Source organism: Tiliqua scincoides, chromosome 1 (assembly GCF_035046505.1).
Source record: "Tiliqua scincoides isolate rTilSci1 chromosome 1, rTilSci1.hap2, whole genome shotgun sequence".
Lineage (NCBI taxonomy): Eukaryota > Metazoa > Chordata > Lepidosauria > Squamata > Scincidae > Tiliqua > Tiliqua scincoides.
Window position 1 is genome coordinate 180743946 of NC_089821.1, and position 144179 is coordinate 180888124.

Genomic DNA, 144179 nt, shown 5'->3' on the forward strand with positions numbered 1-144179 from the left:
GCCCATCTAGTCCAGCTTCCTGTATCTCACAGCGGCCCACCAAATGCCCCAGCGAGCACACCAGATAACAAGAGACCTCATCCTGGTGCCCTCCCCTACATCTGGCATTCTGACTTAACCCATTCCTAAAATCAGGAGGTTGCGCATACTCATCATGGCTTGTACCCCATAATGGATTTTTCCTCCAAAAACTCGTCCAATCCCCTTTTAAAGGCGTCTAGGCTAGACGCCAGCACCACATCCTGTGGCAAGGAGTTCCACAGACCGACCACACGCTGAGTAAAGAAATATTTTCTTTTGTCTGTCCTAACCCGCCCAACACTCAATTTTAGTGGATGTCCCCTGGTTCTGGTATTATGTGAGAGTGTAAAGATCATCTCCCTATCCACTCTGTCCATCCCCTGCATAATTTTGTATGTCTCAATCATGTCCCCCCTCAAGCGTCTCTTTTCTAGGCTGAAGAGGCCCAAACGCCGTAGCCTTTCCTCATAAGGAAGGTGCCCCAGCCCCGTAATCATCTTAGTCGCTCTCTTTTGCACCTTTTCCATTTCCACTATGTCTTTTTTGAGATGCGGCGACCAGAACTGGACACAATACTCCAGGTGCGGCCTTACCATCGATTTGTACAACGGCATTATAATACTAGCCATTTTGTTCTCAATACCCTTCCTAATGATCCCAAGCATAGAATTGGCCTTCTTCACTGCCGCCGCACATTGGGTCGACACTTTCATCGACCTGTCCACCACCACCCCAAGATCTCTCTCCTGATCTGTCACAGACAGCTCAGAACCCATCAGCCTATATCTAAAGTTTTGATTTTTTGCCCCAATGTGCATGACTTTACACTTACTGACATTGAAGCGCATCTGCCATTTTGCTGCCCATTCTGCCAGTCTGGAGAGATCCTTCTGGAGCTCCTCACAATCACTTCTGGTCTTTACCACTCGGAAAAGTTTGGTGTCGTCTGCAAACTTAGCCACTTCACTGCTCAACCCTGTCTCCAGGTCATTTATGAAGAGGTTGAAAAGCACCGGTCCCAGGACAGATCCTTGGGGCACACCGCTTTTCACCTCTCTCCATTGTGAAAATTGCCCATTGACACCCACTCTCTGCTTCCTGGCCTCCAACCAGTTCTCAATCCATGAGAGGACCTGTCCTCTAATTCCCTGACTGTGGAGTTTTTTCAGTAGCCTTTGGTGAGGGACTGTGTCAAACGCCTTCTGAAAGTCCAGATATATAATGTCCACGGGTTCTCCCACATCCACATGCCTGTTGACCTTTTCAAAGAATTCTATAAGGTTTGTGAGGCAAGACTTACCCTTACAGAAGCCATGCTGACTCTCCCTTAGCAAGGCCTGTTCCTCTATGTGTTTTGAGATCCTATCTTTGATGAGGCATTCCACCATCTTACCCGGTATGGATGTTAGGCTGACCGGCCTATAGTTTCCCGGGTCCCCCCTCTTTCCCTTTTTAAAAATAGGCGTGACATTTGCTATCCTCCAATCTTCTGGCACCATGGCCGTTTTGAAGGGTGGAGCCTGAGAGGCACCTACTCCAGGCACTACAAGGGATGGGGCACAATTTTTTTTTAAAAAAGGAAAGAAAAAGTCAGGTGCTTTTCCCTCCCATCTGTGTAGTGGAGACTCTAGGTTGGGTGGCCGATGGTCTGAAGAGCCGTGAGTGGTAGTTTTTCCTGCACACCTCCAGTGTGGCGGCTGTTTTGTTGGGCCTGGTGGAAGCGCAGATGGAAGCAGAAGTGACACCATCATATGATGTCATCGCCCTGGGCGCTGCAGCCCCTGGGTATGCTTCTGTGTGTGAATTTTTATGTAGGAGTGAGCTTCTAAGTTCAATCAGTGGCATTTCTGTTTGAAAGAAGGTTGCAGTTGATGAGAACTTGGGATCTGCCTGGGATCCAGAAGAGCTGGTGACAGCTTGAATAGCTGTCCTTGAATACTGAACTACACAGACCAATATTCTGAACTGTAGCCTGATATGGTCACATATGAAGTAGTAGTAGAGCCAGTGAGTAGAGCCAAATTGGCCAGTAGAGCCAATTTGATAATCAAGGCAGGCTCACTCTGATCTCAGTGTTCTGGGCTTTATGTTAATGCCACCACTTTAAAATGTTGCCAGACAAATCCCAGTTAGTACTCTGTCTTCTGTAGTGTGAACAAGTTTGAGTTTTTGAACATCCTTCAAAGGCAGCCCTACATGCAGTACTTTACATTAATCTAACTTGGATGTTACCTGAGCCTGATAACTACTGCAAGGCCATCTGTATCCAAGAGGGACTGCAGCTGCTGTCAAAGGTTAAGTTGGTGAAATTTGCTTTATATCAAACATGGCACTTGAGCATCCAACATTAAAGCTGGATATATAACAGCACCCCCATGCTGCAAACCTGGTCTTTATTTATTTATTTGTTTTATGAATTTGTACCTAGTGGCGTAGCTAGCGGGGGCAGGGGACAGTCCGCCCTGGGTTCCACCCTTGGTGGAGTGACACACCATAAACGCCCCAACATTGCTAACATTGTGAAGGTTAGGAGCAACCCCATCACGCCATATACCGTTGGATGCAGAATTTCCAGCGGAATGCAATGCAAAAACCCGGATTGAAATATCTCCTTTCCATCAAATGTTATGGCCAAAAAACCGGAAACAAAAAATGCATGGAACCCTATGGAAAATGAAACTGAACCATATCGCATGTTTACTTGCGAGTAGGCGAACTTGCCATAGTTCGTCGGAAAGGGCAGGCTGAGAGGAATCCAGTGATACCAGAATGGTTCCTATCCAATGAAAGCAGCCCCCAAATAACACCCAAAAAGGAAGTTCCTCCCTCTAAGCAGACGAAAGTACTGAGCCCTATGGAAAGAGAAAGTAAGCCACAAGGTTGCATTTACTTGCAAGTGAGCAAACGTGCCTTGGTTCTTGGTCGAGTCAGGCAAAGGGGAATGCAAGGCTAGCTGCATGGTCCCAATCTGATGAAAGTGGAGCTCAACAAATGCTCCAGAAGGAAGCACCCTCCCCCCCCTCCCCAAGAATAAAACAGAGGCTTAAGCTGGCAAGGTCAATTTTATTTGTTTTTAGACTTGTAAAGCCAGGTGAGTCCTAATAGTGACATGCTTGAAATATGAGAATTTACAGTGAACTGGGCACTGGGGGGGGGGGGGGGCTGAAAATCTCACTGATATTTTTGTGTGTGTGTTTATGGGGGGGGTGTTCTTGCAGGCAGGCTACAGAGAAAATTCACTTGGTGGAACAGTGCTGGCTTCCCCTTATTTAATTATCTGTTTTCTTTAATTATTTAAAATTATTTTATTTTGCTTGATGATGTCACTTCCAGCCATGACATCACTTCCAGTGGGTCCTGGATAGACTGTCATTCTATAAAGTGGGTCCCAGTGTTAAAAGTTTGAGAACCACTGCCTTAACTCAAAACCTGGGGGGGATAACACCCTAGTCACCAAAATTCTGGAAATCATGGCTTTTAGGAATAATACCATCATGTTATATACCATTTGATGCAGAATTTAATTCATTGCTTGTGGGGAAATATTCATTGCATTTATTTTCTGGTCATTATTATTATTAATTTCATATCATGACTATTACTATCTCTCAGTCTCACCTACCTCACAGGGTTGTTGTGAGGACAAAATAAGGGAAGGAACCATGTACACCACCCTGAGCTGCTTAGAGGAAGGGTGGCATAAAAATGTGAATTAATAAATAATTAATTGATATATAATTAATAATTAATTAAATATGTTGTATGGGGTGACAAAAATTTATGGGCCCCAGGTGTCAAATGACCTAGCTACGCCTTTGTTTGTACCCTGCCTTTCTAGTCAAAAATGGCAGAGTTAAAAACTTAAAAACTTTTAAGGGGAGTGTAACCCCATCTAGAGGTTGAGGCCCAAATCCTAAGCAACTTTCCAGCTCTGACATAACTGTCCCAATGGGACACGTGCTGCATCCTGCAGTTGGGCGGCAATCATGGAGTCCTCCTCAAAGTAAGGAAATGTTTGTTTCCTTACCTCAGAGCTCCACTGCCCTTATCTTGCTGCTGGAAAGTTAGTTAGAATTGTGCCTTGAATAACGTATCCTTAATTCAATGAGCCAACAGTACTTTCCTCTTATCTTTATTGAGCTGCAAGACATTATTTCCAGCATCCAGTTAATTACCAACTTCAGGTACTTATTTAGCACTGGGGAAGTAGAGCTGAGAGTCATTAGCATATCTATAAAATATGAGTCCTTTTTTGGCCTTTCCCTATGTTTCTTATAGATATTGCCACAGGGACCATAGAATAAATGCCACAAGGCCCAACTATAGTTCTCCAGCACCATCTTCTGGAACTTGCCTATGAGGTAGGAGTAGAATCCGCATAGCACATTGCCTTCCACCTCCACACTGGATAAGTGGTGCAAGCTCACAGATGATACCATTGTTGATGTTATCAAAAGCTTGATGAGAAGTCTCAGACAGTCAATAAGTCTGTACTCTTCGTGTCCTTCTCCAGTCACAGTTCAATCAAGTCTTGCAAATCTGTACCAACTATCTGTTTGATCCAGGATTACGTGTGCAGAGGAGATTGGGATATTAGCCATTTGGGTCATGAAACCTGGCCATAAACATGGTATACTTTTCCTGAGAACAGCTGGTTTTTTTTTGAACAGTGTAGGAGGACATGTTCTGATGTCTTTCTTTAATCACAACTGTGGCCAGTGCTGATTATTACTGGGATTGCCCATCAATTGCTATTGCATAAATCTATTATCAACAAAACATCAAAGACTTCATTGTACACTGACCTGCTGTGCATCTCTAAGACTGGGCTGGATGAATCATTTGCAGTCTAGATGGGGCTAGTTGTTGACCACTTGGTGATTTCAGAAGAAGGTCAAGTAGGAAGGTTGCCACTATTTGTAGAAATTCCCTTTAACATAAGAACATAAGAAGTATCCCACTGGATCAGGTCAAAGGCCCATCTAGTCCAGCTTCCTGTATCTCACAGTGACCTACCAGATGCCTCAGGGAGCACACAAGACAAGAGACCTGCATCCTGGTGTCTTTACACCTGGCATTCAGAGGTAACCCACTTCTGAAATCAGGAGGTTGCACATACACATCATCGCTTATAACCTGTGACGGATCTCCAAAAATTTCTTTACAATTTTCTTTCTCTACAGTTTTTAAAATTTGGTTTTATAAGCATACAAAAGGAACAAATCGTAAGTGAAAGCAAGCAACACAAAAGCTCAGCAGAGTCAAACATATATTTGAAGACAATTTCCAGGAATCATTTCATTTACATTAATGCAAGAAATAATTCCATTTAAAGTACATGTCCAAAAAGACCTACGTTGAATAACCAGAAGATGAACAGAAGGACATCTATATTGCATAAATCTGATATCAACAAAACATCAAGGACTATTGTACACTGACCTGCTGTGTTTCTGTAAGACTGGGCTGGATGTATCATTTGCAGTCTAGATGGATAAAATAAAAGTTGTTGGATAAAATAAAAGGATGCCAGGTGGCATAAATTACTGTGCTCTTTAGATAAAACAAACCTCAGCTAATGCTGATCTCTATACAGTTGGAGTCTGTTTATCTGTGAATTTTACTTCTGCAGATCTGACTCAACGCAGGTCTCCCAGACCCACGTTCAGCCAGACTTGGACCCCACCTGAACCCTCCAAAGGCATTTAAACCCTTAAAAGGCATTTAAAAAACCTCTGGGAAACCAGAAGTCATGTTTTGTTTTGTTTTGTTTTTGCCTGAAACAGCCATTCTGAATCCTGCAGAGACTGCAGGCTGATGTCCTCTGAAGGGAACAGGAGCACAGCTCCGGGTTCCCTTTGGAGGACAAGGGGTTGAAAATTGTGGATTTGGTTATTGGCAATTTTCGGTTTCCGCAGGAAGTCCGAGAACTGATCCCCTGTGGATACCAAGGCCCCACCTGTACTTGCTCATACCATTTGTCAGTACCAAAGATTAGCCCAGCCTTTCATGCAAGGTGAATTCAAGTTTAGCGGCAACTAATAAAAACAAAATTAGGTCTTTACAAATGCAAGACATTTGTATAAACAGCATAAAAGATAAATAAGTTCATTCAGGATCTGGTGTCTCAAACCTGTCAACAATAGCAGCATTTAAAAGCAACAGCAACAGCAACAGAACCCTTGGTCTAGAACAGGGGTACCCAATCCTTGGCCCGTGAACCATTCGTGACCCTCAGGGACCCCCAATTCATCCTACTGTAAGCCTCCAGTCTCCAATGATATTCTGGCACTCCTAAATGTTTGATAGATGAGATAGTCTCTGCTGTTTCTAATTAGTCTAGGTCTTGCTCACTTGTAGGATTAACAAGAAATGCCAGATACCTAGATTAGTTGTAATTAATCTGGAATCTTACCACCTGATAATCCTCTTAAACTACTGACATTACCAAAGAAATCTCAGATAGTACATTATGGAGAAAAAGTGTGTTGTTGGCAAATAAACTGATGAAATGTGATTTTTCATTTATTTTAATTTCTTCAGTGTCTGGTATGAACACAAGAAGATAAGAAGACCTTCACTGGGTAAGAATCTAAAAGCACTGATGGATCAAGTCAATGGTCCATCTAGCCAAGCTTCCTGTCTCTCACAGTGGTACCAGATACACCAGATGCCTCTGGGTGCACACAAGACAAGAAGATACTTATATCCTGTTGCTACTCTCTTGCATCTGGCATTCTGAGATATAGCATACCATTCTGAGGTAGCCCACTTCTAAAACCAGGAGGCTGCATATACCCATCATGGCTTGTAACCTGTGATGGACTTTTCCTCCATAAATCTGTCCAAATCACATTTTAAAGGCATCTAGGCCAGGTGCCATAACAATGTCATGTGGCAATGAGTTTCACAGATGAAACTGTGCTGGGTAAAGAAATATTTCCTTTTGTCTGTTCTAATTCTCCTGCTAGTCAATTTTAGTGGCCTAACAGACCAATCCTAAAGGCAGCACAGCCACCGGGTGCAGTGGCTCTAAAGTGGCTACTGCTGCATATTGCTCGGTGCCGACTGGTGGGAGGCCGCTGCTGGTGCTGACTCAGAGCAGGGTGTTGTGAGCATACCTTACAGCACATTTGTGACACTCAGTGCTATAAAACTCAGGATTCAGCTATAAATTGTCCCCTCATTCTGGTATTGTGCATGAGGAAAAACTTTCCTCTATCCACTGTATAAATCCAATGCATAATTTTATATGTCTCAATCATGTCCTGCCTCAGGCACCTTCTTTCTAGACTGAAGAACTTCTTTCCTCATAAGGGAGGTGATCCAGCCCACAAACAATTTTCTGCACCTTTTCCAGTTCCACTCTGTCCTTTTGGAGATGTAGCAACCAGAACTGGACACAATACTCCAGGCATGACCTTACCATCAATTTGTACAATGGCATAATAGTATTGGCCATTTTTATTCTTAATCCCCTTTTAAAATATCCCAATCATGGCACAAGCAGCGAAGGTAGACGTGAGGGGGTGTTTCTGGGTGGGGGGAGGGCGGGCAATGGGCGGCCCTGGGGGCGGGAATGCGGGGAGCCAGGGTCGGGGCTGGGACCCGGCAGTTATGCTGGATCCCAGCCTCCGTCCCTGGAGAAAATGGAGCGGCTTCCAGTCACTCCACTCTCCATGGACTTGCGCCACCTCCAGAGGTGGCACAGGTCCGAGGAGACCCATTTGGGGCGTGCAGCCCTTACCCAGGGGTAAGGGGAAGAGCTTCCCCTTGCCCCTGGCTGAGCTGCTGCAGCCAACAAACCTGCGTTGGATGCAGCGCAAGCCTCCTGGCTTGGCTGCTCCAGCACAGGTTTGGATTGCGCCCTAAATGTCACCTGCAGGTTTGCCAAAAAACCAGAGGTGACGTTCTAAAATATCCTAGAGGTTTTAGAAGTCATTCTGAAGACTGGGAGAACGCAATTGGCCTCTCTGGCCCTTAGAACAACCTCTGCACATGACCAGAGCTCTGCTCCGGTTCTGTTCAGAGGATATAGATCGGGCCATATCTGGGTCAAAGCAGGTTGGGAGACCTGTGTTGAATCGGATCAGTGGATAAAAAATGCAGCTAAGAAGGTTCTACTTGTATATGTGAAGTTTTGATTTCTTGCCCCAATGTGTATCACTTTACATTTACTTGCATTGAAGTGCACCTGCGCTGTGGAGTGAAGCAGGGCCACCAAAGGTCCCAAAGACAGGAAAAAAAAATAAAGGAGCGAGAGGAAAATGGAAGTTTATGTCCTGATATCAACTGATTGTTTTGGAATGAAAGGAATTGATGTTAAGAATTGATTTTGATGCCTCAAACAATTGTGCCACTGTCTGCAAGAAACTGATCTTCCATGTTCACCTTATGAAGAACTTGGAACAAAAACTCCCATTCAAGACTATCAAAGACTAAGGGCTCAATCCTATCTAAGTGGTGCACCAGCGAAGTGTGCACTTCACTGGCGTGTTAGGCCTTCGTGCTGTTGCAAAAGTGCCATAAAGCGCTTTGTGACAGCGAGAAGGCCATGCATACTGGTGGGAAGGCCAGAACATTCCCACCAGTGCTACCATGTAGAGCAATGTCTGCCAGAGCTAGAAAGACCACTGTAGGGGCAGGGGAATGGGAGGGAGGGGTGGAAAGGGGCAGAGGCAGGGTGGCAACAAGAGTGAGGGGGGTGAGAAATAAGGCTCAGGTGGGAGGCAGGATCAGTGACACTGGCAAGTGCTGTATCCTATCCTCCTTTCCAGGCCTGATTTGCTGACACAGATAAATGCAGACTTGCGCTAGCGATACCACTCGCATAGGACAAGTTGACTCGCTGCAGCTGCTGGGGCTTATCCCAGTATCAAATGTCCTGTTACCCCAGGGGCATTTGGGTAACAGCAGCTAAAATTCCCCTGCAGGATGCAGTGTAGCCCATGCCGGCACCGCTGCATTGCTGCACAGGGATTTAGGGCCTGATTCTATTCCTGGGCAATGCCGGTGATCGCCATACTGCCTGGGCAACTGCTGTTGCAAAAGTGCAGTAAGGAACTTCTGCACTGGCAGTGAGGACACGGTGCCAGGGCTGAGGCCCAAACCAGTTGGCGCTGGGCCTCAGCACCGAGAAGACGACCCTGCAGAACGGCCGGCAGGAAGTGATCCCATGATTTTTGGGGGTGGGGGGAGGACAGGAGGGGGCAGAACTGGGAGGTGGGAGGACAGACTGGAGGAAGGATCAGGCCCAGGACAGGTGCAGAGATGGTGACAGACTGACACCGAATCCTATGACCCCTCCTGGCCTACAGAGACCTGCACAGGGCTGGTACAGCTCCAAGGAGACAGATTGGGGGCCATTGGGGCTTTATCCATGGTAAGGGAACAAACATTACTTAACCTGAGGAGACTCGGGTCACTGCCTTGCCTGGCCCCACAGGATGCAGCAGCTGCCATTTCAGAGCTGCTGCTCCTTGTGGCGGCCCTGGAGCACAGGATTGGGCTGTTTTTGGATTGGGCTATTAGTAAGCCTATAAAGAAAAAAAAGGTAGCTTTCCTAGATTTTTGGGCAAAATAAACTCTGTTCAGCATGCAGCAGATAGAAGCAGCTCACACCAGCAACTAGGCATGCAACACAATTGATTCAGGAGGCATTTAGAATGCTATAACTAAATTCCACCTGGGCGCCATAGCCTTTCTGTCCTGATTGAGGAGTGATCAGTAAGGGGCAGGTCTTCCAGGTCTTCTCTAGGCTTAGACAGTACCATCTGAGCCATATACCAAGATTTAGATGTCATGTTTCTCTCCACTATACCATTTCAAAGAGAAAGCAGTGTCTTTGCACACAGTGGTTCTCACACATTTAACACTGGGACCCACTTTTTAGAATGAGAATCTGTCAGGACTCACCAGAAGTGATGTCGTGACCAGAAGTGACATCATCAAGCAGGACTATTTTTAACAATCCTACTCTGCAATCCTACCCACACTTACCCAGGAGTAAGTCCCATTGACTATCATTGTTCAAAGAATATACATATTAGCTTGTTAAAAGTACAGATCACAGTCATATACCATGGTAGCATCAAGTGTAATATATTAAAAATAAATATTGAAATGAATGGGGACCCACCTGAAATTGGCTCATGACCCACCTAGTGGGTCCCGACCCACAGTTTGAGAAACACTGTTTGCACATGTTTTATGTGCAAACATATATGCAGAATTCACTGGAGAATCTATCAGCACCAAAAGCCTCATGATTTTTTTTTTTTTTTTTGCAGTTTAGCCAGCACTGTTTTGATCTCATCCCTTGTAAGGATGATCAAATACACCTTGATGTCCTAGGGTCAGTGACTGTATCCTCCTACCCTTCCCTATGTCTATTGTATATTGTTCGCAGGGGTATTGCTAGGGGGGTGTGGGCCACGCCAGGTGACACACATGAGGGGGTGACACCACTACTGTTCAAAATTTTTTAAATTTTGGAACTTTTGAATAATACCATCATGTTATATATAATTCGATGGATAATGCCATGCATAATGCAATGAAACAAACCATGTTGAAATATCTCTATTCTATCAAAAGTTATAGCCAGAAAACCACCATCCCCACAGCCCAGGGCATTGCCCCACCCACTGCATCAGAGGAGGACCATCATGGGGGTGACATACTGACCTCCTGCACCAGGTAACGCAAAGCCTGATGATTGTGTGAAAGGTAAAGAACTTTCCTGTATCCACCTTATCAATCATGTCCTGCATCAGGCACCTTCTTTCTAGACCGGGGTGCCCAAACCCCGGCCCAGGGGACACTTGCAGCCCTCAGGGAGTCCCAATCTGGCCTGCAGGGAGCCCCCAGTCTCCAATGAGCCTCTGGCCCTCCAGAGACTTGCTGGAGCTTGTGCTGGCCCAACACAGCTGCTCTCAGTGTGAGGGTGACTGTTTGACCTCTTGCGTGAGCTGTGGTCTGAGGGCTCCTTCCACTGCTTGCTGTTACATGTCTGTGATGCAGCAGCAGTAGTGAAGGAAAGGCCGGCCTTGCTTTGTGCAATGCCATTTATAGGCCTTGAGCTATTACAAGACCTTCATTCCTTCATATAAGTTCCATTTCTAACATATTCATTCATGTAAATTTATTCAAATTTGAAATGTAAATTAAGTATTTTTCCCCCATCCCCCGACACTGTCAGAGAGATGATGTGGCCCTCCTGCCAAAAAGTTTGGACACCCCTGTTCTAGACTGAAGAATCCCTTTCCTTACAAGGGAGGTGACCCAGCCCACTAATAATTTTGGTTGCTCTCTTCTGCATCTTTTCCATTTCCACTCTATCATCCTCCTCAAGTAAAGGACAGAGTAAAATTGCTGAAAGTGATCATTGATTTCATATGATGACTGTTCGTTCTGTTTTCTGGAAGGGCTTTGGCATGGAACCTTTTGTAATTCCATGTTTTTTTACAAACTTGATTAGCCAATAACCTGGCATTTTTATTTCTAAGTTAATAGTATTATTGGCACACCTAAGATAAATCTTATTGTTTTAGAATTTCAGATATTGCCAATGAGTGTAATTCACAGTGTTTACCTACCATTTTAGATTAAACGAAATTGCTTGACAATTTATTGGGTGCTTAGAGATCCTTGGCTGTTTTATATAATATGGCATGTATTGTGATTGATTGAGTTTTAATAGTAGTGAGTTCAATAATGCAGTATCTGCATATCACCATGTTTATGACCCTGTAAACTACAGCAGGTGGAGCAGAATGTGGCTTTATCTCTCGAATTTCAGTGTCAGTTCCATAATATATACTCAGTAGGGTGAGGTTAAAGACTCATCACTGTAATTTTTATTGTTTTTATGAAAAAGTGCTTGAAAGTTAACCCAACAGAAGGGAAGACTTGACAACATCTCCCATTGACTGACCAGATTATGATATTATTCAGTTATTGCAGGAATCAGGCACCATTCAGAGGCTTTTGGTCTAAGTTTCCACACACTCCCCTCTCCCCATTTTTGATAACTCTGCTGCCACCTACCAGGCTCCAAAATGTTGTCAGGCCTTCAAAATGATCCATTCAGGTTCAGTGGAAGGAAGAGGGGGGCTCTTATTTTCTCCCATTATTGTGACTTGCTGGCCATCTCTTCTGCCACTTCTCTTGATAAATCAGCTGTCATGATTAAGGCCCAGAAATCTTGTCTTGACAAGGACTTTTGAAGATTAGAAGGTTGCAGTTCTTATTTGGGTGGAAAATGAGGAACACTAAGGAACTCTTCTCTTTTTCCACTTCCATATCTATGAACTCCAGGAATGGCCAATGATTGGGTTGGCAGATAGCAGAAGAGGCAGGCAACAGCATCAGGAAGGGATTGATAGATCTGAGTGAAAGGAGAGGTCAAGGGTGTGTGTGCAGTCTGATGGCCTAATGCTCTCCCATGTTGAAAAAAGAATTGGGGGGGGGGAGGGAGAACAACAAAGGAGATAGGAGCAGAGCAGGAGTGCTACCTTATAAATTGCGAGAAGAGGGTGGGCTGAAGTGTCTTTCACAGGGATGGGAAAACTCAGTGTAGTGTGACTTGAGTTGAGTCTAGAATCTCCACCCCACATAATGACAACGAGTCATAACAGGGGCATGTTCCAAGTTGCTGAGTTACTCTTTCAAGACTCAACAAGACTCAAGTCAAGTCGCCCCCCCCTTTAAAAAGCCTGCCGCGACTCCGTGGAGGGAAATGGGGCTGCTGCCGGGGTATGTGCATATATCAGAATTCACTTTAAACACTCCCCTGAAGTCCCTGCCCATCTGTAAACAGAGAGGGAGGGATGGGAGGGACTGTGAGAGATCCAGGACAGAAGCTGCAAGAGGGAGGAGGATCACAAGCATTAGCTGTGAGGCTTACCAGGACGACCCGATCCTTGGCAGCTCTACTCAGAGGTAGTCCCACTGTAGCTGGTCATTCAATGAGGCTTCCTCTGCCCAAGTAACAATGGAGCACCTCACAGCAGCCATGGGTTGAAAAGCGTGATCACTATGAACTGCCTCCCTCCCTACTTCACTGCCTTCTCCCCCTCCCTTGGGGTTCTGCAGCCAATTGTAAGGCAAGAATGCCCTTGGCTTCTCCTTCTACCCTCTGTCAGCCAAAGAAAATAACAGACTATCCATCCTTCATCCAGTAATCATCAAGGGAAAAGAGAGCCTGCTCCCACCCTCTGCAAAGCAAACATTAACCTTTCTCTGCCTCCTGGCTAGAATCTCCCTGCTGCTCACCCAGTTGGAATGATGGTCCCACAAGGTTTTTCATGCCACGAAAACAGTAAGAAAACACACCCAGACACAGGTAGACTCGAGTCTGCACACGTGGGGACAAGTGCTGAGTCAGGGGGGCCCTAACTTGAGTGTTTTTCCAAGTCTTCCATGTGTGTGACTCACGAGTCGCAAAGTCACCAAAAAACATGCATTTTTGCAACTCAAGTCTGAGTCATCTGAGATGAGTTCACAACTCTGGTCTTTCATTTGTTCTTCTGATGTGGAGGGGAGCAATCCACATTTAGGACACTTCCCTTGAGGTCCAAATGAAGTACCAGAGAGATATGGGGTAGTGCTTAACTTTAGTGATTTCTCTGTTCACTCTCAGAGAAAGGTGTCACCTGCCTGAGAATCCTTGCTCTTCAATCTGCTATGAGGGGACAGATCCCCCCAGCTGAAGGAAAGGCGCTCTGCACATGCTTTGAGAATATTTTTAATGATTACTATATGTGCCTAAAAAGGAATTTCAGGGCTCTGGGCATCTCCACAAATATTCAGCCAACTCATCCTTTCTCATGGCACTGATTTTGGGGTGTGGGATTTGGTGGAGCAGATTTACTGATCAGACATCTTGGTAGTTGAGATTTTTTCCCCTAATTATCCAGTTTCAGTTGTAGTTCCATTTTTATTGTAATCACCAATCACCAAGTAATCACCAAGTAATCACCAATGTCTACAGGAACCATAACTGCTGTTCTACCTTGTGTCATTTTTATGATGATTTGGAAATAAGTTTTAAAACATTAATGTTTAAAATATGAATTTCAGATTTGCAGGTGCTTGTGAACCTAAAATGCTGGCAAGGCGACATATGAAAGCTCATTCAGAAAATCTTCCATGAGAAAGTGGGTTTAAAGTAGATTCTTCTCTGGCAATAAAGACGGTATTGCAATTGAGGTCAGGGCCAAGCCAAGACTTCCTGGCACTTGAGGCGGCATGTCAAATGCTGCCTCTCCTTATTCAATTATGTGCCAGCCGCTGCTTCTCACACTCTCCAATATCTTAGTTTAGCACTCTTCTCTTCCGCCACATGTTCTCTCCCTCTGTTCCCCACTCTTCCTTTTCTAGTCCAGGGAGTGGGAGAAGCAGGAGTAGTGAGGCAAGGAAGGGGATAAACAAAAGCAACCACCAATTTGCTGCCTGATGTGACAGATTCTGTTGGCCTCATGGAGTGAGTCTGTGAAGTGAGTTTGTGAAAACCATGAGGTAGACCACAACCCAATCCTAATCCCACCACTGCCATTGGAACGAGCTCTCTGATGGTGGGAAGTACTTTACAGCCATCGCAAACAGTGTGCTGTTAGTGCACAGAGCTGCACGTAAACAGGCTACCAACAAATAGCCTGCTGGCCCTGGTGGCTTCTCTTATCTGTTACCCTGAGTGCTGCCATCTTGGGTCTTGTGAAATCTCATGAGATCCAAGATGGGGGTGCCCAGTTGAACCACTGCGTTACTCATATATTTCCATATTTGTCTTTTTTAACTTTTTTCAGAGAAATTTTTATGCTGTTTTATAATTAATGAACATATGTCATTCAAGTAAAGTAAAAAATTCAAAATATAAACAGTATAAACAGACACTACTGACATTTTATGAATTCAGGAAAAAATCAAAATGGTTGCCGTTCTCTATAAAAAACTGTAGTATTGTGTTAGGTGTCCATTGCAATGTGGTGTGTGTATTTGACAAGACTAGAGTAGATTACCCTAGCATGGGGGGCCCTTAGGCACAGGGAGCAAGTGGTCCAACTGGCTTAAAGCTGTTCCTGGCTCATCTTTAGCTTTAAACATTGAAATTACTGGGGTATCGACCCCAGCAATGGACCCCATCAGAGAGTCTATTTTCACCTGCATTGCAGAGACCAAAATATAGCCCAGCAGCAAGTAGGAGGTGAATCTTGAGGAACAAGAAGAGAAATCACCAATTCCTGGAGCTGGTTCAAGACATTTGGCTGTCTGAGGCAAAGGACAAGGTCCTCCCCCTCCACTTTTTCACAATCTTTTGGCAATAATTTCCTGGACTGCAATATTTACATTACCCCATCCTATATGCTACATGGAGATTGGAGGAAGATGAAAATCCAAGCGTGTAACCCTCCCCCAGCCTGACAGGGATGCAATCCAGAACAAGCTTCAGGGGCCCTAATGCTGCTGATTTGGTGGGCCTCTGCCAGCTTGCAGAATACTGCATCAGTAGTGTTTTCATTATTGCTAGGTAGAAATTACCAGTGCACATCTTCAAGGACGTCTACATTTAGAGGCTCAGGATCCATCAATAAGTATGAATATGTTTCTAGAGCAGTATTTCCCAACTGGAAACATTATAGGGGGGTGGTGACTGGTGGTGATGGTGGGACAGTGGTGCTAGCACTTCCGGGTTCATGCCACCACTGCACTGAAGAAGAAAAAGGGGGTTTTCTGACTTACCCAGCAGCAGTGGCTGGAAGCGCCACAAAACCCAGGTTCCTGACACCATTGGGTAAGTCTGAAATCCCCCCTTTTTTACTTTGGCAGCAGTGGTGTGAACCCAGAAGTATTGTTGCTGCTGAATTGCCACTGCCAAAACAGCCCCACAAGGACTTTGTGTTCCCCAGCCTTTGAGTAAAGTTTGGGAACCACTTTTCTAGCGCCAGGATGGTGTAGTGTTTTGGGAGTTGAACTTAGATCTGGAAGGGCGAGTTTCAAATCCCTGTTTTGCCATGAAGCTTCCTGGGTGACCACTATCTCACAGCCTCACCTACCTCACAGGCTTGTTGTGAGGACAAAGGGAGGTGAGGAATCATGTATAGTACCCTGAGCTCCTTGGAGGAAGGGTGGTATAAAAATGTGAAAAATAAAATAGTTTTAACCCTCCCCCTTTTATAAAAAATACAGACACAGTTCCAGATTCAATTCCTGGCAGCATCTCCAGGGAGAACTGCGAAAGACCCATGTCTGAAACCCTGGAGGACACTGCCAGTCAGTGTACACAATGCTGAGCTGGATGGACCAATCCTCTGATTCAGTTGAAGGCAGCTTACAATGTTCAGCCATATAGAGTGAACATGAAAATCAGGTCTAGGATGAAGCTACACAGGGCGAGGCTCCTGTGCAAAATTAGGCAATTTTGTAACAGGTTCTACAATGCTGATTGTAGTTCTAAAGATTCTAGATAAGGTGACAATGAGGTCATGCTGAGATTACAATACTTCTTAATTGTAACTCCCTCCTTTTTATTAAAGATGTTGACATTTTATTCTGTGTAGTGCCATAGGAAGGGAAGGTGTACAAACACATCTTCTAGCATTATGTTTTGCAAGCATATGGTTTGTGCGCAGTGGCATAGGAAATCTAATACCACAAGCAGACTGTAATAGCCTCTAGAGGGGTCATGACATAAGGGTGCAATCCTAATCCACTTTCTAGCACTGGCATAGCTGTGCTGGAGGGATGTGTGCTGCATCCTTCAGTTGGGTGGCACTCACGGAGGCCTCCTCAAAGTAAGGGAATGTTTGTTCCATTACCTCGGAGCTGCATTGCCCTTATCTCAGTGCTGGAAAATGGGTTAGGATTGCAGCCTTAGGGCCCAATCCTATTCAATTTTACAGTGCTGGTGCTGCTCTGCCTATGGGGTATGGTGTTGGGGAGGCAGTCTTGGAGGCCTCCTCAAGGTAAGGGAACTTTTGTTCCCTTACCTTGGAGCTGCCTTGCAGCTGCCCCAGTGCTGGAAAGTTGGATAGGATTGGGCCCTTAGGACGCAGTCCTAACCCCTTATGTTGGTGCTTTCTAGCACTGACATAAGGACAATACAGCTCTGAGGTAAGGGAACAAACATTCCCTTACTTGGAGGAGGCCTCTGTGAGTGACACCCAACTGCAGGATGCAGCACACGTCCCACTGGCACAGCTATGCCAGTGCTGGAGCACTGACATAAGGCGTTAGGATTGCACCCTTAGTCTCTTACTGTGAAAACAAACAGCAAGAAAATAAATGGATTCCTCCTTAAGATGCCACAAAAGTCACTGTTGGCCCAATCCTATCTTGGATTGGGTGGGCAAGCAGAGTTCCACTGTCATAAAATGGCTTTCAGTGATCACTGGAGGCCTGCTGCCACTCCAAAAAAAGTAGGTGCAGCAGTTATGGGGGCGGAATGAGGCAGGGAAAGGGTGCACCAGGAGCAACACTCTCAAAACACAAACACAATAAGGCAAACCTAATGATATTATCTCTGAACAGGAGATTGTTCCTGTTTCAGAGTGTTCCAGAGTGATTGGTATAATCAGTGGGGAAACTGATGGCCCGATCATGGATTGGGTTGCTGTGTGGATGGCTTTATGACGGTGGATCACAGAGGTTCACCACTGACCTGGTACAAGGGTGGAACAAGGCACGGAGAGATTGGAACAGGAGAGTGGAGGGGGTGGAATGGGAGGGGAAGGGAAGTGAACCAGGGGAGGTATCTGTGACAGTTGCATGCACCAATAACCTAACCCCATCTGTCACCCTTACCACTGCCATTACACACTTCAGAATTACACCTGCTAAACAGAAGGTATAGATCTGAGGACTCCTATGGCAGCAGTAGAGGCTTTCCCCAGAGTAAGAGAGCAAATGTTCACATACCTTGAGGAGACCTTTCCAATCACCCTCACTCCTGTAGATACAGCGCATGCCCCGCTGGCATAGTTGCATTGGCAGGGAGAGATTTGGGTAGGACTGGTATCCCCAGGTACTTTAGGGGAAAAGAAGAAATAAAAATGAGGGGTCTGGAATTTAGAGAGAAAGGTTGGGGAGGACTCAGGTTTGGACTTAGGAAGGAAGGGAGAAAGAAAGACAAGGGGTTGAAATTTAGAAAGAAACTTCAGGAAAGATATACAAAGGTTTAGGAGAGAATAGACAAAAGAAAGGAGGCCAATGCTTGTAGTTATGTTACCTGCCAAAGTACTTTTCCCCTTAAAACCCTGTAACATACTAACTTTAGGTTTCCATGTCTAGGGGGGTGGCACTACCCCAGTCATGCTGCCCCCCCCCCACCGATTGTGCCCACTGCCTCCTGTCCGGAGGCCTTTAGAGAGCCATAGAGGCCATGGACAGCTTCCCAGACCTTCAGAAGGCCTTGTAAGGCTTTCAGAGGGCCAAAAAATGGCACTTCTGGTGTTGAGCCAAAAACTGGAAGTGTCATTTTTAGGGCTCCTGGACCTTTGTGTTGAAGAGGAAAATTCAGCAGGTGCAGCTGAAATTCCCTCTTCTACACAATTGTTAAAGGTCTAGGAGCCCTGAATTTGCACGTTTGGGCACCCTGACCTATGCAAACCCCACTAAAATGAACCAGGCCGATGCAAGAGCACAGAAATTGTATAATGAGTACCAAAAGTATATGGAGAGGCTTGGGCAGAGCCAGCCCAGCCATGAAGTGAGCTGATGTGGCTTGTGTCAGTGGAGGGGGGCTAGAGTGTGGCAGATTCAGGGTACCCTTCATCCTGAATCTGCCACCACCTTCTCCCTCCTGCCCACTACCAAGAGGAGCTGCTGTGACCTGTTCCTGGCTTGCTAAAAGCAAGTAGGAATCAGATAGTCTACTTCCCTTGGTTCTCGTGTGGGATACCTCCCTTTAAAACTAAGCCCTGCATGAAGAAGGAGCACTTTGTTATCCCCCATGCTTGGTCTGCCCTTGCATGGCATTGGAGTTTAAAGGAATGTGTTCCCCTTCAACGTTAAACCCTCTGCAAGGGCAGAGCAGAGTAAGGAGGTAAGGCCACAGCAGCAGTCAGGAGCAAAGTTGGGCAGTGGACCCAGCTGGCCTATCCTTGGATTCAGGATCTGGATCTAGATTCAGGATCAGTGTCCAAACTTTGGCCAGGATGGCCACATCATCTCTCTGTGTCAGGGGCCGGGGGAGGGGGGAGAATTAATTTACATTTCAAATTTGAATAAATTTACATAAATGAATATATTAGAGATGGAACTTATATGAATGAATGATGGCCTTGCAATAGCTTATGGCCTATAAAAGGCCTTGCACAAAGCAAGGCCAGCCTTTCCTTCACTGCTGTTGCTGCATCACAGACGTGAAACAACAAGCAGTGGAGGGAGCCGTCATCTCACAGCTCATGCAAGAGATTGAACAGTCACCCTCATGCTGACAGGAGTTGCATCAGGCCAGTGTGGGCTCCAGCAAGTCTTCAGAGGGCCAGAGGCTCATTGAAGACTGGGGGCTCCTAATGGGCTGGATTGGGAGTCCCCGAGGGCTGCAAGTGGCCCCCGGGCCAGGGTTTGTAAACTCCTGATCTAGAGAAAACCTGTGTGGGAAGGCCACAGAGCTTTGGGGCAAGAAGTCTCAGGGCTGTGTCAATCCTTCCCTGCAGCCGAAGGGAGGAGAGGCTAAGTGCAGAGCCACAGGTGCCTGCAGGCCAGCACAGGCCTTTCTTCCAGTGCCTTGAACCGCTGTAGTGATGTACGTTCCAAAAGCCAGCACCAGTGAAGTGCGCACAGTAGGATAGTGCCCACAATAAAGTTGAATTTGAACAAAATTCATATTTCATTCATGACATCCATAATGTTACATACCATGCAGCATCCTGACATGTTAACAACAGGGTTGCTGCATCATGAGATGCTTGCAAGCTTGCAAGCTTTTAGTGTGGGACCCTTGCAAATGCAAGACCTGTACCATATGCTACTTATGCTACTAGGCAACGGCGTAGCTAATGAATGTGTAGCCCAGTGAGGAGCTCAAAATGATGCCCCAGAAGTGATGTCACAACCGGAAGTTGTGACATCACTCCCGGGCTTTTTAAAAAGTGCAAATTGTGGGGAAACCTGCCTCCTCCCTCCAGCAGCTCACCACCCACTTGCTCTGCCACCTCCCTGCATCCAGTGGTGTAGCTAAGGCATCTATCTGCTGCCTGGGATTAAAGAAGATTTTGTAGCCCCCCCCCCACGACAAAAATCAAATTTAATTAAATAAATAAAAAGTGTGCCCCTTATTGGTTAGAGACACTGTGCTGGGGTGAAGAGGGACGATATTTTCTCCCTGCTAAATATAAGAGGAGCACCACTTGAAAAAGTGCCTCTTCCCAGTTAGCAGGAGTTGCTGTATTATAATACATGGAAATAGGAGCTGACTCATATTAACACCTTATTGGTTCCACGCAGTACCATAGTAACATCTCATTGGCTCTCAGAACAATCAGTCTCATTGAGTTAAAGTAATCCACTTTTTGTTCCTTAAGGCATTGTTTTTTGTTTTCTCTTTAATTGGCCATAACTCTTCACAGAATACAGATATTCTAATGTGGTTTATTTCATTGCATTCAACATTAAATTCATCTTTCCAATGATGTATAACATGATGGTATTATTTGTACATACCACGATTTTCACAATTTTGGCCACTGGTGTCAAGCTCAGCTTGTTGCCCCCCTAAAGCTTGTTGCCTGGTGCCACCACTACCCCCTGCACCCCCTTAGCTACACCACTGCTACTAGGTTAATCTGACCCTGGAGCTACGAACATTGGTATTAATAGTCAGAAACAGTTGCCCAATGGGACTTGAAAAGTATAAGAACTCCATCTCACAATGGAGGATTTGGAAAACTACATTTCTCTTTGGAATGTAGAAACATTCCATAGCATTGTAGGGATAGAGTAAGGCAATAATATTATTGGGTTTTTTAATACATTGGACTGAAGAAGTGCTTCCTGTCTTTGATCTTAAGGAAGATAATAGGGAAAGCCTACACAGAGAACTAGCACCAATGCTGCCAAAATCAAACCCCCGAGGGACATAGAACTGCAGTTGGTTGGTTTCCATTAAAGGAGAAGTTTCTGAAGGAAATATATGAAACTCAGGCTGCAATCCTAACCACACTTTCCTGAGAGTAAGCCCCATTGAACAAAATAGAACTTACTTCTGAATAGACCCAGTTAGGACTGTGCCCTTAATCATTACAATCCAAGGGAGTCCCAGTTCTAATAATGCAGTATCAGGTACACTGGACCAAATGAAGAAAGATGTTCCAGGCACATATGGGAAAACTGAGAGAATCTGGCATACCCTGTTTTTGGGGGTGCCTTTAAACTAACCGTGCATAGGGAGGGAATTCCCTAGTGGCCATAAATGTGAAAGAGGTGCAAAACCTCTTTATTCTGCTTGATATTACTCCCCACTGTTATTGGCTGACTTGAGAGGGAAAAACAAGAAGGCGTGAGCTCAATGCTGCAAGAGTGGAGATGGGGTTTCTCAACTCTGATATAGAAAGAAAAGAAAGCAGAAAAGCCCTTCTTCTCATACTTACAGGCCAGCCTTTTGTCCAAAAGGCACAGGAATCAGAATATCTTCTGCTTTTGCCATATTTGAAGTATGCGGCTACAGAACTCTGCTATAGCAGCTTTTATGTCTGAACAGCCCACACTTTTTCTGTTTTACAGAGCTGGTTATATGAGGACAGTGACAGTGACTTATAATTTGTGGCCTTTGTTGCATTTTCAAAGTAGTGGGCATGCTTCCTATTATGCTTTTGTTGTGTTTCATTTTCACCCGCTGCTCTTTCTTCCGTTTTGAACGCGATGGTGCTGCCGCAGTTAGGAAAGTGTTTGGCAATTATCTCCATCATGCAATCCACTGGTGTAGGTGGCTCTTTGAGCCAGGCTGTGGGAGGGCTCCTACTCGCTTTCCCTATTTGGGCTTCTTGTTTTGCTTTTTATGATTTAAATTCTGTATTCTTGCAAGCACTGTCAAGGAGCTCCACAGAAGCGTGATATTCACCCCCTGAAGAGATATACATTTATTGTAGAATCTGGTGTAAGCATGCTTCTACATTTGCTCATTTAATTTGTCCCAAATAAATATGTTTTTCTTAATTGAACGTTAAGAGGTTGGATTCTGTCATTAAAAGATACATGGTCCTGACACAATTGGAATTTTCCAGAAGTACAGTTTAAGACTGCAGGGAAGCTTCAGAACGCTTCCCTGGTCGGTCTGAGAGTTGCACATGGCTCCATCATGCTTGGTGAGTGTGAGGGGGTGGCATCGTGTGTGTGTGGGGTGCCATCATAGACCTTTGTCCTAGGTGTGGAGCAAGCTGAATCCATTACTGGGACAAATGGTGACATTATGGACAATGTATTATATTGTAAGAACGATGATCTCCCTGCTCCACTGCTTTCCAGCATAGCTCCTTCTCCCCCTTTCTCCCCTTCTCTCTGCATCTGCTCTCCACAGTGCTGCTGCCAGAAAGACTTTCTCGCTGTATGAGTGAGCACCCACTCACTGTTCAGATCAGTATGATTATGGCCACAGACACTGCCCTGCTGGCACATGTGTGCTGTAGATTCTGCATGCATATGTGTGTAGCTAAGCGGCAGTGTGATAAGAATGCCTGCTAACTGCTGCTGGGACTAGTGTGTGCTGCTCCTGCTGCTCGCCCTGGTTGTGGGACTCACATTACTCTCTCTGCACTTTTCCTTCTTTGTAGCTGGGTGGAGTGTCATCTCCTCTCCCTTCACATAGCGCAATCATTGTGCCCAATGGCACTGGCAACAGCCTGAGGTACTGTAGTGAGTGACTGTTGTCCTGACGTGTGTCAGATGTCAACCAGCTGGCAATTTTCCACTTCAGGGACAGTTGAGAAGCAACAATCTTTTGGGAAAAGGAATTCCTCTCATTTACTATTTCGTTAATCTCACGAAGATGTTCTCAGATAAAAAACACAAGAAACCCCCCCCCCATGCAACTGTTCTCTCCAATGGTGGTGAAACTTGTGTGTGTTCCAAACTCAGTCCACATGAAGGGGGGGAGAGGAAATCCTTGATGCATGCAGGTACCTCAGCTCTCCCATCTTCTGCAGCACCCACCAGTTTGATCAAGTTTTAAAGTAATGACCTTGGTCCTTTTTTAGCTGGCATAAAGAGGAATGGAGTATTGCTTCCAGTTCTGGTTGCCACATCTCAAAAAGGACATAAGAGGAAATGGAAAAGGTGCAAAAAGAGCGACTAAGATGATTACGGGGCTGGGGCACCTTCCTTATGAGGAAAGGCTACGGCATTTGGGCCTCTTCAGCCTAGAAAAGAGACGCCTGAGGGGGGACATGATTGAGACATACAAATTTATGCATGGGAAGGATAAAGTGGATAGAGAGATGCTCTTTACCTTCTCACACAACACCAGAACCAGGGGACATCCACTAAAATTGAGTGTTGGGAGAGTTAGGACAGACAAAAGAAAATATTTCTTCACTCAGCGTGTGGTCCATCTGTGGAACTCCTTGCCACAGGATGTGGTGACGGCATCTGGCCTGGATGCCTTTAAAAGGGGATTGGACAAATTTCTGGAGGAAAAATCCATTATGGATTACAAGCCATGATATGTATGTGCAACCTCCTGATTTTAGAAATGAGCTGTCAGAATGCCAGATGCAGGGGAGGACCTGCACCAGGATGCAGGTCTCTTGTTATCTGGTGTGCTCCCTGGGGCATTTGGTGGGCTGCTGTGAGATACAGGAAGCTGAACTAGATGGGCCTATGGCCTGATCCAGTTGGGCTGTTCTTAAGTTGTTAGGTTCTTATTGTGCATAGGAGGAATGCATTGTATTGTAAAGATGCAGACTAGAACATTTTAGACAAAGTCTTGCTCGATCTTCCAACCAATAACCAAGCAGTAATGGTTGTTTCCAAATGGAGCAAGCAATCCACCTTCCCCAGACACCCACTCCCTTTCAAATCATTCTCTGTTTTCTAAGCTTGGAGATGGTAGAAATGTTTTCTAGAGTTCAGCAAAACAGTAGCTGTGGAATCATGCACTCTGAAAGGACACAATCTGCTGGGACATTCTCCTGCAGAAGCCTCATTACCTCATTATCAAGCCCTTGCGGACATGAAATTGGAGGCATGATATTTAGTTGTGTTTCGCTCAGCTTTGTTTGTTTTATTACCTTTTTCAGTTACGTCAAAAAAGAAAACTTTGGGCCTGATGGCTTCTAACCACCCCTTAATCAAACCTTGTTTCACCCAATACAGTGCAGCCCTGCACATTTGTACTCAGACACAAGTCTCGCTGTAAAGGGGCCTTCCAAGTAATTGTAAATAGGAGTGTAGCTTCAGTTTCCTGTTACATCATTTTATACAGCTTGTAGAAACAAATATTGCAGAGAATTCAGGTGGCAAGATTGGAAGCTACCATAAATTTCACAAACCCATTTGAGCTAACCCAGGGTTGTCCAACACGTGGCCCACAGGCTGCACAAGGCCTCCTTTGGCAGCCCTTAAGAAATTTACCGCACCCACCTCTTCCTCCTACTTCAGTAGCTTTTTTATCTCCCTGCCGTGCTGCCCCGGTTTCTCCTTTGGAGAAAGAGAAGCCAGAACATCGCAGCAAGGAGGTAGCTCAGAACCCGGAAATAATTGGTGGTGATATCATCACATCACTGCCAATTACTTCTACATTTGCAGCCAGCAGAGGTAGGGGCAGCGTACTGCAGCCTCCTTACCAGTAAAAGTTGGACCACCCTGAGCTAACCAGTCACTGCAGAAGGTGGGAGGAGAGGCAAACTCTGGGCTGTACTGCAGGCAGGACCACTAAGTAAAGAGGGTGAAAATAAAATGGGTATCATTAGTAGTGGGACCAAGCTTTGCTTCTTCTTTCCCTCTTCATGACTTCGGCAGTTCTAAAACAGGGGTCTCCAAACTTTTTGGCCAGAGGGCCACATCAAATATCTGGCACAGTGTAGAGGGCCAGAAAAAAAATGAAATATAAAATTTATATAAATAAATTAGAGATGGAACTTAGATGAGTGAATAAGGGGACTTCCGGTGTGATGGCGGACTGACCGGTGCACTTAGTGTGTATCTCCTGTTGGAATTGCTAATACAGTGATGCCTCGCAAGACGAAATTAATTCGTTCCGCGAGTCGTTTCGTATTGCGAAAATTCGTCTTGCGAAGCGCGATTTAAAACAAACCAGAACAAACAAAAAAAATGCAAAGAATTCATCTTGCGAAGCATGGCCATAGAAAAATTCATCTTTCGAGTCACCCAAAAAATTGCAAAACGCTTTCGTCTTGCGAGTTTTTCGTTGCGCGAGGCATTCGTCTTGCGAGGAATCACTGTATGTATTGAAGAGGACTTCTTGTTTGGTCTTACTATCTTGCTCAGTGCCTCTTAATGACTATTGGTTCATTTTTTACTCATTTTCCTGACTTTTGTGCCAAAGTTGCCCTAGAAAATGCCTTTGAAAAAAGATAAGCTCGCCTCCGTTTCTTCAGCTTCTCCCCCCCCACTACCAGACAGACGTCTGCTGCCGCTTCTACAGTTTCACTTCCAGCAACAACACTGGCCGAGGATGTCAACAAGTTAGATAAACTTTTGGAACTTATGAAAAACTCCCAGGAGCAAACTCGAAACTATCAAGATCAGATATCGAATCAGCTTAATTTGCAAATGCAGGAGCTGAAAAAACTCACTGGAGCTGTTCAGGAGGTGCGGGACAATCTTTCTGCTCTTCAGACTAACGTAAACACAATGGAAACTAAAATTAATGTTTTAGAGCAGGGGTGCCCAAACCCTGGTCCTGGGGCCACTTACGTTCCTCAATGCCTCGCAATGCGTCCCTCAGGGAGCCCCCAGTCTCCAATGAGCCTCTGGCCCTCCAGAGCCCACACTGGCCCAATACAACTGCTCTCAGTGTGAGGGTGACTGTTTGACCTCTCGCATGAGATGTGGGATGAGGGCTCCCTCCACTGCTTGTTGTTTCACATATGTGATGCAGCAGCGGCAGCAAAAGAAAGGCCAGCCTTGCTTTGTGCAAGACCTTTTATAGGTCTTGAGCTATTGCAAGACCTTCATTCATTCATATAAGTTCATCTTTAATATATTCATTTATGTAAACTTATGTAAAATTTTATTACTTTATTCAAATTTTAAATGTAAATTAATTATTTTCTTCCCTGGCCCCTGACACAGTGTCAGAGAGACGATGTGGCCCTCCTGCCAAAAACTTTGGACACCCCTGTTTTAGAGGACCAAGTTAATCATCAGGGAGCTGCTATGCATGCATCTCATTCTCTCATAAACGCCCGTGTGTCCATGCTGCAAACTAATGCTAGGGCAGGCAATATTTGTGTGCTGGGTGTTCCAGACTCTCAGATCTCTGTCGGAGGAGGCTAGAGTCTCAGTGGAGAAACTCCTTTGTCCATTGTTGAAAATACCAGATGACCTTGAGCTCTTCGTAGAGAGAGTCTATTCAATTCCACGTCGGGCAACCAAGGCTATGGCAACTCAGTCTTCTACTAAGATATGGATTGTGCAATTTCTGCGACCATCCATGCACAACCGTATTCTATCTGTTGCAAGGCAAATGGGCAACCTGGAACGACAACAAAGTCGTATTATGCTCTTCCCTGATCTGCCGTCTGAAGTTGCTCAGCAAAGATACAAATTCAGGAAAGCCTGTCTCATGGCAAGAGACCTCAAGATAAAATATTTCACAAAACACCCTGCAACTCTCTGCATTGAAACCGAAGAAGGCATCAAACAGTTCAGAATTCCAGAATCAGCTGAATCCTTTCTTGCTGGTCTACGTCAGGATATGCAAAAAGATAACTGAGTCTCTTCCATGTTGAGCCACTGAGGAAGTTTTTTTTCCTTTCCCCCCCATTATTTGGAACTTAACACTACTGTCATATTAATTTTATCTCTTTTTATGCTGTGTCAATAATATTCTGGGCATTTTGCCAAGAAGACACTTCAGGAAATCTGAAGGCCACAGACCTTTTTTTCCCTTTCTTTTCTTTTTCTCCCTTTACTCATCCTTGATTTTAAATGTTCTTATTTTTTTATACTGATAGATGACCATTTAAGGTAGTTGGTTTAGAGTATAACAAAACACACAGCAAGTAACAACCTATTTTTTTTTTTTTAGATTATATTATTAGCAGTTTTTACTTTTTATTCTTGATAAGTAGTCCTCATATTTCCCCCTTTTTGATCTTGTCTGATCTTGGAAGCTAAGCAGGGTCAGGCCTGGTTAATACTTGGATGGGAGACCGCCTGGGAATACCGGGTGCTGTAGGCTTATACCATAGTCTTTCGAGACTGAAGGTTGCCAATCACTAATATCTGTCCAACAGAGATGACGCCACCTGTGCATGCCTGTACAGACACCTCACACAGAAGACTTCCATATTAGTTTTTTCTTTTCTTCTTCTTTTTTTTCCATATTGGGTTTTATTTTGGGATTTGTTTTTTTTTCTTCTTTTTTTGTACACACATGGGTTTTTTTCTTTTTGTTACATTTTTAATATGAAGTTTATTATAGCGATCAGAGTAATTTGCAGGTTCTTTTTCTTTGGAATAGTATATTTTCATGCAGGCCTAGATATTAACTTTGTATGTTCCAACATGAATGAGGGCAATTTTTTAAAGTTATTATTATACAATAATACGTCGACCCAATGTGCAGCAGCAGTAAAGAAGGCCAATTCTATGCTGGGGATCATTAGAAAAGGTATTGAGAACAACCCGGCTAATATTATAATGCCGTTGAACAAATCGATGGCAAGGCCACACCTGGAGTATTGTGTCCAGTTCTGGTCACCGCATCTCAAAAAGGACATATTGGAAATGGAAAAGGTGCAAAAGAGAGCAACTAAGATGATTGCTGGGCTGGGGCACCTTCCTTATGAGGAAAGGCTACGGCGTTTGGGCCTCTTCAGCCTAGAAAAGAGACGCCTGAGGGGGGATATGATTGAGACATACAAAATTATGCATGGGAAGGATAAAGTGGATAGAGAGATGCTCTTTACACTCTCACATAACACCAGATCCAGGGGACATCCACTAAAATTGAGTGTTGAGAGAGTTAGAACAGACAAAAGAAAATATTTCTTTACTCAGCGTGTGGTCGGTCTGTGGAACTCTGTGCCGCAGGATGTGGTGACGGCATCTGGCCTGGATGCCTTTAAAAGGGGATTGGACAAGTTTCTGGAGGAAAAATCCATTACGGGGTACAAGCCATGATGTGTATGTGCAACCTCCTGATTTTAGAAATGGGCTATGTCAGAATGCCAGATGCAAGGGAGGGCACCAGGATGAGGTCTCTTTGTTATCTGGTGTGCTCCCTGGGGCATTTGGTGGGCTGCTGTGAGATACAGGAAGCTGGACTAGATGGGCCTATGGCCTGATCCAGAGGGGCTGTTCTTATGTTCTTAACGGCAAGATAGATAATATCAATGATATTGTAATACTTAGGTATGTTTAAAATGATCTAATGGAATGTGAAGGGCATTAGAGATATACATGAATGTCGGAAAGTACTTTCCAGGCTTGGGGAAATGAAACCAGGAATTGTGTTACTCCAAGAGACACATCTTTTGCCTGGAGAGGAAGACCTCTTAACTCACAAATGGGTGGGTGAGGCTTATCTTGCAGGTGACTCTATAAGCTCATCTGTCCTTTCCCAGTTTGAAGAGACACTTGGCCAACAGTCTGAGGCTAAGAGGCAAAGAAGGAAGGCCCATAGCCAGGGAGACAGACCAAGGACAGACTGCACTTGCTCCCAGTGTGGAAGGGATTGTCACTCCTGAATTGGCCTTTTCAGCCACACTAGACGCTGTTCCAGAACAACCTTTAAGAGCGCGATACCATAGTCTTTCGAGACTGAAGGTTGCCAACAGGTTAGGTTATAAGCTCAAGAGGTGTGGCTATCTTGAGTCATTGATGTGTAACACTTCAAGTCTCTCAGGTCATAGCAGATGCAGAAGATAGATATATAGTATTAGTGGTCAGGTGGCAAGGTTTAAAATTCACGATTATCAATGTATATGTTTTTAATCAAGATAATGCGCATGTGTTTCATAATTGTTTTAGTCACCTGATCAATATAGATTATCATCATGTGATATGTGCTGGAGATTTTAATGAAGTCACAGATCCTTATCTTGACAGAAGCTCTGCCTCTTTTAGAATAAATACTAAAGTTAGGTCAACACTTAAAATATATATGCAAGATTTAGGTTTGATTGACCCATGGTGTGCACTGCATCCTTTAGATAGAGACTATACATTTGTTTCCCTGGTCCATCATACCTGTTCTAGAATAGATTATTTTTTGGTATCCAAGTCCTTTCTATCTAAGATTACGCAAACTGATATTGACCTTGCGGTTTTATCAGACCACTCCCCAGTTTTGATATCATTCACAATTTCGGGTGAAACTAAGGTATTTAAACCATGGCGTTTAGATATATCCTCCTTAAATGATGAAAGCTTCAAATGTATGATAAATAATGAAACTAAAGAATTTTTTGAATTTAATGAAGGAAGTGTTTCATCACAAGTTTCTTTGTGGGAGGCATATAAGGTAACATTGAGAGGTAAAATTATTTCCTATTCTTCCTATAAGGAAAAATTAAAGACAATGCGAGAGGAGACATTAAAAAGCAAATTCCAATATCTAATTCGCCAGTTGGCTACACTGCCTTCACCTGATACTTATGCTCAATTACAAAAAGTGAAAATTGAATTGGAGGAGATAATTTCCGAGACAGTGGAACGTGCAATGATTTGTTTATGTCAGACGTATTGGGAGAGTGGTGAGAGATCTGAAGATTTTATCTCATCGACTGAAGCAGCAGGGTCTTAACAAACATATTCCTATTATAAAGGATGAGGATGGTAATCTTTGTTCTAATCCTAAAGCAGTGACCTTTTTCATCTTGTGGCACACTGGCAAGGCACTAAAAGGGTCAAGGCACACCATCAGCTTTTTGACAATAGACAAGGCACACTGTGCTGTCAATGGGGGCTCACATTCCCCCAATGGTCCTATTGATAAATGACCCTCTCCCAAATTCCCACGGCACACCTGGGGACCATTCGCAGTACACCAGTGTGCCATGGCACAGTGGTTGAAAATGGCTGTCCTAAAGGAATAAATGAACAATTTTTCAAATTCTATTCTAAGTTATATGGATGTGACAGGGAACCTTTGAATGAGGATATAGAATCCTTTTTTTTAGATGTGAAGCTGCCTGGGTTAAGTGTGGACCAACAACAAATCTTGGCTGAACCAATTAAATTGGAGGAAATTAAAAGTGCGATTTTTAAGTTGTCATTAGGAAAAATGCCAGGGCCTGACAGATTCCCTGTGGAATGGTACAGGATGTTTTCTGATATTTTAGTCCCACGGTTATTTTTATTTTATAATGAGATTTTTGCATCTCATTATAAGTATATTATGGCCTTCTATCACAGAAGCCTATATTACACTCATTCTCTCAGATAAGGATCACACTGACTGTGCTAATTACCGTCCTATATTGTTAATGAATGTGGATGCCAAAATTCTATCTAAGGTGTTGGTTAATAGATTGCAGCATATTATCAAAACACTTGTACATCCTGATAAGGTTGGATTTATACATGGTTGACAAGAGGCTGATAACCTAAGATTAGTAGTAGATCTGATTACTTGGGAATAAAAAAAAACCCATCAGTCTGCTATTATCTCATTGGACGCTGAGAAGGCTTTTGACCGGGTTCAATGGCAATTTATTCTATCTAGCCTCACAAAATTTGGAATACCTCAAGAGTTTTTGCAGTGGGTTCAGATTTTATACTCTCGGCCCACATCACAAATAATAATAAATGGTTGTATGTCTCCCAAAATATATTTGGGTAAAGGAACCAGGCAGGGTTGTCCACTCTCTCCTCTAATTTTTAATCTCTGTTTAGAGCCTCTTGCCTGTGCAATTAGGCAAAACTCCAGAATTCAAGGAGTTAAATATAATAATAGTGAATTTGAGATTGTTTTGTATGCTGATGATATATTGTTATTTATTGCAGACCCCCTCGTGTCTATACCAGAATTACTGAAACTCATTAACATTTTTGGTAATATTTCTGGTTACACTATTAATTGGAGCAAATCCGAAGTATTGCCTCTTGGAGACAGAATTTTGCAAGATATATTTAGTGTATGGAATTTTAGGTGGTGTCCTGAGTTTATTAGGTATTTGGGAATTCTTATTCCCAGAGATATCAAGCAGATGATTAAATTGAATTTTGATAAGCTGATACTTGATATCTCATTGGATCTTGATAAATGGGTATCCCTAAATCTGTCTCTATGGGGAAAAGTGAATACTTTAAAAATGAATATTATTCTTCATATTATATATGTACTACATGCAATTTTCTTATGTATACCACAAAGTTATTTTAATAAGTTCTATACTTTGTTTCGGAAGTTTTTATGGGGTTCTGCAACACTAAGGATTTCATTAAAATGGATGCAATTGTCACATAAGGAGGGAGTACCCATTGTGTAAATGGGTAGCATTGGGGTCTAAACATGTTAATAATCGACAAGTACCTGTGACAGCAATCTCAGCTAGGTATATTTGGAATATGATGGCACTGATCCCTATTCCCATTGTAGATCAATGTTATGGATGAATCCAACTTTAGAGATTAATAGGGAATCTTTTTTATGGAGGAGCTGGACTAATAGGGCAATTTTTACATTAGATCAACTTATTGATCAGGACCAGGAATTCTTTTTCATTTGATAGACTTAGGGTGCAATCCTAACTTACCCCAAAGGCAGTGGCCTAGGTGTGCTGGCATAGTGTAGGCCATATCCAGAGGCTACAGTTGTGCTGCATCCAAAGGTGCTGGAGCAGTTGGCTGGCATAAGCACCAAAGGAGATGGAGGGAAAAGGCCCACAGGGAATGGGGTGGCACCGGCGCAGAATGTGGGACGCGCTGGTGCAGCGCCTGCCAGGCAACCAGGTCTGAGCATCCCTCGCAACCGGGGCACGCCTGCGCAGCACCTGCCAGTTGACCAGGTCTGAGCGTCCCTCACAACCGGCCATGTCACAGCCAGGAGGAGGGCAGGAGAGTGGCATAGACAGCAGCAGGCCCACCGTCCATTCCCACCACACCCCCCCGAGGGGTGGCTTGTGCCGCCAGGCATCTGAAGGGGCTGGGGATGGCAGTAGATCCCCAGGGCCGCTGTCACTGCTGCCCCCATGTCCGAACCCGTGTGGGGGCAGGCAGCTGGCATGGCGTGTCACACACTCCCATCACAGGGCCGGTGGGAACGCAGTACCAGGTTGCTGGTGCAGGCACATGCAGGCTGCTGCCATGGAGCATCCTCAGGCTGCTGCTGCTCCTGGGCAGGTTCACTCTGGTGCCCACGGGGACAGCGTGGTGGGGTGGCAGCTGGCCAGGCAGCCCGTGCAGCCATCCCCTTGTGGATCATGAGGAGGAGGTGATTGTTCTCCCGCACAGCCTCCAGCAGGTGCACCATGTGCCTGGACATGGTATTCACCCCCTGGACCAGCCGCTCCAGGGAGCTCCAGGGAGCCGCTCCAGGGAGCAGGCTGATGTGGAGCAGGCTGATGTGCCCCTCACGGCTGGCATCCATAGTAGTCTGCCACATGTGTCTGGCCTCCAGACGCGCCTGCTCCACCTGGCCTCACATACCCATGACCATCCGGGGCACAGGCCAGGCTGGCTGGGGTCCCCTGGCCCGGGGATGGATGGCATGCTCCCCAGGGGGGTGGGCAGGATCTGCAGCTGCGCCCTCTGATGCCCTGTCGGCAGGATCCCAGGTAGCATTGCCCTCCTCTGCCTGGGCGACGACGCCCTCCACCTCTGCCCAGGCCACAGTGCCCACCTCCACCTGGGTGACAGCCCCCTCCTCCGCTTGGGTGACGGGGCCTGCCTTGGCTGCGTCCATGGGGGCAACCAGCAGCCATGGGCAGTCAATCTCCATGAGGGCAGGGGCCTCCACATGCCCCTGGGGGGAGGATGCATCTGCAGGTCAGGAATGGACAAGGAGGGGTCAGGCCCTGCATGCCCTGGCACCACCCTCTGCACCCATACAGTGCTGCCCCAGAGCCCCCGGTGATACCTGATGATGGGGATGAAGGGGTGCATTGTGGCTCGGTAGCAGAGGTGCCCATTACACTGGTGCCAGGCAGGGGGGAGGCTGCATGACCGGATGGTCCTGGTGCTGAGGTGGGCCGGTTGGGCACAGGTGGCCGCTGCGGCTGACCTGTAAAGGAAGGATGGACACACGGGGAATAGGTTGGGGGGAAGGGCCGAGGCTGCCAGCTCTCCCTGGGAGGCCCCACACCTGAGGACCCACCTGCAGCAGTGTCAGTGACATGTCCTTTCAACAGTTCCTTGCGCAGGAGGGGACGGAAAAGCTGCCAATGGGGTTCCTTTCCCAGGGACGCTGTCACGGCCACCGCCACATCAGCACCGGTGCTAACTGCATTCCTGATAGCTGCACTGGACCCATGGAGGGACTGGTTCATTGGCAGTGCGGTCGTCCACGCCCAGGGCTTTGACAGAGTCTGCCACATCCTCCAAGAAGTGCTTCCGCATTTCCGTGGCTCGGGTCCCCTTGCCCCAACCCATTGCTACCTCGGCATTAACATAAGAACAGCCCCACTGGATCAGGCATAGGCCCATCTAGTCCAGCTTCCTGTATCTCACAGCGGCCCACCAAATGCCCCAGGGAGCACACCAGATAACAAGAGACCTCATCCTGGTGCCCTCCCTTGCATCTGGCATTCTGACATAACCCATTTCTAAAAATCAGGAGGTTGCGCATACACATCATGGCTTGTACCCTGTAATGGATTTTTCCTCCAGAAACTTGTCCAATCCCCTTTTAAAGGCATCCAGGCTAGACGCCATCACCACATCCTGTGGCAAGGAGTTCCACAGACCAACCACACGCTGAGTAAAGAAATATTTTCTTTTGTCTCTCCTAACCCTCCCAACACTCAATTTTAGTGGATGTCCCCTGGATCTGGTGTTATGTGAGAGTGTAAAGAACATCTCCCTATCCACTCTGTCCATCCCCTGCATAATTTTGTCATATGTCTCAATCATGTCCCCCCTCAGGTGTCTCTTTTCTAGGCTGAAGAGGCCCAAATGCCGTAGCCTTTCCTCATATGGAAGGTGCCCCAGTCCTGTAATTCGCATTCGCTGCTCCCAGCCCATGCAGCAGCCTAAGCTCTGCATTTGTCCAATTGGCAGCTTGGTGGCCCTCCCCATCCCATTCTGAGGAGCCCCGCTGGCGACTGGGTGGGGGCTGGGCCCCCCCCCCGGCTGCCCTGGGAGGCCATGCAGTCCAGGCCAGTGAGGCCCCTGTGCAGGCCTGCTGGCCAGACAGCAAGGAGGGCATGCAGCAGGACACACCATCCACCCCGCACAGAGGGGCAGCGGCCCCCTGGAATGCCAGGAATGTGCCCTTGCCAATCACCACGGGGCCTGTGCCACCATCGTGTCTGCTGTCAGCAGGGGAAGCACAAGCAGTGGGGAGGCATCCGGTGGTGAGTGTGCACACCCAGGCATGTGGAGGGCGGTGACATCTGGCACAGGGTGCGCGCGCCCCTGACATACTGTGGGTGCCACGGTGGGGGTCCTCGGGTCCGGTGCAGGGCACGCACCTTGGCTACCCATTTCCTCTCCATTTTGGCCTGACCAGCACTCGGGGTGGCCATGGAGCACGGAGGTGGGCAGCCACAGTAGGTCCACGGTCAGCAGCACCCTCCAGACCAGGCAGCAGCTCGTGGTTGGTGCTGGGACAAGGGGGCGGGGGGGGGGCCATGGGCAGTCCAGGCCTGGCGGTGTGGGTGCAGACTGGGCACAGGTGCCTGGGTGGTGGCTGCTGATAGATGGGGGGGTGGGTTGCATGATCCCATGGCCTGGCACCTGACCTCTTGCCCCCTCCCCAGGTCAGTGGCGTGATCCTCTGCCTGGCGTTGCCATCCTCCCATGGGCAGCCCCACCTCCGTTCCTGCACGACCCCCTCATGTACCTGCCCCTCCTGGTCATGTATGTGATGGACCAGGAGGAGAGGGAGCGACACCCCCATGCCTGGATCTGGCAGCCCCGAATCCATGCGCTGCCACTGGTCGATGTGGCATGCATTGCAGCCTACCGCCTGGACAGGGGAGCAGTGGAGAAGTTGTGACCACTCCTGAGGCCCCGGCTGCAGTCCCGTGTCCGCTCTCAGAGGAGCATCCCTGTTCCCCAGAAGGTCCTTATGGCCTTGCACTACCTGGGAATAGGGAGCTTCCAGGGGGATGTCGCCCACCGTCACAGCACGTCGCAGTCCTCTGCCAGCCACTGCGTGGATGCCTTCCTGGATGCCCTGCTCCTGCACATCCCCTGATTCAGCTCCTTCCCCAGCACCTAGGCAGAGCTGCGTAGGTTGCGGGAGGGATTCTATGCAGTGGCTGGGTTTCCCAATGTCATCTCTGCAGTGGATGCCACCCACATCGGGATCCTCACACCCTCAGAGGCACCTGGCATGTACAGGAATCGCCACCACCAGCACTCCCTGAACATCCAGGCGACCTGTGACACACAGGGCCTCTTCACCAGCGTGATGGCGAAGTACCCAGGCAGCGTCCACGATGCGCAGGTCTTTGAGGGTTCCACAGTCCAGGCTATCATGGCCACGTGGCCTGAGGGGACGGGCTGGCTGCTGGGTAGGGAGGGGCAGCGCATTATCTGCATTATCTGCTTCACAAACTCCCCCACTTCTAGATGTACTTATGCAGTCTGTTGATATGAAGAAGCCAGTAATATTTTTTTTATAAATATCTAATGTCGTGTACTAAGTTTGATACACATTTACTTCGAATTAAATGGAACTCTGAATTGGAATGTCCTATCCTGTGTGAGCAATGGGCTGTGGCACTTAAGAATATACAGGCAATATCTAGAGATCTTTAATTATGCCTAATACAGCAAAAAATACTTTTTAGAATATATTGGACACCACAGAGGCTACTTCTTAAAGGACTTAGTAAGGAACCTAGATGTTGGAGATGTTTGAATGCTACACTTACACATACGTTGTGGTCATGTCCTGTTATTGTAAGCTTTTGGGATGAAATAATTAATATTATAAAGATAGTGCTACAGCAACCTTTAATTTTTACAGATATGTATGTAATTCCTAATTACTCGTTATCTGGAGACTCATACCTGGACAATTGAAGTGGATTCTCTGTGCCCTCACGGTAGCAAAAAGACTTATATTACTTCATTGGAAGGAGAGATGCCCACCTACATATGCCCAATGGACGAATGATATTTTACATTTATCAGTATTCGAGCTAATGGCCTATCGACATCAACTGCGTATGGATTTATATGAGGATATCTGGAAGCCATTCCTTGACATAATAACATAAACCGCATGAAGTGTTGATATGTAGATACTCTGGTCATGTATATGTATAAATATTTCTCCTCCCCCCTTTTATTAAAGCAATTCATAACCACGTATCGATGGTTATATTCTTTTGTTCTTGTTTTGTTTGTTTTTGTTCTGTTTATGCAAAACAATAAAATTTAAGAGAAAAAAAAAGATGAGTGAATAAATGAACGAATGAATGGGCTCATTCATTCAACTTCTCTGGCCCTTAGAACACCCTTCAGATGCAACCAGAGCACAGCTCCAATCATGTTCAGTCAAGTGGGCCAGAGGCTTTCGGGGGACAAGAGGCTGACTGCAGGCCAGATAGAGGCTCACAGCTGGCTGCATCTGGCCCCCGGGCCGGGTTTTGGAGATCCCTGTTCTAAAAGGTATAATAGCTACCACTATTGATGAGTGATACAATGAACATTTCAGGTATTCCCTCTCTCCATCAGAACTATAGTTCACAGATGGCCCACAATTACAACTAATGGTAACTAATGATTGTCCAATGCTGCAGAGCAACTGAATGATTGATACATCCACGTGGATAAGTGTATTTCAAAAGTCAACTCTAATTTGTACTTTGCAATTATATACAGTGCACTAAATTAAAATTCCACAAAGTATTGGTTGAAATATGCTTATGGTTATCACAGCATCTAATAGGTGCAATTTCTAGGGTTTTGCAAATATGTATGTTTATATACTGGAGTAAGGATATGCCAAACTGATATTTGGGTAGAACTGTGATGAAATTATTGTTAATAAGTACAGTCAAATCTAAAGCATTCTTCTACCTAACAAGGCCCACACTTTTCTGCCTCTCACATTGCAAGTGACTATTGTTACAAAAGTCTCTTAAATAGGTGTGTCACATATCTAAAGGTGTGTACTTGCTTGCAAGGATGATTGTGCACCCTAATTTCTGTATCTAATATTAATCTAATGTAGGACATCTTTCTCTAAAGGAGTTGCTTGTGACAACATAAGTAAGGGAATGTGTATTGATTGTGCAAGTTGTGTTTTTGATTTTGAAATTATCAAAATGGTGAATTAACTCTTTGCAGGATGTAATGAGAGCCAACTTGGAGCGTCAGAGTAATTGATGAGCTATAAATTAGGAGTTTGTAACCTGGGTGACTTGATTGCACTTAACCTTTGGTTTCATCCAAGTGTGACCCCCAAGGAAAAGGATGTCCCCCTAGGATTCTCTGTCACTAGAGATATTTGAAAATTGTTATTTATTTTACACAGAAGTAAGCCCATTGTGTTCAGTAAGACTTACAGCCCAATCCAGTGCTGCCTGGTGTGCAGGGCTGCCATGGTACCAAAATGGCTGCTGTAGCATCCTGAGTGCAACCAGGCAGTTGGCCGGTGTTGGCTCCTCAGAGGAAGGGGACATTGGTTCCCTTCCCCCAAGTAAGAGAAGCAGCCTCACAATGGGGCTACTTGATTCTGCATCAGCTATGTAGCCAGCGCAGAGAAGGATGCCTCATGTTGGGCCACAAGGCCTGACACAGGGCTCTGGAAGCAGTGAAGCTCACACCCCCTCCTGCCCCACTCCTTCCCCACCATGCCTTCCTCCCGCCCTCCACCCACCCTAGAACACCTTCTTCCTGCCTCTCTCCACCCCAACTTACCTCCCCACCGCCCGGCACTCTGAGCAAGCGCTGAGCAGCAGACTGCCAGCCTCCAACTGTCACTGTTCCAGCGTGGGCTCACACTGAGCCAGCTTCAGTGCTGGGCTGGCACTACTGCCTGCAAACGTGCCTTATGGTAGAAAGACAAAAAGTAGAGTCAGTCTTGTATAGAAGGAAGTGATTCTACAGATACCGTCATTCTAGGTGAAGATTTTGAATGTCAAATAAGACAGAGTACTCATTTGAAACTTATGGTATTATCATTATGTCATTATCATCAAGAATGGTGACATCATCAAGCAGGAAAAATTTTTAAAATCCTAGGCTGCAATCCTAACCACACTTACCCAAGAGTAAGTTCCATTGACTATCATTGTTAAAAGAATATACATAGTAGCTTGTTAAAAGTACAGGTCTGTCACATTTCCCCAGATGCAGTCATGTACCATGGTAGCATCAAGTGTAATATATTAAAAATAAAATATTGAAATGAATGGGGACCCACCTGAAACTGGCTTGTGATCCCCGACCCACAGTTTGAGAAACTCTGCTCTACAGGACAATTTCCCCTAAATAATACAGGCAACTTGCCATGCACATTTAAAAGACTGAAATCTATAGGGGCAGGAAATCTATAAGGGCCTTGATATCCCTGCCATTTGTCAGTTACTGCCATGGCTCCTGTTGGCCCAGTCTGAATGGGGCATCAGCCATTTGAGAGTTTCTTCTGAGTTTTGAACTCAACTTCTGAGTTTTGAAAATATGTCAAAACTTTGCTGTGATTGTTGTTCTTGTTCATATATACAGGACTGCTTTTAAACAGTTCACAAAGTGGTTTACATAAAAACAAATGAATAAATGGCTCCCTTTTCCCAAAGGGCTCTGCGTACTGTAGTTTCCCATTTGTCAAAGGAATCAAAGGAGCATCATCTCATGCATTCTTCACAGTTCAGACTTGACTGTGCCAGGTTATTCATGCCAAGTTATTCATAGGATCATTGGCTGGAGGGCCGACTGATGTCCTTGTACCCCAAATCCGCTAGCCGTTCCATTAATATGTTCAGAATAAAGCTTAATATCTCTAGAGGATGAAAGAGTCAGGAGCACTATAGAAATCAAAGCCTCCTCGGTAATAGTAGATGTAGGAATCAGTAGTAACGATATAGTGATACTTGTTGAAACACATATTGATGAAACACTAGGAGCACATTCCTATGTATATCTACTCAGAAGTAAGACCCATTGAACTAGGTCCTATTTTTCTATTATGGCCTCACTGGTTCTTGAAAAAAAAAATCTGAAAACAAACCCTTGCAATCATCCTTGTTGCTATTTTTGAGCTTTTGGAAATTCTTATTGATATAGACAAAATGTCTTAAATGTCGAACAAAAATTCCAGAGGGTTGAATTTCTCTTGATCAATGGTAACCAGGCACATTTTTCCTATGGGTTGGATCCAAACTTGCACAAATGAAATGACTGTTTGCTTGCGAAAGAAACCTGTTGGAGGGATCTCCCTCCCCCTGCAGTACCCCCATGCCACATTCTGCACCATTCCCAATGCCCCCAGACTCTTTGCGGTAAGCCTCTACAGAGATAAATCATGAACTAAAGTTGTTCACAGGTGAATTATGATTACTCCACCAATGAGGAAGCATATGATTGATGTAAACATGCTTAATGAGTGTAATAATACAGATTTGGCTTTATTACATTTGTTAAACAGTCAATAATGAGTCAGGGTGACCAACTACCCAGCAATGTGGTTTAAAACAGATTAGAAAAAGGGAAAATCAAGCATGCTTCCTCATGGCTTTTTGGCAAGGGCTCAAATTGTTTTTTGTTTTGTTGGGAGTTTGGGTGATGGGTTGGTGACTGCCCCCGATATGTGGTGATTTGTTTGGTCCCCCAACTGCTTTTTATTGCTTTTATTGATTATTTTGGTTATTGTTTATTATAATTTTTTTTATTGAGCTTTGTGAGCTGCCTTGGGCATGTTCTTCAGCATGGGAAAGGTGGGGTGTGCATTTTTAAAATAAATAATAAATACAAAACACTTAGCAATAAGTCTTGAATGTCAATATATTAACAGTTCATCCGTTAACTTAAAACATTGCATCACTTTCCCCCTTGTTTCATGTGTCAATTTGGGATGAACTGAAGTAGAATTGCGAAACGGTGGGGCTGGGGTGCAGCCTGAGGCAACAGGGACCCACCTCCTCCAGAGCACAGTTTGGGCATGGTCAACAGGACAAAAAGGAAAAAAGGAAAAAGAGGACTTCACGGGCGTCCATCTATGGCCTCAGAGTCCCAGAAGAGAGGAGGTTACGGCCGTATCCTGGTCCTCCTCCTTCAAGCTGCCTGGAACTGCGTTGTTGGGGACTGTCTTCCATTTCCTCACAAAAGGGGGCAGCTGGCAGGCCAGAACATTCACCAGTCCAACTAAAGTCATCACTTCAGGCAGCAGATTGGTGAGGGAAGTCTTTATCTCTCCTCTACTTGTCTCTACTGCTTCTGTTCCCCTTTCCACTAACCAGTTTGGAAAATGAAGCGGGGGAGAGAAAGGAAGAGAAAATGTGGGTGGAAGGAGAATGCTGAGCTAGAACGCTGGAGAGTGGGAGGAGCAGAGGCTGGCACATCATCATTTAAGGGGGGGGGCTGTTCTTGCCACCTCCCAATGAACCTAGAAGTAGCACCTCAGAGGTGGCAGCAACCAAAGAGTGTTCTCTATTGTCTGGGGAGTGTGCAGGTTGTCCCCGTGTGACCCCCCAGTGATGTCTTCTTGTGGCACTGGCTGGAGTGTTTGCAAGCCTATCGCAGGGAAGGAGGTCAGTTTGGTGGTAATGTCTGTGAAACCCAGACAAGGATACACACTATAACAAAATAACATCCTAATACAACAGTAACAACTTTATATTAGCAACTCTATAGTTTGCTAGTCAACAATATGTAGCAGAAACCCTGCTGTTTGGACTTCACCATCTGTAGCCAGCCATATTAGACAGCTGTGGCTCTATAAATATCTGTTTCTGTCATGTAGGTACTGGCTTTGGAGTTCTTTCTGTCAGAGCCTCTTCTATATATCCTCTGCACAACGTTCTCTGCACAATCTTTCTTGAATAAATTCTATCATGATTCCTCTCAAACAGGCTCTTCCAGCTATGTCAGGGCTTGAAAATCCAGCCTATCTCATCCGCTATGGCTGCATTCAGACATATTACCAAAACTGCACATGTTCTCCTCCGACATGTGAAAGAATTGGGAACAGAAGCTTCTGAGCATAGTTTGCAGGCGAATTATTGTTTTTGCAGACTAGAGAAAGGGCATTGAAAGTTTCTTATCTCCTCCAGCTGGGTGTGGAGGAACTGAAGGAGTACTGTGATACACAAACTTGACTTGGCTTGTGCCTTCTCATTCTATCTTTATGGTCCCTTTCTCTCATTGTTTCGTGAGGAGTTTGGATAACTCTGCCTGGAACAAGTTGAAACCTTCTTCCACAGTCCTTACTCTCCCCATGCCCAGAAGGCCACTGATAGCTGCTGCGTCAACTTGTTGAGGAGCAACTTTGTGGGAAGTGGAATGGAATCTTCAGGAGCAAGTTGCAACGTGCTTTATTACTAGACATACTAATAATAATAATAATAATAATAATAATAATAATAATAATAATAATAATAATAATAATACAGGTATTTCTATAGCACCTTTCTTGGTCCTCAGATTTCTCCTCGGGCTTTATTCAAGGCGGTTTACATAGGCAGGCAAATTTAAATCCCCGTAGGGATTTTTACAATTTGAAAGGTTCTATCTTTCAAGAAACCACAGCATTCAGATGTTTCTTTCTTGATCTGGTCACACATTCTGGCGTCCATCCTCCCACGCTCAGAGCAGATGGAATAACTCGGCTCAGCTTGTCAAGGTCACATGGTGCTGGTAGCCTCGAACTGGCGACCTTCGGATGTTCTCTTCAGGCAAATGGAGGCTCAACCCTCTAGACCAGACCTCCTGTGGTCTACATTGTGGAGGGGAAGAGGGGACTGAGATGCATGGCAAGAATTTTTGGTGGTAGACACATCAAACTTCTGTATACGATTGATTCCCCCCCCACCCCACAAAATGTTTTCTATAATCTTGAAGAACAATTTATATTCATAGCTTGTAGGGATGGTCTTTGATTGTTCTAAGCAAAAAAATCTTGGTCAGTTCACTACTCAAATTGCTGTCAAATATTTATAATATTAATTATTAAACAATAACATCCAAACTCCAGTCTATCCCAGAAGTTTTAGCAATTATGGTGTCAGACTACATGTTTCATTTCTACTGAGGGGCCCAATTTATCACCACCAAGAAATAGGGGCAGGTAGCAACAGCTACTGCCAAGACCATGAAGCTGTTGGACACTGCTAACCCTGGATGCTGGCAATTTGCTATGCGTGTGTGTGTGTGTTTGTTCCTCTGTCTTACAAGAATGGGGATTAAGGGTCCTCACTTCTTCCATTAGCACAATCATGTGACTCCATAATGCAGAATAGGTGGTTAGATTGCTACTCACACAAGGGCATGCTTGATTTCATTGAATACTTGGCCATGTTCAAATAATAGGCAGTCAGCTAAGAAATATCTCAACAATGAATTACTTAAACTTCTAATTGGTTTTCTACATACTAAGCCATTTCTGCCCAACATAGCATATATGCAACAGGGATCAAATGCATACACCTGTGGGCTGGGCAGAAATGGGTTAAGTGCAATTCTAGACTTAGGTTAAGCCACTCGCCTAGTATCATTGTCTTAATTATAGTCTGCATTCTGTACTATTCCTTCACAAGAGGGGAGGGGAGGAATAAAGAAGAGTTTCAGTAACCTCAGAGAGCTTAAGTCATGTCAACCGCTCCCCTAGCATGTCAAGTAATACCTCCAGCTTTGGGATGCAACATTCTCATATAGGCACAGCATGGCATGAGTCAATTAATTATGTGCGGCAAAGAGGAGCTGCCCCATATACCAGCATACCACATACACACCCCATCTGACATAATGGCACCTTCTGTTGCCATGTCATGGCACCTTCTGTTCTAGCAGTTATTGTAGCACAAGCAGCTAAAGGATAAAATGCAGCCAGGAATACCAGCACTAAGTGTTCATGTCCCCTTATGACACTAAGGGTGCAATCCTAATTTGTGCTGGAATGCAAGATAGGTGCAAACTGGGGCACAACTCATAATTAGGGGATTTTGTTCCCCTTATGCTGTGTTGTGCACCAGCCCACCTATTGGGCTACTCAGATCCCCCTCCCGATTTTGCAGGCCCATGTATTATTATTATTATTATTATTAATAATAATTGGATTTGTAGTTCACCTTTCTTCCTGAAAGGCACCCAAAGTGGCTAACAATACTTAAAAGTTATAAAATACATAAATTACAATGTAACATTGGTCAGGCCAGGGAGGGGGTTAGGCTCTGGCCTATATTGCCATGGCCAATCCCACTGCTCTCCCAGGCCCAATCCACCTCCCGGGCCATCCCCCCTCGCCCCCCGCAAAACCCACTCCCTCCCTCCGTTCCACCCTTCTGCCACTCTCTCCAGCCCCCTGTGCTGGTGTGCCTGGGGCCGGCACAAACCTTCTCCAGGTGCAGGTCACTGAGCTGCTAAGCCAGCACATGTCCTTGCGCTGGCCTAGCCTGCTCCTGAGTAACTGCAAATGTGCTTTATGGCACATTTACGACTCTCAGGAGCTAGCACAAGGGACTTGCACTGGCTTGGGGGGAGGGGTTTGGATTGCTCTGCCCCAGAAACACACACAAGGAATACTTTTTAACTACGACAGACCAGAGAAAAGAAGAACATCAGGAACACAGAGCTTGGCTACAGAAACTGGAATAGAAGCAGTACAGGTTTGTGCAAGGAAGGTTCAGTTTCAAATCTGCAACATGCTTTCTCACTAAAATGGGCTTGGAAGAACCACAAAACCAGTATACCTGGCTCATTCATCATGGCAGCAGTGGCCAGACTGCTAGAGAGCCTTAAGGAGTCTCCTTCCTCTTCCTCCCGCTAGAGCCTGAGGTGCAAGGGAGCAGAGAAAATGCAAATCCTGAGTGCTGGTAGAAGGCAGGCCACACCTCTCTGCCCTGCAGGGTCCCATCCTGGGGCCAGTTGAGGTAAAAAAGAAGAAAAAAACCTAGGGTAGAGAGTGTTAGCCGATAGGGTATCCCCATCAGCTAACAAACTAACCATTGTGACAAAGTAAAAGCTTTTACTGGAAAGCATCAGAGATAGAGCAGCATTTGAAAGTGAAACAGACAAGTGGGTTTGCCAATCATCTCATTCTAGAAGGGCTTTTGTGTCTTTACAAGCTATATGAGAGACAGATTAGCTGGTGTCAGTAAGGTCTGGCTGCACCAGGTACATCACTGTCTGTCACTGAGTTTGCAAACTAACACAGGCTGTGTGGAACAAGTAGGGCAGCAACCCTACACAGGAACAGCTGAAATTACACTGTTCAGTGCTGCAAGGTATAGTATGGGCTTCCTCTGTGGTCTGCACTGCTGGATGTGTGGAAGATCCTGTGCCCACATCTGTTGTTGGACAGCTGCAAATGGAAAGACAAACATTGAGAGAGTCACAAGGAACAGACACGAGCAGCAGTAACATGTGGTCTTAAGTTCAGAACGCAAATGTTCACGGTCTGGTCAGGGCCAGGTCAGCTGTAGGCTGAACAGCAGGCTGTAGGAAATGGCAAACTGAAGAGGGGTGTACTCAGGCCTGTAGCCAGGATTCTAGAGGTGGGGGGATGACTATTTTTTCAGGGGGGGCAATTATGTTGGGTATCTATACTGGTGTGCAAAATGAAGGGATAAGCACGGAGAAACATCAAAGACTTGTAACTCCCCCAAACTTCATGAAGAGAAAATATTTTGGGGGGGGGGGTTATTGAAACATACATTATCTGTAAAGCAATGTAACAGTAATTTGCATAGAATAAATGCATCTTTGTATGCAATGTAAAACGTATTAGTCTACATAGAAATAACATGCAACATATCTTTTCATTTTACACACCAGCACAATACACAGGCTTGTATCCCTGCAAAAGTAAAACATATCACTGCGATGCAGTTAGTATTTGCTTGTATTGAAAGCCTTTCATTAGCCAATGACACATTGCTGATGCATTGATATGTACTAAACTAAAATTTATTTCCTTTACATAAAAGCAAGAGGAAAGATATGCAAGTCAGATACAGTAGTGCCATTGGATCATTAGTTTTTTACAATATTCATTACTTTGAAAAGCAAAGTACAGAAGATTTGAATGATTGAATCTACCTAGTAGAGCTGAATTCTCCTATCTTTCTGAGAGTTGAATCTCCTTAGAATCAGGGGTGGATTCAGTGTCTGTATAGGGGGAGACCATGAACACTACCTTTAGAGCTCAGGTCAACTAGGCAGGTAGATCTGGGCTCCTGTCTGGACTTGGAGTCCAGGTCTACCAGTCAGGACTCCTGATTGAGCTTATAGCCTCTGTGGCTATTTGCTGGGTGGGTAGACCTCGGCTCCCACCTGGACTTGGAGCGCAGGTCTTCTTGCTGGGTATACCTGGGTTCCTGATTGAGCTTATAGCCTCTGTGGGTATTTGCTGCTCAGGTAGAGTTGGGTTCCCGCTTAGACTTGGAGTCCAGGTCTACTTGCTTAGGTAGACCTGGGCTCCCAATTGAGCTTATAGCCTACATAAGAACATAGGAAGAGCCCTGCTGGATCAAGCCACTGGCCCATTCAGTCCAGCTTCCTGTATCTCGCAGTGGCCCATCAAATGCTTCAGGGAGCACAAAAGACAGCAAGACAAAACCTGCATCCTGGTGCCCTCCCCTGCATCTGGCATTCTGAGATAGTCTACTTCAAAAACCAGGAGCTTGCACATACCTATCATGACTCGTAATCCATGATGGACTTTTCCTCCAGAAATTTGTCCAATCCTCCAGAAATTTGTCCAATCTTAAAGGCATCGAGGTAAGTTGCTATCACCACTTCCTATGGCACAGAGTTCCACAGACTAATTACACAATGAGTAAAGAAATATTTTCTTTTATCTGTCCTAACTCTCTCAACACTCAATTTTAGTGGATGTCCACTGGTTCTGGTGTTAAGTGACAGGGAAAAGTGTATCTCCCTCTATCCACTCCATCCATACCCTGCATAATTTTGTATGTCTCAATCATGTCCTCCCTCAGGCCTCTGTGTCTATTTGCTGAACTTGAAGACCTGGACTCCAGATTGAGTTTATAGCCTCTGTGACTATTTGCTTGGTGGGTAGACCCGGGCTCCCATTCCAACAAATTACTCTGGTACCCACCCAGTAGGTGTTTTCCTGACACCCGATTTTGCTCTCCATCCCAGTGGGTGCCCTTCCCTGCTGGCAGGACAGGTGGGGGGGGGGGATAAGCACCCATGGCCTCCCCGGGATCCGCCCCTGCTTAGAACCTTTTCCACACTTAAGTTCTTGGTTCTCTTTAGCTCAAATGCTTTCCGTGCTTTCTTCACCAGAAAAAGGGTCTCCCCAGTCCCCAAGCAGCAGCCATTAATTTTAAAAATATATATGAAAGGCAAAAACCAAACCATGATTTCTCTAAACAGAAACGTTTCTTCCTGACCCTCCACAGCAATACCTTGTAGTAATTAGCATGTTCCACAGAAGAAGAAATAGCACCCTCCCCACCCCCGCCAGTACTAGAAATCTCTCCCTCTCTCCAAGTGCTCTGGATAGGGGCAGGGTGACCAGAGGTCATAACTTCCAAAGAGCCCTCCAGGACCCTGTTTTACTCAATCTACACATATGCACTCTCTCTCTCTAGCTCTCTCTCTCTCCCCCCATCCCTGCCAGAAGCACCAAGCCCTCTTTCCTGCTGTGCACAAAAAAAGTTGCAAAAAGGGCTTCAAATCATCCCCAACTGATGCCAGATTAGACAAAAAGAGGTTTGGAAAAAATTCTAGGGGGGGCAAACTGCTGGCTGGGGGGGGCGAACCCCCCCCCCCCGCCTTGGGTGTACTGCACTCTGCGCCTGCCTGCCATCTCCTGTGCCTGCAATCCACCTGGTAGCTTCACTGTGTGCTCCAATCTTCTTCCTGCTTGCATAGATCAAGCAAGAGGAAGATCAAAGCAGTGGCCAAAAACCACCTCTTCCTCCACTGCTGTTGCTCCAAATGCTCGCTGTAGTGGTGCTGGAAAAAGCAGTAGGACTGCGGTAATTGTGATTTGATCTCTCCCTTTCCAAGAGAGCGATCAAAACATGATGCCTGAATGGGCATGAAAGAGGCAGAGAAACTTCCCACCTCCCTATCGTTAGATTCACCACCTGCTTCTCCCTGCTGGACAAAATCTTTAAACAAACAGGCTAGTTAGGTGAAATATACTAGGTGTAGAACTCTGCTTCCAGCATGCTCTGCTCAGCCTGTTTGTTTGAAAATATGGCCTGGTGGAAACAAGCAGTCAGGTGACCTAAAGGTGAAGGGGTAGGGCTCTCCAGGAGCAGTGCATTGCTCTCCCTTTGTCCACACAGCTGCAACAGACTGGGCAGTGACATGGGGGGGGGGTGACCTTGGGCCAGTCACTTTCTCTCAGCCTCACCTACCTGACAGGGTTGTTGTGAGGACAAAAGGAGGGGAGCAGTTGTGTACACCGCCCTGAGCTCTTTGGAGGAAGGGCGGTATAAAAATGTAATAAATAAATAAATATCCTGGATACCAGGAGCTGGAGGGGGCAGCACCACAACCCACTCCCCCCGCTACCAGTTCTTCTGTGTGGTCCAGAATTGCATCAACAGTGGCTGCAGGAGCGTGGTTCCGCACATATCCGAGAGCTGCCCTCTTCTCCCCTTTAAAGAAAGGGGACGAGAGAAAGGTGGCCCTCAGATCAGTGGGGAACTGCATTGATAGCGGCTGTGTTCCTATAGCCACTCTAGGCGTGGTTCCTGACTGCATCTGAGGGCCACCCTCCTCTGGGAGGAGAGGATATGTAAATGATATGTAATAGTTTTAAATTTAATAATTAAATTAACCACATGAAATCCATATATGAGTGTTTTTCCGCTTTTATTTTGTCACATCCTACATTTTTCTTGGATGTCCTACATTTTGGGGTGCCTTCTGCCGGTATGACATCTGGTCACCCTGAATAATAATAAATCAATAATTTTTGTTGAAAAGCGGTATCTAAATACTGTTACTATAAATACTAAACATAAATAATAACAAAAACAATATTAACAAAAAAGAAGATTCAGCTTAAGTAATGCCTGGCTTCCAGCACTTAAATACAGTAGAATAAAAAACTTTGAAGAAAAACCTGCATAGCAATGATGAACAGGTGAAGAGAGTTAGGGCCCAATCCTAGCCAACTTTCCAAATCCGATGCAGGCACAATGCAGCCCTGAGGTAAGGAAACAAGTTCCCATCCCTTGAGGAGACCTCTGAGACTACTTCCCCACCACAGGATGCAGTGCATGCCCCATTGGCGCAGCTGCACCAGCACTGGAAAATTGGATAGGATTGGGTCCTTAGTACACCTTTAATAATTCAAGCAGGAATGGGCAGTTAAGTTGGTGGCCAACTAACAGTTGTGAGGATACAAATACTTTGTAACTCTGACGAAGCTTTCCACAGCTAAAAGCGAAACGTTAGGAACAGATCCTACAACGTGCTTTAATCTGTGCCTTTAAGACTCGAGAAACATTTCAAATTATGTTTGGAACTCATCCAGCCACAAAAGCCCTGGTAGGTTTGTCATATAAATATTTGGAATATATTTTATTTGGAATATAAATACTGTTAATAATAATTGCAGCATCAAAAGAATTGGCTTGCATCCCCAAATCTTTTTTCCTTTTCTTTTTCACAAGTAGCACATTATTTGCACGGCTGAGTGATCTATTTTGGTCTGTCATTGAGAACCCTCAAAATCTACTGCTGTGATTGAGCCATATTCAGTCGGTTATCAGTGTGCAGCGAGGAACATAGTCCTCTCCAAGTACTGCCCGGCTGTGTCTGGGACCCTGCATGTTACACAGGGTCACAGCCCAAACCCATCCGCACTTTCCTGGGAGTAAGCCCCACTGACTCTAATGGGACTTCCTTCCCATTAGAGTAGACCCAGTCAGGATTGTGCCCTCGCAGCACAACCCTTGCGCACAGAAGTCAGTCCCACTCAGTTCAATGGGAGGCAGTGCTCCCTGGTAAGTGTGTGCAGCGGGGCGTCAGGCTGAGGCAGTCAGAGCCCTGCCTGCTGCATCAGCGGCTGCCCTGCACCTCTCCAGGGATTCTTCAGGAGGCGGGGTCTCAAGTCGAACGCCCAATCCGAGCCTCAGAACCCTCACAACCCCTCGGAGCACTGCCATTGGCTGGGTTTTCGTGAGTCATTAAAGCGGGCGCTCCCTCAGCATGAAGCTTTGGGCTGTTAACGTGCCCAAACGACGTGCCCGGCGTCGTCCCTTCCTCTTGACGTCATGCAGGAGGCGAAGAATCAGCAGCCCTGACTCTCCGAGGAAAAGGGCGGGTCTTACTGGCGGTTGTCAATCAAATAGTTATTCTCCAATGGTGATGAAGGGGTGTCTGTGGGCGTTGCCGGGCTGGCCCAATCAGAAGCCGGTTATGTCTTGGCGACGAAATTCAAACGCAACGTATCTTGTGGTGCGTGTGTCACGGCCCGGAGGTTGTTATCGTGGCCTTGCTCGGCTCCCCACCGCTGTCCGTTGCCTGTCAACCCCTCACGGCTTAGCGTATCCTGGAGACGAAGAGCTAGTGCTGCCCCCGCTTCCACGGAGCGCTCCAGGAGGGAGCAGGAAAGAGGCGGTGAGTGTGCTCCTCGCCCCTCTTTGAGAAAGGCCCGGCTGTGCAGGCTGCGGGGGAAGAAGCGGCCGGGAGCCCAATCCTGTGCCTGACTGCTCGGGAGTAAGTCCCATTAGAGTCAGCGGGGCTTACTCCCAGGAAAGTGTTGACAGGATGGCTGTCTCAGAGCCCACCCTATGCCTGTCTACTCAGAAGTCAGTCCCATGATAGGCAATGGGGCTTACTCCCAGGAAAGTGTTGACAGGATGGCAGCCTCAGAGCCCACCCTATGCCTATGCCTCAGAAGTCAGTCCCATTACAGTCAGTGGGGCTTACTCCCAGGTGCAAGTTTGGATAGGATTGCAGCCTAAGCCCAATCCTATGCATGTCTACTCAGAGGTAAGTCCCATTAGAGTCAATGGGGCTTACTCCCAGGTAAGTGTGGAGAGGATGGCAGCTTAGGTCTGTGATGCCTTGCAAGCCCATTCCTGAAACTTACACAAACCAAAACAGCACAACAAGTCATCCCTTTGGAATCCTATACAGAAATTATAAGGCTAATGTTGATTAGGAAGGGGTGTGTGTGTGGGGGGGGGGATGGTTCCACAGTTTCCAAGGTAAGCCCCTCTGCTCATGATTTACAGTACAATCTATTCAGAAGCAACTTATGCTATGATCAGTGAAGCACAGGTAAGAAGGCACACAAATGCAGTGTTGTCTATATGTTCTTTTTTTGGCTGTGACATACTATGTAGAATGTTATGCCATGTTAACCACAGTTTATTTACAGAGTGTATCCCATTTAGGGGGACTTGCAATACTTCCTAGTAAAGGTGCCATTTAATGATTGGTAGCAAAACGCAACTTGCAGAACATATTTGAGTCACTGTTGTAGAAGTTGCATGTATTTATTTTAGGATTTTTTTATCCCACCTTTTCAAGCAGAGAGTGCCCAGCAGCTGACAACTGGAATATTCTGCTGTACTTCTTTTCTTGTTTAACTGTATTTCTATATAGACCTCCTCCTAACCCTTGTTGGTTGTCCTTGCCCAGCTACAGTGGAGCAGGGGCTGGAAGCAAAAAGTCTCTTCTGCTTTGCTGTTCTCTTGGCTGCTTGTGTTTCCTGCAGAACAGTTCAGGGAAGCAGGATCAGGCCTAGTGTTATCCTACAGTCCTAGAAATTGCCATGCTTTGTTAAATAGTCAGCTTTGCTAACTAGTTTGACCTTATTGCAGTTGGAAGCCATGAAGAAACAGCAGACCTGTCACACGTAGTGTTGTAGTGTCACACAATCTTGGATTTGTATAGTATAGATAGGTAAGATTTGATCTAATCTAAACAGTCTGCTTTGTATATGATGCTCAACTTCCATTATATTAATTTACATAACGTGTGTACATTATGTAAATTTTGTACATTATGTGTTCCAGCAGCTGCCATGTTCTGATGATAGCAAAGAGATAAAGAAAAGTCATCTTATTTGAATGTCTGAAGAGAAGATTTAGTCTAACTTTTCTTGGAATGCAGAGTTGCTTATTATTGGCAATGGAACTGTTTGACTGTGTCTCACATGTTGTGTCTTTGTTTCAATAGTCTAGTAGAGACAAAGTCTGTGCCCCTGCTATGCCATTTAGTATGAAAATAGAAGTGCTAGGGGCATAACTCTCTCTCTCTCTCTCTTCCTTTTTCCTGGTCTGGATAGGACCCTTTGCATTGTCTTCTGTCAATGAGCATTCTTCCTCCTTAACCAAAGCTTACGGTAGTTTTGGTTGGGGAGATGTTAAGTGTGGCCTCATAGTCAACTGAAGAACTCCAAATATCGGAAGTTTCACTTCCAAAGCAGTTGAAAGAAATTTGGAGCAGGCTGCTCAAGGAGGGTTGCAGCACAACACTACAGTGCCAGATTTCTTACTGTTCCCACAAACTTTCATCAGGGGGCTGGCTAAGCTTGTGAGGCTGGTCTAGCAATGCTAAACTGTTACCATTAAGTATGATGATCTTATGCATGTTTGTTCAGAAGGAAGTCCCTGTGATTTTGGTGGTATTGACTCCCGCAAAAGGATGTATGGGATTGTGGCCTGAGTTAGGATGGTACACTGGCTGACTTTCCTAAGCATAGCTCTCACTGGAATTGGACTTTGGGAAAACATGTTTAGGATCAGACTAATAAGTCTCTTTCTTTAAAACAGGGGTGTCCAAACATTTTGGCAGGAGAGCCACATCATCAATCTGACACTGTGTCAAGGGCCAGGAAAAAAATAATTAATTTACATTTAAAATTTGAATAAATTTGCATAAATGAATATATTAGAGATGGAACTTATATGAATGAATGAAGGTCTTGCAGTAGCTCAAGGCCTATAAAAGTCCTTGCACAAAGCAAGGCCAGCCTTTCCTTAGCTGCCACTGCTGCATCACAGATGTGAAACAGCAAGTAGTGGAGGGAGCCCTCATCCTACAGCTCAGGTGAGAGGTCAAACATGCTGAGAGAAGTTGCGTCGGGCCAGTACAGGCTCCAGCAAGTCTCTGGAGGGCCAGAGATTCTTTGGAGACTGGGGACTCCCTGGGGGGCCAGATTTGGAGCCCCCAAGGGCCACATGCCCCCCGGACCAGGTTTTGGGCACCCCTGCTTTCAGAGCTGGATTTGTTTGATTTTGTTCAGTACAAAATCTAGGATGTTGAAAAAAGAGGTGCAATTTGACACTTATCTATGGATAGTTGCAAGTGAGGCAAAGAGGGGTGGGGACCTATCCCTTCTCACAGTAGTGCTTTTTTTTTTTCTGGAACCAAACTTGCAACTTGGGCTTTCAAAGCCGAGTTGCTTGCTACTCAAGGAAATTTCCAACTCCAGAGCAAAAAAAAAAATCATTGTAATATCTCAATTGCTTTCTCTGACCCATAAAAGCCTATAGAGTTAACTGAGCCCCTCTTACTTGGGAAGGGAAAGGTGGAATATAAATAATAATTGGGATTGCTCTGTAGTGGTACAGGGAACATCTTGTCACTTCTTTTGCTATGTAAACAGTTTTGGATATTTTTATTGTTGAAAAGTGATGTGTATACCACACATGCTACCCAGGCTGATTTAGCTAATCCTGTACATCAGGGGTGCTCAATAGGTGGATTGCGATCTACCGGTAGATCGTGAGGCAAAATGAGTAGACCGCGGAGTGCCGACCCCCCCTTCAGGTGCCTCTGGGAGGAAACGCCGGGAGTAAGGCCCATTGTATTCAATGGGGCTTACTCCCAGGTAAGTGTGGCTAGGATTGCAGCCTCACATACTAATCCTAGGCATGTCTACTCAGGAGTAAGTCCATTGACTACATTGACTACAATGACTACATTTGACTACCCATTGACTACAATGGGTCTTACTTCTGAGTTGAAACGCATAGGACTGGACTCTTAAAAACTCAGCATCCCACCTGTGAAAGGAGAAGGAGGGGGAGGCAAAGGAGTGGATCGGAGGGGCTTGATAACAGCTGCCTTAGTTTCCTTCCATCTGGAAGTGGCAGGTATTTGCATAACTCTATGGAATTTAGCACAACACGTTTTTTGTTAATCGCACTAGGTCATGGAACGGAACTAACGTGAATAAATAGGCTCCACCTGTATTGACTTTTCCAGGCATGGGTGGTTGGAATTTTTTCAGGGGCCAAATTGTGGGTCCAGATGATCTCTGCGTATCACAGGTAGACAGTTAGATGGAAGAACTGAGGAAGGGTTATTATAGATAGGCTATGAATGTATACTGAGAAGCACCTATTAATGTGAAGATACTACTGTACTTGTTTCCAATTCTGAAATACTTTTGTCATCCACAATTGACAGATTTGTTCATCAGATGTGCTGGAGTATTACTGAGGATACTCTGATGGTTTGCTGTCCATCTTTGTGTGGGAAATTAATCTTTCCATCCATCATTTGTCAGGATGGTACTCTTTGAGAAATTAATGAATTACAGTTTGCATAGAAAATGAATAGTATTGCATACTACAGTGTTGGCAAGACTACTGGTAGCATAAGGAATCAGCTCATAATACTAATGACTGAAACAATGGTTTGCCTGGACTGAGCTTTTTGGGATGTAGATACAAGATCTGTGATCGAGGCTTTTGGGGTGTGTCAGTGCATATTTGTTCCTCCTGATCTCTGTAGGAATTCTTCATCTGATTTGTTTATTTTTTTCTGACGTTCATTGGAATGGGAGGATGGTAGCTCAGTGTAGTGTTGGAGAACGGCTTCTCAGCAAATGAAGTTCAGCTTGTTCATGGGGCTGACAGTTCATCCTTTGTCAGCCGGATTATATTTACCAAATTGTGTTTGTGCCTAGAGATCATAGCTGCATTTTGCATGGCCGAGACCATACTGATAATCTCAACCTTTGCTTGGTGACAGAAACGCTCTAGGTAAAAACTTGTTCTGCTATTCTGTCTGCTAGGAGAGATCCCTGCACGATTCCTCTTAGATGTAGCACTCAGTGGGTGGTGACAGTATACTGTTCACTAGTGAGATAGAAATGTATGTTTGAATGGTAGCTGGCAAAAATAATCTCTAGATCAGTGGTGCTCAATAGGTGGATCGCGATCTATCGGTAGATCGCGAGGCAAAATGAGTAGATCGCGGAGTGCCGACCCCCCCCTTCAGGTGCCTCTGGGAGGAAACGCCGGGAGAAAGGCCCACTGTACTCAATGGGGCTTACTCCCAGGTAAGTGTGGCTAGGATTGCAGCCTCACAGCCTAATCCTAGGCATGTCTACTCAGGAGTAAGTCCTGTTATACTCAGTGGGGCTCAAGGTACACCAACATACATTGTACACATAAATGTTATATGTTATGATGGCGCGAACATTGTAAAAAAAAACTCTGGTAGATCTCCGGGCCTTGCTGGGTTTCAAAGTAGCTCTTGAGCCAAAAAAGTGTGAGCACCCCTGCTCTAGATCAACAGAGGCAATTACCTCATATTACATCTCTTACATTTTAAGATGTTCTGACCACACAGTGTTTGCACCTCTTGAATTATGTATTCATATACAAATAGATCTGTCAACTGAGAATGTAAACTCTCAGCACCAACTTCAAGCACTTGACAGAGTGGGCACAGGTCCATAAAAGCTTCTGTCACAATAACTTGGTTAGTCTTTAGGGCATCTTACAGGAGTATTTCTTGTTTTTGTTGCAACAGACCTGTGTGGCTATCCTTCTGGAACAAAAGGTTAGGTATCATCCTGGGATGTGCCAATTGGGATTCTGAAAGCGCTTGCTTGCTTCCAAACTCCTGCATGTCTGTATTTGCTCAAGGTAGTAGGATCAGCACAGAAACAGTTTGTCTTAGATGGATATCTAGCTTAGTGAAATATACTGAGCACATTTCTTCATTACCGATGGGAAAAGTTGTTGTATAACTTTGTGGTATTGTAATTGCAAATTATTGCATCTCCCCTCATGACTGAGTCTCGGAATACTCTCTGTAGGTGTTGGTGTAACACATCATATGTTCCTTAATTCTCCGCTTTAAGTGACAGTGTGGGAAATCCTTGGCTGTGAAGGCATGTCTGTCACTTGTCATCTGTAATCTTGCTTTTTAGGGATTACAGTAGTTTCAAAGCATTATTAAAGACCTTTTCCCCACAAAGTCATTCATACCCTTTTGCATTTGTGCTGCAAAGTGAGTGTTGCAAACTACTGACACTTTGTTTGATTTCAAGTAGCAACAGATATATACTTGTTAGGTTTGTGTCATTGTTCCCAAGCCTGACCTGAATGTAGCTGAGCACAAGTATATATGAAAAGCCCTGCTGGATTAGGTCAAAGACTCATCTACTCCAGTATTGTGTTTCCAGAGATAGTGGGTTAGCCACTGTGTGAAAAGCTCACAAAAAGGACAAAAAGGTGTACTTCTCTCATACCACCTCCCCCCCCCCCCCAGTATTCAGAGACATGATACCACAGAAAGCAGAGGCGGTGCATAGCCATCATTATATCTGCCATGAGTTTGCCCTAACCCCTTTTAAAGCCATCCACACTAGTGGCTATCACCCCATCCTGTCACAATGAATTTCACAGACTAATTATGTGCTAAGTGAAATCCCACTCCTTTCGTCTGTCCTAAATCTCCCACCAATTGGTTTTATTGATTGACCCCTGGTTCTGGTGTCTAGGGAAGGAAAGGAAAGAATACTTTCTAAGTCAACATGCTAAGCTCCTTTGTTCTGTGGAATCTGCCTTCAACAACAACATATCTAGGTTGAATGCCAGAGTTCATAAATTTAATCTGCAATCTCTCAACCGGTTTTTGAATACAGCAATATCTTGACTTTCTTCCACTTGACTTGCATTGCTTTGCTCTTTCAGCCATTTTCAATTATAATTACATATCATATTTTGTCCACATGCTTTCCTCTTTTCTCCAGTCTCATCCAACCTTCCACAACATTCATCTGTGTTATGTTTATTTTTCTTTTATTTCTGTTTATTTAGGTTTTGCACACATTTGCATGTGTTATATAGTTTATTTTTTTCCACTGGCTGAAATAAGTTTGCAAGCGAAATAAGGCTATACATTGTCATTCATCCATTTTTGAGTTTCATCCATGCTCTAGTCCCTAACCAGAAAAAAAAATTGGACCTGAACTGATTGCCTGTATAATTTAAAATCGGAGGTGTCTTGCAGACCATGCTTCTTGAGCTTGCTTCCCTTAGCTTTGCACCATGTCCCAGGTTCATCCATCTGGTCTGAGGTGAACACGCAGAGAACTTTGCTCACAACTGTGTATGAGCAGTTCACTGATGAATTGGGACTGACATTTGCAGTATGACACTCCTCTAGAATAATGCGTAATGAAACACCCATAGAATAAAGCAGCAGCCTTTCCCAAATCAGACTGGGTGATGAAACAGGCATGAGAGCAGTCCAGTGTAAACCGATGAGGTTTCTTTGTTAGGAAACTTGTTAGGAAGCACCAAGCTGGTGATGGGGGAAGTTTTGTCAGTCTTGGCAGGCTAGTCTTGGAAATCTTACTGTGTCTCTCGCCCAGGCTTGAGAACTATGGATTTATATAAAAAGTCACACTGTGTTGTTGCTAATTAATGTCTTGACAAATTAAAGTGGATACACCATCTTTTTAATCAAAAGCTCATAGTGGTAAATGGCAGGTTCCCAGATGGTCTCCTATCTGAACACTGTCCAGTAAATCTTACACAGGTTCAGCATAGCTGTATGTACCTTGAGCTCATGCTCTGTAATATTTACTTCATTTGTTTGTTCAATAGGGGAAAAAAGAAGGGGAGGGGTATATAGAATTCACAGTTAGTAAAGAGCACAGTTAGTAAAGAGAAAAAGAGAAAAAGAGAAAAAGGGCACAGTTAGTAAAGAGAAAATAGATTTAGCAATAACATGATAGGAACCTGTTGCAAAGTAATAGAAATGTGCTATCATTTGTCCAGAGACATTTTTAATGTGTCTTATTATTAACCAGTTTTAAAGGTTTTAAATCACCACAGTATCCAGCTTTATTTTAGGGAGATCAATATTACTCTTGTGCTAACAGTGTCTTCTAGTTCTACAATATGGAAGTCTCCCTTCTCTTAAAAAAAATTACCCTAGTCCTCTTCAGACCTTTAATAAATTTCCTTTAAAAAGGGATGTCTTTTCAGGTGTGCTGTGAATGAAGCAACTTTTTGCTTTGCCTTCCTTTAATGTAAACTAAAAAGCTGATTGACACCTGCCCTTAAGGATATGTCTGCCCCTAGTTCACAGGTGTTTCCCTAATGAGATCCCAGTTACCTGCAGGGTTCATTACAGAAGCTCAAATCTTTGCTTGTATTAAGGAGTTAAGCACTTCTGGTCATTTTCCTGCCAGATTAGAATCCAGAACTGATACACCCTTTGCCGGTGAAAGTCTGTTACCTTGGAAGTTTAGCTTCCTGAAAAGCTTCTTGAAGATTTATGCCTTTCTGTCAAGTGATTCCTAAGGTGTGGATTACAAGAGATGGAGACACACCAACAGCCCTTAATTCTCTGGCTGATACCAGAATGTGCTTCCCTGAAATCCCAAGCTGGAGCAGTTCTCTTTATGGCAGGAGGGAGTGGAAGAAGCTCCATCTCTGAATGAAGGATAAAACTTGGCTCTTCTTCTTGCCATGGTGTTTTTTCCAGAGAGGTCGTGAGTATTTCAAGATGCCCTAGACTGAGGACCTCAGCCTCTGGTCCCTTAAGGGGGTGGGGGTAGGTAGTAATGTGATCTCCAGGATAGCACTGCTGCTGGGGACATGGACTGTCTTCAACCTTACCTTTGTCCCTGCTGGCCTCCCTGGGGTGTGGGGAGCCCCACATTGCCCTCTAGAGGTAAAAAGTGCCTGCATTCCACTATTTTTAGTTTTGACAAGCTGTGACAGCCCTGCAGAGGTCTCCACAAGGGCTCCACACACCCCTAGGAGGCCAGCTGGGATACAGGTAAGGTTGAAAAGGCAGAGACACAGGTAAGGCAACAAGTTCCTGGGAATTGCATCACCGCCATTCCCCACACCCACAAACACTTAGAGTGGTTCTTGAACTCTGGGAGAGTTTGAGAACTGCTGTCTTAGGGCCCAATCCTATCCAACTCCGGTGTAGCCACAATGCAACCTCATGGTAAGGGAACACTGCCCCTCCACCACAGTATACAGTGCACAGCCCACTGGCACAACTACACCAGCACTGGAAAATTGGATAGGATTGGGGCCTCAGGCTCTTACCATAATTTTGGATTTTTGGTGTGTTTTTTTTCCTTGTCACAAGGTATTTAAAGGTGGATCTCAGTATCATGGTAAGTCAAATAATGGATACCAAGATCCCAACTATACTGCTGTTCACCCAAGAAGTTCAAAAAGGGGTTTGCATTGCAAAATAAATACCACTTGTTCTGCCCCAAATCTAGATAAATTGAACTTCAGTAAGTTGTTCCAGAAGTATAGCATTTACTATAGTATGTTTCAAGCAATTTGACCATGCCTCTGTGGATTGTTGCAGTCTTATTCTGATAACTGCTGAACGATACCAACTTTCTGACATTGGGAAGCTACTAATTAAGCTAACAATTTAGCTCCCAGTCTTGAAGTGCTTTCTCAAAGACTTACTTTAGCTCCCAGTCTTGCTCCCAGTCTAGCTCCCAGTCTTGAAGTGTTTTCTCAAGAAGTTTTGCAAGCAACTTCTTGCAAAGCTTCTAATTACTGTCTAGTTACTGTCCCACAGATAGCCATTGACTGGCCATGATGTTAGAGTTTACTAACATCCATCACCCACATAATGCCACCCTCCCAGGCAGCTAAAACATTTTTGCAGTTGTTTGGGCTATTTTTAATTTGCTTATTTCCATTTGTACCCTCTTATTTGCATTTGTGCCTTTCCTGTTTGTTGTCTTGACAGTGTTGCATCACTATAAAGGAGCTCAGGGCATATAGTCCATCATTTGGATTATAGTGCATCAATGGCATTTATGTAGAGTGAAAAAGATCCCATAAGTCATGGAGAATATTGGAGAAAAGGGAAAAGTCAGGGAAAAATGGATGCAGAGAGAGACTAGGGAAGAACAATACAATTATTTTATGCACGTTAGCAGCCCGATTCTACCTAACTCCCATGGTACCAATGGGGCACGTGCTGTATCTGTGGAGGGTTCTTTACAGGGTCATCTCATTCTTCAGCGGCCTTGAATGCAAGAGAGTGACTTCTCTGAGACCTCCTGCTGCCAAACAAAGTAGAATGTACACATTGCTTTGTCTACCAGCATTGCCTTGTCTACAAGCAAGAGGTATCAACCTGTACCCAGGTTTTCATCTTAATCCCTTTCATTTGTATGCCTCCTTTCATTCTCTGTAAAATACAAAAATGGAAGACTGACAACAGAGAAGATTTTGGGGGCGTATTGAGATTGGAGTTCAATTACAAATTAGGATAAGCTACAGTTTTTGTTTTTGCTTCAGCTGAACCCTTCAAATAAGTGAAAATGTGGGCAAAAGGATTGAAACAGATGAAGGATGGCAATCCTACAGATATCCATTACCACATTTTAACAATCTTTTACCTCATTGTGTGCTGCTTTATGAAAAGGTAGTCTTTGGGCAAATCAAGCTGAAGCGGTTTTGTTGCCTTTCATCCAGAATGGCCAACTTTTATTTTATTGAGACTTATAAACTGCTTTTCTGGTGCTCAAATTTTTTCCCCACCAAGAGTGTTCCAGGTACCGGAAGTGTATTTGCTGTATAGCCCCTAGCTCTCCTTCATGGTTTCCCAGGATCTGTAATGGTCCCCCTTAGCAGTCAAGGTGTTACCTTTACAAGGCACACATGCTCAGGCCTTGCGTTTTGTATAAATGTATATGTTTTGGCACTGGGCACAAAATTGGAGAGGCTTAATGTATAAATAACGTGTTGATGATCTGTTTCTCAGTAATTGAAAGAAGTGCTTCTTTCTTACATGTGAAACATCAGGCAAACCTTTTCTTGTACTGTTTTAAATATGGAGAACTATCAAGAACATGATAGAAATTGCCTCAGGGGCTACATGTGGCATAATGGTTGTCAGTGTGACCATCTCTACCTTGCATGGTTTCTTTTAGTTGTCTCTGGTTTTTGGACAAAGTTGTTACAGAACTCTCACTAAGATTCAAACTTGCAAGAAAAGTAACTTTTCCTGAAAAATATAACAGGATGTTAAACTGGTTCACAGAACCATAGGGCTGAGTGGGAGTTTGAAGATAACCAAGTTGAAATTCTTCTTCTGAGGCAGATGCTTCCATGCAATAATTACCTCTGTATTAACATTTTTACCTTGCAGATCAAGTTGCCTCTTCACTCAAATCTCTTCAGTAAGAATGCCATATTTTCTTCCTAAAGGCATCCTGCATTGTGTAATCTTTCAGATTGCCCAGAGGTACTGATGAGTGTGAGATGGGGGAGAGATAAATGTGACAAGTCTCTAGGGTAGCACTATGTTTCAACAGATTTGGCTGTTGCAACCTCTTTCACATTTTTGATGCGTCATAAGTAGGTTGCTAACTCGCTATTTTGACTGAACTGGCACATTCATGTATGTATGACTGTATCCTCAAAAAGTTGTTTGACTGGTTTTGTGGGAAAATGAAGTGTTGCATTTATATAAAAAAAGGCTAGGTGAAGAGCGATTAAGACATCTGTTCTTGCCTTCCAACATCTTTAACTCAATTAACTTAATGTAAGAATTAGTCTATATTTTTTGGAAATAAATTGAAGTATGTTGATTAGAAAAGAGAGAGTGTGCACTTCTAGGCAACAACATTCTGTGTTGCAATACCTGTATATCTTTAAGATGACTTGTGTTTAGGAACTGGAGAAAAATGTGGCAATAAATAAACCTACCTCCCCCCCCCCTCAAAAAAAAAAAACACCAGTTAAAACTCGTTATCTTCACTGGATAATGCTTTTACATTTAATGTTGACCCTTAACTTGTTTTTTTTTCCCTAGAGATGCATGAAGATGATTCAAATGAAAAGGGATGGACTGTTGCTTCTATTATGAACAGAATCAGAGACCTAAAAAGCAAATACAAGCATGAGGACAATATTACAGATGAGCTTAATTTTACCAAGGTATCAGCTGATACAACAGGTATGAAGTATTTTGTTGATGTGTATGTTCAAGAACTAAGGCTGTAATCCTGTACACGCTTTCCTGGGAATAAGCCACACTGAACACAATAGAACTTCTGAATAAACGTGCATGGGATTGGACTCAAAGTTAATGACACAGTGAAAATTCAGATATTTTCATATTCCTATTAAGAAATATTTCAGTGAAACAGTAACTTTCTGACCAAGTAACAGTTAAGCCTTCTAAGGAAAGGGAGTACTGCTAGATGCCACTACTAAAAATGCCCTGTTTTGCTAAGCTTTCTGGCTTTTTGTCCTGCAAAAGGATGCAGAGCAGTGCTTCTGAAGATTGCTTTGAGGAGAGGTAGTCCTTCAAATACAGTGGTCCCAAACTATTTGGGCATTAAATGTGATATTCAGAATCTTGAACTGTATCCAAAAGAGCCTGGAAGCCAGTGCAGGTGAGAGAGGGGTAAAATGAGAAATGCATGCTTCCAAGCATAAGCCTCAGCAAGAACTCACAATACCATAATCAGTATCTAAGTTTACATAAGATCAGCCCCACTGGATCAGGCCATAGGCCTATCTCGTCCAGCTTTGTGTATCTCACAGTGGCCCACCAAATGCCTCGGGGAGCACACAAGCCAACAAGAGACCTGCATCCTGGTGCCATTCCAGATGTCCCCAAATTTCCAGATGCTTAGGGGAACTGGACACTTTTCAAGGGCAGATCCACATAGAACATGTTGCAGTAGTTTAATCTATATGCTTATATATTTTGATATTTTATATGTGGCTGGTCTTATGACCGTAATAAATATTTTTTGCTCCATAAGACGCACCTGACCATAAGACACACCTAGTTTTTAGAGGAGGAAATCAGGAAAAAAATATTCTGAACCCAATAGTGTAATAAAATATTTAATAAACAACAACATTTGAACCATGTAAAGTGAACAGCAGTCAACAGTGGCATTAAGAACCATTATCACTGTCATTAACAAATGGAGAGACTTAAAGGTTTGAGTACTCTAGTTTTCTGGAAACCCCAAGAACTCATCATTGCTAGAATTTATGAAGCTGACAAAAGCAGGTGCACACAAATAGGGGATCACATTATCTTTCTGCTACAATGATGTTCTGCCAAATTCCAATCCACTGGACCTTGTGCCCTCTTAAGGCTGTTAAGTCCCCCTTGTGCAACTCACCAGTGCAGCAAGCAAAAGTTAGAGTCCACAGATGCCAAGTAAATCAGTCCCATCAATCAGAGTTGCCAAATCAGAGTCCAGAGCCAATAAGCCAAATTACAGTCCAAGGTCAGGTTCCAGGTAGGTCAGTCAAATCCGTCAGGGTATCCGTGTCCAAGTCCAGTCACAATCCACAGTCAGATTCCAAATTCAATAAACCCAGTCAGTCTCCTCTCCAACCTGCACTCCTTCAAAACCCACAAACCCTTTCTGCCTCAGGTACTCCTTATATCCCTGAGGGCCCTATTGCCTTCCATTGGCTGCAGCTGTGCAGCACACTCTGCTGGATGTCCAGGCCTTACCCTTAAAGGGGCCACTGCTGACACCACATCTACCTCCTCGCTAGTTCTTCCATGATTCCAATACAAATGAACAAGTGGAAAGTCCAACCACAACTTGAATTCTCAAGACACAACAAACCTCTGGATTTATGGTGAGAACCTAGGCTTACCTGGGGCTTGTGCAATAAGCAAACACTGGCATTCTGATCAAGGAGACAGTTTTTTCTTTGTGATGGCAGGTTGGGGGGGGGGCTTACATTCAGATGCTGGATGAGGTGAGTGAAGCGCCCCTCCCCTGCTGTGTGAGTGTGGGGGGGGCAGAGCATCTGTGTGTATAAGAGAAGGGGGCAGCCTGTGTGTGTGAGAGAGGGGGAAGTGTTTGTGTTGCAGAGAAGTTGTGATGCTCCAGGCTTGGGGGGGGGGAAGAGTCTGTGATGCTCTAGGCTTGGAGGGGGAGCAAGAGTCTGTGATGCTTCAGGCTTGGGGTGGGGGGAAATAGAGGCTGTGATGCTCCAGGCTTGGGGGGGGGAGAGTCTGTGATGCTCTAGGCTGGGGGGGGAGCAAGAGTCTGTGATGCTCCAGGCTTGGGGGGGGAGAGAGAGAGGCTGTGATGCTCCAGGCTTGGGGGGGGGAGAGAGAGAGGCTGTGATGCTCCAGGCTTGGGGGGGGGGAGAGAGAGAGGCTGTGATGCTCCAGGCTTGGGGGGGGGGAGAGAGAGAGGCTGTGATGCTCCAGGTTTGGGGGGCGGAAGAGAGAAGCTGTGATGCTCCAGGCTTGGGGGGCGGAAGAGAGAAGCTGTGATGCTCCAGGCTTGGGGGGGGGAAGAGAGAGAGGCTGTGATGCTCCAGGCTTGGGGGGGGGAAGAGAGAGAGGCTGTGATGCTCCAGGCTTGGGGTGGGGGGAAGAGAGAGAGGCTGTGATGCTCCAGGCTTGGGGTGGGGGGGAAAGAGAGGCTGTGATGCTCCAGGCTTGGGGGGAAGGAGAGAGAGAGAGGCTTTCCTAGGAGTAAGCCCCCTGACTCTAATGGGACTTACTTCAGAGTAGGCATGCACAGGATTGGGCAGTGAGACTGCCACCTCACCCACACTTTCCTGGGAGTGAGCCCCACTGACTCTCAGACTTACTTCTGAGTAGACATGCGGGCTTGGGCAGTGAGACTGCCACCCCACCCACGCTTTCCTGGGAGTGAGCCCCACTGACTCTGAAACACAGTCCACGTGGGCGCTGAGGGAAGGCAGGAGCCCCCCCGGCCAGCTCAGCCTCTGACTGCCCGGGGAAGCAGAGCAGAGCGAGCGGGCAGGGGCGGCCAGGCCTGTTTCCAACCTGCAGTTTTGTTTTGTTTTTTTGTTTTTGCAGTATTCGCTCCATAAGACGCACACACTTTTCTCCCCACTTTTTTTGGGGGGAAAGTGCGTCTTATGGAGCGAAAAATACGGTACTTACTACAATAGTTTAATCTGGATGTGTCTAAAGGCACAATCCTATTTTGCGCTGTATCCTCCAGCGTGAGATAGGGGTCCACAGTGGCTCAGCCGTAGGTAAGGGGAAACTCTTCCCCTTACCCCTGGGTAAACCACTGCAGCGCCTTTGGGTGTCCTCGGACTTGCGCCACCTCTGGAGGGGAGCACGTCAGAGGAGAGCAAAGTGGCTTGAAACCGCTTCACGTTGCTCGGGAACGGGTTGGGATCTGGCGTAACAGCTGGATTTCAGTCCCGCCTCCCGCTCCCCACCCGCCCCCGGGACCACCCTCTGCCTGCCATCCCCCTGCCCTGGAACACCTCCCTTCCACCCCCTCCCTTTCCATTCCAGAGCCTTGCGTCAGCTGAGCTTGGCCAACGCAGGGCTTGCCCCGCAAGCTGCCACAGAGGTTGCATGCAGCCTCCATGTGTCAGTGCACCTTTGTGTGCTGGTATGGCTTGCTCCAGAAAGTCACCAGAGGCTAGTTAGAGGCTCCCTGCGGGTTGGATTGGGGGTCCCCAAGGGCCACAAATGGCGCCTGGGCCAGGGTTTGGGCACCCCTGCTCTAAAACGATGAGGAATGGATCCTTTGGAACTTCTTGTCAGAAGGCAGTAACTGGACAACTTTTAAGCTTAATGAGTCAGAATGTCAAAATAAATGTAAAATATCAATTGCTTTAAAAGTCATTGTATTTATAGCTGGCTATTGACTAAGGTGTGTGTTGAAGGATATTTTTACATAAAATGTTGAGCAGAGATTTTTGGAGTTTGCTCAGCACCATCAAATCTTTAGAATACCTTTCTTTTGTTTTTTCCCCTCTCAGATAATTCTGGAACTGTAAATCATATTATGATGACTGCAAATAATCCTGAGGATTGGCTGAGCTTTTTACTGAAATTAGAAAAGAAGGGTATCCCGCAGACTGATTTTGACTTATTGAATAGATTGATTGGTCGTTACAGTCAAGCAGTTGCAGCATTACCTGCAGAAAAATATAGCCAGAATGAAAGTTATGCTCGCATCCTGGTGAGATTTGCAGAATTAAAAGCGTAAGTATTGAATTCTGACAAATAAAAGCTTTCCAAGAGGAGTGTTTCTTCAAATACCAGTGGTATTCTGTTGCTTCTGTTTCCTTTAAACAGCAGCTCTCCATTGGAGGGATGACAGCTCTCCAGGGATGACAGCACAGTGTTCACACTGCTGATATCCTTTCCCCAGTTGTGATCTTCCTACCCAGGCCTATTTGGACCTGGGCCAGCAAAATAGCTGGCACGGGTCCAAGCAGACCCATTGGAGCAGCAGAGGATTGCCCAGGGCAAGGGAACATACATTCCTTTATCTTGAGGAGGCCCCTGGAACTCAAAATTTCCCCATGGGATGCGTTGCACACTCAGTTGGCTCAGCTACATTGGTGCAGGGGGAGTTGTAGAATTGGGATACCTGCTGCATTGTGATGTAGGCTATCCTATTCTAACACAAGTATTCAGTTAATATGAGTCTGTACCATGTTTAGAAAGTAATGTTTATGTATGTTTTTGTGGAATATTTGATACCAAGACTTGATGTGGGTAGTGTCAGACCAGTGCTTTTCAAATAGTGCTACTCTTCTTGTGGTGACCACATGGCATTGGCCCGAGATGCCTAGGGCAGTGGAGTACTAGTAGGCAAGATGTGGCTTGCCCTTCAAAAGAGGAATGGTTTGCAGAAGAGGTATGCAGCTTGAGGCTCCAATTGTTGGACATGCCAAATACTCTGCAGAACTGGCATCTATGGTGGCAGTGGTGGTGTCCTGAACAGTGGAATTTAGAAAATATAATATTTGGAACAGTCATATAGGCAAAGGGAAAAAGGCATATAGGCAAAGGGAAAAAGATTGCAAAGCACTCTTTGCAGTAGATCTTTATCTCTGGAAAACAATATTGTGCCTAATTTCTACAGTCTCTGCTGTTCCTTCTAACTTTTTTAATTGAACCTTTTTTTCCTCTTGCATGTCAATGCGTATGTTTGCAGTATTGAAGACCCAGAAGAGGCACGTGACCAGTTTCATCTTGCTAGACTGAACTGCAAGAAATTTGCCTTTGTCCATGTATCTTTTGCACAATTTGAACTTGCGCAAGGTTTGTAGAAACTGGTTTATTCTTAATTATAGTATAGTTTGCATTGACTATAAAACTTATGTGTTAAAACGTAGCGTTGCTGAAAGCTTTATTATAATTCCTTGGAGTTATGTTGGAAAGCGATGTTTATCCACTGGAAGAAGGTTGAGCATAAAGCTTGAAGAGTATTGGAAAGTGATGCTTAAGAAAATTTCATGAGTCAAAGCATGATTTTGGTTGTGCTCTAAAAAAGGAAATAACTTGATAGAGCACTCAGGGTGTGGGTGGGTGTAGTCTGCAAATAAAAATCTCACTGCTTTATTGGAATTTTTTTTAAGTGATGCTGTCTGTTTTTTCTTTGAGAACAACTGAATATTTATTTATTTTTTTATAGGAAATATAAAAAAGTCTAAACAGCTACTGGGAAAAGCTGTAGAATGTAGGGCAGTTCCACTAGAAATGCTGGAAACTGCGCTAAGAAACTTAAGCTTGCAAAAACCCCTTTTGCTTTCAGATGAAGAAAAAGAAAATTTGGCAGGTGAGTCTTTAAAATAAAGTATTTGGTGATTTAATGACAAGAGCTTAAGGAGCATCTGCTGTCTTTCTTAGTTAATTGCAAGAGCATTAATGATAGTGGAGAAACATTGTAGTTAATCTTGAGGATACAAACTTCAGCGTTGCTATGCCACATTGTATAGCAATATAGTCTGGGGATCTTCTTTGCAGTTGGAAAAATTGTGTTTTGTCATAGTAATCTGAATTCTACTGCTTTCTGAAAGAAAAGCCTAATTAATTGACTTCTCAACCAGTAACTGACTCAAGTTTTCATTTTATTGTGCACAGTAAATGTGCATTTCTTAAATGTGCTGCCTGAGAATATAATGCATGTTTATGTTGAGGTGTTACCCTGGCCCCTGTGTCTATGAAATTGAAGGGAGAGGCACTGGTGTACTCTGGAGGGCAAAGGTTACAAATACCCCAGGTGGCATAAGGGAGAAGGGGTAGAGCCATGCTGCCATCCACTCCCCCTGTGGCGCCCTATACAGAGCCCTGGAGCTAAGGCCTCTGAAGGGCTGTGCGTGGCCCCCTTCAACCCTATGAATGCCTTCAAAAGGCCTAAAACTTTACTTCTGCTTTTTGGGCAAAAACTGGAAGTGGGTTTTAGGCCCTCCGAAGGCTCCCCAGACATGACTGTGGGGGTGGCTGCGACATTTGGGGGAGGTGGCGACATTCTTGAACCTGGCCCTGTGAGGCACAGGGGAAAGGATAGAAAAGTCCTATTTCATTGCTATGCTTTGGTGAATTTATTCTTTTCATGAGATATTTTGTAGTTGGCAAACATGATAGTAGAGTGAGTTAGGGGAAGGTGGGGGGGGGAGCATAAAACTTTTCTGCATGTGCAACTCTTTAGTCTCCATGTTGCTCCTAAAGGAAACAGTTTGGCAATTGTGGGTGTCTGCAAAAAATACTTGAGTAATCTGGATCCATGCCACTGCATTGCTGGTTCAAGAACTCCGTTGCTTTTTACACTTCTTTTGTTTGCAATGACCAGTGAAATTTTCTCTCTACTGAGCACAGAAACCCAAAGAGAAGAGGCATTGTTTTGCAATGGAAAATATAGTATGCTCAAAGCATTTTACCTTCATCAAGGTCAAGAAGTTTTTATTCCCCTTAATGCGGTAATTCACTTGGAGCATGTGTTGTTCCAGGTGTTGCCTTCATGTTTTCAAGCTTAATTTTCTAGCCATAAGGGCTAGATCTGGGGTCGGCAACCTGCCATTCTGGAGCCGCAAGCGGCTCTTTCAGCCTTCTGCTGTGGCTCCGTGCGGGGCCAACCCGTGGGAGGGAGGGGCTCACCCCTCCCGCAACGCACCTGCCCCTCACCAGCCTGAGCGCACTAGCGCAGCTCCCATGCAACCTGTGGCTGCGCCCCATAGGAGAGGGCGCGAACGGGCTGGCGGAGCAGCTCCTGCCCAAAGAGCCCGCACCGCCCGTTCCCTCCTGCCTGAGCCGCAGCGCAAAAGCAAGCAATTGAGTGCAGCTGCTCTGTCCTCCTCCAAAGCTCAGAGCACAATCCTGTGTGTGTGTCCTCAGAAGTAAGTCCCATTGTGCTTAATCCCAGGAAAGTGTGCCCAGGATTACAGCCTTCAAGCTGCCCACTCAGCATTCCCCCATCACTCACACGCTCACTGCTCCATTTCCTTCACTTGGAAACTTGAAAGGATTTTGGAGACCCCTGCACCAGATGGTATTCTGTATATGTTTGTATACTGTATGTGTAACATACTGTATATGTAGCATCAAAGCATATTTCATGGTTGGGAAGTAATCACTGTTAGTATACCTTTTATTTTATGCAGTTTTGAACTCTTAGCTTGTTTGTTCAGGAGCACCTTTGTGAACAGTGTTAAGTAGTACTAAGTGGTCTTGTTCAGAGGTAGTATTGTGTGGAAAGGCATTTACAGAAGTAAATGACAGTAAAGAATGACAGTATCCTTCACATGCAGTTCACCTGTGCACAATCTAAAACAGTTGTTCTCCAACTGTGGGTCTGGACCTGATTTTTAGTGGGACCTAGAAGAGGGAAGTGTATTATATAACTGTGACCTATAAGAGGGGAGCGCAAACTATATATGCAGTGTATATATACTCCCCTGGGAGTGAGTCCCGTTGACTCTACTGGGGCTAACTTCTGAGTAGACAGGGAGAGGAGCCACTCACAGGCTGCACTCCTGTCCATGCATCCCTGAGATGAAGCCGTGTTGACTCTACTGGGGCTGACTTACCTTTCCCCCTGTTTTTGCACTGGTATGTATGGAGATCTGCCCCCCCCCCAACTTCCATCTGTTGGTTCTGTGTGCAAGGGGTTTTGCAATGGTCTTGCTGTGATATCTATATAGAGATCTTCCCTCCCCCACACGTTCTCCCTGTTTTTGCACTGGTCTGTATAGAGATCTGCTCCCCCCCCCACTTGTATTGGAATCGAGGAAGATCTGGTGAGGAGGTAGATGTGGTGTCAGCAGTGGCCCCTTTAAGGGTAAGCCTGGGCATCCAGCAGAGTGTGCTGCACAGCTGCAGCCACTTGAAGGCAATAGGGCCCTCAGGGATATAAGAGCACCTGAGGCAGGAAGGGTTTGTGGGTTGTAGAAGGAGTGTAGGTTGACTTTGGAATCTGACCTGGCTTATTGACTTTGTACTTTGACTTGGATACTCTGACTGACTTTGGAATCTGACCTTGGACTGTGACTTGGCTTATTGACTTTGGACTCTGCCCTGGATACTCTGACTCCCTTTGTGACTAAGGGACTGCTAGAGATACTGGAGTTTCAAGTGCGGCTGCTGTGCCCAAGACCTGCTGACGATCCAGGTTCTGCTGTAGTGGTGGGAGGCTGCTGGCAGGAGAGAGGACCTCTGCAGGTTGAACAGGGGAGCTACCCTGGAGGTGGGGTCCAGCAGGACTGCAGGGCAGAACCAGGGTCATTTGTTGGGGGAAAGGGGAGATAATTTGCTTAAAGTGGGCATAATTCTCCAGGCAGAGAATGGCCTTGGAATCAGGCAAAACACCATAGAGGACCAGGTGTCTGAAAACACAGGACAAGAATGTATGATAAAACTAACTAAAAGCTACAAGAGGGGGCTACTTTATAAAAATGGGACCTATAAGAGCATAAAGGTAAAAAACAAACAAACTATATATGCAGTGTTATCTTCATTTTAGGTGTCAAAAGGGTTTTGTGGCTCCCAAAGTTTTTTTTCCCTCTGGAAAATGGGTCCAAATGGCTCTTTGAGTGTTTAAGGTTGCCGACCCCTGGCCTAGATTGAAAGCTGAGAGTTTTCATGAAACTGTTTCCAGAACCATATGCTATGCCTTTTTTTGCATGCAGATCCACAGAATCACAGTAGATGCATGGACTTGAGTAAAATGTGAAATGGCTTTACACCATCTTGAGTTTTGGATCATGGTCAATAAGATGTAGACCCTCAGACCCAGCTGTTGTCAAAAATCTATAACCTGCTGGTTAGGAGGGAACAACTTCTTAATGATTTCGTTTTGATCACTTGGTGATACAGTGATATTGTTCAAGCCTCAATTTAAGTTTGGACTTGCAGAGAAATATTTCACAAGGAATATCTAGTTTTTCCTAAAGTGTTGTCATGGCTGAAAGTTTAATTTTGAATCTTGACAGTTCCAAGCTCACAAAATATAGTTGGAAACTTCCTGTCTCAGAAGAAAAATGTTGATTCTGGTGAGATTACTACTACCAGCTTTTCTCTTGGGTAAGTAAAAGATTGTATAGAATTATTTTGCTTCCACTTCCAACTGTCTTGGTGTAAAGAGAATATCTCATTTTCTCTTTTCAGGGAGAAAAATGACTCTCCTCAAGAGGCTGATTCGGTCCTGAGTGGACGCAAACCCTTGAAGCAGTTAAACAAATCTAACCAGGTAGGGGCATATTGGCATGCTTGTGTTTGTGTTCTTTATGTTTGAATTTGTGCATCTGATAACTTTCAATATGTTGTTTAGATGTGCCCATTTGGGAGAGTTCCTATCAAATTAATAAGTGATGACGAGGGGGATGATACTGCTGATTCAGTGAAGATGGATATTCCATGCATGCATAGTGTTACAAAGAGGTATAGTTCTATCAAACATTAATATTTTGTTGTTTCTGCAAAGCTTTTATGAATTAATGAAACAAATGGACTTGAACATACTGTCCCTCTTCGTGGAGCAGTACTAGATTCATCTAGGACAGTGGTTCCCAAACTGCATTGTGATGCCCTGGGGCATTGCAAGCTTCCAGCAAGACCATGCGGGATGCTTGCAAACAGTAGTAGGAGACTCAGTGCAGTGGTCAGAGGTCCTGCGCATGGTTTGTGCGCACTCTGAAAGGCCCACTCACTCACCCTGAACCTCTCAGCTGTGTTCGTAGGCTTCACATGCACCTCCGAACCTGGAAGTAACTGGAAATGATAGCACTGCCAGTAATGTCCAGGAGCTGTGAGCAGCCGCCGCAGCACAGTGGGGCATCGTGGGCTGGAAGACTTTAGGAAGCGCTGGTCTGAGGAAATGTGTACTGGCCTTACATTATTGTAAATAATGGTTAGCATGCACTTGTGGTTAGCATGCAGGTCAAAAAGCTAACCAAGAGAAACAACAACAGAAGAAGGTTCCAGTGTATCATTTCATTCCCACAATGTAACTTATTATTATTAACAGTATTTATATACTGCTTTTCAACAAAAAGTTCACAAAGTGGTTTACAGAGAAAATCAAACAAACAACTAATGGCTTCCTGTCCCAAGAGGGCTCACAATCTAAAAAGATGCAAAAGAATACCAGCAGACAGCTGCTAGAAAAAATAGTGCTGGGGTGAGGAGGGCCAGTTACTCTCCCCCTGCTAAATAAAAGAAGAGCACCCACTTAGAAAGTGCCTCTTACCTAGTTAGCAGGATTAGCGTACTTTGAATTCTTTAATTAGATCTGAACTGACTCTACTTGTGATAAAGCAAAAGAAAGCTTTATGTTGATTTAGTTTAGTAGATTACAGTCTCCTAAAAGGTAGAAAATATGCTCAAAAGTCTGTCAGCCTGTGTTATGTGTGCATGCAAACTGCAGTAGATGCCATACCAGAACTTGCACCAGTCATACCTGAGACAAGTCGTAGCTGTTGCACACCATTTGGACTGTGCTGAATTCTTAGGTATATAGGAGGTTTGGTCTTGAGCACTTGTACTATGTGGCTTTTTATTTGATATGACACAAATCAATGGAAAGTCTCTTCATGTACTTGGTGCTTACTGATTTGTTATAAGCTACTTGGGTTTGTTCTTCATGCTTTGGATAGAGGTGTGATTTTTCTCGGTGATAACGAAATAAAAACACTTCTCATTTTTGTTTAAAAAAACAAAAACAAACCCAAAACTTGTGAAAAAAATAAACCCATTTTCTAACACCTAATTTACTGTGTAGTGACTATTGCTGCATCTGCTGACACTATATCACCTACCTACTGTAGGTAGTGTACCTAGGACACTTTTAAGCCTATTATAATTTTTTAAAAATCATCCTTGGAATAAAAACGTAACACCATTTTCTGCACCTTTTCATGGGTGAGGGGGACAAAATCTGCAAAAAATAATTGAAAACCCCTCTAGCTGAGGATAATACTTGCTTCAGCATTCTGTAATACTACTTAAACTCTATGGATTTGTGTTTGTCCTGGCTTTGTACCCAAGTATTGTTCCGTTTACATTTTTGGAGAATTCCTTATTTGTTTTTATATATGTATTTGCACACTTGCAGTTGCAAAAGAAGAACTTTTGGGGGCTTTGTTTTAATAGGTTTATTAATGTTTTGATACATTAGGCAAATATCTGGCTCCAAAATCTCAAGTTTGATTCATTTGCCACTGCAGAAAGTAGAGCCTAGTGGAAGTGATTCATATCAGCCAGGAGACTTGAAGGTAATTTTAAATGCTTGGTTTCACATTGGGTTGTGGATGATCATATTTTTGGGTGAGGAACAGAGAAACTGAATTGAATTATATAGGCAAATTAAATATTTAATTAAATATTAACGATAAGAATCATTTGAAGCAACCAAAATAACTTTATATGTTAAAAAAAAAAAGTAAGGCTTGTAAAGTAAGGCTTGTGAAGTAACTGACAGCCCTAAAAATGCTTCTTGAGTAACTTGAATGATAGCATCCACTAAATTATTATTATTAGCTATATTTCTATCCTGCCTTTCTCCCTGAAGGGACCCAAAATCGGTGTTCCTTAAACTTTTTAGCACTGGAACCTACTTTTTAAAATGACACTCTAAGGACCCACCTAGCTTTATGAGAGTTTCAAAAAAACATGATCTAGGACAGGGGTGTCCAAACATTTTGGCATGAGGGCCACATCTCTCTGACACAGTGTTGGGGCCGGGGAGACAAAATTAATTTACATTTAAAATTTGAATAAATTTACATAAATGAATTTTTTAGAGATGGAACTTGAATGAATGAAGGTCTTGCAGTAGCTCAAGGCCTATAAAAGGCCTTGCACAAAGCAAGGTCAGCCTTTCCTTTGCCACTGTTGCATCACAAATATGGAACAGTAAGTAGTGGAGGGAGCACTCGTCCCACAGCTCACAGGTGAGAGGTTTGACCCACAGGTGAGAGGTCAAACAGATGTCCTCACACTGATAGCAGTTGTGTCAGGCTAGCACTGGCTTCAGCAAGTCCCTGGAGGGCCAGAGGCTCATTGGAGATTGGGAACTCCCTGTGGGCTGGATTGGGAGCCCCTGAAGGCTGCAAGTGGCCCCTGGGCCGGGGTTTGGGCACCCCTGATCTACAAAGAAATATTTACTTATTCACAAGTATTTATCTGCCCAAAACTCAGTCCATCTCTTGTAACGAGGTAGCCCTAGTGAATAGCCTCAAGCCTTGAATGGCTTAGTTATGTGACCCAGCCTGCACCTGCCCCCACTAATGTCATTAACAGATTTGGGGTGGGGGACATACACCAAAACAAGAAAGATGCTCAAACATTTATCTCCCTATATTTACACAAGCTTGCAAACTGCAGAAGCTCAGCTCTTTGCAGGGCACTCAGCAGTTATCTGAATTTTGAATAGCCTCAAGACCTGAGGTGGTAATTTATCTGATCTTAACATCACCTGTGTTTTCACTGGAGACTCTGTGAGACCCACCAAGAAATCTGTTCACGACCCATCAAGTTGGTCCCAGCTTACAGTTTGAGAAATGCTGTGGTATCCCATTTCAGTGTTACGTTCCAGGTTAATAATGATACTTTCAGTGTTCAAAGCACTTTACAGGGATGTTCTCAGTAATCCTTTTTGACAACCTTTTTAAAATACGTCATCACTTTTATCGCTATATTGCAGCTGAGGCTGACAGATATTGGCTTGCCTAAGAGCCACTTAGTGAGTTTGTGGTTGAAATGAAATTTGAATTAGGAACTTCCATTACACTACACTACACTTGAAAGCTGGTGAACTGTAGCCTATCATGAACTTGGGTGAACTGGTGATGTTTCTGTCCTGCACTAGTGAAGCACTTCCTATAGCAAGTTGTGGCATCTATGCAACAGGAAGGAACCTTTTTCTGCTCTGGAAAATACATTGCCATTCAAATCACAATTCTCTTGCTACCAGAAAGGCCCTGAATAAAAGCAGTTGCATTCATTGTTAACTTACAGGCCTCAGAGGAGTTCTTTATGTAAGGATTGTTTTATTGATAAGGGCCACTTCTCATATTTCATCTTTAAGATAAGGCTACTTTCATTCAAGATACATTAAAGTTGCAAAGATTAGAACTATATTACTATAGGTTGAGTCTCATTCCAGTGGGTTCCTAGAACTCATGTGGATGGCAAAAAAAAGCTGTATTTGCTATATATGCTCTGGTGATTGAAAAACAGCCTTGCTGACCTTTGTGATGTTAAGATAGAGTCATTAAGACGACAATCCAACAATCAGTCTCTCTCAAGGTGCTTAGAAAGGCTTCACTCCGACCCCTCCCTTCACCAGTGCAAAGTATCTTTCTTTCAGGCTGAAGCTGCCTGAAGAGAGAATGATTGATGGATTGTCAGCCTGCTGTCCTCACACTCTCCTCTCTTCCCCCCCCCTTATTGTTAAAGGACTATCTTCCTTTAATTTAAAGGGTGCTTCTCATTGCATTGAGAGAGAAAAATCTATGGATGATTAGGTTATACCTGTAATGACTTGCAGGACTTTTTCTCTCTACAACAGTAAGAAAAGCGGTTTTTTAAAACTGCTTTTGAAGGCATGCATTTTTTCCGTTCTCCAGGGATCAGCACATTCCTTCTCATTTGCAGGGGCCATTCGAGTGAAATCCATGTATAAAAAAATCAGTGTATAACAAGGCTGGACCTGTACTTGTAGAGTTGGTTTCTCCATTTTGGCTGAGCTACATAGCTCACTTCCAAGAAGCTTTTGGTCTGAAGGCAAGATAATGTAGGCCACTAGGCAGACTAGGAGACCATAATTCTGATATGGAATCAATGTGGGGCCTTGACAAGAAGGCTATTTTACTCCTGTATCAGTAAAATAGATATAACTGTCTTGAGATTCTTGTATGGAAATAGCTGTTACCTGTGTAAAAAAGGGAAGACTGAATCTGCTCATGATGCAGAATGAACCAACCAACTAAATTCATGGACTTGATTCATAAATTGGGCTGAAAGCTCTGTCTGGGATTTTTCTTGGCCTGATTTTTTAAAAAGAAATTTGTCTTTGTTTAGGTTTTACCAAGTAGAAGCCTTAGAGAACTATCCAATGAAGAGAGCTCAGAAGTAGCTGACAGTTCAACTGTAACCTTAAAGAACACATCTGGTTCCAGTTACACTGTTAAAAGAAAAGGTTTGTACTAATCTGTTAGACTGGGCTGATAAAGGTATCTGGGCTCTTGATGTTCACTATGTTTTTCCCAAATGCAGTAGAAGTAGCACAGCATAGTAAAAATGAAGCAAAGGGAACTAAGTTAAACCTATACTTCAGTCAAAGTTCCACTTAATGTGCCGTAGATACTCGCCTATAGGGCGATAAATTTGTCCCAACAGATAGCTCCTGAATCTACCCTTCGCCTTATCTGCAGGGCCACTCGGGGTCAGGGCTGTTTCAGTCACACTGCAGAGCAGCTGTGGTGCTGCTGGGGAGGGTGACGCACCACTCGTTCCCCCACGGGGAGCCTGCTGCTCCATCCTTCCCACCTGGAGCGGGGAGCCTGACGGAGCTGCTCCACTCGCCTGCCTCGTTGTTGCTCCTGGGCATTGCAGTCCTGCCCGCTCAGGCTCCCCGAGCCTGGTCTCCTTGGCTCTGACTTCCTCCTCCTCCACCCCTGCTCATCTTCGCAAGGACAGGAAAGGGGAGCAGGAACCTGGTGCGCATCCCATGTGTGTTGTCAGTGGGGTTTATTCCCAGGAAAGTCCGCATAGGAGGGCAGCCTTTGAGCCCAAGCCTGTTCATGCCTACTCAGAAGTAAGTTCCATTATTGTCAATGGGGCTTACTCCCAGGAAAAGATTGTAGCTTGAAGATGGGGCAAGAAACGGGAGGACTGCTTCTTCATGCAGTGTTTACAGCTCTGCATCTGCTTCTTCTGAGCAAGAGGGAGGAGGGGAGCCCCCCACACAGCCTCCCTTCTGCCCCCACTACTGCACTGCCTGCTTCTCTCTGCCCTTCAGCCCCAGCCTCTCTCTTCCCTCTATGAGCCTTCACTCTGTTGTACTGTTTTCTCTTCTCCCTTCCCCACTGTCCTTCTTTCTCTGCCCCCTATTTACAAGCCATGCAATCAGAGAAACTGACCAGGAAACCCCCTGACAGCCTTGATCCTTCTGTAAATCCAGAGGAGGCAACAGCCCTCAGATCAGGTGAGGGTGGGCTTGTTGCAGCTGCAGGATGCACCTTCCCTGAAAGTGGAAACACTCCCATCAAATGTCTCACAAACTACAGTTCAGAGCACCATTACTTAGGAATAACACCCAGGGAAAGCAATGGGTCTGCTTCTGAGTTTCAGAATAGGGTTTCAGCTTCTGAGTTTCAGAAATAGGGTTTCAGCTATGTGCAGCTGCACTTGGTCACAGCCATTTACTTTTGCTTATCTCTGCTGTGAATTGAATTGCACACTCCCAGTTGTATTCTAAGTTGTATGTTATATGCAGAGCTTTTGGCTTAAGAGCAGAAGACTCTGCCTTTGTACTGTTTTGCATCAGAAGTGTCCTGAGAAATTCTGAGTGATAGATCACTTTTTTACGTTTTAGTTTTTTTCCTGTGCTGTCTTCAATCACTGGTTCATACATGAACTGATCACTAAAAATTAGCTATTGGTGGGGCTTTCACAGTCAACTAGCTACCTCCCTTCCTGCCTTGCTGGCCCTGCAAGGCATTCTGGAGCACTGCCATTATTCCATGCTCTTTCAAGTACCCCTGAAGGTCCTGTTGAGTGCCCCTGGGGGTACATGAACCCCAGGTTGGGAACCACTCTATTGTTGTTCTATTAGTATGATGTTTACAGTGCAGTTATTCTTTGATAGTGTTTACAAAAAGATTGTGAAGACCAGAATTTAAAAGTTTATGAATAAAAATGAATCTTATGTTCTTTTACTATATTTCTAATAAATTAGAGACTGTCAGTTCTTAGGTAACAATTACTGGTAGGTTATTTTTCAGGATCTGGCCTAGGGTAAAATCAGACAAAACTATAATCAGACACACACACCCCAAGTTTATGACCCCGACTTATCCGAGGGTCACAGAAAATTCTATGATTCATGCTCTAAACCTGCCCTCGTCTTATCTGTGAGATTGACTTGTAGGCAAGTATCTATGGTAGATTCTTCATTATTGTTTGCTGCCTTAAAGACCCATTTTTTTAGGCCAGATAGTTCTGCAAGTCTCTTTACCCAAGTACATGCCTATTAGAAAGATTGCCACTGCTGCCAGCAGTCACTCCTTTCCCCTCTGCTGTCTACAACAGTAGCTTCATCACAAATACTAGCCCCACTTCATTAGAATATATGGCATAAGGCCCCCATCTTCTGTGAAAGATTTACAGCTGCCTCTTCCACTGACTGTCTTGCTTATCTGACCGCCTTGCCAGGGCTCTCCTGGGACCTTCAGCATTCCTACTTTAATAATGGTACAAGACAAAGGTCTTGGTCTGCAGGGGAGCTGACCTGAATGTGGGCATATAGTCTGTTCCAGATGGGATAGTGCTTCCCCTGAACGATCAGGTTTGCAGTTTGGGAGTCCTTCAGGATACAGTTTTATTCCTGGATGGTCAAATAGCAACCATGTGACCAAGAGTGCCTTTGCATAGCTTTGACTGGTATGCTAATTGTTCCTCTTTTTAGTGAAAGCAAATCTACTCATGGAGCACGTGCCCTCATCACACAGAAGTTAGACTATTGTAGCCCATTCTGTGTGGAGTTACCCTTGAAATGCTTCAACTGATCTGAAATGCAACAGTTTGAGTTCCCTGGGGGCTGGTACTTGGAAGCAATGGGACCTTCATTTTCTTTCATTTGTACTGGTTACCTGTTTTGGATGTTGGTGTTGATTTTAACTTTTTAAAGTCCTAAAAAGCTTAGGGCCAGGTTCAGCTTGGGGCCAATCTAAAGGAACAGTCTTGAACCATACAAAACCACTGGCCACCTTCATTTTCTGAGGCTGTGCTCAGTATTTTGTCACTGTCATGGGTCCTCCTGAGGGGTGTGTATGTGTTAGTGCTACGTTTGATATGTTATTTTGTCATTTTTTGTGTTGTGAGCTGCCTTAGGGAGCCCTTTTTGGGACCAAGAGATGGGATACAGATCCCTATAATTATTTTTCTAGAGACCAAAGAGCAGCATGAGGAGTCGAGGACCACAGAATCGAGCTGTCAGGAACAAGGCCAGAATTGTGTTTCTCTTGGAAATAATCAGAAGGAGAAGGAACCATTCAGTCTAAATAGTCTAGCATCTGGAAACATTCGGCTTCGTCTTGAAGCAATGCGTAAGAGAAACTCAGAGGTAATTTTCAAAAATATAAACTATGTGTTAGCACACTTTTGTTGTTGCACCGCTGAGATTGTCATTACTTGTGAAATACAAGCTTAGTCTTGAGCCATCTTGCTGAAGGAATTGGAGTAAATATTAGATTTATATACACTTTTCAACAAAAGTGTACAAAGCAGTTTACATAGGGTTTACACGTTTACATACATAGGCAAAAGGTTACTTTTTCCAAAAGGACTCATAATCTGACAAGAGTTACAGAAGAAATATCAGCAGTCACTGGAAAGAACACTGTGCTATGAATAGGGACAATTGCTGTCTCCCTTATAAATATAAGAGGACCATCACCTGCAAAGTGCCTTTGTCTAGTTAGCAGAGGTTAGTATTATACAAGGGAGTAGTGTGGTTTATTTTGTGCACCCTGCCTTTTATTATCCAAGATCCAGTATTATAAGACTGGAAACAGTTTTTCTGTCTGTAGTCTTCAAAGATGCTGGTCAGTTACAGGAAGTGGGCCCTTGGTACCCACAAATTCTACATGGGTGGGGGGGGGGGTTGTTCTGTGACTCAGCTTTTTATAAGTTTAAATTCCTATAGGGAAGCACAGAAGCTATTGTGGGGTGAGCTCACAGAGGAACTCTTTCATGTCTTGATGATCTTTGATTGCTCATCCCCACAGAGTGCAAAACAATAAACTCTTGATGTACTGTGGAGGCCAGGGCCTCAACTAACATACACCTCTTGATTAGATTTGTTAAGGAGTTGGTGAGGAAGGCTAGGCAGGACCTGTGTGTTGCTAACAACTTTGTTCCAGGGCAATACGTTTGCAGGGTGCAGTTTTTGTTGACAGTTCTCTGCTATGCAGGCAAGCAAGGTGTGACCTTTCATGTCACTTTCCCAAAAGAAAGGTGAACCTTCTCTCATCACACAGCTTGCTAGAGTCTGGGAGGAGCAGTGGTTCTCATGAACCAAGGTTTTGGCTTTCCTTAAGGCCTATGGTGTGTAAGACCTCTTGCCATCAGCCTAGTTCAAATGCCACAAGACTGACCTGATCATGCGTTCCTGAGTACATACCCAGTGCCATAAACATGTGCTAACAAACATTTCCTGCATCAATAAAAAGAACATGTCTGGTGTCAATCATTGCTGAGCTCTTAGCATGCATGTCGGCCTCAAGCAAATACTGGTACAATGCATATTGTGGAATTGGTTGGAACTTCAGGAGAGCAGTATGTGGTCTGGATGGCAGGTGAAATTATCCAGCTCTGATTTGTAAAATGTTCTTTAGCCAACATAATCAGCTGGAAGTACCTGGTTTTTCTATTATTGTTCATTTGAGAAATGATGAAATAAAGTTTCCTCCATTTTATAGGGAAAAAATCCAAGCTTTGCACAGCCAACATTTCAAGTTTCCAGGAAATTTTCACCACCAGAAACTGTTTTAAAGAGAAACAACCAAGCAATCATTGGCACAACATCAAACAACACCACGCTGAATATGGCCTGGTAAGTGGTATGTGTAATTTTAGTTTGTTTACAAATATCAGCTATTAATATACTGTAATATTGATGCATCTTGGCCATAGTATGTTTGGAGTGCCTGATACGAAGCTTGAAGTTGTTGAAATGTCTTCGATATTGGGTTGAATTTGGAATGTAAAACAAGCTTTTTCTATACATCCTCTTCATCTTTTCCTATACTGTATAGGCTATACATCAATTTGTATTGGGAAAGAGACTCAAGCTGTTGCTTACTTGAAGATATTCCTCCCACTCAGTATAACATTAAATGCTGGGAGAGTTAGGACAGACAAAAGAAAATATTCCTTTACCCAGCATGTAGTTAGTCTGTGGAACTCCTTGCCACAGGATGTGGTGATGGCATCTGGCTTGGATGCCTTAAAAGGGGATTGGATGCATTTTTGCAGGAAAAGTCTATCACAGGTTACAAACCATGATGTGTATGTGCAAGCTCCTGATTTTAGAAATGGGCTATGTCAGAATGCCAGATGCAAGGGAGGGCTCCAGGATGCAGGTCTTCTGTTGTCTTGTGTGCTCCCTGAAGCATTTGGTTGGCCACTGTGAGTTACAGGAAGCTGGACTAGCTGGGCCTATGGACTGAACCAGTGGGGCTCTTTTTATGTTCTTAACATTGTTATAAGAAACGAATTACACTTATTAAAGTGATCCATTTTCTGATAGTTTCAGTACTCCAGTTGTAAAGAATGATTTCCTTCTGGGGGAAAAGGCAACCACTCCATACAACCAGTTCTCCTATTTGCAGCCTTGTACACCAACAACTCCATTTCAAGTGCAAACTGGACTACAGGTAACAATGTATATAAACCATGAATATAAACCGAATAGGTATTGATCGTAGTACATTTAAAGATCAACCATGGCAGGTATTGCTTTTTGGTCATGTTAGTGTGTATGTCACGTGAAATTTTGCCACTATGACTCACGTTCTGAATATGAGTCAAAGTTCTGGATTGTTGACTGGAGGCTGTTGGGAGCTGGATGTGAGCAAACAAGCTGAGATTGAATCCTGATAAGACAGAGGTTCTCTTGGTCCAGACGTCGAAGACTTGGATATTGGACTATCATCCTGCTCTGAACGGGGTTGCGCACCCTCTGAAGGAGCAGGTCTGCCGCTTCGGGGTGCTCCTGCATCCACATGTGCTCCTGGATTCCCAGGTAACAGCTGTAACCAGGGAAGCCTTTGCTCAGCTTTGGCTGATTTGCAAGCTGCGACCATACCTGGGTTGCTCAGACCTGGCCACAGTGACCCAAGCCCTAGTGACATCCAGATTAGATTATTGCAACACACTCTATGTGGAGCTGCCTCTGAAGACAGTCCAGAAACTGCAATTAGTGCAGAACGCGGCTGCCTGTGTGGTTGCTGTGGAATTCTGTCCCCCTGGAATTGAGAACAGCTCCCTCTTTAGAGTCCTTTCGGTGGGGGTCTCAATTTATTCAGGGAAGTCTTTTTATGCTGACACCGGGGGAACAGGGCACTTTTTTATGAACGTACTGTAATCGGGATCCTAGTTCTATTGTGTTTTAAAATATTATATATCAGTGTTTTTAGCATGATTTGTGAGCCTCCTCCTTGAGTGCCCTTTGTGGAATGGAAAGGCATTCTCTCTAGTATGATTATGCAACTTTGCCTTAAATTTCAAAATCCTGTGTTCTGTAACATCTGAGTGATAAACTAAAACTCATCAACTCTTGTGGTTTGGATGACTACTAGTTATGAATTCTCTCTGTTGTAGTGTGATGCATGTATAGAAGCTTACAAAGTAACTGAGAATATTAACTAAGCATATAACATAGTCAGTTGCATGTGTAAATGATTCTTTTATTCAGATTCCAACATCTGTGCCTTCCAATGAGTGTGTTGCTATTAAAGGAAAATGGTATTCTGTGTTGAAACAAATTGGCAGTGGAGGATCTAGTAAGGTAAGAGTTTAAATATATATCAATCTAATTCACTTGCAGCTGCTAAATGTGGGTAGTGATGCGAAAGCCACAGCCATGACCAGGTAAGGCTTTAAAAAAGCTTCTAGTCATAGGCATGCTGTGATAAATTACACTCGCCCATAAATCAATCTGACAGATAAGATGAGGGCAGGTTTTGAGCCCAAAATCATGGAATTTGCTATGACCCTCGGATAAGTCGGGGGTTTAACTTAGGGAGGTGTCTGACTATAATTTTGTCTGATTTTACCAGGCCAGATCCTGAAAAATAACGTCCCAGTAATTGTTACCTAAGAACTGTACAGTCACCAATTTATTAAAAACACAGTGTATATACATAGTATGTATACATCTATACATAGTATGAATACATACACACACTATTTTTAATACTGTATACTAGTATACAGTAGTATACTAGTAATACTGTATACAAAATATTGGCCTTGGATGGGCCAATATCAGCAGCTTTGGAAGCTGATCCTGCTTAGCTTCTTCTAGCAAGATGGCAGTTCAGTCTCCAGACCACACCTCCTGCCCATAACCTCTGCATCATGTTTTCTAGCCTTCTTCTTATCATATTTGTGATCTGGCACCAATTCAGTTAATAATTGACCAGGGCAGGAGGTCTGGTCTAGAGGGTAGAGCCTCCGTCTGCCTGAAGATAACATCCACAAGGTCGCCAGTTCGAGGCCACCGGCACCGTGCGACCTTGGAGCAGCTGACAAGCTGAAGCCGAGCAATTTCATCTGCTCTGAGCGTGGGAGGATGGAGGCCAGAATGTGAAGCCAGATCGGAATGAAACACCTTGAATGTAGTCGTTCTTGAAAGAAAGAACCTTCTTTGAAATTGTAAAAATCCCTATTTAATAGGGATTTAATAAAGCCTGCCTATGTAAACCGTCTTGAATAAAGACCAAGAAAGGCGGTATATAAATACCTGTTGTTGTTGTTGTTGTTGTTAATAATAATTGCATTGTGTTCATTTTGTATGTACGCCTTTGCAGTGACTTAAAAATAAAAAAATAAACTGCCTTTCCACTGAGGTCCAGAAAACTTTATACAACACACTATATGCTTCAAACAAATAATAAATACTGCATAATATTGTGAAAATAATTGCTGTATAATTAAACCGGAAGATGAAAAACTTCAATTGCACATGTTATGAATGTTGTGCTAATTTTCTGTGACTTATTATTTTAATTTAAACATATTAAATACCTCTTAGTCTTATTGTATTTGCATATTTAATGGAAGAGTGACTTTAAAATTATCGTGCATAAGAATAAATTCACTGAACATTTATGTGACAGTAAATCTCTCACACATAGTAGACTAGGTAGGATTTATTGCTTAGTACGTAGGATCACATATGATTCAATGTTTAGGATGCAATCCTATACATAGGATTAAAATGTTCGGTGTACCCCTTTCCTTCCATATGTTACTTTTTTAAGTCATCCTAAACCTACCCTCTTATTATAATTTTTTAAAACATATTTATGTAAAAGTGTCCTAGGAATAAAATCCCAGCCCTTATCTTAATTCACAATATTGTAGCCGTAATCCTCTGTCTCTGCTGGAGAGAAGGTGGAGTACCTCAAGACATGAGGGATGCAAACATCATCACGCTGTACAAGAACAAAGGTGACAGGGGTGACTGCAACAACTACCGCGGCATCTCTCTCCTTAGCGTTGTAGGAAAGCTGTTTGCCCGAGTTGTACTAAAGAGGCTCCAGGTACTTGCAGAGAGCATCTATCCAGAATCGCAGTGTGGATTCCGAGCCAACAGGTCCACCACTGATATGGTATTCTCCCTTAGACAACTGCAGGAGAAATGCAGGGAACAACGACAGCCACTCTTTATAGCCTTCATAGATCTCACAAAGGCTTTCGACCTGGTCAGCAGAGACGGCCTCTTCAAGATTCTCCCCAAGATTGGATGTCCACCCAGGCTCCTCAGCATCATCAGATCCTTCCACAAGGACATGAAGGGCACTGTTGTCTTCGATGGCTCCACATCAGACCCTTTTGACATCCGAAGCGGAGTGAAGCAGGGCTGTGTTCTTGCACCAACCTTGTTTGGGATTTTCTTCGCTGTCCTGCTGAAGCAGGCTTTTGGAACTGCAACAGAAGGCATCTATCTCCGGACCAGATCAGACGGAAAGCTCTTCAACCTCTCCAGACTGAGAGCAAAATCCAAAGTCCAGCTGAAATGTCTGCGTGACTTCCTCTTTGCCGACGATGCAGCTGTCACTACCCACTCTGCCAAAGATCTCCAGCAGCTCATGGATCGTTTTAGCAAGGCCTGCCAAGATTTTGGACTGACAATCAGCCTGAAGAAAACACAGGTCATGGTTCAGGATGTGGACTCACCTCCCTGCATTACAATCTCTGAGCATGAACTGGAGGTTGTCCATGACTTTGTGTACCTTGGCTCAACGATCTCCGACACTCATTCTCTCGATGCCGAGCTAAACAGGCGCATCGGTAAAGCAGCTACCACGTTTTCCAGACTCACAAAGAGAGTCTGGTCCAACAAGAAGCTGACGGAACATACCAAGATCCAGGTCTACAGAGCTTGCGTCCTGAGTACACTTCTGTACTGCAGCGAGTCATGGACTCTTCGCCCACAACAGGAGAGGAAACTGAGCGCTTTCCACATGCGCTGCCTCCGACGCATCCTCGGCATCACCTGGCAGGACAAAGTTCCAAGCAACACAGTCCTGGAACGTGCTGGAATCCCTAGCATGTATTCACTGCTGAAACAGAGACGCCTGCGTTGGCTTGGTCATGTCGTGAGAATGGATGATGGCCGGATCCCAAAGGATCTCCTCTATGGAGAACTCGTGCAAGGAAAGCGCCCTACAGGTAGACCACAGCTGCGATACAAGGACATCTGCAAGAGGGATCTGAAGGCCTTAGGGATGGACCTCAACAAGTGGGAAACCCTGGCCTCCGAGCGGCCCGCTTGGAGGCAGGCTGTGCAGCATGGCCTTTCCCAGTTTGAAGAGACACTTTGCCAACAGTCTGAGGCTAAGAGGCAAAGAAGGAAGGCCCATAGCCAGGGAGACAGACCAGGGACAGACTGCACTTGCTCCCGGTGTGGAAGGGATTGTCACTCCCGGATTGGCCTTTTCAGCCACACTAGACGCTGTGCCAGAACCACCTTTCAGAGCGCGATACCATAGTCTTTCGAGACTGAAGGTTGCCAATACATCAATACGCTATTGGCTCCAGTTACACTATAATGTGAAACTGGGCAGTCTCTTATCTAAAATGTTATCTGAGTCTGGTTCTTCTAAATGGTATACCCAAATTGAATCAATTGGTTTTTCATTGGATCGTTTAAGTTTATTTCCATTCCCTGGAGTTTACCAAAGGGTAAAGCAAAGAATGCTAGACATTGAGGCACAAAACCTCTTTGAACTTGCTTCTAGAATTTGCTCCCCTCTTAATTTCTCTATCCCACTTAAGTATGGGCAAATGGCTCCTTATCTGAGTATTTTGAGCAACCCTTCTGAACGTCGTGCAATCTCCTTGGCAAGTTTCAATGTGTTTCCATCCAAGGTCACTGAAGGCAGATATAGGCAAATACCATATAAAGAATGCCTCTGCCCTTGTAATTTGGGAAATATTGAATCAATCATATGTATTCTTTTTTATTGTCCTCGGCACACTGGACCTCGCCACGCTTACATGGCTCCACGTCTCGGCAAAATGAATGGTGTTTCGGATGAGGCAAAACTGTAGCATCTTCTAAATGACTGCTCACTAGATGTGCTAGAGGGAGTTTCAAAATTTTTACTTTTAGTGATTTCTAAGCCTTCTTAATGCAATTTGTTCCAAAAAAACCTGATATTTTATGTTGAACTGTCAATGTACTATTAGTAATTTAGTAATTTAACTCCGTCTTGGATGAACGGGATTAGGACTGATTATATTTGTTTCTTATGGTTTTTTAAATCTGTGCCGAATAAAGGTTCATTCATTCGTTCACAATATTGTATGGTACGTTGGAATGCATTTCAAAACTAAGTGACTGAGGTACTCCTGGAGGTACAGTGCTTAAACTGAACATTCAATGCTTTTAATGATAAATACTGGAACAGATTAATATCGTTTTCTATAACAGATTCCTCAACTGTGTGAATGCCTTTTTTTTTTTTTTTTGCATTTGTAGTAGTATCCCATTCTTTCAGAGAGGTCAGACCTTGGTTCATGAGAACTGTGTTTCTGTTCACAACAATTCTGTGAGGTAGATTAGACTGATGAATTGTGTCTAGCCCAAAGCAAGTGGACATTGAAGTTAGATTTGAACTTCAGGTCCATCACTCCAACCACTGCTACACTATCTGGAATCTTCATGTGCTTGCTCTGATGTATCTGAGAAGTTGACATCCCCTAGCCTGAACTGTATGGTAATCAAAAGCATTGAATGTATTCAGTTACTTCATGCTACAGCTGATTATAGCCAAGTCTGTAAGGTGCTTCTTCATCAGATGCTAATGACAGAGTTTGAGGATCTACTTCTAAGGAAGCAATGCTTATTAGTAGTATTCCTAGTTTTTCAACTTTTGTAAACAAAACAAACAAAAAACACCTCAACTTTCACGGAATATCTAATGGATGCCATTCTGAAGCATTTAAAAGAATTTACTTAGATTTTGTTGTGTGCCAGGTTTTCCAGTCTTGTGGAGCTTGCAAACTCTCAATACAGGTAGATTACCCTTTATCCGGACATCTGAAATCCAGACTATTCCAAAATCCAGACATTTTTTCCAAGACTTTAAAAAAAGGAATAGTCCAGATTTTGGAATAGTCCAGATTTCTGATGTCTGGCTAAGGGGTAATCTGCCTGTATGAGGTTGCAAGTCTCACATTGGTTGAGACTCATGAATGTGATTCATGGATACTTTTTTCCACAGAATAACTGCATGTTTGTTCTGGGCCTGAGTACTGAAAAATGTTTGAACCTCATACATAATAGAAGCACAAATGTAAAAAAAGACATTAGTTGGGAATATGCGTGCTTATCGCATAACTGAGTGCAGACAAATCATGAAATGAGCCTAAACTTTAAGAGGAATCTTGAGCACATTTAACTAACAATATGGTGTGATGGGAAGATTGTATATATTTAGTCCATTGACTTACGGTTTTTCTAGTTTACTGAAGTGGAACATAGCTATGTATGTGTCATCTTGGAGGGAGATAAGCATTCCACTTCTTTGTTACCAGTTTGTACACACTTTATATATTAGTTTTGGGTGCCTCTTTTGTTTACTTAAGAAAGGAAGTTATGGAAGTATATGCTTCTGTGTGGGTTTTTTTTTCTTTACAGGTATTCCAAGTACTGGATGAAAAGAAACAGCTTTATGCCATCAAATATGTAGATCTACAAGAGGCAGATCAACATACGAAAGACAGTTATAAAAATGAAATAGCTCATTTAAATAAACTTCAGCAACATAGTGATAAGATCATCCGACTTTATGACTAGTGAGTGATTTGGTTTGTAAAAGCCACCTGATTTTTTTTCCTCAAAAGTGTTTTCTCAAGTATTTCAGTTGTAATAATCTTGTTTTAGTGAAATCAGTGAGAAGAGCATCTACATGGTGATGGAGTGTGGAAATATTGATCTTAATAGTTGGCTTAAAAAGAAAAAGACTATTAACCCGTGGGAGCGGAAGAGCTATTGGAAAAATATGTTGGAAGCTGTCCATACAATTCACCAACATGGTACGTATAAGAACCAATTTAAATGCATTTTAATCTGTGTTTCTTGTGCTTGGTAGTGATAATTTAATTGGGAATAGTCCACAAGCAATCTATGGGTGGCATTTGGCCCAGAGGACACTTCTGTGTCCCTGCTTGCCAGGTTGTGTAGGCAGTAATGCCACCCAGGTGGAAAATTATGCTACTTCCTGCCTGGAGTGAGACCTGCTTGACTAGAAGTGTGATTTTGTTCTCCTGGGACCCTGCAGAATATTCTGCAAGTGTATGACTTAGCATGCCCCATCCACTTACCACATCACCCACTCTCTCATTACACTACTGTTTCTCTGAAGCAGCTGCCAAGCCCCTGGATGCTAAGGCATACAGCAACCAGGTGCAAGAGATTGGCTATTCCTGCCATAGACACTAGTTTGCTTAGAGAAAATGGGGATCCTTGCTGCTTTTGGAATATCTGCTTTCTAAGAAAACAGTGTTTGTGTGCCTGTGTGCGCTTTTGGAGAGCGATTAAATCTTCAAAGACACTAGGAAATGTGGAAACAGTAAAATGACATGGCTGAATGCACAAATGACATAATACATTGTGGTTTTTGTGTTCATTGTTCCTTACTTGGTAAATGCGAGCATCTCTGTTTTGTGAAATGAGGTATGTTGTGCTCGGACAAGTCCGAAATCAATTGTTTGGACAAGAGAAGCTGATAGCTGATGCTCCTCAAAGACTAATCTGCTAGCCTGATTTATATCATCAGACATGCACATGTCTTGTCTCATCTACTTGTAAACTTGCTCGAGCACCATCTGCCCAGCAATTGATGCCTTTGTTTAAACATTCACACTCACTGCAGATTCAGCAAGGCACATTTCAAATAAAATGTTAGATGCTTTGTTGGAAAGTATACTGAAATGACAATTATAAGCTTTACATTTAAATATGAAAATAGAGGTACATAGAGTGATTTATTTTAAATGTCTTTGAAATCAGTAAGATACAATTATGAAAGTGGACGCATGCCTCTGTGCTGATTTTTCCATATGTTTGGAGTGGTGCAGGGAGTTGGCCGGCCTGGGCACTGGCCCAATTCACATTAGTAGGTTCACTTGGCTGGGCCAACCCCATAATCTTCACTACCAGTGATACCTGTAGTAACCAAGCAGGCAAGGAATGCCATGGGAAGTCCAGTTCAGAGCTTTGCCTCAGGAAGCTTAACAACAGCACATCACACAGTAGTCAGGAATGAATTTCAAAACCATGGAACATTTCATTATAAAATTCAGCTATTACTTTTTACTGTGCTGGAAGCATAATGTTTTGCATAGTTCACAAGAGGACTTAAATGTATTAATTCAAAGCTGGAAAGAGTTTCAGAGGCTCTTGTAGCTTTATTCTGTATATATAAATGCTAGAGATAAATGTTCTGTTCATGAAAGTAGACTTGCTCGAGAAGGTTAATAGTGTTGTGACAGTGGCAGTCTCATAGATATAGTATGAGCAGGAGAAAAGTGCAAATTAGATGATGGGAATTCAAAATGTAGAGTCATCCTTGTACATAGAGAAGATGAGTGAGAGTTGTGTGAAATATCTTTTTGGCAATTATACTCTGAAATTACCTTTTGACCTTGTGGTTTTTCTGTTTTTTATTTTACAGGTATCGTTCACAGTGATCTGAAACCCGCAAACTTTCTGCTAGTGGACGGAATGTTAAAGCTAATAGATTTTGGCATTGCAAGTCAAATGCAGCCAGATGTGACCAGCATTGTTAAAGATTCACAGGTGAGAGTGTGACTACTCCAGTAGCCATACATGGAGCAGTGTGCTGCTCCATGTTGCTGCATAGCATTAGTAAAATGGTAGATGGTCATAGGTTCTTGACTCTAGTCTCCTGTTGATGTTCATATGCTGATTACCCTCCCCCATCCCAAATTAGGATTGAAAATGATGTGGGTTTGGGTGTCTTGGTTTGTATTTGCATTTTGACAGTAGTTTGCAAGTCCAGATGCAGTTGAGCCTCACATTATAGGACTTGCAACCCATCCCACCTGAAAAAGGGGAAATAGAGCTGCAGTTCCTTTAATTTTTGCATCTCCAACTACCTCTGGCTGATGCTGGACTGATGCAGTGTAAGGCAGGGCTGAGAAATGATTGGGGGTTTGGACATATATAAATAGAGTGATTTAGATGTACTGCATGGTGCCTCTAGGTTAGGGCAACATGGAATTCCATAAAACTGGAGAAACAGTACAGGTTGAGTCTCAGTATCCACAAGGGTTCCGTTCCCAGAATCCACGTGGATGCCAAAAATAGTGTTAAAAGAAATCCAACTTGAAAACACCGTGCCCCTTTTCCTGGTGATTTAAAAAACAGCCTTGCTGACCTTTGTAATGCAAGGCAGAGGCATCAGCCAGGCAATCATTCTCTCTCCAGATGCTTAGAAAGGCTTCACTTTGAGTCAGCGACTTCTCCCTTCACTGAAGTGCAGCGCGGGGAAAGAATGCAGAGGAGGTGATAATCACTTTGCATTCTTTCACATGTCAGGAGGAAGGGAGGGGTTGCTTGTCTTAGAGTGAAGCTATTCTGAGCATCTGGAGAGAGAATGATTGATGGATCATCTGCCCTCTCCTGCATTAACAAGGCTATTAAATTATTTTCCCCTTTAATTTAAAGGGCCCTTCTCATTGCTTTGAGATAAAATCCGCAGGTGAAAAATTTGTGGATAATTAGATTATACCTGTATGTTGTATTTTGCAAGATAGAAAATTACTAAAGTTTATCAGTCTCACATGTGGCCAGTAAAGATGCAACAGGCCCAGTACTAATCAAGTACGTAAGAATGATGGAATTTCACTCTTTCATCTTAAAAGCAATGGTGAGAGATACATTGGCACAGAAATTAACTGTAGTTAAGATTAACCAAATTCCCCTGTCTTAACCAGAACCCTAGAACCAGTTTCAAATTCTGGTTAAATGGGGAACTGGTTAGCCTTAGCCTTCGTTTCAATTAAGGGATATACCAGTTCTGATAAATTCAGAAAGAATTTGCTCTAAGACAGGGACAACAGAAAAGGAGGGACACAATCATGCAGCCTACCACTGCTGTGTTGACTGCTATTAAGAGAGTCCATAACTTTTGCATCTAGTTCCTGAACTGGAGAAAATTGGGATAAAGGCCTGTATCCCTTACTTGAGGAAGCCAGTTGAAAATCTATGGAATAACTTGAATTATTATACAAATTTCTCTTCATTCAGTTTGGGATTATGATCAAGTGGCACAGTACTTTAAACTGTTTAGGTCTAAAAGTATTCTTTTTAATATATTTTGGCCAAAGCTTTCCAGAGTAATCCAACTACCTTCTGCTTCTGTAGTAGTGGTTTAGTGAAGGATTGCAGAATTCTACTTTTGGCTTCATGACTGAAAACCCACCTATCTTGAATTGTGATTTTGAGAGGCTTAATGATAACATAGTGATTTTAAGAGCAAGGTTTTTCAAGACCCTTTTAAGAGCAAAGTTTTTTTCCCCTTCAAAAATGTGAGCAAGTGCTTAAATGTAATCTTTAAATGCATATAATCCTATTTCTTATGCTGCTAGGTTGGCACAGTTAATTATATGCCACCAGAGGCAATCAAAGACATGTCATCCAGTGGAGAAAATGGAAAGTCAAGATCAAAGGTAATAAGTTCTCCCTTTTGAAAGAGGAAAATGTTTTGGATATTGTCCTCTACATTTATGTTGGCCAATTACAAGAGTTCTTCATATGCATGACTTTGTTGGCCATTTCAGCAATCCTGTAAAGTAGGCAAATGTTTGTATTCTTGGGCTGCAGAATGAGAAAGCAACTTGGCTATGGCCTTCTAGTGAGTTCATGAATGAGGTGAGGACTTTTATCCTACTGTCAAAGGGGTGTAGTGGCCATATTGGATGCATCATAGTAGGAATCGCTCATAGTGCAAAACTAGTGGCTACCCAAAGTTCTTTAATAGGAACAAAGACATATCCAATTTTGGGAAAAATGTAGGCACTTTCCACTATGATCAATATATTTCTTCACTCTGTCAGTCTTTGATGGATGTATAGCATGTTGATGAGGGACCTTCATGCTGATCTAGGCAGTTGAAGGAGAAAGTGACCTTAAAGATGCTCCCTATTTGTTCTTCTACCTCTGGATCCTTGCACAATCCTTCTAGGCGTAGGGTCTATACAGCTGAGTGCAGAGTGATGGGAATTGAACATTCTGCCCACACTCAGCCATCTGCATTTAAGGAGAGGAGTCATCGGGAGGAAGTTGATCTGACGTGATTGTCACTGAAATTGTTATGTCCTGCTCCAAAAATCATGGTTACTTATGGAGGAACACCTAGCCCTCCATCTAAAGGATACTAAGACATAGGAAAAGGGCCTGTTTCTTGGGCAGGGAAGGTAGAACATTGGAGCCCATGACAGGATCTTCTGCGTGGGTATTTCCCTACTGTACATACAAATGCTCTAAAGTACTGGGTTGCTAAGCTGAAGCTTAAGATCTGTAGCAGCACTAATGGGATCTTTGGTGGAGATGAAGCCATGAGACAGCTTCACATTTCCAAATGTTCTGTGTCAGGGCCACTAAGTCTTAAAGCAGGAAGATTGTCTGGGAAGAAGGACTAGAATAGAGTTTTCATCCAACTCCTTGAGAGGCAACCCTTTGTCAGCATTCTTCATATTTTGAGAGGGTTCTTACTGTTCTGCACTTAAGGTATTTGCTTAAGAATGTGTAGAATACTGTCCTGAGGGTTCTTTCAAGATTCATGTTACAGAAGTTTCTAAAACCCAGCGTGCTTTTAGTATACACATTTCATAGCACTGTGTATTTTACTTTACAATATTTGTACATAGCTTCCCAGACATAATTCTCAAAGAGCTCACAGTAACAATCAGATTTTTATGCAGGTGACTGTTGCCCCTGTGTCAATATATCAGAAATACGTAGTGCTGTCCACTGGCATTGTCTCTTCTGGCTCTGTTTCTGAGTCATAAGTGCTGGGATAACAAATGTGAGGTGGGGGGGTACATTTTTTCTGTAGTTGTAGGGTAAACTGGGTGCAATGTTTAGGATTGGCATCCTCCTCCCCACTTCACTCTTTTAACTGGCTAAACTGGGAATTGGCTGGAAAAAGTAATTTACGCCACCACCGAAAGCTGGAGAGTTCAGACAAAAGAAGACTGCCTTGGGAAAACCTCCCTCTCAGGTTATGAGTCCCCAAAATTCAGGAGTTCCCTTAAAATCAGACAGTAGTGAATGTGATTGGTCTGGGAGACAGGGCGGCCTACTTCATTCAGAGTGAACTGAAACCAGGCAGGGAATACAGCTAAAAATATAAAATGTGTATTAAGATGCTATAAAATATCAGAATAATGGAAAGATGCATAGCCAAAAAAAGGCACTGATTAACAAAAGAGAGAAGGGGAGGGGAGACCAAATTTATTGAGAATGTGAAGGTGCAAGTAGCAAACAAAACACCTGACATTGCTTCTCGGAATACTTTCCCTACGCTACTTATGCTCTTCCAGGCTTCTAATCCTTGCATCCATTATTTTGGGCAGGATGGACAGACAAGTCCCTGGCAAGCATCAGATGCTCCTGACATGTAACTGGGGCAAATGTCTGAAGGGGTGTGTGCCCGACCCTGTCATGTAAAACTGACTCTGGCTGTTCTGGAGAATGACTCTGAAATTGAAATTAGCAATTTCTAGCCTGGCTCAGCCTAGGGATTTTGTTGAAGGGGTCTGAAGCGCTGCTTGAGAATGAGTCCGAAGGCATACTTTATAAAAGCTTTATTTTTGGTCACAGAGAAGCAAAAAACATGACGTTGATTATATTAGTTAGTAATTGGTCCATATGTTTTGCTCATTTGGTTTCTATCCAAACATATGTATGCAAACACACGGAGGCCTTGTCTGGTCTTTCGGAGAGACCTTCACTCTGGCCACTCTAAGTGTTCCTGGAGACTTGAGTTTTGCTTGAAGCTGGAAACTTCAGCCATGGCAGAATTTCGTAGCCATATTTTTTGTCATTTTTTTACACACACATCCCATTTATTTAACAACAATCCGAAATGACTAGTGGACAACCCTGCTGTTTATAAATTGTAGGTGATAATCAGTTTTCATCTGAGGAGAGGGGTTACCCGAGACCCTGAATCCAATGAGCTAATCCAAAGGTCATTTATTAGTCAGTTGAAGATTATCAGGGAAAAAAAATCTCTATCTCAATAGGGCAAAGATAGCTGCTGTCTTTGAATGATGTGTAGCGCAATCCTGAGCTACACTTGGGCCAGCGCAAGCCCCTTGTGCCGGCCCAGGAGGGTCGTAAACTTGCTATAAGTCACCTTGTGAGTCGGCTAGGCTGGTGGAGGCTCAGAGTCTTGCATCAGCTGAGCTCGGAGAGCACAAGACTCTGGGGTGGGCAGGGAGAAGGCGGGAAGGAGGCATCCCAGGGCGGGGGGGGAGGGTGGGTGGTGGGTGGCCCCAGGGGCAAGTGTGTAGGAAGCAGGAGGCAGGGCTGGAACCCAGCAGTTATGCTGGATCCCAAACCCTGTATCCAGGGATTCAGAGCAGCTTCAAGCTGCTCCTTTCTCTTCGGACTTGTGCCACCTCAGGAGGTGGTGCAAGTCCAAGGAGACCCATAGGGGCCAGGGTACCTTAGCCGGAGGTAAGGGGAAAAGTTTCCCCTTAACCTCTGGCTGAGCCATTTGGGAACCTACCCTGCGCTGGATACAGCACAAGCCTCTTGGCTTGCCTGTTCCCGCGCAGGATCAGATTGTGCTTTCTTTAGGGTGTTAAGAAAGGGGCAAAACAGGTGAAAAAATATGCAAAAATAAGAAAATTGACACTTATGGTGAAAATCCCCTATCTATCACTACGCTGCTGGATAACTGGGCCTAAGCAAGCTTTAGTGCAAACACTCCAGTGTCACTGACTTGTGGTTCAGGGTACCATGAGAGAATCCTCATCGAGTCCCTATTACCTTTGTTTTGTGTTTCATCAGTATGTAAGTTTCTTAAACAAGTTCTGTGAACCTGTTACTCTTCATTATACGTTCACTTTAATAGTGATGCATCTGTCTCATTGCTTTAGCAGTCCAAAGTTGTTGCTGTATTCCTCCATGTCATGAATTATGTGCAAATTACTTGTCCTGATTAGCAACTATCCTGAGAGCAAAGTAGCTCTCCTCCTTGGGCAATATGCTTCATCACAAAGGTGTGTTATAAAACCTGATTAATGTAGATTATTAATTAATGTAGATTATTAATCTACATTAATGTATTAATTAATGATTATTAATCTGATTAATGTAGATTATTAATGTCTTTATTGCTTAAGTGATAACCGTTGCACCAGTTGGTGGATGCTAAGTAACAGTGAGAACTCCAAAGAGACAGGCAAAACATTTTCTCTGATTTTTAGGTCAGTCCCAAAAGTGATGTCTGGTCATTGGGATGCATTTTATATTGTATGACTTACGGCAAAACTCCATTTCAGCACATAACCAATCAGATAACAAAACTTCATTCCATAATTGACCCGAGTTATGAAATAGCATTCCCCAATATTGCAGAAAAAGATCTCCTGGATGTCTTGAAGGTAACATTTTTTAAAAATTACATTTTTAATAAGAGTTTGCGAATGTGACTTGCATATTTGAAACAATTTCTGACTTTTACCATTTGTGATGAAGAAAGCTCCAACTGTTTGCTTTGATGTGTTGGGTTCCTCCCATCCTCATGCCCACATAATGATAAAAACACAAAATGGGCTATATTCCTAAGGAGCATGAACAAAAGGAAGCCTGTGCGAGCAAGCTTCTGAGTAACACTGATGTGTGTACGCTTGCACTCTGTCTTAATTTGGAGTCTGCTGGAGCAGAATTGTGCAGAGGTTTGCAGAAGATGTGGGCAGATTGCACCTTAAAACCTTCCATTTCCACAAGAGAGACAATAGATATAGCCCAGTGTCCTGTGAGGCATGTTTACACTACAGGAACAAAATGCAATATTGTAAATATGTACATATGTTTCTGTGAAAAGCTATCACTTTCCTCCCTGGTTTCATTCACTAATGAGTGACTAGCTTCTAGCTGAGATGCTAAAGATACACACGGAACTCTGTTCAGTTACTGATGTGTAGGGCAAAAGCAACTTGAATTCATTAGATGTGCATGGTACAATAGCTTGACATGAATAAACAGATTAAACTTTACAGAACTGTAGATTGAATTTGATGCTGCAAGGTGCAAATAAGGCCAATGGAATACAACTTTAGTTCAATAGTTATACCTGTCCTATTTAAAATGGGCAGGGGGAGGAAACAAGTTACAGGCGGGACTGTTTATCCACCGATTTTATATCCATGGATCTGGCACAATACGGGTTTCCAGAGTTGTGCTCTGGTCGCCTTCGGAGGTCTTTCTGAAGCTCAAAGAGGCCGTGACTTCCCTAGGTCTTACCTTATAAGGTATTTAAAAAGTCACTTCCAGTTTCCCTCTGGAAACCAGAAATCACGTATTTTTTTGCCTTTACAAGGCATTCTGAAGCCTGCAGAGGCCATGGGCTTCAGAATGCCCACTGGAGGCAACCAGAGCACAGCTCCAGTCAACCTCAGAGGCTTTAAAGGAATCCAAAAACATGGATTTTGGTATCCGCAGTTTTCTGAATCTGGGGTGGGGGTCCAAGAACGGGTCCCTCGCAGATACTGAGGCCCCACCTGTATTTGTAGATCAGAAACTGAGGATATATATTTTTAGGAAGCTTTCAGATTCACCCCAGTGTTTAATCTTTTTTTTTTTCAGCGCTGTTTAATAAGGAATCCTAAACAAAGAATATCGGTTTCTGAACTGTTGGTCCATCCTTATGTGCAAATTCAAGCCAATACGCAAACAGGTACTGGAAGACTTATTAAAAATTTAATATTGCAATTTACAAAATTCCAGCAGAGTTCTTTGTACTTGGCTTGACTGACGAGGTTCTTTATAAATTATAAGCATAAGCAAATGTTCAGTTCTTCTAGGAGGCTCAAGTACCAAAGAAACAGCAGAGGAAATGAAGCGTATCCTTGGTCAACTTGGTCTAAACTCTCCTAACTCTATTGCTAGAGCTGCTCGAGTGAGTAAATCTATTTTAAATAGTAGCATCATTAGAAGTACCTCATATTTTGTAACACCTACAGAACATAGAGATGACACACTTCCTGATTTCAGTCCATTTTATACAAGAGATGGGTGTGGGCTCTGAGAGTAACAAATGTGTGGTGAGTAATGGGATTGGGAAAGTTGGGTACTTACGGGAAGGAAACAGGAAATAGCGGATGAGAAATGCCTTGCTAATGAAGTGAATGTTCTTCTTCTTAGAAGAAGAAGTAGATAGTTTTATATTTACAGAGGGGGAGACTTTCAGAACTATGGGTGTTAACTGAAGAAAGGAGATGTGAACTCACAAATAAACATCTACACCAGCGATTTTCAACCTTTTTCATCTCACAGCACACTGACAAGGTGCTAAAATTGTCAAGGTACACCATCCGTTTTTGGACAATTAACAAGGCACACCACGATGTTGGCGCAGGGCTCGCATCCTCCAATGGCTCTACTAATAAATGGGGACCAGCGGGCAGGGAGGAGGAGGAGGCGGGGCTGGGATCCAGCAGTTATGCTGGATCCCAACTCCCATTCCCAGGGAGAACAGAGTGGCTTCAAGCTGATCCACACTCCTTGGACTTGTGCTACCTCCAGAGGTGGCGCAAGTCCGAGGAGACCCATAGGGGCCAGCAGCCCGTACCCAGGAGTAAAGGGAAAAGTTTCTCCTTGCCTCTAGCTAAGCTGCTTCTGGCCACTATCCTGCGCTGGATACAGCGCAAGCCTCCTGGCTTACCTGTTCTAGCGCAGGATAGCATTGCGCCCTTAGTCTTACAGAACACAATTCTGCTCTCAGAGGAAAAGTTTGAATTTAAATTATATTTGACTTTTTTTTTTAAGAAATGTTTTTGAGAAATTGTACAAGTGCAGAAGTCATGTAGAATTACAGGAAGTGCTGAAGATTTGTTTTTTATTCAGAAATGCACTTATAGATCAACATAATCTAAATGCTGTAAGACTTTTCAGATCTATGTAAACAAACAAGTCTTATTTTATTGAAGTTCAGCAAATGTTGACCTAAGTGAGATGGCTTTCTTTTCAGAGATCTGAAACACTTCTCTCAAGTCCATTGGTATTTCTGTGGGGATGGGGGAGCTGGGATTACCTCAAAGAGCATCTGGAAAGCCCTGATGTGTAATGCTAATGCATGCTTCCACCCCCACCTCCTGTCCAGGATAGTGCACTAATTTTCTGTATTGCCTAGATCAGGGGTGCCCAAACCCCAGCCTGGGTCCCACTTGTGGCCCTCAGGGGCTCTCAATCAGGCCCTCAGGGAGCCCCCAGTCTCCAATGAGTCTCTGGCCCTCCAGAGACTTTTTGGAGCCTGTGCTGGCCCAACGCAACTGCTGTCAGCAAGAGGACGGCTGTTCGACTTCTCACCTGAGCTGTGAGACAAGGGCTCCCTCCACTACTTGCTGTTTCACATCTGTGATGCAGCAGTGGCAGTGAAGGAAAGGCTGGCCTTGCTTTGAAAGGCCTTTTATAGGCCTTGAGCTACTGCAAGACCTTCATTCATTCGTATAAGTTCCATCTCTAATATATTCATTTATGTAAATTTATTCAAATTTGAAATGTAAATTAATTCGGCCCCCTGGACACAGTGTCAGAGAGATGATGTGGCCCTCCTGCCAAAATGTTTGGACACCCCTGACCTAGATAATATTATCAGGAATTCCAAATCTAAAATTTTTCACAGTGTGCATCAGTTCTTGGCTATATTTTTTTTCCTCAATAAAAAAAGTCCATGCTGGTATCTGGAGGGAAAGGGATTAGAGGTGCGTGGTGCAGAGGCATTTAGGCTCTCTCTGTATTCCATTCTCTTCTCCTCCCCCCTCACATAAACTCAGGCTGGATTTCTAGCATCTGCAGGTACACACATACATGAAAGGAGTTCTCATTGTAGCACATATTCCGTGTGAGCAAGATTCCATCAAGGGATGGTGACTTTATTATAATATTTATGCAGTGACAGTTCATGTCACTTTGCAGAGCTCCATATGCAAAAAAAGCACTGCTCCAATGAGTTTCAGTCTAAATGTCAACAGTGGATAACATAGCAGAAGGAATGAAGAGGGAAGAGTAATAACCAGGGTGAGAGTTGGGGAGAAGACAGACCAGCTTAATGTGAGCAAATGCAGATGAGCTGTAGTTAGGTTTCATTTCAGCAAGAAGTCAGGTCCAAAGGGTTAAGCCAAATATGAAAATAAGTTTTGAAGAGGACAGAGATGTCAAATCTGATGCTTTATGTTATGTTTCTATGTTTCAGACCTTATATGAGCAGTGCAACAATGGCGAAGGATTAGATTTGTCTACTTTTCCTAAGTTCGAGAGTTGGAAAACACAGAGCACGAAGTAATATGCTAAGTGCAACTTTAAAAAGTGTTGACTGTTCTAGACAATGGCTGGTCCTATTTAAACCAATGCACGTTGCTCATTTTTGTTTTAATATCTGTGGTATAGGCTAAAATGCTTTTCACTGTTTCTACAATATATGCACATCACTCCCCGGAACAGTCAGATCCCTTGTTTATACTGCCATGGAAATGTTCAGATTTTGACTTGTAAATTACACGAGATGTGTAAATAATTAAAAAAATCAAACCTTTGTAAATAAAGTGCACTGTATTAACATTGTTGAAAAATGTATGTTTCCTACGCTTGCTTTATTTATTTATTTATTTATTTATTTATTTATTTATTTATTTATTTAGCGTATGGCATATAATACATGGATTTATATATCAGTTGGACTAGATCAAATGTCAGTTACCTTCAGACCATAGGCCAGTATACGCCTTCAGTTTGCAGCCAGACACAATGTGGTACATGGTTTGGTGGGAGAACCCGCAATCACACTGAGGGGTAGATACTAGCCCCCATTTGAACATTGAGTCCTGACAAACACCATGTAGGGTATGGATCCTATTCAAAGTTTTACAGTGCTGATAAGGTAAGTCGAAACCTGGCACCTTAAGTGTAGATCGTCTAGATAACTACCCGTTTCTGGGTGTTCGACTGTCCATTTTGCTTTCCATTGGGCATTGATGTTGAAATTGTTGAGCAGATGTTGTGCAAGTGCCAGAGAAGGCTTCCTGGATTTGAGCCTACTGATTGATGAGGAAGATCGGCATGCACTGGTAAAAGTGGGTTGCTGGTGATTTTTCTGTATTCTTTCACTAAAGCCTCTTGTCTCCGTAGGGCTGGTGGTGTCATGTGGCTCAAAACGGGGAGCCAACAGACAGGAGTGGGTCTTATGCAGCCGCTTATGATCCTCATGGTTTTATTTAATCTGGCATCCATCTTGCTAGTATGACAGCTGTTAAGTCATACTGGAGCACAGTATTCTGCTGTGGAGTAGATCAATCCTAATGCTGATGTTCTGAGAGTGGTGGCTGAAGCTCCCCATCTTGTTCCTGTTAATTTCTGGAGTATGTTGTTCCTGGTATCGATTTCCTACGCTAATCATTTTTAAGTAGCCTTCTGTTTTGGAAAGATAAGCAAACTAAAAACTCTGTACTTGATATCTTGTCTTTCTCTCTTTTTTTTTTTTTTGAAAGCTATCAACTATAAACAATCTGTTCTTTAGTATGATGTTTCCAAAATGGTGGAAAGATGTTTATAAACAGGACCGTGCAGATTGAATATGGTTGAATATGTGGTTGAATATGGGAATAGTGGTTGAATATGGGAACAGTGGCCAGGCTCATCTTCCCATCTCAGCCAAAGTGGCCTCATCTGTTTCTCCCTTAGTTCCTGCTTGCTCTCTGTCTTCCTTCCTTGGATCCTTTGCCTTCACATGACTCTACCAGTCAAGGAAGACTATTGGTCCAGTGGCTGTCCAGGTTTTCAAATGGGTTTTCCCAGTCCTACCTGAAAATGTCAGGGATTGAACCAAAGACTCTCTGCATGCACAACTGGTGCTCTGCCAGCTTCTCCCTGCCTCCTCATCTCTCTTGTTGCAGCCTATCCGGGTAGAGGCAGTGGCTTTTTTCTTATTGGGTTTTCAAGTTACAATTGTGTACAAAGGAAAAAAAGTCATTGCTCACAAATGCAGGTGAAAGAACTAACTGACCTAAGAGCGCAAATCATAATCTTAAAGAAATAATAAATAGTATTTATAATAAGAAATAATAAAACTGATATAACCTTCATTGTAAAGAACGTAAAAAAACCTATGACCACTCAAGTGCATCAAACTCTTCAAAGGATAATAGTAAAGAATATAGTCCTTGTATAGTAATATGAGGATGGCTTTTTAGAGAGCGAAGTACTTCTGATGGCAGCAGCATAGGAATCCCTATGGCAGGGTCACTGTCTCCCTTTCCTCGAGTGGGGTGTTGCTAGGCATGGAAAGGATACTGTAGTGAGTGTGACTTGTGGTAATAGCTGTTGCTATTGCACAAGTGCTATCTTTCCTTCACTAAACCTGTAGTTCACTGGGGAGCTTTCTCTCAGATGAAATGATACAGATCCTCCAAACCTTTCCTTCTTTCTCCCTTTCAAGACAGTACCTCTTCTGCCCTCAAATGGTAGGAAAGTGTACTGTAGAGCTGAGTGAGTGCCAGCCCCATTTCCTTCCACAGCTGTAGTGCCCATATTTTTTTCCCTTTGCTTTCTTTCTCTGTTTGGTGCTGCCTCTGGCCCCTGCCTCTTTCCCCTTTTCAGTCCAACATCGTGATAGCCCTACTATCATTCAGCAGTCAATTTAGCAAGCTCACAAAACATTTGAAATGTGGCTTTTTTAGATTTTATTTGAAAAATTTATATTCTGCTTTTCCCAAGGTGAAGCAAATGCCCAGGCAGCTTACAAAGCTCCATAATACGTACAGTGTATTACAACAGTAAGTAAAAATATTAAAACAAAACAAAAAACCCAGCAGACATTGTTGAGCCATGGGGGGGGGGCAAATTAGTCCAGAGGAAGCAATCAAACCACAGCACCAATACAGAGGGCAAACATCCACCCATGAACCAAGTGACAAGATGAAGCAGGTATGTTTTGAGCCCTTGCCAAAAAGCCATGAGGGACAGAGTAGTTGATTCCCCTGGAAGGGAATTGCATATTGTGGCACCACTCCAGAGAAGGGTCGCCCCTTGCCACCGTACCTCTAACTTGGGACAGAGGTGGCACTTGGAGAGCCCTCTCAGATGACCTAATAGGGTGGACTGGAATGTATGGGAGAACCTCTCAGACAGCCTGGACCAAAACAATGAACAGCCTTAAAGGTAAATACTAGCACCTTGAACTGGGCCAGGAAATGAATGAGCAGTCAGTGTAGCTGCTGAAGCAGTGGTCCAACAGAGTTGACCCATCTAGCCCTGTAACCACCCAGACTGCCTCATTCTGCACTAATTACAGCTTCCAAACCATACTAAAGGATAGCCTCATGTATAGAATGTTACAATAGTCCAGTTTTGAAGTCACTAAAGCATGAACCACTGTGGTCAGGTCTGATTGGTTCAAGTATGGTCACAGTTGGCGCACCAGCTGAAGCTGGGCAAATGCACTCCTAGCCATCCCTACTACCTGATTCTCCAGAGACAGCTGCGAGTCCAGGAGCACTCCCACACTGTGCTCCTTCTTGCAGGGGGAGTGCAATCCCATGCAGAGTGGGTAGATGACTCAGTACCTGTATCAAAGACTTCCTGACCAGGAGGATCTGTCTTTTCTGGATTCAATCTCAACCTGTTGGCTTTCATCCAGACCCCAACTGTCTCCAGTCACTACCCCTGAGCTTACATAGCCTCCCTGGAATAAGATGGTAAGGAGAGATAGAGTTGGGTATCATCAGCATATTGGTGGCACCCCACCCTAGAACCCTGGATGAACTCCCCCAATGGCTTCATGTAGATGTTAAAAAGGCATGTGGGATAGAATAGAACCCTGTGGCACCCTACACTGTAAAGGACAGGCACCGAGCAAGTGTCCCTCCCCCACATCAACATTTGGGTTTTGTTGGCCAAGAAGGAGTGGTACCACTGCAGAGAAGGGCCCTTAAGCCCCAGATTGGCCAGCTGATACAGAAAGATACCCGTGATAGCAAGGGTATCAAAGGCCACTGAGAGGTCCAACAGTGTGGGCACATGGTGAATGACTAGCCACGCATCCTATGTCTTGATCCCTGCTTCTAGGTTTGATATCTTATTTCTGGTTATTTTCCTAGGCCTCTTAAAGTTCTTTTTTTGTCAGTCTGAAATATAACTTTTTTTCAGCATGAGGCACCTTTGCAGATATTGCACTAAGTACCCAACATATATACTTGTTGCATTTGAAACATATAATTCTGGACAGAAAATTCTACATAAGTTGAAACAGCCAGCTCTTGCTGGCCGAACACTATCCCACCTACCTGAAAGCACCACAATGGGCAGATTGCATCTGCACAAAAGCACAGTCATCTGTAACTTGTATGTCCATAACTCGGGGAGTCTGTGTACTTGGAATTTTTGGACATGGAAATAAATGTAGAGGAAGTGTCTACTGGCTGATGTTATGATTGCTTTTCACTTGGCACAGAGTGCTTTATTGCTGTTTCTAGAGGAATGTGGCATTTGTAGAAGCTTTGACTTGTGTTCTCCAAATGGCTTTTGCCTTGTCACCTCTTTTCGTAATTCTTAGTGTAGTGAATCTCTCAAGCATTAAGTTCTCTCTGAAGGAACCTTTTAGTCTACCCTCAAATCTTCCTTACTTTTCTACTATTTCTTCCTAAATCTTCTTCTATTGAGTCTGCAGTAAATCTATTTTCTCTGGTCATGATTGATGAATACAATAGGTGTGGCAAGGGAAGAAATTCCCGTAGGGGGAATCGAGAAGTGCTTTAACCCACTTCTGCCCAGCCCACAGGTGTACAGATTTGATCCCTGTTGTGTATATGTAACGTTGGACAGAAATGGCTTAAGCTTGCAATATACTGAGGTCAATAAAGTATGATGCTTCAGACAAGAGCTCTTTAATATGTAGGCGCACACATGCCCCTGAGAGAGACTTGTGCCTTTTGAAGATCAACTGTGCTTGGTAATTATCTGCATGATAGACTTTACTCTGTTGCCCAACAGCTGTTTTCTACTGGGAAGATGACAATGCCTCTTGTAGCCCCATCTACTCTGCTCAGGCAACAAGACTGTACCACATAAGATATCTTTTGACCACTTTAGTACTTCTATGAATTGTGGCTGCAATTAGCAGCTCCTAATTTTCTTTAGGACAACCATCTAATTTCGTGAGAACCACGTGAAGAAAACAAAGCTGTTTGCTTTGAACTATTCCTTGAGAGACGTGTGCATTGGGTCATATCCCAGTCACCCTCTCAAAGTATTTTGCTTTGAGCTAGTATTTCTTGATTCAGTGGTGGTGAGATTTTGATTGAGCAGAAATGATATCTCCTGTACAGTGACAAGACCAGAAGGCAAAAGACTTTCAGAGAGAGACGATCCCCTCTTGCCTAACTCAACAGTCTAGAAAAGTCATTGTTTAACGTAGAGCTGCTACTAGCATCGTAATTGTGATTCTTTGACTGCCAAAGAGGCCTGCAATACTTTAAATACTTTATTGTGCCATAAGCTGCTTTAAAAAAAAAAAGTGATGTACAGAAGTTTTGGACCAGGAAAACTTATGCCATAATGAATGTTTAGTCTTTTAACAGAGTTGAGTCCACAGCTGTGTGAGGATTACAGAATTAGCCTGGTGTGTCTGACTGGTTGAAATTTTTTGAGCTCCTTTCAATCCCCTCTCTGGGCTGGTGTTGAAGCATTCTTTTCTTTGGACAATCTTCAGAGAGGAAAAGGAAGACAGCAGTCAGGGCAAATAAGTCAAGTTGACCTCCCACTTCTGCTGGAACAGCTTCAGACCTCATGAAGGATATATGACTAGTTTCCAAATAGATACAGTCCTTTTTCTTGAACTGTGCTGCACATGCAGTGGAGTTTCGCCAGGGTGAGGTCTGGTTCAAGACTGAAAACAGCTGAGATAATGCAAGGGATTTGGGAGATTGAAGACACCTCTGCTTCCTTACCTCCATCATGACTTGGGGGGGGGGGCGCAAGCTCACTTCATATTTTACTTTTCCTCAGTATTTTCTTCCTTTCTGGATTTTTCCTAGGGTTATACATCTATTCTGCCTTAGTTGCTGTCTTGCTCTTCCTCACTCTGATTTATTGTAGTAGAATCCCCAAAGCATTGTGCAAACTGGTGCTCCTGTTGGAATAAATATGCAAATAAATGCAAGTGACAAAATATCTAGTAAACATCAGTCCCTTTCATCATTTTATCTGAAACGTCTGAACTCCTGGCCTCTTTTTGAATTGTCTCTGGGACTTCTGGGAGTGGGGGTGGGCGGGTATGGAACTTTGTTTTGATGTGAAATGCCATGTTAGAAAGAAGGCTGGATGGCAGATTTGCCAGTTCAGGTACAATGTGTTTAGCTGTCTTTAAATTATTTCCATTTATCATTTTATTACTTTTGATTTCATTCTTCCTCTAAGGAGCTTGGAATGTGTACCTGGATCTGCCCCATTATTTATTCTCTTGACAGCCCTTCAGGTCATGAGAGATCATGGCTAGTTTCTGAGAGCTACAATAGCTGAGCAGGGATTTTTGAATTGGAACTTTGTCTATTCTTGACCATGCTACCACTTTTCCTTCCTAGTTGGATAAATGGAAAACGAATACATTGCTGGGAAGCATCTAGCAGAACAGAGCTATACTCTTACATGTCCTGTTTGTGGCTTTCCCAGAAACATTTGCTTGGCCTCTGTGCAAAATGGTAACTAGATGGAACCTTTGATCCATCCAGCACTACTGCTCTTAGGTTTTTATGTGTTCGCTTTAGACATGTCTTTCAGCTTTGAATATCCATTGTCTTGGAGGTAGGATCATTTATAGGATTTTTATACTTACAGGATTTTTTAAAAATGGGAATGAGCAAGAATTGTTTGTACTCTGCAAGGTGTTATAGAACCAATTTCTAAAAAGTTTTCCCATGCATCCATTATTCAGGAGGTTATCAGATTTTGGATTCTTACAAGTTTATAGTATTCTTGGTGATGGCTGGCATTTAATGCCACACTGAATGCCAGTAAGCTGCAGGCCCTCAAGAAGATTGCTATAGAATGATTATTGTGCAAATCCAGCAACAGTAGATCTGAATGTGCTTGATAACATCTATGAGTTACATCCTATTTTCAGGTTCCTATTTGGGAAAGCTACTCTCTGGTAGCCCCTAATTCAAGTGAGTGTGAGACTCCACAATCTTGCTATAGAGCATAATACAGTGGAATTTTCTAGAAGGCCGTCCCTCAGGGTGACATGCTGCCATCTGTATCATCCTACATACAGTACTTGCAAGTCATAGAATTCTTAAATTCCATATGGAACACTGTTCCTGTGCTTTTGATGTTTGCAGGTAAGGGAAAATGGTAACAGGTCCAGGCTTTCTCTTACCACAGCAATAGTGTGGTACAAATAACCGTGGCTCAAATGGCTCATAAATGCATGCAAGCCCTGTCCCATTTAAGCATGGTCAGAACATTCCCATGTTTCCTGGCAACTCGAAACCCAACTAAGAAATTAATGAGTGGTGTTAAGACTAATCACAGGCACGAAGTGTGCTTCCCACTGCAGTAATTGTCACCTAAGATTCATGCAACTTTGCAATATGTATGTAAAAAGGGGTGTGCGCTTCAGATTGCCATCATGATGAGGGGAGTTTATTGTGCTCTTCTCATATCAGATGATTGCAGTCATTCTTAAGTACAGCATCCATTACAAAATCATGCTCTATCATAAGAAAAGCTCTGTTGGATCCAGCCGGAGGCCCATCTAGTCCAGCGTACCACTTCCCATAGTGGCCCATCCACTGCCTTTGGGAACTGCACAGGCAGGAGAGAGAGACATACTTCTGTCCTGCCATTGTTTTCCTGCATCTAGTATTCAGAGACATACAAAGATAGCACATAGTCATCATGACTAGTAGCCACTGATAGACCTGTCTTCCATGAAGTTGTCCAATCCCAGGCAACTCAAGCTAGTGGCCACCATATCTTGTGGCAATGGATTCTACAAACGATGTTCTGTTATCGTACTTGCTCAGTGACATGAACTTCCACCTGCACCAAAACACGTGTATGCAAGGGAGCTTTGACCATTGTTTTGTGGTGCATCCCAAAGGCAGTTGGCATCCATGAAAAATGAGAGTCTGATACAGTTTCAAATGCTGTATTTATTGTGTGATCAGTTTACAATAATAGGAAGAGGAGAAATCAAGAATGAGATTGCAGTCAATTGGATGAGAAATGATTCAGGTGGTTATGTTCACACTGCCTCTAAAAATGGTGCTAGAGACAGCATAAGGAGTTTACGTAGGAGAGGAGTTTACTAAATTTCCAGAAAGGAGAAGGAAGAGTAGACACACAAAGCAGGGAGATGTGACTGTTCTAGTGATGCTCTAGGGCCATAGATTTATTTATTTATAGAATTTATATCCTGCCTTTCTATCCTTATAAAGGGCACTCAAGGTGGCTCACAGATAGATGCAGACAGACTCAGAAAAATAAAGGCTTGAGGGCAAGTGAAAGAATGAGCCAATCTGTGACTGAGCACAAAGAAAAGCAGGAAATGGAGACAAGATGTGGTTTGGCTCCCAGTACTAAAGAATTAAGTTTCAAGATGTGATGAGGCTCTGTAATGAGCAAGCCATCACTTCACAACCTGCAATGAGCAAACTTTCTCCCCATCATGCAGCACTCCTTACTGATGCTCCAACATCTCTGAACAAGGATATGGTCCTGTTTTTCCCTCGGAGGGCTTGATGGATCAGTTAAGTGGAACTATACCTAAGGCACTCTGGAGGAAAGACCTCCAGACTCCTATCTGACTGAAAACAGAGATGGGAAATACTCAGAGCACAGACTAAGGAAAGGGACTTAACATATAGACTTCAAAGAGATGTGAGGAAACAGCATTGAACTGCCAATAGGCTGCATGGGGGAAACTGGAAAATGGGGAGAACAGCCAATGGACAAGGTTACCTCTCCTTGATCTGCTGAGAAGACGTTTGTGATAAGTTGGAATGTGGAGAGGGAAAATACCTTGAGGTACTGATCTGGAAGGAGAGCAAACGATGTTGAGGGTCTTCAGCCAAATCTCTTTGTTGGGAGTTTGGTCATATGGGAAGCATGATCTTTGGAGCCAAAATGAACTTTCCTTGTCACTCTTGTCACCTAAATGCTGGTCTGTTGACATCTGTTTCTTCAGGCTTGGGCTGGTTCAACTGCCTTGGGATAATTAGAGTTTGGGTTGGGTCCATGAATTGTTTTAAGCCCAGGACAAGATAATTAAATTTAGAGTTGGAGAGATAGTTGAGATCTTTAATCTCTCAAAGTGACCTGAATGCTGCACCCCTTTCTGATATTCAAGGTTGCCACTATATTGACTTTTGCAAAAGATGTGGTAGGAGGTTCTGGCATCTTGAGCCCATTGGTCATTCAGGCCAATAAAACAACAGCAGCAATGTATTTCTCCATTGGCAAGATGTCCCAATGGTTCTGCCATGCCCTGCATTCCTCAATAATGCAATTATCCAAGAGCAGCCACTCTCACAAGTGATTTTCCATGTATTCAATTAAATTTCCATGCAATTTCTTGAAGCAAGATGGTGGGGGTGAGGGATGCAAGGTCGGGGGGGGGGAGGGATTCCTTTTTAAAATCTGGCTTTGGCCTAGTGCGTTTCTGGAATCACGCTTGTATGAAAGGAACAAAACGTTCCGGCTACCTGCATTGCTAGTCTTGACCCTTAACCAAAGACATGTCAGTGGTGCCCTGAAACAACTGGGGTACCAGGTAAAGCTCATGTGAAGTAGTGCCTCTTTCTACCATCTTAAATCTCCTTCCATTCAGTTTCATTGGGGTATCCCTGGTTCTAGAATTGTGAGAACTAGAAAAACCTCTCTTAATCTATGTCTCCACATTGGGCATAATTTTAGAAGTCTCAAGTACGAAGCAGTCCCTCACCAAAGGCTGCTGAGGAAACTCCACAGTCAGGAAATTAGAGTGCATATTCTCTCCAAACGGACAATGGACAGCAAAATGGCAGATGTGTTTCAATATAAGTAAATGTAAATGTGAAGTCATGCACATTGAGGCAAAGAATCAAAACTTTACATATAGGCTAATGGGTTCTGAACTAGCTGACAGCTGTCTGACAGAGAGATCTTGGGGTGCTGATGGACAGCTTGATGAAAGTGTCAACCCAATGAGTGGCAGTGGTGAAGAAGGCTAATTCCATGCTGGGATCATTAGAAAAGGTATTTAAGAGAGGATTGGACAAATTTCTGGAGAAAAAGTTCATCATGGGTTAGAAGTCATGATAGGCATGTGCAAACGCCTGATTTTAGAAGTAGGCTACCTCAGAATGCCAGATGCAGGGGAGGGCACCAGGACACAGGTTGTGTCTTGTTGTCTTGCATGCTTCCTGAAGCATGTGGCGGGCTACTGTGAGATACAAGAAACTGGGCTAGATGGGCCTTTGGCCTGATCCAGTGGGGTTGTTCTTATGAAGCATTGATACACTATTTTGATATGCCTTACTGACTGATGATGCCAAAGCACACAATGTGAAAGCTGTTGGGGCTACGGTGTAGGCCCCAATAGGGGCCTAAGGGTGTCATCCAACAATTAGAGATAGTTCATTACAGCTGAATTACACATGAAATGGCCTGTGAAAGTGTAAGTGTACCGAGTTGAAAACGGCCAATACCTGTAGCAAGTTTGGATGATATTGTGTTGTCTGACCTTCTGCTTATATGATAATCATTGGAACTGGTGCTGTGTATTGGAGTCCTAGGCCCAAAGCGTTCTTCAGGACAATAAAGGGATATCATTTCAAGCATTCTTCTTGAGGGTGACGACTGGTTGGGAGACCAGTTCTGTGGTGAGGTTTTTACTGTCGACCAAAGAGTGAGTATTTCCAACTCTGACTGACTGCCCTTGGGCCTTTAGCAACTGCCTGGCAGACCAAAATTGAACTGATGAAGCTTTGGCATGGAATCAAAGTGATTGTGAAAAGATTGGCCAACTGAATTATTGCTGTAGGTCCAGAGGCCAATGAAGGCACAGGAGCAGGGCTGGGCAGTGGGGCAGTAGTTGGCAATCCTAGGAGGTAGGACCATTGCTGTTGGTAGTGCTGGATTGCTCTGTACCTTTTGAAAAGCCCTTACACCTTGAACTGGGATGTTCTCATCGCAGGGCTCAGGGATATTTTGAAATTAATTGTTAAAAGAACAGGAGCCAAGCCCTTGTTAGGTCAATGCCTGGCAACAGCGGCGTCACTAGGATTGGCGTCACCCTGTGTGGGAGGCCTGCATGTCACCCCATGCAGTGGGCGGGGCAATGCCCAGTGATGGGCGTGGTTATGTACCATCGCCCCGCCCCCACAGGATTTTTGGCTGTACCTTTTGTTAGAACACAGATATTTCAATGTGGTTTGTTTCATTGCATTCTGCATGAAATTATGCATTGATTGATATATAACATGATGGGATTATTCCTCCAAATTCTGATTTTAGTGATTTTGAAAACTTGTAGAGTCACACACACACCCGTGTCAACTTACTAACACCTTATTGCATCAGTTCTCAAACTTTTAGCACTGGGACCCACTTTTTAGAATGACAATCTGTCCAGGACCCATTGGAAGTGATGTCATGGCCAGAAGTGACATCATTAAGCAAATTAAAATAAATAATTATAAATAATTAAATTAAAATAAAATAATTAAATAAGGGGGAGCCAGTCCTGTTCCACCAAGTGAGTCTACTCTGAAGTAAGTCCTATTGTGGTCAATGGGGCTTACTCAGAAAAGTGTGGTTAGGATTGCAGCCTGTGAGCCCAAGCCTATGCATGTCTACTCTGAAGTAAGTCCCATAGTGGACCATGAAAAGGTGAGACTGACTTGACTTAACTTGACTAAGGCAGGTCCACCTATTCGCAAGTAAACAAGGCCATGTGGCTTCCTTTAGGGCTCAGACTTGCAGCTGGGATGGGGGAGCTTCTCGGGTGTTGGGGGCCGCATTCATTGGTTCGGGACCATTCACATGTCGTTGGATTCCTCTCAGCCTGCCCTTTCCGGCGGACCATGGCAAGTATGCCTACTCATGAGTAAACGCGCGATACGCCTCACTTTCACTTTCCATAGGGCTCCATGTATTTTTCCTTCTGTTTTTTGGCCATAACTTTTGAACGAAAGGAGCAATTTCAATTCTGTTTTCTGCATTGCATGCCGCTGGACATTCTGCATCCAGTGGTGTATGGCATGATGCAGTAGCTCCTAACCCCGTGATGTCAGTGCGTCCTCCCCCAGGGCACATCATCCCCCCAGCGCATCACCTGGTGCGGCCCCCCCCCCGCACGCCCTAGCGACGCCAGTGCTGGCAACCTTACTTCAAAGTATTTAGCAACTGTAAGCTTTCACAGAGGCCCCTGCCCTGGCATTATGAAAATGGCATGCACACTACTCGGTTCAAACTGGAGCACACCAGATAGCCCTACTCCCTGTGCTGGTGTAATCTGTAGGTACAGCCCCTGACTTGGGCCAAGGAGGGGAAAGGGCTTTGGGAATCGCCTCCACTCCAGTCACTGCTGTTTTCCCTGTGTGGGGATAGGGGGGCGAAGGGCATGGCTACCATTTTAGTTCGCCTGCCTGTTGGAGGATGACAACAGTGGTGGCAGTCTGCCTCCTTCTCCAGGAACGAGGAGGAGGCAGTGGGATTGTTGTCTTTTCTGTCCACTTCCCTTCCCCGTTTTCCTCCTGGCTCTGGCATGCTGTCTTGAAACAGAGTGCTAGAACAGGGCATAGCAAGGAAGCCAGGAGAAATGGTAGTATGGCGATGTGTGTCCCAGTTTCCTTGTCCTGCCTCTGCCTCAAATCATAGAGGAGGAAGATGTTGGGGGGGGGGGAGAGAGGTGGCTGCAGATGTGGCCATTGAGCTCTGAGTGCTCCCTGCATCCACTTGCCCTGCCTGCCCCCCTCTGTAGCGGTTTGTGCTCCACTTGGATACACTGTGCCCAGTTTTTTTTTATAACATCTGAACTGGATTAGACATCACTGTGGAGAGCTCTGCATTTCTGTCGCTGCCTTCAAAGTGACTTGATTGCATAACAGTAAGAGGTGAGGAAACAAAATAATAACAGGAACTCAGTCAAGAGGACGAAATGAGGAAGTGGGTCAGTCTCGCATCAGCTGTTTCAATCTGCTGTCATAGTAAAGATCTGCCTCAGATATGTGTTGTGACATGGCCGAGCTGCCTCTGCCTGCTTACCTTCCCCAACCTACCTTTCTCTCTGTAGCAGACTGTGATTCTTGCCATTCTTGTTCCTACATTCAGTGCCCTCTTTATTGAGTCCTTTAGCATGGACAAAGGCAGTAGGTGCCCTTCAAAGCAACTTAGAGTGTAGCTGTATCTAGCTTCCCTTTTACAGAAAGTTGCTCTATGGAGTCCAAGTAGGGACAGCGGGGCTGTGAGAGAGACTGAGGGAGCTTTCATAGGAAAGGCAGCAACCAGAGATGTCAAATCTGTTTCAGACAGTGGGCTGAATAGCATTCATGATGCCTGCTGAGGGCCGGAAGTGATCTTGTTAAGCAGATGATAGCCAATAATAAACACTTTGTTCTCATGTTGGAACTCAGCTGCAAATGACAGAGGAGAAAGTGTGCAAATCTTGATCATATTTTCAAGATATGGGAGAGCCCAATGATCATGCACCACTGACAGGAAAGGCTCTCCCTCCCAGAGCCTTGGCAGAAGTGGCACTGCTGAAAGGAGAGCACACGGAAAGCTCCGTTTTCACAGGGGCTGCATAAAGACTTCTGTAAGAGTCGTCTATGCGGGGAGGTGTCAAACATAAGGCCTGCTGGCTGGATACGGCCATGGCACACTGGTGTGCCATGAGTGGTCCATGGGTACGCCACAGGAATTTGGGGGAAGGTTGTTTATTAGTAGGCCCAGTGGGGGATGTGAGCCCCCCACTGGTAGCATGGTGTGCCTTGTCAATTGTCAAAAACCTGATGGTGTGCCTTGACTATTTTAGTGCCAGTGTGCCATGAGATGAAAAAGATTGAAAATCACTGACCCAATGCATGCAAATGATAAAGCTTTGCAATTTGAAAAGGTGTGTGTGTTGAGTGCAACATATTTTTTGGGGGAAAAAATCATGGCATAACATCAGTTATGTGAGGAAAAGTTATGTGCTTATACTCTGAGTGCTTTGTTTATTTAGCTCATATGCTCTTTGTCTCAAAAGAGCTGCAAGGCATAAACCTTGAGGTAGAATGTGGCACAGAATTAAACGTGGGTTGGGAAAGGGGTGGGGCAAGGGGAGATGGCTGTTAATCAGCACTATAATTACTAAGGAGAGAGCCACTGGAGCTTCAGGTGCCTGTAAATAACAGCCTCTAATATAGAAACTCACCCGCTAATGCCAGGCAAGTAGGTGAATCAGGGCATCCAAGAGGAATTTAATCAGGAAGTACAAAGTTTATTTTGGGCCCCTTCCCAAAGGGAGAGGGGGGGCAAAACAGAGTGGTGGAGAGGGTGGTGATGGGGTGTGGAGGGGACAAAACAGGGTGGCAACAGACAGAAAAGTCTTTAGTGTACCCAGCCTCAGGCCTGAGAAGAGGGGATGGCAGCCCCAGGACTTGGGCTTCCCGGGGCGGGGGGCTGGGCTATGACAAAACAAACTGTACAGTACAAAATAAATTTGGGAATCTCAAGCTGCAGTTTCCACCTCAGCTTTAATCCACTGTCAGTGCTTTTCTATTCCCCCAATGCATTCTGGAAATTATAGTTAGTTAAGGGTAGCTTTAACAGCGCTCAGATTCCTTAAAAAAATATAGGCCCCCGCAGGATACACTGGGGGAATAGAAGTGCATTGAAAGTGGATTATAGCTGTAGTGGAAATGCCGTGCATCTCTTCTTATCTACGACTCTGTTCTCATTAGTTGCGAATACTGTGCCAGTGCACTGAGGTGGTTTGGGGGGGAAAGGTCTTGGCTACCTGAGGGCTGCTCTGGGGCTGGGGCAAGCCCAGGGAAAGGGCCAAGAGACAAGTGAAGGAGGGGGACAGGTGAAGCAATCTCCTCTCCACTGCTGAAGTCTGAGGCCTCATTCTTGGGCCAGCAACCTTCAACAAGTTATTGGAGAGCCATCACAGAGAAATTGCCATCACCATAACCTTTAGTGCATCAGGGGATATCCAGCATGGAGAAGGAAGCATCAGAAGTTGGAGAAGTTGATACACCCTCGCTAACACCCAGCCTCATAGCTTTAAAGTTAAGATTCAGGTTCATAAAATTCATAGAATGTATGGTGAAGAGGGTCCCCTGAAACCTAACCCAATTTTTCCCATAGGCTAATGATTCAGTATCTGCTAATCATTATCTGAATATCATTAGATTTCCCAGGAACCTACCCTAGTAGATAATGAGAACTGACTCTCTCTCTCTCTCTCTCTCTCTCTCTCTTCCCCCCTCCTGTGTTTGTATGGTGACACTCCTTAACATAGTGTCAAATCTGGGAGGAAACTGGCCTGCTCTTTGGCTTGTGGATCTGTTAACTATGAAGGAGTGTAAGAACAGCTCTGCTGGATCAGGCCATAGGCCCATCTAGTCCAGCTTCCTGTATCTCACAGTGGCCCACCAAATGCTCCAGGGAGCACACCAGATAACAAGAGACCTGCATCCTGGTGCCCTCCCTTGCATCTGACATAGCCCATTTCTAAAATAAGGAGGTTGCACATACACATCATGTCTTCTAACCGGTAATGGATTTTTCCTCCAGGAATTCGTCCAATCCCCTTTTAAAGACATCTAGGCCCAATGCCATCACCACATCCTGCGGCAAGGAGTTCCACAGACCAACCACACACTGAGTAAAGAGTGAATCGGAGCTCAGGGACACAGCAATGGGACTACAGCTGCTGCAGAAGTAAGTTCTGGTACACACAGGACACCGTCCATTCTAGTGAGCGTAAATACGATGATGCTAATTTTTGGCAAAGATTTTCTATATTTAAAAGATTTTAAAGAGACTTACGACTTTTAGAGAGATTTTTGCATATTGTGGTATCTAGCTGCCAAAGCCAGGCAGGACCACTGAGGGCTGGCATTGGGCCCGGGGTCTGATTTGGGCTCCCCTTCCTAAATTTTCCTACAAACAAAAGGGCAGGAGCTTGTGGTGGTTATTGAAATGAAAGAATGACAAAGATTCTACCAATGCTCAATAATGTTTTTCTCCTCTGGGCAGGGCTGCCCCATTCATCAGGTTGACTAAGGCGGTCACTTCTAGGAGCAGGATGGCAGGAAACACTCATTTCACTCTTCCCAATCCCTGGCTTGGAAAGGGAAGAGGGGGAGGGATGGAAAGGAAGTGTGGCAGAGAGCGATGAGCCAGAGAAGTAGAGAGTGGCACAGAGAGGCCTTCAGCTGGCTCTCACTCCTGGTCTCACCTTTTCATGGTCCAGCCTACTCCTGAGGGAAATCCCCCATTACGAACATGGGGCAGTGAGAGAGAATCCGCAAATAGCATGCATCTCGTGCGTCTTAGATCTTGTGTCTAAGACGCTCACTGGGTTGTGCTGACGTTAAAAAGGAAGTAAACATGAAGAGATGAGAGAGCTATGGAATAGGGCATATGAGAATGAACTTGTTCAGGACAGAACCAGCTTGAGAGCCATTTTCTCAAGAGCCAAAATTTCCTTCCCCCATTTCTGTGTTGACTTCTTGAAGCAGGCCAGTTACAGACAAACAATTTATTCCATTTGAGGACAAATAGGAAACCAGCATACAGTTCTGAAAGGTATCTGTCCCTGGTTTGTAGCCACTGTTTGCTCCCGTTTCTAGTGCTCCTTGTCCTGCCCGCTGGGAGTTAATTACACATTATATTGTAGGAATTAACTCTGTAGTATAGCTAACTCTGTTACAGTTCTCTGAATGGCAATTAAAAGCACCCTACATGCACATTTAACCTGTATATTTCTGAAAGGAACAATAAGTAAATAAATGACAAGTAAAAGCTAGAAAAATATGAGAAGCTAGAAATTTCAAAGAGGGCCTGCTGTGCCTGGAATGCAGCTATTTTCAACTCGTGTGCCATGAGTGGTCTGCAAGTGTGCCATGGGAGTTTGGGGGTGGGTCATTTGTTAGTGGCACTTACCATTCCAGGCACTGCTGCTAATCTGCCCACCTGCTCTGTACAGTGATGCCAGGGCATTCACATCTGTTGCCCCAGCAGGCTTTGTGCCTGGATTGCCAGGCAGACGCAACTCCCCAGACTCTTAGTCTGTATGGATCAGGTGGGCAGATTAGCAGCAGTGCAGTGGAACAGTAAGCACTGTGTACAATGGAGGCTGTTGCATTGCGCCAGATCCAGTCTGCAATTCATATTTTGGTGAATGGTGAACTACAGCATCCCCGACAGATGACCATGCAGCCTCTGCTTGAAAATCTCCAACAAGCGAGAGCTCATTACTGCATAAGGCAGACTATTCCAGGGCTGGCCAGTTCTTATAGTTAGGAGATGCTTCACAAATCCATTTCCCTCTCGTTTCAACCTATCGGTTGTAGTTATGCAGTCAGGAACCACAAAGAGTAAGTCCACCCCTTCTTCTTTGTGGCACTTCTTCAAATACTTGAAAATAGCTACCATATTTCCCCTCAGTCTTCTCTTTTCCAAGCAAAACATGCCAAGCTCTTTCAATGATTCTTCATAGGTCTTGGTTTCCAACCCAATACCATCTCCGTTGCCCTCCCCTGTGCCTAGCTTATCAATGTCCTTAAAATATAGTGCCCCAAACTGGTGTTAACACATGTCTCTGGAGACACATTCATTGCACCAATACATTTGGCCCCAAACAAGCATGTCTAGGGACTTTGAGTCATGAAGTACCCTCCCACAAACTGTCACCACGAGGAGGAGACTCTACTTGGAGCCTACTCAGTTCCAAATGATGAATTTATTTCTTGAAAGAAATGAACATGTTGACTATTGCTATAACTAGCAATGATGTCAAATGAAGTAACTATACATGAACAAAACAAAAGATTATTGTTAAATATAGTGATGAAACTTCCTGCAGGAAAAACAAGGGGCTGCTGGCAGAGGCAACACTTGACAGAAGGGGAATGTCACCTGTTCTTAAAGCTAGAGAGTGATTTTGTTCCAAGGGAGAGGGAGAAGTTGATTGAAGTTGATCCCCACATGTGCTCATGCACTCATTCACTCCTGGTACCATGTCTACTCACATTCTCTCATGCTTGGGGAGGGGGTGTTTCCTTTCATAGGGGGAGGGGGGGGAATCAACGCCTACAATAAATCCAAATGTAGTCCTGTAATTGAAACTTTGCCGACTGAAGATTTTTGTTTGACTGACTTCTATCTCTGATCCAAGAGGTATCTTCAATAGACCATAAATTATGCTTGGGGCTGGGAATTGGCACTTAAATGAAAGAAGAATAAACATTCCAGTTATTTGTAGCTCTTATCAGTTATCCTGTTTTGCGGAGGTGGAGCGCGATTGCCCCACTCTTACTTTCCCTGACTCAAGGAGCCCTGCAGGTGCTCGCGCATGGCTACCCACAGCCAGGGATGGCTGCTACAGGGACTGAAGGGTGCACCCCAGTCCCTGCAGCCTGGTCAAAAGGGGAAGTGGGGCGATCGTGCACCGCTTCCGGTTTAGTGGAGTGGAGAGCAATTGCTCTGCTGTCACTTTCCCTGACCAGGGGAGCCCTGCTGAAGGTCGTGCAGGGCTCCCCGCACCCCCAGGGGGCTGCAGGGGGCTTAGGCAAGTGCATGAAGCCCCTGCAGCCCCCCTGAGCGGCACGATCCTGGGGATCGCGCAACTGCCTCCCCCCGCCCCCACAAAGACTTACTGCGGGATTCAAACTCCCTGCGAGTTTGAAAACCGCAGCCTTAACACAACCAAAAATTGCTGTCCCAGCACCCACTGAGCCAGCAACTTTGCCAGGGGCTGTAACACCTAGGGTGGTGATGTTTTGATGTCATGTGACATCATGACATCACTTCCAGGTTCTGGAGGAGGAGGAAGCCATGGTAGCGACTTCTCAGTCTGGCTGATGTGTCCCTTCTTTCTCCTTGTTTGGAGGCCTGAAAATTGCCAAAGCTGTCAGTTCGTGTGCACACTCCACTCGCTGTTCTGACTCAGGAAGCAGCTGGAATGTGTGCATATGCACTCCCTTTTGGTCTGTCATCAGGGGCAGACTGTCCTCCACCCCCACTTGCTATGCCACTGCACTGAGCAGCCATCTTTTTGTAAGTAACCATTTAAGCATTCACTGAGCCAGCTCACAATGCATCCCTTTCCCCACAAAAACAGCCTGGACACTCTTGCCTTACTCTTCTCCTTGGAACTGGTTACAGTTACTGCCTAACCCACCTAGATTTATTTCATAACCTGAGATTGCTTGGTCTTGGCACCCTAGCGCAATGATCTCTGCAGCGCTTTGAGCTAGCTGAGCAGATACAGATAGCTAATGTACAGACATTTATTAGCACTCACGGGGAACGACTATTCAACCAGCTTTGAATCCCCCTAAGAGCAATACTATCTAGCTCACATTTTAGCATTTTATTCACAAGGATCAGGGAAGATTCTGTCAAATTCTTTACTGAGATTTAGGTCCAGTATGTCCACAGCATTTTCTTGATCTACCATACTAGGCTGCAATCCTATCCATAATTTTCTGTGAGTAAGTACCATTGACTATAGTGGGGCTTACTTCTGAGTAGACCTGCATAGGATTGGGCTCCTAGTCACTCTGTCCCCAAAAAAGGCAAGAGGGCGATATGAGATTAGTCTGGCATGACTTATTCTTGACCAACCCATGCTGGCTCCTAGAAATCATCCCATTATTTTCTAAGTGCTCACAGACATTCCACTTAATAATCTGTTTCAAGACCTTTCTAGATCAGTGTTTCCTAAACTTTTTAGCACAGGGACTTACTCTTTAAAATGACACTCTAGCACAGCGATTTTCAATCTTTTTAATCTCACACTGACAAGGCACTAAAATGGTCAAGGCACACCATCAGGTTTTTGATAATTGTCAAGGCACACCATGCTGCCAATGGGGGCCTCACATCCCTATTGGCCCTACTAATCAATGACCTTCCCTCAAATTCCTGTGGCACACCTGTGGACCACTTGCAGCACACCAGTGGGCCACAGCACAGTGGTTGAAAATGGCTGCTCTATCAGGCCCCAACTAGCTTTATGAGCCTTAAAAAGTGTTTCACTTTACCAGTCACTCAAGCCTGTTTTTATCCTCTTTACCAGGGGTGTCCAAAGTTTTTGGCAGGAGGGCCACATCATCTCTCTGACACTGTGTCGGGGGCCAGGGGAAAAAAATTAGTTTACATTTAAAATTTGAATAAATTTACATAAGTTTACATAAATAAATATATTAAAGATGAACTTATATGAATGAAGGTCTTGCAATAGCTCAAGGCCTATAAAAGGCCTTGCACAAAGCAAGGCTGGCCTTTCCTTTGCTGCCGCTGCTGCATCACAGATGTGAAACTGCAAGCAGGGGAGGAAGCCTTCATCCCACAGCTCACATGAGAGGTCAAACAGTCGCCCTCACGCTGAGAGCTGTTGCATTGGGCCAGTGTGGGCTTCAACAAATCTCCAGAGGGCCAGAGGCTCATTGGAGACTGGGGGCTCCCTGAGGGCCGCACTGAGAAGCCTTGAGGGCCGCAAGTGGCCCCCAGGCCGGGGTTTGGGCACCCCTGCTTTTTACAAATGGGGGGTGGGAACTGCATTTGAGCTCCATGTTCATTGGATTTGGACCATTCTGTTGGTCTTGCGGTCCCCCTAACCTGGACTTTGATAAGAGCTGAGGCATGGTCACCTACCTGTGAGAAAGTGTGTCTATATTGCTCAGTTTTGCTCTTAAAGGCTGCTGCTGCAGCCTTAAAGGATGGTGCCTGTTTTATAAAAGCCATGGGGTGTGGCTAAAATGGTGATTGGGCAGCGGTGCCCCCTCCTAAGTAGCACCTTGTTTAATCCTTGATGCTCATAACCTAATCTGTATGACCTGCTGCTGGGTCCCATCCCACAGTTTGGAAACCACTGTTCTAGATTGATCAAACTGATTGACCTGTAGTTTCCCAAATGCTCCTTTTCCTTTTTTTAAAAAATAGGGACAGTATTTTCTTGTCTCCAGTCCTTAGGCCCCTTGCTCATTCTCCACACCTTCTCGAAGGTCACTGACAGTGGCTCCAAGAACACATCTTGCCAGCTCTTTCAGCACTGTGCCTTACAGTATGGTTCATCTCATGCTGGAGATCTACATTCATTTACAGTAACTATGTGTTCCGTTGCCATCTCTTACCTGCTCTGAGATGTGATGATGCTTTCCTTCCTTGTCAGTGCAACTGGTGTTGGGTTGGGCCACCTCTTCCTTGTGGGCAAAAATAGCTGTAATATAAGAACTGAGCCACTCTCTGCTTTCTTTCCATCATCCTTTACCACTTCACTTCTTCCCTATGCAACAGGCCTATCACTTCCTGGACCTACCTCTTTTTTGGACATTAAAAAAACAAAAACCCCTTTCTGTTGCTTTTGTCAATAAAAGCTTGATCATTGGTTGTTGACCTTCCTCAAGTTATTTCCAAAGGGCCAAATTACACATTAAGAGGGGGGTTCTGTGATTGGAGTGCCTCCTATTTTTTCTTTTCTTTTTAAATTTCAGAAAGCAGTGATGTGGGGACCGGGGTGAAGTTTGAACCAGGGCTGTGGCACAAGAGGGTGTTTTGACCCTTTGCTCCTTACACTGGGGCTCTGTTACAAATTGCCCTCACAAAACTGCTTTTAGCTGTGGAAGGGAAACTTTATAGGCACAAAATTGTACAAAGTTTCTCCCCCCCCCCCCGTGACCAATAGCTTTGGCGGGGGGGGGGGAAATAACTGAAATCAGAAACACAGGACTTAGAACCCCTTTCCTAATAAAAATCTTGCCCCCTGGTTGCTTGGGCAGGAGGTCTGGTCTAGAGGGTAGAGCCTCCATTTGCCTGAAGATTAACATCCACAAGGTCGCCAGTTCGAGGCCACCGGCACCGTGCGACCTTGAAGCAGCTGGCAAGCTGCAGCTGAGCTGTTCCATCTGCTCGGAGCGTGGGAGGATGGAGGCCAGAATGTTAAACCAGATCGGAGTGTAACATCTTGAATGTGGTGGTTCTTGAAAGAGAGAACCTTCTTTCAATTTGTAAAAATCCCTGCGTGGATTTAATAAGCCTGCCTGTGTAAACCGCCTTGAATAAAGTCTTGAATAAAGACCAAGAAAGGCGGTATATAAATACTGTATATTATTATTATTATTATATTGGGGGGGGGGGCAAAAAATAGGGAGAATTTTGTTGACTGCATTTTGATGTCATGTCTGGTTTGGCACTAAGCTCAGTAGTTTCCCAAGTGGGACTGTACTTGCAGAGGAGTGATTGACATTGACTAAGGCTAAAGATGAAATTATATTGGCATTTTCAAGTGCTATGATGATGACTTGAGAACCTTTGTTTCCTTGAAGTACAAGTAATTTTTTTTTGTCATCGCAACCCCTCTGGCTGATGCATGCAGGCATTTAAAATTGCATTTTTGTGTTTCCTGTATATAAGCAGGAGAGAGATTCAAGAGCACTTTCAGTGGCATGGGAGAAACGGAACTTTCTGATCTAATGAATATGACACCATTTCCTTATTACAATCTTTAATTGGGTTCATCACCTGTCACTCCTCAGTGTGACCCATTATGGCCCCAGAAATCCTTAATGGTGATGGAGTCTCAGTCTTTTCTCAAGGGATGAGAGCAGGCAGGTAGATCTACCAGCTTGGAGGTTTTTCATAGGAGGAGCTAGGCGGGGATGGGTTGTGAAACCGGAAAAGAACTTAGCATGCAAAGATGGGATGAGAGGCTTACAAGACGAGTCTAGTCTATTGTATTTCTCTCGTACATGGAAGGAAGCCAGATTACCTGTTTTGCGCACTATTCCTGAACTGGTAGCATTCACTGGTGATTCCTGCCCCCTTCTGTTTATACTTCCCATCGAAGCAGTCATTCTATTCCATGTTTCTTGGTTGTTGTTTGTTTTTGTATTTATTATAGGGCAGCTATTCCCTAATTCCTGACCAATAAATGGATATCAGTAACTGCACCAAGAAGTAACTATACCAAGTATTATCCAGTTATTTCTGGATAATATTGCAATTCCAAATACAGGTCCCCAATATGACTTAGGCTCAATCATGCTGCTGCTATGTGAGTGGATACGCATTTGTCATGGTGTCATGATTATGACTGATTAATCATTGTCGTGATTAAAGGCCTGTTCTACTCTGTGCAGAGATGCCCCTCTGAGTTTGCAAGCCCACTAGCCCAGGCCTCTCCAACTTGCAGCCTGTCAAATTACACCTACCTGGTCAGTCAGACATGGTGGCCTGCCAGATGCTGGACTGGGCCGTATTTACCAGATTCATTTGGGCTGCAACAAGTGGTTTATCAAGCCCCTGTTGAACTGTCTTACTTGGTGGATGGGCTACGTTTGAGTTAGGGGCTCACAAGAGGTGTAGGCCTGATTGATTGCTGAGTATCTGGTACAACTCTGTATGCTAAAAGACATGGTTGATAGGAATCATTTAGCACTACCTGGAACATCCTTTATATCCTGTTTAGCCTTTTTCTCCTCAAGATGATCGCTGGTCAAGGTTCTTCTTTCTAGTAGCTCTCCTTTACTCTCTAAATTTTTAGATAATTTTTGGGGGGTCTCCAATTTAGGGGAAAGTCATCATTCAATGGAACAGCACCTGCTTTGTAAGCAGAAGCTCCTAGGTTCAGTCCCTGATATCAAGTGCTTGGGCCCCTGACTGAAAACCCAGAAAACTGCATTCCCCCCCCCCCCCCGTGAAGACAATATTAATCTAGATATCCACTGATCTGAGTTGTATAAGGCAATTTCTCTATAGCCTGTCTTGACATACATATGAAAACCTAATCCTTTGCATGTCTGCTTTGAAGTAAGCTCTGCTAGGTTCAGTGTGATGTACATCCAAGCCTAGGGCTGCAATCATATACATGCTAATCTAGGAATAGAGTGGAACATTCTTCCTGTATATGCTGGGCTGCTAAGGTGTGTTAACAGCCAGCCTATTCATATACATTTTGGCTCTCAAGATGTGAAGAGGAATTTAGCTCCTCGGGTTCAGTTGCATCCTCCTGTGCTTTATCAGTCTGTTGGAGTTTCAGCTAATTCAGTGAATGAAATGAAGCGATGGAACAGGTGCTTCCTTGTCCTCAGCCAAGCATAACTTGAAAGCTTAGACATGCAAGTTCTTTGTACGGCAAACAAGTTTCTGCCTGCTATAGGAAATATCTACTTCATTTACAGTCAATACTGTCTTCCAGAAAAAAAATATTTAGACACTTGCTGGTGTACAAAGTCAACTCTGAAGAGCTCAATCCTGAGTTCAACCGTAAGAGCCCAATCCTGAGCAGGGCACGCCAGCTCACCACCAGCGCACACTGTCGCAAACATGCCATAAGTCATCTTTGCGGGCCCTAGCACCAGGCGAGCGCTGATGGTAGCCCAGCACTGGCCAGCACCAGGCTACTGCTGGGCAGGTTCCTGACCTCCACTGCTTGGCGGTCATGCGATGTGAGCACCTGTGGGTTTTTGCTGATAACACAGCTTGATCACATATATGACATGGCTGTATGTGCTTGCTAACATACCATTCAAGGTTATATGGAACACTTCTGAAAAACTGAATGGGAATCATTCTTTTGCTGAATGTTATAGAGGGGACAAATGTAGCGGGCATTCTCCCCCCCCCCCAGTGGAAATTCTCCAGGCAAATGTAGAGGCTTAGCCCAGCTGCTAAGGAGAGTTGTAGCAGGTGTTCTCCTCCCACATGTTCTCCTGGGAATTGCTGAAATCTCAGATAAAATCTGACTCTTCCCCTCAATTCTTCATATGGGCTGGCAGAATGTTCAGAATGGTGTAATCAGGAGACGCCACCTCTAATCAGCCGGATTGCTAAAATATGGGTGGCCCTTGTGATGGAAGAGGCGACTAATAATGAAAGAGATGACTATATCAGTGACCTGAACGCTTGCACATATAAATGTTTCAATATCCATGCTTTGAACTGTTAACAGGTCCTTCACAACAGGTCTGCAATTGCTCCATGTTGCTGTGACAAAATAAAAATAAAAAATATGTGTATATATATGGTTGCATAACCATGTGCGTGGTTGTATTACCACTGTTTAGAATGTTCCTAATTGTTACTGGTTTTAATGTATTTTATGTTTTAATTATGTTTTTATTGGGATTTTATGCTCTTGTATTTTTACACTGGATTTTGTAAACTGCCTTGGGTCCCTTCATGGAGAAAGGTGAGATAAAACGACTGTAAATAAATAGCCATATGCAGGCATCCCACTTTACCCATGGATTTGGAACCTAGAGATTTTATCATCCACAGGTTCGGAGCCCATGGGTGGAGCCACCCAGTACCCTTCCCATAAAATATGGGTGAGTGAGTGCACTCAGATATAGCGAGGTGAGGTGAAGTCCAGGCCTGGGGATGCAATACACACTCACTCTTCCTCAAGCTCAGTCTCTGAAACACACACTCTCTCCCCATCCATCCAGAAAAAAAAACCCTCTCTTCTTCTTCCCCCACGTGGAGCTAGGGAGAGCTCAGTACAAGCCCCCTGAAGCAACCGAAAAGCTTCCACTCCTGGTGCTATACAGAGCATTTGCTTGCACAGCTCCCTGCTTTTTTCATGGTTTTTTTTTTTTAAAAAAAAGAGACGTTTCCCACTCCTTCCCTAAAACTTGCTGATGCAGGTGTCCTGCTATTTTTTGATTGGAAACCAGCCACCTTTTTTTTTTTTTTTTTAAATTGAAAGACACTCATAATTACAGCCTAACCTGCTGGAGGCAATTCTGCTGCTGCCTCCCCAATGATTCATGACACAAGTGCTATCTTTATTATTGGACAAACTGAGGTAGCTCCCCTGGTGGCTTTAGGGCACAATTCTAACCAACTTTCCAGCACTGACATAATTGTCCCAATGTACTGCATCCTGTAGTGGGAAGGCAGTCAAGGGGTCCTCCTCAAGGTAAGGACATGTTTGTTGCCTCACCTTGGGGCTGCACTGTGACTAGGTCAGTGCTGGAAAGTTGATTAGGATTGCACCCTTAATTGCACAGCCGTCCCTGCCTATTTTGTCTGTCGCAAGCCACCATAGTAAGAACATAAGAACAGCTCCACTGGATCAAGCCACAGGCCCATCTAGTCATAAGAACATAAGAACAGCCCCACTGGATCAGGCCATAGGCCCATCTAGTCCAGCTTCCTGTATCTCACAGCGGCCCACCAAATGCCCCAGGGAGCACACCAGATAACAAGAGACCTCATCCTGGTGCTCTCCCCTACATCTGGCATTCTGACTTAACCCAATCCTAAAATCAGGAGGTTGCGCATACACATCATGGCTTGTACCCCATAATGGATTTTTCCTCCAGAAACTCATCCAATCCCCTTTTAAAGGCGTCTAGGCTAGACGCCAGCACCACATCCGGTGGCAAGGAGTTCCACAGACCGACCACGCGCTGAGTAAAGAAATATTTTCTTTTGTCTGTCCTAACCCGCCCAACACTCAATTTTAGTGGATGGCCCCTGGTTCTGGTATTATGTGAGAGTTTAAAGAGCATCTCCCTATCCACTCTGTCCATCCCCTGCATAATTTTGTATGTCTCAATCATGTCCCCCCTCAAGCGTCTCTTTTCTAGGCTGAAGAGGCCCAAACGCCGTAGCCTTTCCTCATAAGAAAGGTGCCCCAGCCCCGTAATCATCTTAGTTGCTCTCTTTTGCACCTTTTCCATTTCCACTATGTCTTTTTTGAGATGCGGCGACCAGAACTGGACACAATACTCCAGGTGTGGCCTTACCATAGATTTGTACAACGGCATTATAATACTAACCGTTTTGTTCTCAATACCCTTCCTAATGATCCCAAGCATAGAATTGGCCTTCTTCACTGCTGCCGCACATTGGGTCGACACTTTCATCGACCTGTCCACCACCACCCCAAGATCTCTCTCCTGATCTGTCACAGACAGCTCAGAACCCATCAGCCTATATCTAAAGTTTTGATTTTTTGCCCCAATGTGCATGACTTTACACTTACTGACATTGAAGCGCATCTGCCATTTTGCTGCCCATTCTGCCAGTCTGGAGAGATCCTTCTGGAGCTCCTCACAATCACTTCTGGTCTTTACCACTCGGAAAAGTTTGGTGTCATCTGCAAACTTAGCCACTTCACTGCTCAACCCTGTCTCCAGGTCATTTATGAAGAGGTTGAAAAGCACTGGTCCCAGGACAGATCCTTGGGGCACACCGCTTTTCACCTCTCTCCATTGTGAAAATTGCCCATTGACACCCACTCTCTGCTTCCTGGCCTCCAACCAGTTCTCAATCCAGGAGAGGACCTGTCCTCTAATTCCCTGACTGTGGAGTTTTTTCAGTAGCCTTTGGTGAGGGACCGTGTCAAACGCCTTCTGAAAGTCCAGATATATAATGTCCACGGGTTCTCCCACATCCACATGCCTGTTGACCTTTTCAAAGAATTCTATAAGGTTTGTGAGGCAAGACTTACCCTTACAGAAGCCATGCTGACTCTCCCTCAGCAAGGCCTGTTCGTCTATGTGTTTTGAGATCCTATCTTTGATGAGGCATTCCACCATCTTACCCGGTATAGATGTTAGGCTGACCGGCCTATAGTTTCCCGGGTCCCCCCTCTTTCCCTTTTTAAAAATAGGCGTGACATTTGCTATCCTCCAATCTTCTGGCACCGTGGCCGTTTTGAGGGACAAGTTGCATACCTTAGTCAAGAGATCAGCAACTTCATTCTTCAATTCCTTAATAACCCTTGGGTGGATGCCATCAGGGCCCGGTGACTTATTGATCTTTAATTTATCAATGAGGTCTGAAACATCTTCTCTTTTAACCTCTATCTGACTTAACTCCTCGGTTAGGAGGGGCCGTATCTGCCCGAGGTCTTCTGCCATGAAGACAGATGCAAAGAACTCATTTAATTTCTCTGCCATCTCTAAGTCTCCTTTTATCTCCCCTTTCCCTCCCTCACCATCCAGAGGGCCAACCGCTTCTCTGGCGGGTTTCCTGCTTCTAACATATTTGAAGAAGCTTTTATTATTCCCCTTAATGTTGCTGGCCGTGCGTTCCTCATAGGGGAGGCCAAGCGAGACTATCACCTTCTTACATTTCTTTTGCCACAGTTTATGTTCCTTTTTATTCTCTTCATTAGGGCAAGACTTCCATTTATGGAAGGAAGCTTCCTTGCCCTTCACAGCCTCTCTAACTTGGCTGGTTAGCCATGCGGGCACTCCCCTGGATTTAGTGGAACCCTTCTTTCTTTGCGGTATACACCTCTGCTGGGCCTCTATTACTGTTGTTTTAAGCAGCCTCCATGCACTCTGGAGGGATTGGACTCTTTTTACCCTCCCTTTCAACCTCCTTCTAACCAGCCTCCTCATTTGAGGGAAGTCCGCCCGTCGGAAGTCAAGGGTTTTTGTTAGAGATCTGCCTGGTATTCTTCCCCCAACGTGCACGTCAAAACGGATCGCAGCATGATCACTGTTCCCCAATGGCTCAGTAACGTTTACATCTCTAACCAGGTCCTGCGTACCGCACAAAATTAAATCCAGAGTCACCTGTCCTCTGGTGGGCTCCGTGACTAGCTGATCTAAGCCACAGTCATTTAGCACATCAAGAAATCCGGTTTCCTTATCGTGACCAGAACACAAATTGACCCAGTCAATATGAGGATAATTGAAGTCCCCCATGATTACAACCCTGTCCTTCCTTGTCACCTCCCTGATCTGTTTCCTCATTTCAAGGTCCCCATCAGATTTCTGGTCTGGAGGACGATAGCACACCCCCAGTATTACATCGCTGCTCAAGCCTGGTAATTTAACCCACAGAGATTCTACGGTGGAGTCGGACCCACCTTCAATCTCTACTTTGCTGGATTCTATCCCTTCCTTAACATAAAGGGCCACCCCACCTCCAACACGCCCCTGCCTGTCCCTCCTGTAGAGTTTATAGCCCGGGATTGCGGTATCCCACTGATTCTCCGCATTCCACCAGGTTTCCGTTATGCCCACTATGTCAATATTTTCCCTTTTCACCAGACATTCCAGTTCTCCCACCTTTGCTCGTAGACTTCGGGCATTCGCATAAAAGCATTTATACACGGAATGCCCCAGGATGGGCTGCTTATTCGCTCCTTTGTCCCCGCATCCTCTCATTGTGCCAAACTGTCTATCACATCCCATCTCCCTACCTTTCCCAATTTCTTCTCCTACCCTGCCTTTGTCTTGTTGTTCTCTAACCTCCCCATCCTCATCCCATAGGGATGAGGAGTCCCGAACCGGATGCCCCTCGGCTCCTGTCGGCCTTCCCCCAGGGATCAGCTTCCAGTTCCTGTATCTCACAGCAGCCCACCAAATGCCCCAGGGAGCACACCAGATAACAAGAGACCTCATACTGGTGCCCTCCCTTGCATCTGGCATTCTGACATAGCCCATTTCTAAAATCAGGAGACTGCACATACGCGTCAGGGCTTGTAACCCATAATGGATTTTTCCTCCAGAAATTTGTCCAATCCCCTTTTAAAGGCATCTAGGCCAGATGCTGTCACCACATCCTGTGGCACAGAGTTCCACAGACCAACCACACGCTGAGTAAAGAAATATTTTTCTTTTGTCTGTCCTAACCCTCCCAACACTCAATTTTAGTGGATGTCCCCTGGTTCTGGTGTTATGTGAGAGTGTAAAGAGTATCTCCCTATCCACTCTGTCCATTCCCTGCATAATTTTGTATGTCTCAATCGTGTCCCCCCTCAGGCATCTCTTTTCTAGGCTGAAGAGGCCCAAACGCCGTAGCCTTTTCTCGTAAGGAAGGTGCCCCAGCCCAGTAATCATCTTAGTCGCTCTCTTTTGCATCTTTTCCATTTCCACTATGTCCTCTTTGAGATGTGGTGACCAGAACTGGACACAATACTCCAGGTGTGGCCTTACCATAGATTTGTACAACGGCATTATAATATTAGCCGTTTTGTTCTCAATACCTTTTCTAATGATCCCAAGCATAGAATTGGCCTTCTTAACTGCCGCCGCACCTTGGGGCGACACTTTCTGACTGAGATGATTGGTTAGAGCAGAAAGAAGCAGCTTGGGAAAGGCAAAGGGTATGTTTTTAAAAACCTTTTTAGAATACTTTTTTAAAAACTCTGCCTCTCCTGCTGCTCTTGACTGCACCTCACTGTTCATATAAACTTCCAGAGCAGGGCCTGAGCTGACCTCCTGATGCTGGAGGCGGCATGCCAAGTGCTGTTCTCCCACCACATGAAGTACCAGCCTCTGCTCCTCCCACTCTCCACTGTTCTGGCCCACCACTTTCCTCCTCTCCATATTTCCTCTTCCTCTCTGTCCCCCTCTTGCAATGCAGGGAGTGCAAGGACCAGGAGCAGCAATGAAGGCAAGTTGGTGAACAGGGATAAGAACATAAGAACAGCCCCACTGGATCAGGCCACAGGCCCACCAAGTCCAGCTTCCTGTATCTCACAGCAGCCCACCAAATGCCCCAGGGAGCACACCAGATAACAAGAGACCTCATCCTGGTGTCCTCCCCTGCATCTGGCATTCTGACATAGCCCATTTCTAAAATCAGGAGGTTGCACATACACATCATGGCTTGTACCCCGTAATGGATTTTTCCTGAGGACCCACCAATCTGCTGCCTGAACTGGCTGCTTCAGTTGACCTCATGGATGGACCAGCAAGGTTCTGAATTCCACCCCCCCCCCCAAATAAGTGACAAGCTTGTTTGCTTATATTCTATGGTTCAGCAGCAGTATTTGCTGTTTTTATACAATATGAAGATCACCTGAGCAACCCCAGAGGTCGGATGTCAGGATCCAGAATGGATGCCATGGCTAAAGCATTCTTTTCTGTACACACATCCTAGTCCAGAAAAAGGATCCATGCTTGTAAGCTTGTTTTCACATGCAACATGCCCTTGCTGGATTTGACAGGTGGCAAAGAGACGTTTTATAAAAGATGGAATTCTTGCCCAAATTGAGAGATTGTTTTTAAAGAAAGAGACCGAGCTTTGGCAAGCCAAATTTTAAAATTACAGTAAAACAAAGAAGAAATTCGAAGGCTAAAAATAAGAGAGAGTTTTAAAAAATTGTAGGTTTGTTCAAGATGGCAGGCAGAGAAAAGACAGCTGGCTTATAAGATGGCAAATGTGTAAAAAGGAAAGTCAAGGAAGACAGAAACAGCAGAGAAGCAAAATCAATGCTGTGCACTGATCTTTCTCGCAGAAGATATTGAACCAAGAAGACAGAACTTTTTTTTTTTTTTTTGCAGCGCATGTGAAAAGCTATGTCACACTGAACTGGTAAAGGATCAAGATTTTAAAAACCAACAGAAGATATTTCTTATGGAATTTATTGGCACAAGATGCAATGATGGCTTTTTAAAAGGATTAAACAATTTGGGGTACAGTGGAGGCTGGCACTAGGTTGCTGTGAGCTCCCCATTGCACTCCCACCCAACCCTTGGTAGTTCAGTGGCTGCCACTGCTGCCAACAGTGTTGAGGGTTCAGGGGGTCAGGCCAGCTAGGTGGTACTTCAGATAGGGATGCGCCCTTGGCTGGTGCCCAACTAGATCAACCCTTAATGCTACCCCCCTGGTGACTGCTACTAAGATCATCTGCTAAAATGAGCGGAATCAGTTTGTTCCAACAATTTTGTTGTTGTTGTTGTTGGCAACCTTCAGTCTCGGAAGACTATGGTATCGCGCTCTGGATGGTGGTTCTGGCACAGCGTCTATTGTGGCTGAAAAGGCCAATTCAGGAGTGACAATCCCTTCCACAGTGGGAGCAAGTGTAGTGTGTCCCTGGTCTGTCTCCCTGGCTATGGGCCTTCCTTCTTTGCCTCTTTGCCTCAGACTGTTGGCCAAGTGTCTCTTCAAACTGGGAAAGGCCATGCTGCACAGCCTGCCTCCAAGCGCGCCGCTCAGAGACCAGGGTTTCCCACCTGTTGAGGTCCACTCCTAAGGCCTTCAGATCCCTCTTGCAGATGTCCTTGTATCGCAGCTGTGGTCTACCTGTAGGGCGCTTTCCTTGCACGAGTTCTCCATAGAGGAGATCCTTTGGGATCCGGCCATCATCCATTCTCACGACATGACCGAGCCAACGCAGGCATCTCTGTTTCAGCAGTGCATACATGCTAGGGATTCCAGCACGTTCCAGGACTGTGTTGTTTGGAACTTTGTCCTGCCAGGTGATGCCGAGGATGTATCGGAGGCAGCGCATGTGGAAAGTGTTCAGTTTCCTCTCTTGTTGTGAGCAAAGAGTCCATGACTCGCTGCAGTACAGAAGTGTACTCAGGACGCAAGCTCTGTAGACCTGGATCTTGGTATGTTCCGTCATCTTCTTGTTGGACCAGACTCTCTTTGTGAGTCTGGAAAACATGGTAGCTGCTTTACCAATGCGTTTGTTTAGCTCGGTATCGAGAGAAAGAGTGTCGGAGATCATTGAGCCAAGGTACACAAAGTCATGGACAACCTCCAGTTCATGCGCAGAGATTGTAATGCAGGGAAGTGAGTCCACATCCTGAACCATGACCTGTGTTTTCTTCAGGCTGACTGTCAGTCCAAAATCTTGGCAGGCCTTGCTAAAACGATCCATGAGCTGCTGGAGATCTTTGGCAGAGTGGGTAGTGATAGCTGCATCGTCGGCAAAGAGGAAGTCACGCAGACATTTCAGCTGGACTTTGGATTTTGCTCTCAGTCTGGAGAGGTTGAAGAGCTTTCCGTCAGATCTGGTCCGGAGATAGATGCCTTCTGTTGCAGTTCCAAAGGCCTGCTTCAGCAGGACAGCGAAGAAAATCCCAAACAAGGTTGGCGCAAGAACACAGCCCTGCTTCACTCCGCTTCGGATGTCAAAGGGGTCTGATGTGGAGCCATCGAAGACAACAGTGCCCTTCATGTCCTTGTAGAAGGATCTGATGATGCTGAGGAGCCTGGGTGGACATCCAATCTTGGGGAGAATCTTGAAGAGGCTGTCCCTGCTGACCAGGTCGAAAGCCTTTGTGAGATCTATGAAGGCTATAAAGAGTGGCTGTCGCTGTTCCCTGCATTTCTCCTGCAGTTGTCTAAGGGAGAATACCATATCAGTGGTGGACCTGTTGGCTTGGAATCCGCACTGCAATTCTGGATAGATGCTCTCTGCAAGTACCTGGAGCCTCTTTAGTGCAACAATAGTGTTCCAACAATATACTTCTAATTACCCAATGATGTAAATAAACTGGATTATGGTCTCCGTAGTGCCCTACTTAGATGCACCCCAGAGTCATTCGCCTACCTAGCAGAGCCCCTTGATCTAATCACAATTTCTCAAATATTTACTATTTTATTTTGCTGTAATCACCAATGGCTCAATGAGCGTTCTGGCAGCATAACGCGTCTGCAGACGCATGTGGCCTCTGGGAACCAAGTGCCTCGGGAACTAAGTGCCAGGTAAGGCACAAGAGTTTAGCATCTGGGCGAGGAGAAGGCAAGGAGACCTCTGAGTTTTGGAGAAGGAGAGGAGGAGGAGCAGGAGGAGGAGGAGGTAAGTGTACTCATTCTAACGCTTTGTCTTTCTAACTCCCTGTCTTCTAACCTTAACCTTACCTTTAAAGCAACCTTAAATCAAAATTGAAAGTTAGCACCTAAGGGAGGTACATAGGTCTACTCGTGAGTAAGAGCAGAGTCCTACTCGTGAGTAAGAGCAGAGTCCTACTCGTGAGTAAGAGCCCAAGGGTCAGGCATTTAAATCAAAGTTGAAAGTTAGCTGCACCTAAGGTAGCACCTAATCGAAGGAAGGGAGGAGGATAAAGTGGAAAGCAGGTTTTTCTACTTGTTTAAATTAAACCTATACTTAACCCAGGTTAAACTTAATCTAACTTAGAACATAACCTAAACAGGTCAGTAAATTGGGACACAGGATCTAGAGAGCAATAAATAATTAAACAAACCCAAATAAAAACTAGCTTGAGGTTACAAAAACAGTCCAGCCTAAGAGAACAGAACTAGGAGGGAAAGAACCTAGGAAGGGCCAATTCCCAACCCATTAAGAGCCCCATTAGGCTAATCCAAGCAGTCCATTCAGGAGCCTGCAGAGCAGGTCACGCCCATCAGCAGCCGTTTGCCTTCCTGAGCTTTTGTAAACTCACCTGGGAAGGCCAGCCCCCTTTCAATCAGGAAGGAAGGAGGGAGGAGGAGCCAGCCAGGAGTATAAAGCTAGGCGGGCCATCGCGTGAGGCTCTCTGCAGACGCGTGTGGCCTCTGGGAACCCAGTGCCTCGGGAACTAAGTGCCAGGTAAGGCACAAGAGTTTAGCATCTGGGCGAGTTCAGCAGCAGGGCGAGGAGGCCAGGGCCCCATACACTGCCCTTCCTCTTCCCTTGAGAAGAGGGCTGCTAACCAGTGTATGGTTTTTAAAAGGACCCCTAAATAAAACAACAACAACAACAACAAAAAAAAAGCTATGCAGTCAGACAGCCAGCAGCAGGGTGGGGGCTATCCAGTGTTCTGCATCGAGTGCCACATGTATGATTATATGCCTCTGGGGCATAAGTCATGGGTGTGTCCTTGGTGCACGGAGCTCCAGGGTCTCAGGGAACGCGTCCGCTCCCTTGAAAGCCTTGGTGGCCGACCTGGAGAAGCGCAGGCAGACAGAGGAGGACCGTGGGGAGACTTCCGGGGACTATCAGGCTTCGTCCCAACCTCAGGCGTGCAGCTCCTCGGCTGCCCGGGTGGGAAGTCTCAGGACTGGAGGACGTCATCCTGGAGAGGAGGGAAACAATCCCCTAGGGGGGATCCCTTCTCCAGGGGATGGGCCCGTATCCGAGCGCACTTGGGATACTCCTCGGCGGGAGGGGGGTCGGGGGCTTCTTGTAGTGGGGGATTCGATTATTAGAAACATAGAGAGGGGGGTTTGCGACGGATGTGAGGACCGCATGGTGACTTGCCTGCCTGGTGCGAAGGTTGCGGACATCACTTCTCGTCTAGACAGGCTAGTAGACAGTGCTGGGGGAGAGGTAGCGGCTGTGGTGCATGTCGGCACCAACAACGTGGGCAAGTGTAGCTGGGAGGTCCTGGAGGCCAAATTTAGGCTTTTAGGCAAGAAGCTGAAAGCCAGGACCTCAAAGGTAGCGTTCTCTGAAGTGCTACCTGTTCCACGCGCAGGGCCAGCTAGGCAGGTGGAGATCAGGTGTCTCAATGCGTGGATGAGACGGTGGTGTAGGGAGGAGGGGTTTAGATTCGTTAGGCACTGGGGAACGTTTTGGGACAAGCGGGGCCTGTACAAGAGGGACGGGCTCCATTTGAACCAGAATGGAACCAGACTGCTGGCGCATAACATTAAAAAGGTGGCAGAGCAGCTTTTAAACTGATCCCTGGGGGAAGGCCGACAGGAGCCGAGGGGCATCCGGTTCGGGACTCCTCATCCCTATGGGATGAGGATGGGGAGGTTAGAGAACAACAAGACAAAGGCAGGGTAGGAGAAGAAATTGGGAAAGGTAGGATGATGGGATGTGATAGACGGTTTGGCACAATGAGAGGATGCGGGGACAAAGGAGCAAATAAGCAGCCCATCCTAGAGCATTCCATGTACAAATGCTTTTATGCGAATGCCCGAAGTCTACGAGCAAAGTTGGGAGAACTGGAATGTCTGGTGACAAGGGAAAATATTGACATAGTGGGCATAACGGAAACCTGGTGGAATGCGGAGAATCAGTGGGATAGCGCAATCCCGGGCTATAAACTCTACAGGAGGGACAGACAGGGGCATGTTGGAGGTGGGGTGGCCGTTTATGTTAAGGAAGGGATAGAATCCAGCAAAGTAGAGATTGAAGGTGGGTCCGACTCCACCGTAGAATCTCTGTGGGTTAAATTACCAGGCTTGTGCAGCGATGTAATACTGGGGGCGTGCTATCGTCCTCCAGACCAGAAATCGGATGGGGACCTTGAAATGAGGAAACAGATCAGGGAGGTGTCAAGGAGGGACAGGGTTGTAATCATGGGGGACTTCAATTATCCTCATATTGACTGGGTCAATTTGTGTTCTGGTCACGATAAGGAAACCGGATTTCTTGATGTGCTAAATGACTGTGGCTTAGATCAGCTAGTCACGGAGCCCACCAGAGGACAGGTGACTCTGGATTTAATACGCAGGACCTGGTTAGAGATGTAAACGTTACTGAGCCATTGGGGAACAGTGATCATGCTGCGATCCGTTTTGACGTGCACGTTGGGGGAAGAATACCAGGCAAATCTCTCACAAAAACACTTGACTTCCGACGGGCGGACTTCCCTCAAATGAGGAGGCTGGTTAGAAGGAGGTTGAAAGGGAGGGTAAAAAGAGTCCAATCTCTCCAGAGTGCATGGAGGCTGCTTAAAACAACAGTAATAGAGGCCCAGCAGAGGTGTATACCACAAAGAAAGAAGGGTTCCACTAAATCCAGGAGGGTGCCCGCATGGCTAACCAGCCAAGTTAGAGAGGCTGTGAAGGGCAAGGAAGCTTCCTTCCGTAAATGGAAGTCTTGCCCTAATGAGGAGAATAAAAAGGAACATAAACTGTGGCAAAAGAAATGTAAGAAGGTGATACTGGAGGCCAAGCGAGACTATGAGGAACGCATGGCCGGCAACATTAAGGGGAATAATAAAAGCTTCTTCAAATATGTTAGAAGCAGGAAACCCGCCAGAGAAGCGGTTGGCCCTCTGGATGGTGAGGGAGGGAAAGGGGAGATAAAAGGAGACTTAGAGATGGCAGAGAAATTAAATGAGTTCTTTGCATCTGTCTTCATGGCAGAAGACCTCGGGCAGATACCGCTGCCCGAACGGCCCCTCCTAACCGAGGAGTTAAGTCAGATAGAGGTTAAAAGAGAAGATGTTTCAGACCTCATTGATAAATTAAAGATCAATAAGTCACCGGGCCCTGATGGCATCCACCCAAGGGTTATTAAGGAATTGAAGAATGAAGTTGCAGATCTCTTGACTAAGGTATGCAACTTGTCCCTCAAAACGGCCACGGTGCCAGAAGATTGGAGGATAGCAAATGTCACGCCTATTTTTAAAAAGGGAAAGAGGGGAGACCTGGGAAACTATAGGCCGGTCAGCCTAACATCCATACCGGGTAAGATGGTGGAATGCCTCATCAAAGATAGGATCTCAAAACACATAGACGAACAGGCCTTGCTGAGGGAGAGTCAGCATGGCTTCTGTAAGGGTAAGTCTTGCCTCACGAACCTTATAGAATTCTTTGAAAAGATCAACAGGCATGTGGATGCGGGAGAACCCGTGGACATTATATATCTGGACTTTCAGAAGGCGTTTGACACGGTCCCTCACCAAAGGCTACTGAAAATACTCCACAATCAGGGAATTAGAGGACAGGTCCTCTCGTGGATTGAGAACTGGTTGGAGGCCAGGAAGCAGAGAGTGGGTGTCAATGGGCAATTTTCACAATGGAGAGAGGTGAAAAGCGGTGTGCCCCAAGGATCTGTCCTGGGACCGGTGCTTTTCAACCTCTTCATAAATGACCTGGAGACAGGGTTGAGCAGTGAAGTGGCTAAGTTTGCAGACGACACCAAACGTTTCTGAGTGGTAAAGACCAGAAGTGATTGTGAGGAGCTCCAGAAGGATCTCTCCAGACTGGCAGAATGGGCAGCAAAATGGCAGATGCGCTTCAATGTCAGTAAGTGTAAAGTCATGCACATTGGGGCAAAAAATCAAAACTTTAGATATAGGCTGATGGGTTCTGAGCTGTCTGTGACAGATCAGGAGAGAGATCTTGGGGTGGTGGTGGACAGGTCGATGAAAGTGTCGACCCAATGTGCGGCGGCAGTGAAGAAGGCCAATTCTATGCTGGGATCATTAGGAAGGGTATTGAGAACAAAACAGCTAATATTATAATGCCGTTGTACAAATCTATGGTAAGGCCACACCTGGAGTATTGTGTCCAGTTCTGGTCGCCGCATCTCAAAAAAGACATAGTGGAAATGGAAAAGGTGCAAAAGAGAGCAACTAAGATGATTACGGGGCTGGGGCACCTTCCTTATGAGGAAAGGCTACGGTGTTTGGGCCTCTTCAGCCTAGAAAAGAGATGCTTGAGGGGGGACATGATTGAGACATACAAAATTATGCAGGGAATGGACAGAGTGGATAGGGAGATGCTCTTTACACTCTCACATAATACCAGAACCAGGGGACATCCACTAAAATTGAGTGTTGGGCGGGTTAGGACAGACAAAAGAAAATATTTCTTTACTCAGCGTGTGGTCGGTCTGTGGAACTCCTTGCCACAGGATGTGGTGCTGGCGTCTAGCCTAGACGCCTTTAAAAGGGGATTGGACAAGTTTCTGGAGGAAAAATCCATTATGGGGTACAAGCCATGATGTGTATGCGCAACCTCCTGATTTTAGAAATGGGTTAAGTCAGAATGCCAGATGTAGGGGAGGGCACCAGGATGAGGTCTCTTGTTATCTGGTGTGCTCCCTGGGGCATTTGGTGGGCCGCTGTGAGATACAGGAAGCTGGACTAGATGGGCCTATGGCCTGATCCAGTGGGGCTGTTCTTATGTTCTTATAAGGCCTTTTACAGCTGTTGCAAAGCACAACAGGCCTTTCCATGCAGCCTGGCCATGCTGCAAATGCAGCGGGCACTAGCAGGCTGCCCACCCCCTTCCAGCACTGGTAAATCAGTGGAAGGGCTGGAAGATGGTGGAGATCAGTGCAGGAATGAGGGCAGAACAAGGCTGGGAAGGGGGATGTATATCCCCTGCTGCTGATATCTCATCATCCTTCCTGTGATCTGCCTTCCCATGTCCAATTGGATTTACACCCGCTATATAGCTGGCAGCGAGGGCCATTCAGTACTGTGAACAGGATTGAGAGCCCAATCCTGAGCTCTTCAGCATCAGACAGTATGAGTGTACCACCGGTGCTGAGTGTCGCAAACATGCTGTCAAGCACGTCTGCGGCATCTAGAGAGGAGGAACTGCCGGCACTGGGCCTACGCCAATTGGCACTGAACCCTAGTAATGCGTGCAGGACCGGCCAGCACTCAAGCAATGGTGGCCAGCAGTAGTAGCAAGGTAGGGAGTGGGTGGAATGGGGCATGGGGAAGGTGGGGTGGGGAAAGAATTGGGGAGGAAGGGATTGGTGAAGCTTGTTCCACCGGATCCTGAACTCTGTGTCAGGTCCCAAGGCCCAACACGGAGTCTCTCAACCCTGCACTGACAAAATAGCGCAGGCTTGAGAAGCCCCATTGTGGGGTTTGGGGCCTTTCCTCGGAGAATGGGATGAGTCCCCTTCCCCCAAGAAGCCCTCTTCTCTTTCCCCCAAGGAGATGTTTGGCGGCTGCCACAGGGCCATAGGATGCAGCGGTAGCTGCTTTGGCGCCACCGCACCTGGTGGCAGCACCACCTTTAGAATTGGGCTGTAAGGCAGAGGTTCCCAAAATTTTTGGATTGGTTGACCTACTGGGCGTTGTCTGCAGCTCCCCGTTAGGGCTGTAGCTCTGTACATTGTATATGGCAACTGGTTTTTCATGAAGATTCCACTGTCCCCCTAGCTGGTTTCCATGGCTCCCTGGGTAGCCACAGCTCACAGTTTAGGAACCAATGGATTAGGGCAGGGGTGCTCAATAGGTGGATCGCGATCTACTGGTAGATCGCGAGGCAAAATGAGTAGATCGAGGAGCCCTGTCTCTCCAAACTGTTAATATGTCAGTTTCGACTAGTGACTAGACGAAACTGACATATTTAGCTAAACTGACACTGAAACTGACACTTTAGCTGCTCTTCAGGCATGCAGCAACAAAACTGACAAAACTGACTAGACTCCAGCAGGGGCTCCATACATTAAAGGGGGTGTCTGTCAGACGCTTCCTTCCCCCCTGGTAGATCTCCGGGCCTTGCTGGGTTTCAAAGTAGCTCTCGAGCCAAAAAAGTGTGAGCACCCCTGGATTAGGGACTGTGGAGGAACAGTTCGAAACATAGTGCTTCTAAAAGTACACTTATAATCTCCACTTGTAAGCCGGCACACAGCTCCTGTCTGCAAAATTAAGAATTTTCTGACAATGGAGCTGGCAGAATTACTATGATAATTGGTGGTTAGTTTACTTAGATAGTATTATTTTATTGATGATTTACTTTTTATGTTTAATTTCAATTTAGTGTTTTTTTTCAGTCTGTGTCTTTTCAAATTAATATGAAAAATATACAAATATTTTAAAATAATAAATAATGTAAAATACTGGGAACACTCTGAGTTCTATATTACATACTGTGACCTAATTCTAGACTGATTGTGCAAACATGTTAGTATTGTCATTGGTAGAAATGGATATCAATTAACGTAAGCATGATATTTGTTTTGTTAAAATATGATCCAGTACTATTTAGATCCTATAGCCAATCCTGAGACATACAGTCCAATCCTTTGCATGTCTATTTGCAAATAAATCCTATTATGCTCAAGAAAGGTTTCCTTCAAGTAAGTGTACATTTAATCTAGCTCTAATCCAATTCAGACTTAACTCCAGTATCCCAACTATTTGGATACTGTAGTGTGAAATCAAGATTTAATCCAAACAAGACAAAAGTGTTCGTACTCAGAACAGCTGATCTGAGAAGATGTGCTGTACCTGTTCTAGATGGGGTAACACTCCCAAGTGTGGAAGAAGGAACAAGTGTGCCATTTGGGAGCACTCCTGGACCTGACCTTGCTGTGGTCAAAAGTGTCTTTGTGCAGCCCTAGCTCATTCATCACTTATCTTTTCTTGGAGAAGGCAGATTGAGCCACTGTCACTCGTAACTAGGTCATACTGTGGTCAGATTATTGCAATACAGGCTACATGAAACTGCACTTGAAAAGCTTACTTTGGGATGGTTTTTTTTCAATCGTATTTTGGTTTTAATTGATATTATTTTGCCACTTTGATGTGGCCTGTGAACAGCAGCAGGCAAATCTAAAGCGTATAAACCCTTTTCCAAAGTCACATTACTACTGAGTGTAGAGTGCCTGGAGCAGGTTGTGAGCAGGAAAAGGATGGAGCAGCGACTGCTTGAATTATGTGGCACCTGGCTGTGAATGCGAGATGCCAGTTCGTCAGAGAGTGTAGGCGGGGATCAAGCAAGCGCGGAAAGGGAAAATGAGGACAGGCTAAGGTGGCAGGATGAGGAACAGATGAGGAAGGGACCTGGACAGGCTTGGGTATAGGGGAAGGCCAGACCAAGAGCAGGAATAAACTCCAGGGTGCCATCCAAGACTGGGAGCTGGGAGTTCTCACCCTCTACCCTATGAGTGGGAGGACCCCACCTTCAGAGACCCACCCCTGCTTCTGCAGTGGCAGTTGGCCTGGTCCTGTTGATATCTCCACAAGTGCTTTCCTGTATGGGGATGCAGAGCCTCCACTCAAACAAGACCCACGGGGATGGCAAGAAAAGATGTGAAGCAACCTATCAGAGCTGGGGAAGCCCTATCCTATTTTCGATTATATGAACTGATCTCCTCAGAGGGCTGCAAAAAACAATAACTGAATTCAGACCCATGCGCCAAGGTTTGCTTACCCTTTTCCTTGCCCTTGCCCTTCTGATTTCACCCCACAACCCTTTCAGCATGGAGCTACCTGCCTGGGTACAAGGAGGCGATCCCCATGAAAGAATGATTACAAAGCAGTCTTTTGTTTTGAAGGAAGGGTGGCCCACAACCTTTCACCACTGCCTCTTGTTGTATCATCCAATGAGGTACTTAGGCAGTACAACGACACTAAAGGTTTGTGTGTTGAGAAAAGTTGGAATGGCTTGTATATGCATATCAGGATAAACCTCTGGAAACCGCAATGGTGAAGTGCAGCAAGCCTCCCTCAGCTCTTCGGTTAAGTAAAAGAAAGGAGAAGGAAGATATCACAGAGCCCAGAGGGAGCCAGGGAAAAGATGTGTTGTGGATACCTTGTGGCAACTGTATCACTGAGAAGGAGATACTGGAGGGAGGAGAGAATAGTCAGCCCTCTGTTCTCTTGAACAGTTCATGACTCTCTTGAATCAAAGTTGCAGATTCATTAATGGCATTCAAAACAAGGTTATAAGGGTCATGCATTATTTCTGACCTTACCTTTCAGCAGGATGCCATTCGCATTCTAACTTTTGTTTCAAGCATCACGCCCCTACTACTTGTCTCAAGGGTTCTGAAGCAGCCTACTTGTTTCATTTGCAATAACCAGAAAACTGCATTTCCATTTTACAACTTGGTTCCATTGAAAACAGAGCTATTGTAATCTGATAGCCACTGCAGCCATCCACCTTGCAGGGAAGAGAAGGAATTATCATTCCATTTGCGTGACTTGATTTGTAGCTTCCAAGGGTGTAGTCAAGGACAGGGGAGTAAGGAATTCTGGGATTTTTCCTCCAGCAGGAGCAGTGATGTTATCAGCAGGAGCACATGGGTGCTGCTTTTGACTTTTTTCTTTTCTTTCAAAAGACCATAGCTGAAAATAAGCATCATCAGGAAGCAAACTGAGAAATCTGCCTAGGGGCTATCATCTTCCCCAAGGGCTGTCTGAGGGAGAGAGTATGTAGCTCATGTTACATTATGTGTTATAATCCTATGCAAACTCACCTGGGGGTAAGTCTCGTTATAGACATGCATAGGCTAGCACGCTAATAATACATTTTAGAATTAGCTATGCATGCTTGTTGTAAATATGCATACTCTAATAATACATTTTATATTTAGCCGAAGTAATTTTTTAATTCTTTTTTTATATATCGATTTTAAACTTTTGCAACCCCCTCCAATTATAACATTAAAAGGGCAATCCTAACAGGGCGCTCAGCCTGCACAAGTCCATTGTGCTGACCTGGGAGGGTTGCAAACATGCCATAAAGCATGTTTGCACCTCCTCAAGTGTCAGCCGGGCTGGCGCAGGAACATGCGCCAGCCCATGGAGGCTGCATTCAGCCTCCGAGCCAATGCAACAAGGTAGCTTCACGCCAGCCCAGCTTGGCAAATGCAGAGGTTGTGGGGAGGGTGGGGAGGAGGCGTTTCAGGGCGGGAAGAGAGCAGGTGGTGGATGGGCCAATGGGTGGGCAGCAGGATGCAGGGGGTGGGGCCAGAACCTGGCACTTGTGCCAGATCCTGAGCCCATTCCTGGGCAGTGTGGCGTGGCTCTGGGCTGCTTGGATCTGCACCACCTCTTTAGGTGGTGCAGATCCTAGTAGACCCATTGGGGTTGCAGTGGCTCTCGCCGGGGTAAGCTGAGCCACTTGCAGCCCAAAACTCATGCTGGATATGGGGCAGGCCAGTCAGTCTCCCTGTTCCAGTGCAAGTTAGGATTGTGCTGTATATTAAATGAAGCAAAATGAGCTTCAAAGAAGAAATAAGCGACAAGAGAAGAAAAAGGTCAAATGAAGCAATTGAAAGCTATAGGTTTTTTTATATTGTCTTAGTGGAGCATGGCTACTGGGGAGGGGAGGGTAATGACAAGCTCCTGCAAAACATACCATTATGCCAGAAGGAACTCCCTTTTCTTCCTCACAGAAATCATGAAGGTAAATTGGTGGTGTGCTGATATAGCTCCAGGGTGTTGTCACTTTTGCCCTCAAGCTTTTCATAATACAGTGTCAATCCACATTACCATTTCCAACATTTATTTGTCATGGCCATCCATCCACTGCAATGTGAACTGGTCATTGGTTGCTCTAACATGTCATCAGGATGCCAACGAAGATGGTGGCTTGAACATGTGCTTATTTTTGAAGAGGTGCTGCAACATCCTGAGATTTGATAATCATGTGATGGATAGCCAAATCCTACCTAACCCCCCCCCCCCCAATTCAGCAGTGTGACTAGAGCATGCACTGCATCCTCCATGGGAGGCAGTCCTAGAGATGATCTCCTGGTATGGGAACATTTGTTCCCTTGCCATCAGGTAAGCCTCTGCTGCTCAAATGGGTCTACTTGGACTTTTTTTCAGTGATTTTGCTACTGCACGTCCAAGTGCACTGATGAAGACAGATCAAGGCTGAGAAGGGGATAGGATATCAGTGGCAAATTAGCTGTAAATCGTCATATGACTTGTACCTCAATTTATCCAGATTTGTTGGATTCAACTTAGAGAAAATTCAGGCTCATCTGTTTTCCAGATCTGATTTTAAGCTTGAGGGGGTTATCCTTGATTACCTTAAAGTTATTTTCATGACAGGTTATTTTAATGAAAGATTCCTATCTCTGTAGTTTGGAATGAAGAACTATAATTCCAGCCTCTCTACTACATTCTGTTCTGACAGTACAAACTCAGTAAAAGGAGAGCGCATCACTCAGTAGGAAAGCCCATGTGCTACATGTAGAAGATCCCTGGTTCAATGCCTGGCATAT

The 144179-nt window shown here is 44.7% G+C and overlaps 1 protein-coding gene across 1 annotated transcript; it reads left to right on the forward strand.

The window, feature by feature from the left end:
* The first annotated feature begins 49967 nt into the window (after positions 1–49967).
* Positions 49968–100139, forward strand: TTK (TTK protein kinase). The gene is made up of 22 exons (XM_066609767.1): positions 49968–50031; positions 61489–61632; positions 65424–65649; positions 66611–66717; positions 67091–67234; positions 70884–70974; positions 71059–71140; positions 71222–71331; positions 73067–73163; positions 75973–76090; positions 79062–79237; positions 80595–80728; positions 81425–81551; positions 82592–82684; positions 88049–88206; positions 88295–88446; positions 90087–90211; positions 92026–92106; positions 95878–96054; positions 97259–97349; positions 97477–97571; positions 99867–100139. The coding sequence occupies exons 2-22, from the start codon at positions 61491–61493 to the stop codon at positions 99954–99956; spliced, it is 2616 nt and encodes an 871-aa protein (XP_066465864.1). The 5' UTR covers positions 49968–50031; positions 61489–61490; the 3' UTR covers positions 99957–100139.
* The last annotated feature ends 44040 nt before the right edge of the window (positions 100140–144179 follow it).

Excerpts from the sequence above, each read along its gene's own strand:
- TTK (XM_066609767.1), top strand. The coding sequence starts at position 61,491 with ATGCATGAAGATGATTCAAATGAAAAGGGATGGACTGTTGCTTCTATT. Across the intron at positions 80,729-81,424 it reads ACCACGCTGAATATGGCCTG|TTTCAGTACTCCAGTTGTAA; the intron begins GTAAGTGGTATG and ends ATTTTCTGATAG. Across the intron at positions 92,107-95,877 it reads ATGGAAAGTCAAGATCAAAG|GTCAGTCCCAAAAGTGATGT; the intron begins GTAATAAGTTCT and ends TCTGATTTTTAG.